Consider the following 144179-nt stretch of genomic DNA (forward strand, 5'->3'; position numbering starts at 1 on the left):
CTCTATTTGCCGCTCGCTCCCAGCTCCAAGTCTTCTCACGGGCCCAGCTACACGAGATCCTGTGAACAAGACAAGAAAGGGAAACTACAAGAAGCATGCATTCATAACTGATTCAAGGATTAGCATAAATCAAATACGCAAGTAAGACAATACACCATTGAAACACATGCGAATAGAAGAACCTCAAATGCTTTATTAATATAAGGAAGTAAGGTTCAGGCGGTGATACAACCGTGAGAGGTCCAATCCAGCATCACCTTCCCGACGGAAAGAAATCTCCTCTTCACCTCCCTCAAGCAATCACCCAATACTCACAACTGTAAACCAACAACAATTCTTTGCACAAAATTCCGGCCTCCAGATCCCATGGGATGAGATCCTTATATAGAGTTTTGGAGTGAAGATAAGTCAGCTTGATGTGTGACTTGTTGTCCTCTTCAACTCCAGTTGTTCTTCAGTCCTTGAGTCCACTCGGAGTTTCTACCTTCCACTTGGAGTTTTAGAACCTCTTTACTCATCATTAGGCGAATCTTCTTATCCAAGTGTCATTTTGGAAGCTTCTTGGGCACTGGCACATTGAGAAAAGATTCCTCCACATGTCAAAGTACGCCCAGCGCAGGTAGCCTTTGTTGCACTTGCTATGCAGCGCAGGTACACCATAGAGCTTTTGACATTCAGCGCAGATGCTTAGTGGAGCAGCTGCTTTGATCCAAAATTGACCTGTTTTTGAGTGTTTTTCAGTGGAGAACTGATCTGTAGTGCTGTGGTTTGCTGACCTTGTTCCTCTAGGGGTAGGAACAACATGTTTAGGGACTTTGGATCCCTCAGATTATTGACATTTCATGCTCCATGTTGTAAGGCACAAAAATGTCTATAACAGTTGCCCCCTAAAGTATGAGGTCGTTTATCGGGTGAAATGCTTTATTAGGAGGATCCGAAGTTCATTCAATCGTCGGGAGGTGACCTGTAACAAAATACAATACAATACATTATCTTTTCATACTTTCTTTTCATGATCTAGCTGATGCGGGCATTTCCCATGCTCAGCTTTATAAATACATTTGCTGTACATAAACAGACGATCGTCTGATAATAGACTGATAATTCTCTGCTTTTAATTATCATCCTTTTAGTAGGATGATCATCTGCTGCACATGTCTATGTTTTTATCTCCTGAATATATATCGCAGCCCGGATGGATGAAACTAGATCCGGGGTCTTCAAACTTGTCCGATCTTCACTCTAGTACAAGTCGATCCATGTGAGAATTTCTTGAAGTCGAACATGGAAAGACATCGCTTGATTACCAGTCAATAATGTAAACTGTTAACAAGCGCGAGAGGAATCACCGATAATGATGATGACCCTCAAGGTACTGCAGCACAATTCACGTGGCGTGAATATAGGATCTGACGTCAAACACCACGCAAAGTCTCCCGGTCGAAGGTCATTAATGTATACCTATCACCGGAAGTGAGAAACTTGCCATTGAGGCATGCAAGCTTCAAAGTACTGAGGGGGTGTTCCTAGATCAACTTCTTGGATAGTGAGCTGATGTTGACAAGAAGTGATCCGTCAAAGGAGGGCCTTAATGAATCCCACATCAGTGACACGGAACGGAGCTAGTGATGATGGTGAAAGAGATCTATGAAATATGATTCAGGGTGGCGGTCATGGAAGGATGAAAGATGATGTATGGTAGTGGATGGGACCCGGTTGACACTTTCTGAATGACATCTCTTGAACATATAACGACACTGATTTGATGGATCGGTAGCATTACCCCATGTATAGATGGTATGGCGAGACCATGGTGAAGGGACCGGTGAATGATAATAACCCAACCCGATATTTACGGAGGCAAAAGTGTCATGTTCAAGAGCGACTTGCTACCATTAAGCTTTGAGGTTCTTCCCAATTTTTCCCCAGTCATTTCTGACCAGTACCTCTTTATTTTTGTCAAGCTTGAGGAGGATAACATATGCTTGTTCTATAACCTGCCCTTCGGGCAAGCCCATCGCTATGTTTTAACGAGCTTAACGATAGGGAAACTCATTCTCGTCTAAAGACAAGTTTGTCGCTATCTAATATTTTTAATGAGCCCAGCGACAAAGACAACTCGGTCCTTTTCATCTTTAGAGAGTCTGAAAAAGGGTACATAAAGTGGACTCCAGGGGTCCTTTTTCGTCATCTAATCCCTTAAGTCCGAAAAAGTATAAAACAATACAGAAGGGATGAATGTTCGATATCTTTATCGAGCCGAACTAGACAAGCGCTCGATCTTTTTGTGCAATAATCCCTCAGGTCCAAAAAGATTAAAATCTAGAGGAGGGATAGCTCTTCCGGTCCTTTTAACGAGCTGGAAGGCCAAAACTCGGCAAACTTTTCATATTTTACGAGTCAGTGAAAAGAGCTCAAAGAAGACTCGTATTTTGAGGAACGAGTGATAAACAGGGATAGCAGCAGATTCTAGGTACAGGTTGGAATTTTCCAATCACGGCAGTATTACAAGGATGGCCAAGTGAAATCACTCTTCGCAGCTGTTCCTCAAAATAGGTAAACAATCAAGTGGATGTGAATGATCGGCCAAATGAAAAGTGGAGGTGACAGTGCACAAACACGACCAAGGCTTTTATGGCTGATGAATTTACGGTCTCAAATGGTTATTTACCAGTTCATTTTTTCTGGATGAGCTTGAACTCTGGGGGGAAGCTTTCTCACATGCTTATGTTTATTTTTTAACGAGCATGAAGTCCACGTTAAAACTGCTCGAATCTTGCGTTTATTTTTTAACGAGCATGAACCATGCCAAAACTGCTCGTTTGATAAGGTCAAATTCATATTGTACCATGACTAGTTTTTCTTTTCCAGAGATAGTACTGTTTCATCAATTGCTGCAACAAACTTGTTAGAAACGGATAACATGAAGTAAAAATACTAATATTTCACTTTGAACTACGTAAAAAGCAATTAAAAGATGTTTTTACCTCTCATTTTACCATTTCATGTGCATTCGGTTTGTTGGAGCTTTGGAGGTGCCTCTTCCTCTCGATTTTTCACCAGCTGCTTTCGGGAGATTCTGTGGACGATTTTCAGCGCCGTTTCCACCAGGTAGGAGCTAAACCCTAGCCCTATCTTTTCATGGTCTTATTTCTCATTTTTATGCTTGTTTTCCTGCCCCCATGAGCCCCTGGGGTTTCTCTAGGGCGCTCTGCCATCAGCGCAGGTGCCCCATATCGAAACCTGCGTTGGTGGTTCTCATTTTCAAAGGCAGTTTGTCTCCCAACGCAGGTGAGACCCTTCCCTACCTGCGTTGGGCGCAGAAAACATCTTGGTTGCACAATTTTTCATGAGATTTTTGCCATTTTCTTTACTCAGTCAGGGATCTTACTCCTCCTCTTGTTTGTTTTGCAGAGTTTATTGGAGCAGAATGACTCTTACGTGGCGAGAACGAGAGCATGAAGAGGAGGACATGATTGCCCTCCATGATCCTGTTACCGTGAGCGCGTTGCGGAACTGTGGCTTGCTAAAATTCTTCCGCATATCCAGCATGAGGGCACAGATACGTTTACTGCAGTACCTGCTTGATGCTTGGGATCCTGTTAACCAAGTGTTCCAGATTAGGGGCAAATCCATCCCTTTGACCATAGTGGACATTTACTTCTTGACTGGGTTGTCAAGGCGGGGTGCCCCCATTTCCTTGTCCGGTTCGGCCCGAGGGAGCGATTCCGTGAAAGATTATATCCGTTAGTATTATAGGGAGGGATCCCAGCCGAGCAGAGACGGCAAGGTTTCTATCCGTGATATCACTGACAGGTCTCTCAGGTCTATTCTGTACACGATTTGTAGGATGGCCGGCAGCGCATCCCCTCATGTTGCCAACAGGTCTTATGTGCAGCACGCCCTGGAGTGTCTTCAGCCGAAAGTTTTTAACTGGTGTGATGCAGTACTGGTTCAGATGAAAAACCAATTGACCAAAGTAAAGGACGGGAAACTGAAGAATTTTGGCTTCGGTTCAGTTTTGGCTGCCTTCGCTTTGGAGAAGATACCCCTGATGCAACCTCAGTATATTGTTCTCGACTTTCCATCTCCTACTGAGCCACGCATGCAGAGGTGGGTTGACCACATGTCCAGACACACAGGTCAATCCCAGATTACTTTTACTGATGCCTTCTTTCGGTGGTTTGAGCGGCAGGATATGGCTTTTTCCGAGTATCCATATATTGGCATGGATTTCCGAGGTGATCCGGATTTGGTGCTACCGGACGGCGAGCAGTGGGGTGATCTTGGTAAATATTTTGACCTTATCACTGTTTACTGTCTTTTATTTATAATGTCCTTGTGCTTTACTCTTTCAAGACTCTAATCAAACTCATGTGTGCATGCAGATGTGGGCCCCGTCCGTCGAGCAGTTCGTCCGAGAGTTCCGGCCGCTGCCCCGGCAGGGGAGGCTCCTGGGAGAGCTATTCTCCGTGACCTCGACTTGGCCGAGACTCTTGCAGCTGTGCAGGAACAGGTCGAGGGTCTTACCCTTGGGATTCCGGATGTACGGATCGATGAGTTGCCTCTACGATTGTAGCGACATACTGCTGGTGTTCCTAGATGATGGTCTCGTCTTCTGCGCATGATCGCACAGGCCGTGGCATGTTATCATGAGCATCACTAGGCTAGGGTGCCCCCCATCCATTTTTGAGTTTTGGGGTCGTATGACCGATTTTGTCTTGATTACAGAACATTATATGTAAACCGTAAACAATTATATATATTTTTTATTTTCGGGGTTTATTCCAGTTTTTTATGTGATCCATGTATGAAACATCGATGATGCTTCTCTTTTTATCAATTTTGCAAATGTCTTTCTAACACATAGTTTGCTAATGAGTCGGTTAATGTGTTTAAGTTTCTGGAAATGTGTTGATATTGGATAAAATCAAACTGTCTTTCCAAGATTTTAACTCTTAGGAACTTGCGATAAATAGCTGGATTTCGGAGAGAGTAGGTACCATTGAGCTGTAGTACCACGAGCTGTGAGTCTAGCCTGACGACTAGCCGGCGTATGCCATGGGTGATGGCATCAGAGAGGAGCTCTATCAACGCGCTATACTCAGCGATATTATTTGTTGATTGACCAATACATACCCCCCTGAAACTCACTAACTCGCCGCTTGGGTCAAAAATGGCCCATGCTGCAGAGGATAGGTTCCTCGAACTACGACTCGCTCCGTCAGCATATCCAACCCACGGTTCCAATGGATTTGACATCTGCAATAAGTGTAAAAAGCGGATTACTTAAACCGGAACAAATGCTTTAGCGAAAACAAAAATGTAACAAAAGCATACAGGTTACTATTAGGCATAGTAACGTTTAAGGTACAACCCGTTACGGGGTTGCGCTAGTGGAACTCCGTCATAATCTACCAACTCGTAGGCACCTTTTGCTAACACACTTTTAACAATATAAGGGCCCATCTATAAGGACTTGAATTTTCCAGCTCCCAATTTATCGGATTCTTGGTCATAAAGCAAGACCAAATCACCTTCCGAGAAGACACGGGGTTTGACATTTTTGTCGAACTGCGCTTTGACTCGTTTCTTGTGGGCTTCGTTGGCCAAGGCGGCATCACGACGGGTTTCATCCAACTGGATTAATTCCAAGAAACGAGCTTCTTCTTCCGAGGTTCCAGGGAGGAGATCAATTGCGAGTTTAAGGGACGAAATTTCACACTGGATTGGTAGGATCGCCTCTAGGCCATACACCAGTTGAAACGGTGTGAACCCAGTGGCATTCCTTACCGATGTTCGGTAGGCCCACAAAGCTGAGTACAGGATCAAATGCCATCTTCTTTTGTGAACCCCCACCATCCTTTGCAGCATGCGCTTCAGGACTTTGTTGATCGCTTCAACCTGTCCGTTAGCTTGCGGATAGTACGGGGTAGAGCTGTCGTGAGACAATCCTAGTTTGGCAGTTAATTCAACCATCATGTGATTGCGAAAATGCGATCCATGATCTGTTACTATGGCCTGTGGCACGCCAAATCTGGCGACTACATGATTAAAAAAGAATAGGGCTGCTGTTTCACCAGTGTTATCCAATGTAGGCATCGCCTCGGCCCATTTGGTAAAATAGTCAACTGCGACTATAATATACCCATGCCACCCGGTCGAGGTGGGGTTACATTGCATGAAATCGATGCCCCATTTGGCGAAAGGCCCCACAGCTATTATTGGCTGTAAAGGAGCGGGGGGTCTTCTGGTTTTGCTATCAAAAATCTGACATGCATGGCAACTTCTAACTGCGGTTATGCAATCTTTGAACATGGTTGGCCAGAACTATCCTGCTCGTAAGATTCTTTGTGCTGTAGCATATCCAGATTGATGCCCCCCACAGGTGCCTGAATGACATTCATTCAGGGCTTTTTCGGTCTCCTCATGGGTTAGACACCTTCTCAGGACCGTATCGACACCACGACGGTAAAGCGTATCACCGACGATCATGTAGTCTTTTGCTTGGTATCGAATGCGTTTTTGTTCTGAGTGAGAGGTGTCTGGCCGAAACTTTTGGGTTTGGAGATAAACTATTATATCTCCATACCACTCATCACTTGCCGATATCAGAAACAAACTTTCATCCACGATCGATTCTTTGGACGTTTCATCGTTGGACGATGATGGGAGATCGCATAATAATTCTGCGAAAACTAAAGCTTTCTTTGATTTGGATTTCACAAATTCCAGATCAAACTCTTGGAGGATAGCTATCCACTTTGAATATTTGCCCCCAAGTAACTGTCGCGACAGTATATAAGTCATGGGGTTGCAATCTGACAATACGGTGGTCTTCCTGAAGAGGACATAATGCCGAAATCTTTGTATCGCTTGAACAACAGCAAGTGCTAGCTTTTCAACATGAGAATATTTACTTTCTGTATCATTTAAGTTTTTACTTAAATAATATATAGGGTGTTCAATTCCATCGGCTTCTTGAACTAAAACCATTGCTATGGTCGTATCTGCTGCAGCCAGATACAGGTTAAAGTCCCTTAGATAGTCTGGGGCGTACATTAATGATGCTTTGACTAGCGCTTCTTTCAAAGCATCAAAGGAAGCTTGTGCAACCTGGTCCCAGACGAAAGGTACATCCTTTTTCAGGAGACGGGTATAACCTTTAGCAAGTTCTGCGTAATTTGGAATGAACCTCCTCAGAAAGTTTGCTTTCCCTTGGAGTTTCTGAATCTGAAGCAAGTTCGAAGGTGGAGGCAAATTAATGATTGCCTGCACCTTGCAAGGGTCGAGACGAATTCCATCCTTGGAGACTATAAAGCCAAGTAAACGACCAGAACCGACGCAAAACACACATTTGTGCGGATTGAGTCTTATCTTGTAGTGTCGGCATCGTAGAAATATCGCTCTTAAATGCTGCGGATGATCAGTCCGCTTTTGCGAATGAGCCGGAAGATCGTCGAGATAAGGTTGAACGATGTTCTTGATGTCATGGAAAGCATAATTCATTGCTCTCTGAAACGTCGCCCCTGCGTTCTTTAAACCAAAGGGTAATTTTCGATAAGCGAATGTGCCCCACGGACAAATAAATGCAGTCTTTGACTGGTCCTGTGGGCGGATATTAATTTGATTATACCCGGAAAATCCGTCCATAAACGAAAAGATTTCACATCCGGCGCATTCATCAATTATCTGGTCGATGAAGGGTGTAGGGTAGTTGTCCTTTGGACAGGCTTGATTTACATCCCTATAATCGACGCACACTCGTATTGTTCCTTGTTTTTTCATAACAGGGACAATATTCGATACCCAATCGGTTAGAGGAACCAGGTAGATGAAACCAGCATGGAGAAGTTTCTCAACTTCTGCTTTAATGGCAGCGGCCTTCTTGGGGTGTACCTGCCGAAGCCGCTGTCTTACTGGTTTGACATCAAGATACATCTTAATTTCATGTTCAACGATACTCGAGTCAATGCCTGGCATTTCATCATATGACCAGGCAAAGACATCTCTAAATTCGCGTAGAAGAGCTTTATATATTTCTTGTTCTGAAGGGGAACAACCTTTGCCGACATAAATATTCTCTACAATGTCTGTTTTGGTCGAGATATTTATGGCTATAGTTTCTTCTATATTGGATAGGTTTCTCTCGGAGTCCACTGTATTTACAGTATTCGTTAGGAATTCAAATACTGAGGGGTGATACAGGTCGCCTTGAGTATCTTCCTTAGGAAGGGAACGATGGTGGTTATCATCCCATGGTGCCCCCTCAATCCACATTGATTGCAGGATTCCTTCGTCACTTGCATGCACTCGTGACCAAGGATCCAAAGGGGTACCACATTCTCATGACCTATCTACCCAAACACTTGACGAGCATTGATTTGGGCTCGCCTCCCATGCCTGAAACATTGATTGCTACAATATTTCGATTGGGCTCGGGTGCAAGACCATTGCCCGATCCATGATGACTTTGTCTTTTGCGACCTTCGTGGAAGATATCATGTTGCAAGTAGCCACCAATGGTACATTTCCTATGTACATATGATTTGGTAGCGAGAAAGTCCCCATCATCGTGGGGTCTTTCAACAAGCCTACTCCTATATCTTGAATTGAATGGTCGCTTTCATGGATCATGGGAATGCTTTCCGTAACTTGTGAACCATTAAGGAGGAAGTTCTGTTGGTCGACGACCGTAATCCCTCCTTCAAACGGGAATGCGATCTTCCTAAAATAAGTCGACACGACAGCTGCCATGGCATAGATCCATGGTCTTCCCAGTAGGATGTTGTAATCCAGATTTCCATCTATGACTTCAACATCAATCTCTACTGTTTTTCCACCTAGTTCAACCTTCAAGTTATTTAGAATACCGTAAGGGGTATATGTCCTACCGTCGAAAGCCTTTAGTGTTGTCAAAGATCTCGACAAGGTTGGCGACCCTAGCGTTTTCCAGCAGCTCATCGACATAATACATGTAGATGCCCCCTCGTCAATAATTGTTCTGTGAACAGTTTTGTTGAGGGCCTTCACTTGAATAAGGAAAGCTAGTTGAGCTGGTAACTGAGGGTCATACCCTTTGTGATCAAAGGACACAAGATTGGAATCCTTAGGATCAACCCCTCCTATTGCCGATAACAATTCTTGCCTTTGGGATGGACAATTTTGTAGTACTTCTAGAGTCGACATAGCGAATGGCGATTGAGCCAAATCTTCTACTATGTTATAATGCTGCGCCGCTCTGGCACGAGGATTAAAAGTCGACTTGTGTACTACACCCTTAGGTGGTTTTATCGTTAATTCTGGAATTATGGGTGGGACAACTTCTGGCGAAGTTGTTGTCGAACTACTAGGTTGATCTTTACCTTTTTCGTTTGACAGTTGCGGATTCCCGTAATCTTTGTTCCTTGTCGAAATCAAAGCATCATTCTGCTGCTTGGAGATCGATAACATCAGTACTTGCGACGGGGAAGCATTTCCACTATCAACCATATTTTGACCTGGATTGGGAAATGGATTTGTCAACACAGCTGGGTTCTTTGGACTTTTAAAGAATCTCTTGAGCTCAGCTTTGTATGGACAATCTGTTGTCTTGTGATCTTCGTCACATATCATACAAGGCCATTTCTTTTTCCCTTTCTCAGGAGGGTTTGAAGAAGTTTTTTCAGGTGACGGATCATCCTGTTGCTTCTTCTTCCCTTTGTTTTGCTTCTTCTTGCTTCCTGGTTGATTGGTTTCTTTGCCTTTATCTGCTGATATGGCATTTACTTCTGAAGCAAGAATCTCTTCATGGGCATTTCGATCTGAAGTCTTACGGGCTTTCTAAGGTGAAGCCTTTTTCGACTTCGCGCTTGCAGTGCCAATCACGCCATCTCCGGCATGAGAGTCAATATTCGATTTAGGAGGGGGAGGAATTGAAAATTCAGGTCTGGGGGCATCAGGTATTTTGTCGTAGAGCGTGCCAGACTGAGTATATACCAAGTCTAAATATTGAGCACGAGCAATCACTTGCTCCTCTGTTACGACCCCTTGCCCACATCTTCCGTTATAGCCGGAAGTAATGACTTTATAAACCATTCGGCTAATAGCTGATCAGGAACGTATGTTTTCACCATCCTACGACGGCGACACCACTCATGTATGTGATCAGATATGTGAGTAGCTGTCGTCTGTTTGAAGTTGGTCAGTATCTCGGTTCCTGTTTCATACCTGATAGGTAATTGAAAATGGGTTAGGAAAGTCGTGGCTAAGGAGCTGAAATTGTCGAAAGAGGTTCTTGGCAATTCTATATACCATTTAGCCGCCGGACCTGTCAATGTCCTCTGGAAGAGGCGAAGTCTTATCGAATCATCGTTCAGAGTGTTCGATGAACACCATAGATGAAAGGTCATGACATGATTCGACGGGTCTTCACTCGGATTTCCATTGAATTTAGGAATGTCGGAGGGAAGTTTGTGAGGAATCGCTGGCCACCAAGGGGCATAAGCAATCGGATCATTCGTCAACCGATGTAAATCGGGTAACTCTAGAGTTGCCACGAATGGCAGCTGTTGACTCAGATTAGGCGAAGCGTACCCAGGATACGAAGGGATCGCCTGAGCAGTTGGTCTTTGCATACCGGCATAATGTATTTGATGCTGGTATGATTGATACGGTTGGTGGACTACCCCACTGTAAAGTGGTTGGTTTTGACCGTATTGTAGGTACGGTTGTCCATTGTTCGCAAAAATCTGCTGCTCGGTACCTTGGTACACTTGCTGGAACTGCGGTTGTTGATACTGCACCAACCATGGTTGTGATACCATTGGTTGTTGTGCGATGCTTACCACTGGGCCAAGATGAAGGGTAAGGGTACCCGTTTGTGCTTGTGTCGCCCCGCCAGTCGGCGATTGTGGTTGGGTTGCAGGGTCAAAGGGTTGTTGCATTACAACCTGAGAAAACTGAGGTTGACATGCAACAGGTATTGTTTGAACTTGCGACACAGTCACAATTGCTGGTGTCGTCGGGATGTTCGTCACAGGCATCTGTTGTTGCATAGAATACACAACTCTTGGTTGCTGGGGTAGCATAGGTATCCAACCACTTGTAGTTATTCCAGTATAACCTGAGTATGGTTGTGAGCTCCCGTATGGGTAACCTCCCGAAGGGGGTAATGAAAAAGCATATTGCCCCCCATACGGTGGTGGTCCGGAACCGAGAGGATTTATTACACCTCGAGGACCGGATTGCCCAAACTGATTTCCGAAAGGATCAATTTGTTGAGTTCCAACATAGGAGTTACCGGGTATTATCCCGGGAGAACAAACAGGAACAGACCATACTGTCGTCATGGCCCCCGAAGGGACCCCCTCCAGCTGTTGAGAGTTAGGGACAGATGGTATGCCGGCGAACATTGTCGGAATGACTGCAGGGAGTTCTGCTATCGCTGTTTCATTTGGCACAGTCCTAGATGTTGACGGTTGTTCAGACATTTTGAGTCTATCCAGTAGATTGCCTAGTGATTCTTCAGGAACTTCTCTGGGTGATAGGCTAGCTTCTGATGCAGTAGGAAGTAGAGTGATCCCTGCTCCAAAATGTGTTGGAGTAGTTGCTTGCGAATCTTCTGCAATTTCTTCTATTGCGATCAGACCGGGTGGAAGAGGAAGACCGTCAGGTCCGTAGAATATTTATGGTGCCGAAGAAGGGGTTGTTTCGACAGCGACAGTTGTTTGAGGAGCAAGACTCTCTGAACCGATCACTGATGGAACTGACTCAGTAACACAAGTATTTGCTCTCAGACTAGGATCAGTGTTACTGTCCTTCTGGGGCTGTTGAACTTCTTCAATAGGGGCAGGGTTTCCAGAAATGTTTGGAGTAACCGGAACCTCAGATGTCGTCGGAACACTTGTTCTAACTTTGACAGGAGATTTGGAACCAGTTGAACGAGATCGCTTTGCCCGGGTTGTTTTCGATTCTGGAGACAAAGACGGTTGACTCGTACGCCTCCGCGAACGACGGTTCATTGATTGACTTTCTTCCACGGTTGCGGATTACTTGATCAACCAACAATGCACAGGGTAAAAATGTGTTTTCGAATTGGATTAATTTTAGACGCTTTTTAAGACACAACTTGCTTTTTCATGTTTTAAGAGTCGAGAAAAAGCTAAAGATGACTCTAGTCTCCTTCGATGTATTAACGAGCCCGAAGTGACAAATGCTCGGATGGACTTTTTCAGTTATAGAGTTTGAAAAAGGCCAAAAGAAACTACTCTGGAGTTCTAGGCAGAGGGTGTGCCAAACCTTTCGCGAAACCACAGAATACGTTTTACGGTACGAGTGGTCGATCTTCGTGAATGCTGTGTTCACTGCATCACGATCAGTAGGGCGGCCGACACGGCTTCCTATGGATAAAGGCTTTATTCCTATAGGGGTCCCCCAATATACGCGACGGTACGCGGGGGCACAAGTCCGTATTAGTGCTATCGTCCCTCAGGAGGAATCACCCACCTTCGTAGAGATCAACGGTCACTATGTTTAACGACGCCGGAACACGTCTCTACCTAGACCTCTACTGTGTTTCTTTATGTTTCAAAGCGTTGTTAGATAAATTCAGTTCTTTTTAGGTTGATCTTGCTTAGCAGTTTGCCTTTATGGATCACCACGTGATGTATGATACAACTCCTAAATGCAGTCTAAGAATGATAAGCAAGTTTTTTTCAATTCTTTCAACTTATGAAAATCTTAACTACTGAGGGAAAAGAAAGACATCATCTTTTCAAACAGATCATAGAGCACACACTGATGCACTTTTCCTAAATCGACATGCAAACTGTCAAAATGCACATGCACAATGCAAGTATTTCTTTTCTTCTTCCTTAATGTTGATGTATTACAGAAAGAAAGTTGTTGTACAATTTCGAATTCAATTTCAAGTGAAAGAAAACAAGTTTTTGTCCAATAATCAAAAGAACACCTTAAGATTCACTCGTTTCAACACAAGAAATACTGAAATTCGAACCATATAACGAAAGCAAATGTTCAAGCAGCTATGAACAGTAATAAACTAGCTCTTAGAATCACAACGACACTTTCTTACAGGCCTAGATCCAAGAGGTCACAGCAAGACTAGTTCACTTTCGCTACGGGAAACTGTGAATGAAAGCAAGAAATACAATAAGAAAAATCACGGTTTCTTCATACAACTGAGGCGGAATGAAGGAAAAGAAAGGTAGTTTCAGCTGGGTATACAGGTTGACAACAGGCTGCAAAAACAATATTGAAAACTGGGCAACAGACAGTAGGGAACCCCAGTTGCACAAGGCAAAACTGGATCAGCGCAGGTACTGCACTGTCAATCTGACATGCAGCGCAGGTAGCCCCTTCGGGACCTGCGTTGCAGCGCAGGTAGCCTTTGTTGCAGCTGCACTGAAGAGACAACTCTCGTCTCTCTCAGATTCCGGGTCACAGTTTGCTCAAAAATCAATGGTTTTTGGCCAAATCAGAGGCTATCAGCCAAGTATACACTAGAGGATGATTAAGGAAGATGAACACTATCACAAAGAGCTAAAAAGAGTCCTTGTGGATCAGCTCTTCAAATCATAAACATGCCCAGCACTGAGCTAGAGTAGCTGCCCTCTACTTTGCATTCGAAGGATTCGAATGCAGTTCGATTCGGTACTCCCTTTGTTTAGGAAATGAATAGCGAGAAACACAAGCTACCAACAAGACACGATCCCCAGCGGAGTCGCCAGTCTGTTGTGGGGAAAAGTATCCAACACGAAATGACCCTATCCCACTCTAAGGGTGATAGTTCCTTAGCAACAGCTGAAGCAAAGCTATCTAAAGTTACTTCTTTATGACATGCAAGAGATGAAAGGAAGAGATCCACTTACCGATGTCTTGCGCAAATGGTCGATCCAGTCTCCTCTATTTGCCGCTCGCTCCCAGCTCCAAGTCTTCTCACGGGCCCAGCTACACGAGATCCTGTGAACAAGACAAGAAAGGGAAACTACAAGAAGCATGCATTCATAACTGATTCAAGGATTAGCATAAATCAAATACGCAAGTAAGACAATACACCATTGAAACACATGCGAATAGAAGAACCTCAAATGCTTTATTAATATAAGGAAGTAAGGTTCAGGCGGTGATACAACCGTGAGAGGTCCAATCCAGCATCACCTTCCCGACGGAAAGAAATCTCCTCTTCACCTCCCTCAAGCAATCACCCAATACTCACAACTGTAAACCAACAGCAATTCTTTGCACAAAATTCCGGCCTCCAGATCCCATGGGATGAGATCCTTATATAGAGTTTTGGAGTGAAGATAAGTCAGCTTGATGTGTGACTTGTTGTCCTCTTCAACTCCAGTTGTTCTTCAGTCCTTGAGTCCACTCGGAGTTTCTGCCTTCCACTTGGAGTTTTAGAACCTCTTTACTCATCATTAGGCGAATCTTCTGATCCAAGTGTCATTTTGGAAGCTTCCTGGGCACTGGCACATTGAGAAAAGATTCCTCCACATGTCAAAGTACGCCCAGCGCAGGTAGCCTTTGTTGCACTTGCTATGCAGCGCAGGTACACCATAGAGCTTTTGACATTCAGCGCAGATGCTTAGTGGAGCAGCTGCTTTGATCCAAAATTGACCTGTTTTTGAGTGTTTTTCAGTGGAGAACTGATCTGTAGTGCTGTGGTTTGCTGACCTTGTTCCTCTAGGGGTAGGAACAACATGTTTAGGGACTTTGGATCCTTCAGATTATTGACATTTCATGCTCCATGTTGTAAGGCACAAAAATGTCTATAACAAGCTGGTTTCCAGGTATTTGCATGGCACTAGTGATTATGGTTTGTGCTACCAAGGAAGACTAGGATTGGACAGAGTTTTGGATATCTATGGCTTTGTTGATGCGGACTGGGTTGGAGATCTGGATCAGAGAAGATATACAAGTGGGTATGTGTTTAACCTATTTGAAGGTGCAGTCAATTGGATGAGTAAGAAACAATCTGTAGTGGCATATCAACTATAGAGGCAGAATACATGGCATCCACTCATGTAAGCGAGGAAGCAGTTTGGTTGCAGAGATTGTGTTCAAGTATGGGGTTAGTACAGGGAGCTATAAGGATAGACTGTGACAGCCAAAGTACAATTTTCTTGGCAAAGAACCATGCTTACCATTCAAAGACAAAGCACATTGATGTTCAGTATCACTTTGTGAGGGATATGATAAAAGACAAAAAGGTGTTGCTAGTAAAGGTGGACACCTTGAAGAATACTACAGATGCATTGACAAAATCTGTGAGCTCTGAGAAGTTCTCTTGGTGTAGAGAAACAATGGGCATTGCAGGGCTGGATAAATGACTAAGCTCTCTTGTGGGCCACTGTGGATAGAAAACAAGTGAGAGAATGTTGGGTTGTGTTATTCTTTCCATGACTAGCCCACGTAGTGAATCGGGGGGTTAGAGGGGAGCGGAGTCCCCCCTTCGTTGCGGTGATTGCACGGTGGGGGAGTCACAGGGGGGATGGCAAGCCCCCTTGCCTGGGGGGTTTGAGGGGGGCGGGTAGCCCCCCTCTACAGGGTTTGGGGCAGCGCCTCGGGAAATTTTTTTTTGGACCCTATATTAGGTTGGGTGGACCTACCTATGGTTTTGTGCATGATTTTCGCACATGGTTTTGGACGCGATGGTTTTCAGTCCATGGTTTTGGATGCGATGGTTTTCGGTCCATGGTATTGGATGCTTCGGCATGTATAGATATGTATTGTAACATTGAAAGGAACATAATGAAAAATCAAGTTGGTAGTCCCGGTTTTGGAATCCAGAGGAAAATATCTATGTATATGTGTTTTATGTGTTATGCTCTCGCATTGTTTATTTTCATTGTTTTAGAATTCATATGGAGGTAATTTCTGTACGGGGTTAAAACCTACAATGGTTTTTTACCATTCTAGACATCTGGCAAATATGGCAGAAGATGCCTTAAACCTTCATTTCAAAAACTTGAACATAATTTAGGGAGAGGAAAATAATAGATTTAATATTTTCCACAAATATTATGTGATAAATAAAGCTAGAGATCCAGGTTTCCATAGACTCCTATGGCCTCAACACAACCCAGAACTTATTTTTCCTAATTCTGTTTATGATTTCTCTAGTATAAAAAGTTATGGTGGAATTTACTTTTCAGAGACAAACTAGATGATACCTATTATACTCTTTTAAAATTTGGATCACTATTTGTCACTTAGCTACTACATTGGGTCGACTAGTTAAAAGCATGGTCGACATGGTTCGTCATTAAAAAAAAAACTACTATGGACCCCATTTATTTCCAATCAAATTACAGAGAAGCATGCGAAGAATGTATGGACTGCTTTCACCAGCCTTGTAAAACTATAGCATATTTAAATAGATTCACAAATGATGGGATTCTTTTGGATTTTATGGCTAAACATCACCAATGGTTAGTCATGACAAAAATAAAGCATCAAATGGTACCTGGGAGCCCGTGATATTTCAACACTTCTTTTCTAAAGCATGGGACACTAGTGGAAGATATTCCAAACAAAGATTCCATGGCACAAATATGTTGGGAACATAACTATTGTACATATATTAATTTCTCGTGAGCTTTGCACAATAAAAGCATCCACTATGTGAAATAATGTAAAAGTCTAGTCACCTGACGAAGAGTGTGAACAATATCATGGAATTCCGATAATATCTCCACTATGTAAATAAAGGTATTGATGGAGGCCTTACATCTCCACTTTGTATACTTTATACTTTTAGGACGATTCCCTGTCCCAAAAAATCATTATTATAAGACTTTACCGGACGATTCTTTGAGACTTGGAGCACTTCTTTGACGATTGATGCGGTTTGACCCACATCTCAGAGCATCTACAGAAAATACACTAGTCAGTATCAGTGGTACCATAGGATTCCTTTTGTCCCCCCCAAATTCTTATAAATAAGGGGGAGGAGAACCATTTGGGGCATTGGGAGTTTGAGATAGATTGAGGGAGATCAATGTGTAAGAGTCTAGGAATCAAAAGTTTGAGAAGCCTGCGCATCAGGACCTGTGAGGCTAGTGAGAACCTAAAGTGGCCAAACTTCCATAGGTGAAGAGTCCTTTGGTTTAGACTACTCTAGTTCATAGACAGAGTCTGCAACAGGCCAGGAAGCCTCTGGTTCCTAACTTATAATGAGGTAGTATAACTGGTAAATTCCTTTGCAGTCAATCTCTGGTTTGGCCTGAGATAGTTTTGTGTCTTGTTGATCTTTGGATCTGTTTGTAATAAGTTTTGTGTCTTGTTGATATTTGGATCTGTTTGTAATATCCATCTATTGTAATATCCAATTTCTTCAATAAAAAGAAGAAGTTCCATTTCGTGTTATATCTCTACGCATAAACTTTTTGTGATTGGGTGAAGTTCGTTTGAGGTTCATCTGAGGTTCGCTTAGGATCCTCGAGTGCAATTTGCTTGTATAGGCAAGAGGTCGTTGAAAGAGCATGTTTGCATTGGATCTGTCTGAAGGTTCGTGTAAGAGTTTGTATACTCAATCCAGAACCATTTTCATCTACAAGCTTCATTCTCCGTCGAAGGAAGCCTCTATGACAAATTGGTATCAGAGCCAATAAATTCTAGTTCTCCGGGTAATTCTATAACTTCTTCTCAATTAAAAATGGAAGCTGGACGCAAATCTATTTCTTTTTGTGAAGTTCAAGAGAATGAACAAAAAACATAAAATCTTGATATGCAAGTCTGTTTCATAATGCATCGTCATCTATAGTAAATTCAGTCAAGCTAGAGATTGTAGAAAGCCAACCTTCATCATGCTAGAGGCTTCCTAATATCAACCCCTCGGAAGTGTACTCTGATCTATTTGTATTTCATCTCAAAGTTGTAACAAGAGTCTCTATTAAAGAATGTGTTAGTCAAATTAAGGAAAACACAGAAGCCATCCAAACCATTCCTCTGTTAGATCCCAAAGAACTTTAACGAGAAGCCCGCAAACAAAATAATTCATATGTCCATATTGGTTGTATAAGAGTCAGATCTCTGCTTTAACTCACAGAGGATTAAACATGTTCATCTTAGCAACTATAAGAGGCCTCACTCATAACAAGTACAATGACTCCTGCTTGATGGGATTATTGCTCCCATGTCCAATGGGCCAGTGTGGTTTGATTGTTATCCAAATTTCTCAGTCTATGTCTTTGATGAATGTATTAAAGACATTTTGCAACTACAGATCAAAACCTCTGGATTTGATATAAAGAAAAAAAGAACAAATGTTTCAATCCATACAAGGGATTGTTTTTGGCATACAAATACCTTTTATTATGTTGTGTTACATTCTCCTAGCCAAGATTCAAAGTCAAGTGTTGTAGTCATTATAGATGCTCAAAGTCAGATGATTGAACACCAAGTCATAAAATGGGAAGAATTAAGTTTTCCAGAAAGTTGGGTAGTGGACATGTCCAAATCTCCAAAAATACAGAACATCACCTCTGCACAAATTCAAGAAAATCCCTCGTCTGTCATTCTGTCATTTCCAAGGAGATCCACCATCCCAACTCAAAAAATTGAAAGAGAATGCCAAGAATATAAAGCTTCCCATCCTATTCCTTCTAAGCATTTGCCTCACATCATCTATCAACTTGTATAGAATGTTCCCAGATTGAGTTGAGTTATTTGAACTTGCACAAATTTTAAAATTTTAAAATTTAGTAATCAAATATCCTACCTATCAGACATTAGTAAATATAAAATTTCTTGTAGATATTATCTCCCATAGAAATCATAATCTCATACAAGAGAAGCTATCAGCTATAAATCATAAAGCAATTTAAATAAATGATTTATAAAACAATTTTAATATTTAAATTAAGTAGAAAAAGTTTAACCCACTCTTAACCATTGAGTCAAAACCTCCTCAACCCTTGACATTCAATCAATGAGAGAAATATTTTGGATTTTTTTTGGGTTAGTTCCAACAAATCGAGGCACAGCCTTCTTCAATGTCTCTCTCTTTCTGCAGCTATTAATATAAACTGTGCGGAGACATGCAATTTTATTCGCCTCGGCAACTTCCTTGTGAACTTTCGCATTACAAGGACAACAGTGTAACGTAATGGTCCACCCAAACCACAGTGTCCATAATGGTCACATTTGGCTACGATAAGTGCCACACAAAATAGAATGAAGTGGTATAATGAGAGTCGTAGGTAATTGAGCGGTGGCCAGCCCTTTATGGCACCATCAATGTACCAGAATAGCGCCAATGCATGAAGGTAGAGTGGGGACACTTCTGAAGACCACTCATCTACTTATTATTAAAAAACAAACTGTGTCAAATCTCATTGTAGATTTTGGAGATGTGCCAAATCTTATGGGAGAATTTGGAAATATTTTAGAATTTGGTCGCAGAAGAGTGATGTTAAATTTTTTTGTATTTTATGTAATTTTGGTAAACTTTGGTAATATGTTGAAATTTGACAAACAGAAATCAGGATATATTTTAAAATTTAGCAAACAAGAAAAAGATCAAACAACTGAATCGGTTTTTGTATTATAGAATATTTCCAAAAACAGAAATTTTAATGTATCAATTTTGTTTTCCCAAATAGTTATCATGTAACTAGCCAAAAGAAATCAGTTTTTTAATTAGGTCAATTATTTGAACCTATTTGAACTTAACCCTATTTTTAATTAGGTCAATTATTTGAACCTATTTGAACTTAACCCTGATAGGCCGAAGAAAAATTGAATCCACACGCTCAATATATGAAATGTGACAACGTACAGTGATGTGCAGATTCCCCTTTCTCGTGAGTCTGCTATGCTCTTGGTGTTATAGTGGCAGCTATGAGGTTTGATCCTTGATCACCCATAGATTAGGCCTGGCAGTTACCAATTCACCATGTGATTAAAAAATATATCAAACCCGACAACAAAAAAGTTTAAAGTCTCCCCGGGACTATACTGATTTCACAGAGTGATTACCGGATAAAAACTTCAATTCCCGGAGGGACACATGAATGTGACGGTGAATATAATTGGTATGAAAACAAAGACCCATTGCCTTCTGCATCGACCTTCGCTGGATTCTTCAGCGTGTGAAAGATAATGATACACGAGGAAGAAATCCCTCCGAGATCTCCCATGATTTGGTTGGTTGTTGAAGCTTCTAGAGACAAGTATGAGGTGTGTATTTTCATCTAACAGCCCCAGGATAGACGTCGTTGTTCCTCTAGTTAGGTGAGATTCGATGTATCTATATATTTCCATAACAACCCCATCACAGCAAGTTAAGTTAGAGTTTGAGAGCTTTAATTCCATATGGAGAGCAGAGCATAGCTGTGAGCATTTCTGGCTGCTTCTTAGGCCCTGGTGTTTCAAATACCAAAGCTCTGCATATATTCTCTGCAATTTTTGAGTTGGGTTTGAGACAGCCTTTTACCGTTCATCAAAGTTTTGAGCAGCTTTTAACCAACCTCTTAGAAGTTTTATACTATTCGTTGGGGGCATTGTATGCCATAGATTTGACCATTTTCTTTGTAGTCTGGTTAATGGAGGTTACTGTGTTTTTCCGGCATCTTTAAATCGATTGCAGATTTCCGGAATATTCTAAAATCTGACAAACTTATATCCGTCAGATATCGAAATATTCCGAGAATCTGCAATCGACGACCTATAGCTGCCCTTCTGCTGACTTTGGTGAAACCCATGCCATTCGGCATCAACGGCCATCCATATTTTTGCATAATAAGATCTGTTAGAATGCTATTCGGGTCAAACATCTGAACAACTTCAATACCACATTGAAGCCTGTGCAGCTGCCCATTGCGTCAGACCCGTAGAAGTTACAGGAGATTCAGCTTTTTTAAGTGAAGCGTGAATAAGATGTTAGAGGCAGAACGAAAAGTTTTATGTAGAGGGTAGATTTTGGGAATATCTCAGAATCAGACTATCAAGGAAAAAATCAAATAATTTTTTGATTATTGAATTCCAAAATATTCTAAGATTTATCATAATATAAATTCAAAAAAAATTAAATATATTAAAAAAAAAAACAAAACAAAAACAAATATATTTTTTGCATCTGTCTATCGTTCTCTCCCTCACATCTGGTTCCATGCATTATTTTTCTGTACAGCTCAGGGTCTCTCCTAAACAGTCGATCCGTTTACAGTAGCTACATTTTTGGCTATACTCTGTCGGCAAGTGCCACACCCAACGATTTCTTCGGTATACGACTACTATGTACCTGTTACTGACGACAGAAAACAACTCAAAGCACCTAACTGCTAGAGGATGGGCCCCTGGACTGCTCTGGCATTTGTTGTTGTGGCCACATCTGCTGCGGCATATAAGCAACAGGAGGGCGGGGTTGTTGAGCATACATTGCAGGATCCACTGGCTTGCCAACAATCATTCCAGGAGGTGCAACCTGTGCTGCTGGATGCTGCTGAGGAACATAATAATATGGTATAGCTTCGGCTGGGGTTCCAATAGGTACAGGTCCTCTGGGAATGCCAAGACCCTCCTCCTTCAACTCATCTCTCGGTACAATATCCAGAAGGAAATCATCTCTCGGTACAATATCCAGAAGGAAATCAAAGATATTTGTTCTAGTTATGGCAGCTGCAATGTCATTCTTCTGTAAAGTGCTTGTCTTATTTTCTTCTATATGAATCCATGAGCGCAGGGTAAGCTCCAAAATGAACATTTCACAAGTTTTTGCAAAAATCACAGGTGCCTCAGCTGAAATCATCCTCACATCTTCATCTGCCTTCATAATTTTCTTGATTCTAGCCAACAGCAAACTATGGTTTTTGAAGTCTGATGTCTGTTCTAAATCATGCATCTGATTAGCCCAAAAACTCTGTAGCTGTTGTTGAGGAAGATGTTGGTAAGCCAACTGATGTTGTGCAGCTAGCTGAGCAACAGTTGTTGGATATGCAGATGCAGGCTGGCCAGAAGACCGAATAGTTCCAAGAACAGAGGCTGAGGCTGGAGCAACAGGTGAAACCAATTGAGTTGTTTGAACTTCCTCTAAGTTTCAGAGATACAGGTAAGAAACATATTACATCAAGGATTTATAACCCTGTATTAATGGCAATATCTTTGAAGTGCTAGATAGACTTATTCTAAATGCTTTTGTGATGTAAATATCTTTCTGATTTACTTCGGAGAACACTAAAATTTTATCTGAGTTGTTTGAAGTTATAATTTTATTGATTTGTAAGAATTTTGATAGTCAAATTTTGCCTTTGCCCATTTTAAACTAAGTTAAAATTATCTATTTATTAACCAATTCCATCCAAAAAAATTTAAACCAAAATATTAAATTAAAATTACAAGTTGCAAATAAAGAACTAATCACTGGGGCACCTTATAAATTTTTACTCTAAATATTTCCTAACCGTTGGAATTTTATATCCAAGATCTGTTAATTTTACATTAACTAACTCCATCCAAAAATTTAAACCAAATTATTAAAATTACTGTTGGCAATATGATACAAGTGTTGTCCTTGATGGCAACTCACTCAGAAGCAGGTACAAGTGATGGCAACTTAATCAGAGGTCAGATCTTAGTACAACAAGACAAGAAAGAGATATACGCAGGTTCATTAAGGAAAATCAGTGTATACACGCAGGTTGGCTTCAGTAAAAGCGCGTACATGTGAAAACGTACCTTTGGTCCGTGGTGGTTAGTCCTTGGAAGTTGTGCCTATGGTTTTGGACCATGGTGTCTCGACGGGCATGTCGATCCCTAGTTTTGAAGTTGATGGTGTTGTGTTACTATGGTTTTGGACCGTGGTATTGTGAAGGGCCTAAGGCTATATAAGGAAAAGATCATTAGGCAAAGTAATTGAAGCAAGGGGTGAGAGTGTGTGAGTGACGAATATCTGATGAGGTGAGAGATCCAAATGCTGGTTATGGGTTGGTGATCTGAACCAAGGTTTCACTCATGTGGAGGATGATGATGAACAATGGAACAGGATCTCAAGGCTTGGAATGATTATCTTCATATGGTTTGACTGTGAATAGACTAGATCTATTGACGCATGTTTATTGTTATGATCTGGGTATGTTTTGATGTCTGATATAGCTGCAGAGTTTTAAGTTTGAATTTACAGATCTGTACGCGGGTTGTCTTTGGTAAAAGAGCGTATGCACGCATGTTGGGTCCGTCGAAGTAGCGTATACAATGTGAAGTATGAAGATGGAGTTGGATCTGGTTGTTGTTATGTTGTCTGGTTGTTGTTGACAGAGTTTCAGTGATTCAGTGTTGGGTGTTTCAGTGATTGATGATGCAGGTTGTACTACAATGGTGATTATCTTATGGATCCAGTATGAAAATGTATGAAACGTGGTCCCAGGAAGATCGTAGGCCGGCACCTACGTACTGGTAAACATATCAGCCAGTACAAGAGCCAGGGGGTTGTAGCTCCCTTCGAGGAGCAGCTGGAAAACGAGTGAAGGTTGTAGCCTTCTGTAGGGTTGGCACCTACGTACTAGTAAATGGATCGGCTAGTACAAGAGCTATGAGGGTTGTAGCCATCTGAAGGTTGTAGCCTGCGTGCTGGTAAAGGACTGCCCCCGTACATTGTAAAAGAAGTTTCTTATTAAAGGAAGATAGAAACAAATTGCAGCAGGTGGTTTTCACCCACATTGGGTTTCCACCTTATATCATGGTGTTCATGTGTGTGGCTTTTGTGTGATGATCTGTTCTGTTATACTGCACCTGTTTACTATTAATATGGTTAATAATGTTCTGATGCATTTACTGAAGATAAGCTAACTGAATCATAAGATTTCTGGATATACGCAAGTTTCTTTAGACACAGTAGCGTATACACGCAGGTTCACTTAAATGAAGTAGCGTATATGTTTCTGAGTATGAAATTGGAAAGGTTTTACTGATCTGATAATACTGATTCACCCCCCCCTCTCAATATTATTTCCAACAATTGGTATCGGAGCGGGTCCTTCAGAGAAGCTTGATCGCTTGAAGGAGATTCGTAGAAGAATGGGGAAGAAAGCGCGTCAGAAGAAGAAAACAGCTCAAAGGAACAATGACAACCTGTCGTTGAGTGGAAGCAAGAATTCAGATCCTGAATCACCTCAGAATGAAGCATCAGATCAAACCATAGATCAGCAAGATCTACCTAGTAAAAAGGAGAATGCCCTCAAAGAAGAAATCATCATATTACAAGATCAGTTGGAATGTGCATCCAGAATTCGACAAATGCTGCTAACGCTGAATAAAGAGCAAGAAAACGAGATCCTCGAACTAAGGCATCAGTTGGATGAAGGAAGGAAAGCTGAAGAGACCTTGAAGAAGCAATGTCTGGAAAAAGAATAACAACATCAAGTTGAGGTAAATATCTTGAAAAGTAAATTAGAAGAAAAAGATAAACTATTACGATTTCGAGATAGTACTAAGATCTTGGATGATATTCTTAGTAGTCAAAGGTCCCCTGCTATCAAAACTGGTCTTGGTTTTCATGAGTCTATTGAAGGTGAATCTGGTGAGACAAGAAACTCTAAATCTGAAAGGCTCAACAAGGAGATGAAAGGACAACCCCATCAACAATCAAGGAAAGAGACTCCTCAAAGAAAAACTTTTACTCCTCCCATGAATAATGTTGAATGCCATGTATGTCATAATCTTGGACATGTTGCAACCATATGTAGAAGAAGAAGGTTTCAAGACCATCATGCAGAAAGATCATCACATTCAAGTTACTTTAATGGATATTGCTTTTCTTGCAATATGTTTGGCCACAAAGCTGTTGATTGCTATAAGAGGAATATGAAACATGTAAGATGCTATGCATGTAACAAGTTTGGACATAAAGCAAAAGATTGCAGGAACAAAGCTCATGATAAGAAGAGATCATCAACATGCTTGAAGATATGGAAGAAGAAGGAAGTTCAGTCAGAAAAATATGGCACAGCACAGGGTACTCAGCACAGCACAGACATAACAGACTCAGGGGGAGCTGAAGGTGTAAAACTTCAGTGTTCTAATTCTCATACGCAAGTTTCATGAAGGAAAGCCGCGTATATATGCGAGTTTCACACTGCAAAGTCGCGTATATGTCAGTTTGTGAAAAAGCAGTGGGGACAGACTCAGAAAAGGGGTCTGATATGATCCAGTCCAGTATATGCTCTATTGGTTAACAATTACAGTCTGCTGAGGATGTCTGGAAATGTCTTGATACTTGCTCAGGGGGAGCATATACTTCAAATAATGCATTGTTGGCATTATGGTTAGAAGTTGTTGATAAAGTCTATGAAGCTAAATGATACATCTTGCTGTTTGATCAAAGGAATGGTATTGCAGGCTAATGCTTATGGTACAGATCATGATGCTGCTGGTGGCTTTCATAAGTCTTGGTCTAGATATTTCATCATTATGTCATGTATCTCTTTTGTGATATCTCTTTTATGATGTCAAGGTCATGTAACAGCCTATGTTGGTTTCCCCACTATGCCTGGGATGAATGATGTAATGTTCATGTCTTATCATGAGTAAACTCTTAATGTATCTCCACATGGTTAGGTGGATGAGTCAATATTGGTATATCCCCACTAGGTTGGGTGATGAATGTATGTATTGAGTCTTTTGGTGATAGGAAGGTCTTCTATGATGTATAAGTCTTTGTTCTTCTTGAAGAACATCTTTTGCAGATCTTGCCTACAGTCAAGGGGAGCATGAACAACACAATTCAGCAAGAGCAGGATGGATAGATTGGTACACTTTGGCATACACAAAGTGGGAGAATATCTGGAGATTTCAGCAGGTACTCAGGGGGAGTATGGACAGCAAAAGGTATACCAAAGAAGAGAATATCTTGGTCTGCCCTTTGCCCTTGATGTCAAAGGGGGAGAGTGACTTGGTGTGGTGGTTGCCATCAAGTCCAAAGGGGGAGATTGTTGGCATTATGATACAAGTGTTGTCCTTGATGGCAACTCACTCAGAAGCAGGTACAAGTGATGGCAACTTAATCAGAGGTCAGATCTTAGTACAACAGGACAAGAAAGAGATATACACAGGTTCATTAAGGAAAATCAACGTATACACGCAGGTTGGCTTCAGTAAAAGCGCGTACATGTGAAAACGTACCTTTGGTCCGTGGCGGTTAGTCCTTGGAAGTTGTGCCTATGGTTTTGGACCATGGTGTCTCGACGGGCGTGTCGATCCCTAGTTTTGAAGTTGATGGTGTTTTGTTACTATGGTTTTGGACCGTGGTATTGTGAAGGGCCTAAGGCTATATAAGGAGAAGATCATTAAGAAAAGTAATTGAAGCAAGGGGTGAGAGTGTGTGAGTGACGAATATCTAATGAGGTGAGAGATCCAAATGCTGGTTATGGGTTGGTGATCTGAACCAAGGTTTCACTCATGTGGAGGATGATGATGAACGATGGAACGGGATCTCAAGGCTTGGAATGATTATCTTCATATGGTTTGACTGTGAACAGACTAGATCTATTGACGCATGTTTATTGTTATGATCTGGGTATGTTTTGATGTCTGATATAGCTGCGGAGTTTTAAGTTTGAATTTACAGATCTGTACGCGGGTTGTCTTTGGTAAAAGAGCATATACACGCATGTTGGGTTCGTCGAAGTAGCGTATACAATGTGAAGTATGAAGATGGAGTTGGATCTGGTTGTTGTTATCTTGTCTGGTTGTTGTTGACAGAGTTTCAGTGATTCAGTGTTGGGTGTTTCAGTGATTGATGATGCAGGTTGTACTACAATGGTGATTATCTTACGGATCCAGTATGAAAATGTATGAAACGTGGTCCCGGGAAGATCGTAGGTCGGCACCTACGTACTGGTAAACATATCAGCCAGTGCAAGAGCCAGGGGGTTGTAGCTCCCTTCCAGGAGCAGCTGGAAAACGAGTGAAGGTTGTAGCCTTCTGTAGGGTTGGCACCTACGTACTAGTAAATGGATCGGCTAGTACAAGAGCTATGAGGGTTGTAGCCCTCTGCAGGTTGTAGCCTGCGTGCTGGTAAAGGACTGCACCAGTACATTGTAAAAGAAGTTTCTTATTAAAGGAAGATAGAAACAAATTGCAGCAGGTGGTTTTCACCCACATTGGGTTTCCACCTTATATCATGGTGTTCATGGGTGTGGCTTTTGTGTGATGATCTGTTCTGTTATACTGCACCTGTGTACTGTTAATATGGTTAATAATGTTCTGATGCATTTACTGAAGATAAGCTAACTGAATCATAAGATTTCTGGATATACGCAAGTTTCTTTAGACACAGTAGCGTATACACGCAGGTTCACTTAACTGAAGTAGCGTATATGTTTCTGAGTATGAAATTGGAAAGGTTTTACTGATCTGATAATACTGATTCACCCCCCCCCCTCTCAGTATTATTTCCAACAATTGGTATCGGAGCGGGTCCTTCAGAGAAGCTTGATCGCTTGAAGGAGATTCGTAGAACAATGGGGAAGAAAGCGCGTCAGAAGAAGAAGACAGCTCAAAGGAACAATGACAACCTGCCGTTGAGTGGAAGCAAGAATTCAGATCCTGAATCACCTCAGAATGAAGCATCAGATCAAACCATAGATCAGCAAGATCTACCTAGCAAAAAGGAGAATGCCCTCAAAGAAGAAATCATCATATTAAAAGATCAGTTGGAATGTGCATCCAGAATTCGAAAAATGCTGCTAGCGCTGAATAAAGAGCAAGAAAACGAGATCCTCGAACTAAGGCATCAGTTGGATGAAGGAAGGAAAGCTGAAGAGACCTTGAAGAAGCAATGTCTGGAAAAAGAAGAACAACATCAAGTTGAGGTAAATATCTTGAAAAGTAAAATAGAAGAAAAGGATAAACTATTACGATTTCGAGATAGTACTAAGATCTTGGATGATATTCTTAGTAGTCAAAGGTCCCCTGCTATCAAAACTGGTCTTGGTTTTCATGAGTCTATTGAAGGTGAATCTGGTGAGATAAGAAACTCTAAATCTGAAAGGCTCAACAAGGAGATGAAAGGACAACCCCATCAACAATCAAGGAAAGAGACTCCTCAAAGAAAAACTTTTACTCCTCCCATGAATAATGTTGAATGCCATGTATGTCATAATCTTGGACATGTTGTAGCCATATGTAGAAGAAGAAGGTTTCAAGACCATCATGCAAAAAGATCATCACATTCAAGGTACTTTAATGGATATTGCTTTTCTTGCAATATGTTTGGCCACAAAGCTGTTGATTGCTATAAGAGGAATATGAAACATGTAAGATGCTATGCATGTAACAAGTTTGGACATAAAGCAAGAGATTGCAGGAACAAAGCTCATGATAAGAAGAGATCATCAACATGCTTGAAGATATGGAAGAAGAAGGAAGTTCAGTCAGAAAAATATGGCACAGCACAGGGTACTCAGCACAGCACAGACATAACAGACTCAGGGGGAGCTGAAGGTGTAAAACTTCAGTGTTCTAATTCTCATACGCAAGTTTCATGAAGGAAAGCCGCGTATATACGCGAGTTTCACACTACAAAGTCGCGTATATGTCAGTTTGTGAAAAAGCAGTGGGGACAGACTCAGAAAAGGGGTCTGATATGATCCAGTCCAGTATATGCTCTATTGGTTAACAGTTACAGTCTGCTGAGGATGTCTGGAAATGTCTTGATACTTGCTCAGGGGGAGCATATACTTCAAATAATGCATTGTTGGCATTATGGTTAGAAGTTGTTGATAAAGTCTATGAAGCTAAATGATACATCTTGATGTTTGATCAAAGGAATGGTATTGCAGGCTGATCCTTATGGTACAGATCATGATGCTGCTGGTGGCTTTCATAAGTCTTGGTCTAGATATTTTATCATTATGTCATGTATCTCTTTTGTGATATCTCTTTTATGATGTCAAGGTCATGTAACGACCTATGTTGGTTTCCCCACTATGCCTGGGATGAATGATGTAATGTTCATGTCTTATCATGAGTAAACTCTTAATGTATCTCCACATGGTTAGGTGGATGAGTCAATATTGGTATATCCCCACTAGGTTGGGTGATGAATGTATGTATTGAGTCTTTTGGTGATAGGAAGGTCTTCTATGATGTATAAGTCTTTGTTCTTCTTGAAGAACATCTTTTGCAGATCTTGCCTACTGTCAAGGGGAGCATGAACAGCACAATTCAGCAAGAGCAAGATGGATAGATTGGTACACTTTGGCATACACAAAGGGGGAGCACATCTGGAGATTTCAGCAGGTACTCAGGGGGAGTATGGACAGCAGAAGGTATACCAAAGAAGAGAATATCTTGGTCCGCCCTTTTCCCTTGATGTCAAAGGGGGAGAGTGACTTGGTGTGGTGGTTGCCATCAAGTCCAAAGGGGGAGATTGTTGGCATTATGATACAAGTGTTGTCCTTGATGGCAACTCACTCAGAAGCAGGTACAAGTGATGGCAACTTAATCAGAGGTCAGATCTTAGTACAACAGGAAAAGAAAGAGATATACGCAGGTTCATTAAGGAAAATCAGCGTATACACGCAGGTTGGCTTCAGTAAAAGCGCGTACATGTGAAAACGTACCTTTGGTCCGTGGTGGTTAGTCCTTGGAAGTTGTGCCTATGGTTTTGGACCATGGTGTCTCGACGGGCGTGTCGATCCCTAGTTTTGAAGTTGATGGTGTTGTGTTACTATGGTTTTGGACCATGGTATTGTGAAGGGCCTAAGGCTATATAAGGAGAAGATCATTAGGCAAAGTAATTGAAGCAAGGGGTGAGAGTGTGTGAGTGATGAATATCTGATGAGGTGAGAGATCCAAATGCTGGTTATGGGTTGGTGATCTGAACCAAGGTTTCACTCATGTGGAGGATGATGATGAACGATGGAATGGGATCTCAAGGCTTGGAATGATTATCTTCATATGGTTTGACTGTGAATAGACTAGATCTATTGACGCATGTTTATTGTTATGATCTGGGTATGTTTTGATGTCTGATATAGCTGCGGAGTTTTAAGTTTGAATTTACAGATATGTACGCGGGTTGTCTTTGGTAAAAGAGCGTATACACGCATGTTGGGTTCGTCGAAGTAGCGTATACAATGAGAAGTATGAAGATGGAGTTGGATCTGGTTGTTGTTATGTTGTCTGGTTGTTGTTGACAGAGTTTCAGTGATTCATTGTTGGGTGTTTCAGTGATTGATGATGCAGGTTGTACTACAATGGTGATTATCTTACGGATCCAGTATGAAAATGTATGAAACGTGGTCCCGGGAAGATCGTAGGTCGGCACCTACGTACTGGTAAACATATCAGCCAATGCAAGAGCCAGGGGGTTGTAGCTCCCTTCGAGGAGCAGCTGGAAAACGAGTGAAGGTTGTAGCCTTCTGTAGGGTTGGCACCTACGTACTAGTAAATGGATCGGCTAGTACAAGAGCTATGAGGGTTGTAGCCCTCTGCAGGTTGTAGCCTGCGTGCTGGTAAAGGACTGCACCAGTACATTGTAAAAGAAGTTTCTTATTAAAGGAAGATAGAAACAAATTGCAGCAGGTGGATTTCACCCACATTGGGTTTCCACCTTATATCATGGTGTTCATGTGTGTGGCTTTTGTGTGATGATCTGTTCTGTTATACTGCACCTGTTTACTATTAATATGGTTAATAATGTTCTGATGCATTTACTGAAGATAAGCTAACTGAATCATAAGATTTCTGGATATACGCAAGTTTCTTTAGACACAGTAGCGTATACACGCAGGTTCACTTAACTGAAGTAGCGTATATGTTTCTGAGTATGAAATTGGAAAGGTTTTACTGATCTGATAATACTGATTCACCCCCCCCTCTCAGTATTATTTCCAACAATTGGTATCAGAGCGGGTCCTTCAGAGAAGCTTGATCGCTTGAAGGAGATTCGTAGAACAATGGGGAAGAAAGCGCGTCAGAAGAAGAAGACAGCTCAAAGGAACAATGACAACCTGCCGTTGAGTGGAAGCAAGAATTCAGATCCTGAATCACCTCAGAATGAAGCATCAGATCAAACCATAGATCAGCAAGATCTACCTAGCAAAAAGGAGAATGCCCTCAAAGAAGAAATCATCATATTAAAAGATCAGTTGGAATGTGCATCCAGAATTCAACAAATGCTGCTAGCGCTAATAAAGAGCAAGAAAACGAGATCCTCGAACTAAGGCATCAGTTGGATGAAGGAAGGAAAGCTGAAGAGACCTTGAAGAAGCAATGTCTGGAAAAAGAAGAACAACATCAAGTTGAGGTAAATATCTTGAAAAGTAAATTAGAAGAAAAGGATAAACTATTACGATTTCAAGATAGTACTAAGATCTTGGATGATATTCTTAGTAGTCAAAGGTCCCCTGCTATCAAAACTGGTCTTGGTTTTCATGAGTCTATTGAAGGTGAATCTGGTGAGACAAGAAACTCTAAATCTGAAAGGCTCAACAAGGAGATGAAAGGACAACCCCATCAACAATCAAGGAAAGAGACTCCTCAAAGAAAATCTTTTACTCCTCCCATGAATAATGTTGAATGCCATGTATGTCATAATCTTGGACATGTTGCAGCCATATGTAGAAGAAGAAGGTTTCAAGACCATCATGCAGAAAGATCATCACATTCAAGGTACTTTAATGGATATTGCTTTTCTTGCAATATGTTTGGCCACAAAGCTGCTGATTGCTATAAGAGGAATATGAAACATGTAAGATGCTATGCATGTAACAAGTTTGGACATAAAGCAAGAGATTGCAGGAACAAAGCTCATGATAAGAAGAAATCATCAACATGCTTGAAGATATGGAAGAAGAAGGAAGTTCAGTCAGAAAAATATGGCACAGCACAGGGTACTCAGCACAGCACAGACATAACAGACTCAGGGGGAGCTGAAGGTGTAAAACTTCAGTGTTCTAATTCTCGTACGCAAGTTTCATGAAGGAAAGCCGCGTATATACGCGAGTTTCACACTGCAAAGTCGCGTATATGTCAGTTTGTGAAAAAGCAGTGGGGACAGACTCAGAAAAGGGGTCTGATATGATCCAGTCCAGTATATGCTCTATTGGTTAACAGTTACAGTCTGCTGAGGATGTCTGGAAATGTCTTGATACTTGCTCAGGGGGAGCATATACTTCAAATAATGCATTGTTGGCATTATGGTTAGAAGTTGTTGATAAAGTCTATGAAGCTAAATGATACATCTTGCTGTTTGATCAAAGGAATGGTATTGCAGGCTGATTCTTATGGTACAGATCATGATGCTGCTGGTGGCTTTCATAAGTCTTGGTCTAGATATTTCATCACTATGTCATGTATCTCTTTTGTGATATCTCTTTTATGATGTCAAGGTCATGTAACGGCCTATGTTGGTTTCCCCACTATGCCTGGGATGAATGATGTAATGTTCATGTCTTATCATGAGTAAACTCTTAATGTATCTCCACATGGTTAGGTGGATGAGTCAATATTGGTATATCCCCACTAGGTTGGGTGATGAATGTATGTATTGAGTCTTTTGGTGATAGGAAGGTCTTCTATGATGTATAAGTCTTTGTTCTTCTTGAAGAACATCTTTTGCAGATCTTGCCTACAGTCAAGGGGAGCATGAACAACACAATTCAGCAAGAGCAGGATGGATAGATTGGTACACTTTGGCATACACAAAGGGGAGCACATCTGGAGATTTCAGCAGGTACTCAGGGGGAGTATGGACAACAGAAGGTATACCAAAGAAGAGAATATCTTGGTCCGCCCTTTGCCCTTGATGTCAAAGGGGGAGAGTGACTTGGTGTGGTGGTTGCCATCAAGTCCAAAGGGGGAGATTGTTGGCATTATGATACAAGTGTTGTCCTTGATGGCAACTTAATCAGAGGTCAGATCTTAGTACAACAGGACAAGAAAGAGATATACGCAGGTTCATTAAGGAAAATCAGCGTATACACGCAGGTTGGCTTCAGTAAAAGCGCGTACATGTGAAAACGTACCTTTGGTCCGTGGCGGTTAGTCCTTGGAAGTTGTGCCTATGGTTTTGGACCATGGTGTCTCGACGGGCGTGTCGATCCCTAGTTTTGAAGTTGATGGTGTTGTGTTACTATGGTTTTGGACCGTGGTATTGTGAAGGGCCTAAGGCTATATAAGGAGAAGATCATTAGGCAAAGTAATTGAAGCAAGGGGTGAGAGTGTGTGAGTGACGAATATCTGATGAGGTGAGAGATCCAAATGCTGGTTATGGGTTGGTGATCTGAACCAAGGTTTCACTCATGTGGAGGATGATGATGAACGATGGAACGGGATCTCAAGGCTTGGAATGATTATCTTCATATGGTTTGACTGTGAATAGACTAGATCTATTGACGCATGTTTATTGTTATGATCTGGGTATGTTTTGATGTCTGATATAGCTGCGGAGTTTTAAGTTTGAATTTACAGATCTGTATGCGGGTTGTCTTTGGTAAAAGAGCGTATACACGCATGTTGGGTTCGTCGAAGTAGCGTATACAATGTGAAGTATGAAGATGGAGTTTGATCTGGTTGTCGTTATGTTGTCTGGTTGTTGTTGACAGAGTTTCAGTGATTCAGTGTTGGGTGTTTCAGTGATTGATGATGCAGGTTGTACTACAATGGTGATTATCTTATGGATCCAGTATGAAAATGTATGAAACGTGGTCCCGGGAAGATCGTAGGCTGGCACCTACGTACTGGTAAACATATCAGCCAGTACAAAAGCCAGGGGGTTGTAGCTCCCTTCCAGGAGCAGCTGGAAAACGAGTGAAGGTTGTAGCCTTCTGTAGGGTTGGCACCTACGTACTAGTAAATGGATCGGCTAGTACAAGAGCTATGAGGGTTGTAGCCCTCTGCAGGTTGTAGCCTGCGTGCTGGTAAAGGACTGCACCAGTACATTGTAAAAGAAGTTTCTTATTAAAGGAAGATAGAAACAAATTGCAGCAGGTGGTTTTGACCCACATTGGGTTTCCACCTTATATCATGGTGTTCATGTGTGTGGCTTTTGTGTGATGATCTGTTCTGTTATACTGCACCTGTTTACTGTTAATATGGTTAATAATGTTCTGATGCATTTACTGAAGATAAGCTAACTGAATCATAAGATTTTTGGATATACGCAAGTTTCTTTAGACACAGTAGCGTATACACGCAGGTTCACTTAACTGAAGTAGCGTATATGTTTCTGAGTATGAAATTGGAAAGGTTTTACTGATCTGATAATACTGATTCACCCCCCCCCCTCTCAGTATTATTTCCAACAATTGGTATCGGAGCGGGTCCTTCAGAGAAGCTTGATCGCTTGAAGGAGATTCGTAGAACAATGGGGAAGAAATCGCGTCAGAAGAAGAAGACAGCTCAAAGGAACAATGACAACCTGCCGTTGAGTGGAAGCAAGAATTCAGATCCTGAATCACCTCAGAATGAAGCATCAGATCAAACCATAGATCAGCAAGATCTACCTAGCAAAAAGGAGAATGCCCTCAAAGAAGAAATCATCATATTAAAAGATCAGTTGGAATGTGCATCCAGAATTCGACAAATGCTGCTAGCGCTGAATAAAGAGCAAGAAAACGAGATCCTCGAACTAAGGCATCAGTTGGATGAAGGAAGGAAAGCTGAAGAGACCTTGAAGAAGCAATGTCTGGAAAAAGAAGAACAACATCAAGTTGAGGTAAATATCTTGAAAAGTAAAATAGAAGAAAAGGATAAACTATTACGATTTCAAGATAGTACTAAGATCTTGGATGATATTCTTAGTAGTCAAAGGTCCCCTGCTATCAAAACTGGTCTTGGTTTTCATGAGTCTATTGAAGGTGAATCTGGTGAGATAAGAAACTCTAAATCTGAAAGGCTCAACAAGGAGATGAAAGGACAACCCCATCAACAATCAAGGAAAGAGACTCCTCAAAGAAAATCTTTTACTCCTCCCATGAATAATGTTGAATGCCATGTATGTCATAATCTTGGACATGTTGCAGCCATATGTAGAAGAAGAAGGTTTCAAGACCATCATGCAGAAAGATCATCACATTCAAGGTACTTTAATGGATATTGCTTTTCTTGCAATATGTTTGGCCACAAAGCTGCTGATTGCTATAAGAGGAATATGAAACATGTAAGATGCTATGCATGTAACAAGTTTGGACATAAAGCAAGAGATTGCAGGAACAAAGCTCATGATAAGAAGAAATCATCAACATGCTTGAAGATATGGAAGAAGAAGGAAGTTCAGTCAGAAAAATATGGCACAGCACAGGGTACTCAGCACAACACAGACATAACAGACTCAGGGGGAGCTGAAGGTGTAAAACTTCAGTGTTCTAATTCTCATACGCAAGTTTCATGAAGGAAAGCCGCGTATATACGCGAGTTTCACACTGCAAAGTCGCGTATATGTCAGTTTGTGAAAAAGCAGTGGGGACAGACTCAGAAAAGGGGTCTGATATGATCCAGTCCAGTATATGCTCTATTGGTTAACAGTTACAGTCTGCTGAGGATGTCTGGAAATGTCTTGATACTTGCTCAGGGGGAGCATATACTTCAAATAATGCATTGTTGGCATTATGGTTAGAAGTTGTTGATAAAGTCTATGAAGCTAAATGATACATCTTGATGTTTGATCAAAGGAATGGTATTGCAGGCTGATGCTTATGGTACAGATCATGATGCTGCTGGTGGCTTTCATAAGTCTTGGTCTAGATATTTCATCACTATGTCATGTATCTCTTTTGTGATATCTCTTTTATGATGTCAAGGTCATGTAACGGCCTATGTTGGTTTCCCCACTATGCCTGGGATGAATGATGTAATGTTCATGTCTTATCATGAGTAAACTCTTAATGTATCTCCACATGGTTAGGTGGATGAGTCAATATTGGTATATCCCCACTAGGTTGGGTGATGAATGTATGTATTGAGTCTTTTGGTGATAGGAAGGTCTTCTATGATGTATAAGTCTTTGTTCTTCTTGAAGAACATCTTTTGCAGATCTTGCCTACAGTCAAGGGGAGCATGAACAACACAATTCAGCAAGAGCAGGATGGATAGATTGGTACACTTTGGCATACACAAAGGGGGAGCACAGCAGGTACTCAGGGGGAGTATGGACAGCAGAAGGTATACCAAAGAAGAGAATATCTTGGTCCGCCCTTTGCCCTTGATGTCAAAGGGGGAGAGTGACTTGGTGTGGTGGTTGCCATCAAGTCCAAAGGGGGAGATTGTTGGCATTATGATACAAGTGTTGTCCTTGATGGCAACTCACTCAGAAGCAGGTACAAGTGATGGCAACTTAATCAGAGGTCAGATCTTAGTACAACAGGAAAGAAAGAGATATACGCAGGTTCATTAAGGAAAATCAGCGTATACACGCAGGTTGGCTTCAGTAAAAGCGCGTACATGTGAAAACGTACCTTTGGTCCGTGGCGGTTAGTCCTTGGAAGTTGTGCCTATGGTTTTGGACCATGGTGTCTCGACGGGCGTGTCGATCCCTAGTTTTGAAGTTGATGGTGTTGTGTTACTATGGTTTTGGACCGTGGTATTGTGAAGGGCCTAAGGCTATATAAGGAGAAGATCATTAGGCAAAGTAATGGAAGCAAGGTGTGAGAGTGTGTGAGTGATGAATATCTGATGAGGTGAGAGATCCAAATGCTGGTTATGGGTTGGTGATCTGAACCAAGGTTTCACTCATGTGGAGGATGATGATGAACGATGGAATGGGATCTCAAGGCTTGGAATGATTATCTTCATATGGTTTGACTGTGAATAGACTAGATCTATTGACGCATGTTTATTGTTATGATCTGGGTATGTTTTGATGTCTGATATAGCTGCGGAGTTTTAAGTTTGAATTTACAGATCTGTACGCGGGTTGTCTTTGGTAAAAGAGCGTATACACGCAGGTTGGGTTCGTCGAAGTAGCGTATACAATGTGAAGTATGAAGATGGAGTTGGATCTGGTTGTTGTTATGTTGTCTGGTTGTTGTTGACAGGGTTTCAGTGATTCAGTATTGGGTGTTTCAGTGATTGATGATGCAGGTTGTACTACAATGGTGATTATCTTATGGATCCAGTATGAAAATGTATGAAACGTGGTCCCGGGAAGATCGTAGGCCGGCACCTACGTACTGGTAAACATATCAGCCAGTACAAGAGCCAGGGGGTTGTAGCTCCCTTCCAGGAGCAGCTGGAAAACGAGTGAAGGTTGTAGCCTTCTGTAGGGTTGGCACCTACGTACTAGTAAATGGATCGGCTAGTACAAGAGCTATGAGGGTTGTAGCCCTCTGCAGGTTGTAGCCTGCGTGCTGGTAAAGGACTGCACCAGTACATTGTAAAAGAAGTTTCTTATTAAAGGAAGATAGAAACAAATTGCAGCAGGTGGTTTTCACCCACATTGGGTTTCCACCTTATATCATGGTGTTCATGTGTGTGGCTTTTGTGTGATGATCTGTTCTGTTATACTGCACCTGTTTACTGTTAATATGGTTAATAATGTTCTGATGCATTTACTGAAGATAAGCTAACTGAATCATAAGATTTCTGGATATACGCAAGTTTCTTTAGACACAGTAGCGTATACACGCAGGTTCACTTAACTGAAGTAGCGTATATGTTTCTGAGTATGAAATTGGAAAGGTTTTACTGATCTGATAATACTGATTCACCCCCCCCTCTCAGTATTATTTCCAACAATTGGTATCAGAGCGGGTCCTTCAGAGAAGCTTGATCGCTTGAAGGAGATTCGTAGAACAATGGGGAAGAAAGCGCGTCAGAAGAAGAAGACAGCTCAAAGGAACAATGACAACCTGCCGTTGAGTGGAAGCAAGAATTCAGATCCTGAATCACCTCAGAATGAAGCATCAGATCAAACCATAGATCAGCAAGATCTACCTAGCAAAAAGGAGAATGCCCTCAAAGAAGAAATCATCATATTAAAAGATCAGTTGGAATGTGCATCCAGAATTCAACAAATGCTGCTAGCGCTAAATAAAGAGCAAGAAAACGAGATCCTCGAACTAAGGCATCAGTTGGATGAAGGAAGGAAAGCTGAAGAGACCTTGAAGAAGCAATGTCTGGAAAAAGAAGAACAACATCAAGTTGAGGTAAATATCTTGAAAAGCAAATTAGAAGAAAAGGATAAACTATTACGATTTCGAGATAGTACTAAGATCTTGGATGACATTCTTAGTAGTCAAAGGTCCCCTGCTATCAAAACTGGTCTTAGCTTTCATGAGTCTATTGAAGGTGAATCTGGTGAGACAAGAAACTCTAAATCTGAAAGGCTCAACAAGGAGATGAAAGGACAACCCCATCAACAATCAAGGAAAGAGACTCCTCAAAGAAAAACTTTTACTCCTCCCATGAATAATGTTGAATGCCATGTATGTCATAATCTTGGACATGTTGCAGCCATATCTAGAAGAAGAAGGTTTCAAGACCATCATGCAGAAAGATCATCACATTCAAGGTACTTTAATGGATATTGCTTTTCTTGCAATATGTTTGGCCACAAAGCTGCTGATTGCTATAAGAGGAATATGAAACATGTAAGATGCTATGCATGTAACAAGTTTGGACATAAATCAAGAGATTGCAGGAACAAAGCTCATGATAAGAAGAGATCATCAACATGCTTGAAGATATGGAAGAAGAAGGAAGTTCAGTCAGAAAAATATGGCACAGCACAGGGTACTGAGCACAGCACAGACATAACAGACTCAGGGGGAGCTGAAGGTGTAAAACTTCAGTGTTCTAATTCTCGTACGCAAGTTTCATGAAGGAAAGCCGCGTATATACGCGAGTTTCACACTGCAAAGTCGCGTATATGTCAGTTTGTGAAAAAGCAGTGGGGACAGACTCAGAAAAGGGGTCTGATATGATCCAGTCCAGTATATGCTCTATTGGTTAACAGTTACAGTCTGCTAAGGATGTCTGGAAATGTCTTGATACTTGCTCAGGGGGAGCATATACTTCAAATAATGCATTGTTGGCATTATGGTTAGAAGTTGTTGATAAAGTCTATGAAGCTAAATGATACATCTTGCTGTTTGATCAAAGGAATGGTATTGCAGGCTGATTCTTATGGTACAGATCATGATGCTGCTGGTGGCTTTCATAAGTCTTGGTCTAGATATTTCATCATTATGTCATGTATCTCTTTTGTGATATCTCTTTTATGATGTCAAGGTCATGTAACGGCCTATGTTGGTTTCCCCACTATGCCTGGGATGAATGATGTAATGTTCATGTCTTATCATGAGTAAACTCTTAATGTATCTCCACATGGTTAGGTGGATGAGTCAATATTGGTATATCCCCACTAGGTTGGGTGATGAATGTATGTATTGAGTCTTTTGGTGATAGGAAGGTCTTCTATGATGTATAAGTCTTTGTTCTTCTTGAAGAACATCTTTTGCAGATCTTGCCTACAGTCAAGGGGAGCATGAACAACACAATTCAGCAAGAGCAGGATGGATAGATTGGTACACTTTGGCATACACAAAGGGGAGCACATCTGGAGATTTCAGCAGGTACTCAGGGGGAGTATGGACAACAGAAGGTATACCAAAGAAGAGAATATCTTGGTCCGCCCTTTGCCCTTGATGTCAAAGGGGGAGAGTGACTTGGTGTGGTGGTTGCCATCAAGTCCAAAGGGGGAGATTGTTGGCATTATGATACAAGTGTTGTCCTTGATGGCAACTCACTCAGAAGCAGGTACAAGTGATGGCAACTTAATCAGAGGTCAGATCTTAGTACAACAGGACAAGAAAGAGATATACGCAGATTCATTAAGGAAAATCAGCGTATACACGCAGGTTGGCTTCAGTAAAAGCGCGTACATGTGAAAACGTACCTTTGGTCCGTGGCGGTTAGTCCTTGGAAGTTGTGCCTATGGTTTTGGACCATGGTGTCTCGACGGGCGTGTCGATCCCTAGTTTTGAAGTTGATGGTGTTGTGTTACTATGGTTTTGGACCGTGGTATTGTGAAGGGCCTAAGGCTATATAAGGAGAAGATCATTAGGCAAAGTAATTGAAGCAAGGGGTGAGAGTGTGTGAGTGACGAATATCTGATGAGGTGAGAGATCCAAATGCTGGTTATGGGTTGGTGATCTGAACCAAGGTTTCACTCATGTGGAGGATGATGATGAACGATGGAACGGGATCTCAAGGCTTGGAATGATTATCTTCATATGGTTTGACTGTGAATAGACTAGATCTATTGACGCATGTTTATTGTTATGATCTGGGTATGTTTTGATGTCTGATATAGCTGCGGAGTTTTAAGTTTGAATTTACAGATCTGTATGCGGGTTGTCTTTGGTAAAAGAGCGTATACACGCATGTTGGGTTCGTCGAAGTAGCGTATACAATGTGAAGTATGAAGATGGAGTTTGATCTGGTTGTCGTTTTGTTGTCTGGTTGTTGTTGACAGAGTTTCAGTGATTCAGTGTTGGGTGTTTCAGTGATTGATGATGCAGGTTGTACTACAATGGTGATTATCTTATGGATCCAGTATGAAAATGTATGAAACGTGGTCCCGGGAAGATCGTAGGCCGGCACCTACGTACTGGTAAACATATCAGCCAGTACAAAAGCCAGGGGGTTGTAGCTCCCTTCCAGGAGCAGCTGGAAAACGAGTGAAGGTTGTAGCCTTCTGTAGGGTTGGCACCTACGTACTAGTAAATGGATCGGCTAGTACAAGAGCTATGAGGGTTGTAGCCCTCTGCAGGTTGTAGCCTGCGTGCTGGTAAAGGACTACACCAGTACATTGTAAAAGAAGTTTCTTATTAAAGGAAGATAGAAACAAATTGCAGCAGGTGGTTTTGACCCACATTGGGTTTCCACCTTATATCATGGTGTTCATGTGTGTGGCTTTTGTGTGATGATCTGTTCTGTTATACTGCACCTGTTTACTGTTAATATGGTTAATAATGTTCTGATGCATTTACTGAAGATAAGCTAACTGAATCATAAGATTTTTGGATATACGCAAGTTTCTTTAGACACAGTAGCGTATACACGCAGGTTCACTTAACTGAAGTAGCGTATATGTTTCTGAGTATGAAATTGGAAAGGTTTTACTGATCTGATAATACTGATTCACCCCCCCCCCCCTCTCAGTATTATTTCCAACAATTGGTATCGGAGCGGGTCCTTCAGAGAAGCTTGATCGCTTGAAGGAGATTCGTAGAACAATGGGGAAGAAATCGCGTCAGAAGAAGAAGACAGCTCAAAGGAACAATGACAACCTGCCGTTGAGTGGAAGGAAGAATTCAGATCCTGAATCACCTCAGAATGAAGCATCAGATCAAACCATAGATCAGCAAGATCTACCTAGCAAAAAGTAGAATGCCCTCAAAGAAGAAATCATCATATTAAAAGATCAGTTGGAATGTGCATCCAGAATTCGACAAATGCTGCTAGCGCTGAATAAAGAGCAAGAAAACGAGATCCTCGAACTAAGGCATCAGTTGGATGAAGGAAGGAAAGTTGAAGAGACCTTGAAGAAGAAATGTCTGGAAAAAGAAGAACAACATCAAGTTGAGGTAAATATCTTGAAAAGTAAAATAGAAGAAAAGGATAAACTATTACGATTTCGAGATAGTACTAAGATCTTGGATGATATTCTTAGTAGTCAAAGGTCCCCTGCTATCAAAACTAGTCTTGGTTTTCATGAGTCTATTGAAGGTGAATCTGGTGAGATAAGAAACTCTAAATCTGAAAGGCTCAACAAGGAGATGAAAGGACAACCCCATCAACAATCAAGGAAAGAGACTCCTCAAAGAAAAACTTTTACTCCTCCCATGAATAATGTTGAATGCCATGTATGTCATAATCTTGGACATGTTGCAGCCATATGTAGAAGAAGAAGGTTTCAAGACCATCATGCAGAAAGATCATCACATTCAAGGTACTTTAATGGATATTGCTTTTCTTGCAATATGTTTGGCCACAAAGCTGCTGATTGCTATAAGAGGAATATGAAACATGTAAGATGCTATGCATGTAACAAGTTTGGACATAAAGCAAGAGATTGCAGGAACAAATCTCATGATAAGAAGAGATCATCAACATGCTTGAAGATATGGAAGAAGAAGGAAGTTCAGTCAGAAAAATATGGCACAGCACAGGGTACTCAGCACAACACAGACATAACAGACTCAGGGGGAGCTGAAGGTGTAAAAATTCAGTGTTCTAATTCTCGTACGCAAGTTTCATGAAGGAAAGCCGCGTATATACGCGAGTTTCACACTGCAAAGTTGCGTATATGTCAGTTTGTGAAAAAGCAGTGGGGACAGACTCAGAAAAGGGGTCTGATATGATCCAGTCCAGTATATGCTCTATTGGTTAACAGTTACAGTCTGCTGAGGATGTCTGGAAATGTCTTGATACTTGCTCAGGGGGAGCATATACTTCAAATAATGCATTGTTGGCATTATGGTTAGAAGTTGTTGATAAAGTCTATGAAGCTAAATGATACATCTTGCTGTTTGATCAAAGGAATGGTATTGCAGGCTGATGCTTATGGTACAGATCATGATGCTGCTGGTGGCTTTCATAAGTCTTGGTCTAGATATTTCATCATTATGTCATGTATCTCTTTTGTGATATCTCTTTTATGATGTCAAGGTCATGTAACGGCCTATGTTGGTTTCCCCACTATGCCTGGGATGAATGATGTAATGTTCATGTCTTATCATGAGTAAACTCTTAATGTGTCTCCACATGGTTAGGTGGATGAGTCAATATTGGTATATCCCCACTAGGTTGGGTGATGAATGTATGTATTGAGTCTTTTGGTGATAGGAAGGTCTTCTATGATGTATAAGTCTTTGTTCTTCTTGAAGAACATCTTTTGCAGATCTTGCCTACAGTCAAGGGGAGCATGAACAACACAATTCAGCAAGAGCAGGATGGATAGATTGGTACACTTTGGCATACACAAAGGGGAGCACATCTGGAGATTTCAGCAGGTACTCAGGGGGAGTATGGACAACAGAAGGTATACCAAAGAAGAGAATATCTTGGTCCGCCCTTTGCCCTTGATGTCAAAGGGGGAGAGTGACTTGGTGTGGTGGTTGCCATCAAGTCCAAAGGGGGAGATTGTTGGCATTATGATACAAGTGTTGTCCTTGATGGCAACTCACTCAGAAGCAGGTACAAGTGATGGCAACTTAATCAGAGGACAGATCTTAGTACAACAGGACAAGAAAGAGATATACGCAGGTTCATTAAGGAAAATCAGCGTATACACGCAGGTTGGCTTCAGTAAAAGCGCGTACATGTGAAAACGTACCTTTGGTCCATGGCGGTTAGTCCTTGGAAGTTGTGCCTATGGTTTTGGACCATGGTGTCTCGACGGGCGTGTCGATCCCTAGTTTTGAAGTTGATGGTGTTGTGTTACTATGGTTTTGGACCGTGGTATTGTGAAGGGCCTAAGGCTATATAAGGAGAAGATCATTAGGCAAAGTAATTGAAGCAAGGGGTGAGAGTGTGTGAGTGACGAATATCTGATGAGGTGAGAGATCCAAATGCTGGTTATGGGTTGGTGATCTGAACCAAGGTTTCACTCATGTGGAGGATGATGATGAACGATGGAACGGGATCTCAAGGCTTGGAATGATTATCTTCATATGGTTTGACTGTGAATAGACTAGATCTATTGACGCATGTTTATTGTTATGATCTGGGTATGTTTTGATGTCTGATATAGCTGCGGAGTTTTAAGTTTGAATTTACAGATCTGTATGCGGGTTGTCTTTGGTAAAAGAGCGTATACACGCATGTTGGGTTCGTCGAAGTAGCGTATACAATGTGAAGTATGAAGATGGAGTTTGATCTGGTTGTCGTTATGTTGTCTGGTTGTTGTTGACAGAGTTTCAGTGATTCAGTGTTGGGTGTTTCAGTGATTGATGATGCAGGTTGTACTACAATGGTGATTATCTTATGGATCCAGTATGAAAATGTATGAAACGTGGTCCCGGGAAGATCGTAGGCCGGCACCTACGTACTGGTAAACATATCAGCCAGTACAAAAGCCAGGGGGTTGTAGCTCCCTTCCAGGAGCAGCTGGAAAACGAGTGAAGGTTGTAGCCTTCTGTAGGGTTGGCACCTACGTACTAGTAAATGGATCGGCTAGTACAAGAGCTATGAGGGTTGTAGCCCTCTGCAGGTTGTAGCCTGCGTGCTGGTAAAGGACTGCACCAGTACATTGTAAAAGAAGTTTCTTATTAAAGGAAGATAGAAACAAATTGCAGCAGGTGGTTTTCACCCACATTGGGTTTCCACCTTATATCATGGTGTTCATGTGTGTGGCTTTTGTGTGATGATCTGTTCTGTTATACTGCACCTGTTTACTGTTAATATGGTTAATAATGTTCTGATGCATTTACTGAAGATAAGCTAACTGAATCATAAGATTTTTGGATATACGCAAGTTTCTTTAGACACAGTAGCGTATACACGCAGGTTCACTTAACTGAAGTAGCGTATATGTTTCTGAGTATGAAATTGGAAAGGTTTTACTGATCTGATAATACTGATTCACCCCCCCCTCTCAGTATTATTTCCAACAATTGGTATCGGAGCGGGTCCTTCAGAGAAGCTTGATCGCTTGAAGGAGATTCGTAGAACAATGGGGAAGAAATCGCGTCAGAAGAAGAAGACAACTCAAAGGAAAAATGATAACCTTCCGTTGAGTGGAAGCAAGAATTCAGATCCTGAATCACCTCAGAATGAAGCATCAGATCAAACCATAGATCAGCAAGATCTACCTAGCAAAAAGTAGAATGCCCTCAAAGAAGAAATCATCATATTAAAAGATCAGTTGGAATGTGCATCCAGAATTCGACAATTGCTGCTAGCGCTGAATAAAGAGCAAGAAAACGAGATCCTCGAACTAAGGCATCAGTTGGATGAAGGAAGGAAAGTTGAAGAGACCTTGAAGAAGCAATGTCTGGAAAAAGAAGAACAACATCAAGTTGAGGTAAATATCTTGAAAAGTAAAGTAGAAGAAAAGGATAAACTATTACGATTTCGAGATAGTACTAAGATCTTGGATGATATTCTTAGTAGTCAAAGGTCCCCTGCTATCAAAACTAGTCTTGGTTTTCATGAGTCTATTGAAGGTGAATCTGGTGAGACAAGAAACTCTAAATCTGAAAGGCTCAACAAGGAGATGAAAGGACAACCCCATCAACAATCAAGGAAAGAGACTCCTCAAAGAAAAACTTTTACTCCTCCCATGAATAATGTTGAATGCCATGTATGTCATAATCTTGGACATGTTGCAGCCATATGTAGAAGAAGAAGGTTTCAAGACCATCATGCAGAAAGATCATCACATTCAAGGTACTTTAATGGATATTGCTTTTCTTGCAATATGTTTGGCCACAAAGATGCTGATTGCTATAAGAGGAATATGAAACATGTAAGATGCTATGCATGTAACAAGTTTGGACATAAAGCAAGAGATTGCAGGAACAAATCTCATGATAAGAAGAGATCATCAACATGGTTGAAGATATGGAAGAAGAAGGAAGTTCAGTCAGAAAAATATGGCACAGCACAGGGTACTCAGCACAACACAGACATAACAGACTCAGGGGGAGCTGAAGGTGTAAAAATTCAGTGTTCTAATTCTCGTACGCAAGTTTCATGAAGGAAAGCCGCGTATATACGCGAGTTTCACACTGCAAAGTTGCGTATATGTCAGTTTGTGAAAAAGCAGTGGGGACAGACTCAGAAAAGGGGTCTGATATGATCCAGTCCAGTATATGCTCTATTGGTTAACAGTTACAGTCTGCTGAGGATGTCTGGAAATGTCTTGATACTTGCTCAGGGGGAGCATATACTTCAAATAATGCATTGTTGGCATTATGGTTAGAAGTTGTTGATAAAGTCTATGAAGCTAAATGATACATCTTGTTGTTTGATCAAAGGAATGGTATTGCAGGCTGATTCTTATGGTACAGATCATGATGCTGCTGGTGGCTTTCATAAGTCTTGGTCTAGATATTTCATCATTATGTCATGTATCTCTTTTGTGATATCTCTTTTATGATGTCAAGGTCATGTAACGGCCTATGTTGGTTTCCCCACTATGCTTGGGATGAATGATGTAATGTTCATGTCTTATCATGAGTAAACTCTTAATGTGTCTCCACATGGTTAGGTGGATGAGTCAATATTGGTATATCCCCACTAGGTTGGGTGATGAATGTATGTATTGAGTCTTTTGGTGATAGGAAGGTCTTCTATGATGTATAAGTCTTTGTTCTTCTTGAAGAACATCTTTTGCAGATCTTGCCTACAGTCAAGGGGAGCATGAACAGCACAATTCAGCAAGAGCATGATGGATAGATTGGTACTCTTTGGCATACACAAAGGGGGAGCACATCTGGAGATTTCAGCAAGTACTCAGGGGGAGTATGGACATCAGAAGGTATACCAAAGAAGAGAATATCTTGGTCCGCCCTTTGCCCTTGATGTCAAAGGGGGAGAGTGACTTGGTGTGGTGGTTGCCATCAAGTCCAAAGGGGGAGATTGTTGGCATTATGATACAAGTGTTGTCCTTGATGGCAACTCACTCAGAAGCAGGTACAAGTGATGGCAACTTAATCAGAGGTCAGATCTTAGTACAACAGGACAAGAAAGAGATATACGCAGGTTCATTAAGGAAAATCAGTGTATACACGCAGGTTGGCTTCAGTAAAAGCGCGTACATGTGAAAACGTACCTTTGGTCCGTGGCGGTTAGTCCTTGAAAGTTGTGCCTATGGTTTTGGACCATGGTGTCTCGACGGGCCTGTCGATCCCTAGTTTTGAAGTTGATGGTGTTGTGTTACTATGGTTTTGGACCGTGGTATTGTGAAGGGCCTAAGGCTATATATGGAGAAGATCATTAGGCAAAGTAATTGAAGCAAGGGGTGAGAGTGTGTGAGTGACGAATATCTGATGAGGAGAGAGATCCAAATGCTGGTTATGGGTTGGTGATCTGAACCAAGGTTTCACTCATGTGGAGGATGATGATGAACGATGGAACGGGATCTCAAGGCTTGGAATGATTATCTTCATATGGTTTGACTGTGAATAGACTAGATCTATTGACGCATGTTTATTGTTATGATCTGGGTATGTTTTGATGTCTGATATAGCTGCGGAGTTTTAAGTTTGAATTTACAGATCTGTACGCGATTTGTCTTTGGTAAAAGAGCGTATACACTCATGTTGGGTTCGTCGAAGTAGCGTATACAATGTGAAGTATGAAGATGGAGTTGGATCTGGTTGTTGTTATGTTGTCTGGTTGTTGTTGACAGAGTTTCAGTGATTCAGTGTTGGGTGTTTCAGTGATTGATGATGCAGGTTGTACTACAATGGTGATTATCTTATGGATCCAGTATGAAAATGTATGAAACGTGGTCCCGGGAAGATCGTAGGCCGGCACCTACGTACTGGTAAACATATCAGCCAGTACAAGAGCCAGGGGGTTGTAGCTCCCTTCCAGGAGCAGCTGGAAAACAAGTGAAGGTTGTAGCCTTCTGTAGGGTTGGCACCTACGTACTAGTAAATGGATCGGCTAGTACAAGAGCTATGAGGGTTGTAGCCCTCTGTAGGTTGTAGCCTGCGTGCTGGTAAAGGACTGCACCAGTACATTGTAAAAGAAGTTTCTTATTAAAGGAAGATAGAAACAAATTGCAGCAGGTGGTTTTTACCCACATTGGGTTTCCACCTTACATCATGGTGTTCATGTGTGTGGCTTTTCTGTGATGATCTGTTCTGTTATACTGCACCTGTTTACTGTTAATATGGTTAATAATGTTCTGATGCATTTACTAAAGATAAGCTAACTGAATCATAAGATTTCTGGATATATGCAAGTTTCTTTAGACACAGTAGCGTATACACGCAGGTTCACTTAACTGAAGTAGCGTATATGTTTCTGAGTATGAAATTGGAAAGGTTTTACTGATCTGATAATACTGATTCACCCCCCCCCTCCCTCCCCTCTCAGTATTATTTCCAACAATTAGAAGTTACACCTAAAAAACTAATCATTTCAATGTTTCCACAAAATATCGTGGGCACTGCATTCCATAAATTTTTACTCTAAATATTTCCAACCGTTCGAATTTTATACCCAGGATCTGTTGATTCTCTATCTTTGCTCTAAAGTTGACCAAATGTCACCCAGCATTAGTTTTACAATATGGAGCATTCTTCACATTACACAAATTCCTTTTAAATTTTATTGAATTTTGTACCATTATTTGCTTAAGGGTTAATTTTTATTTGATTATCCATTCATTTGAGATCCGATATTCTTTAAATTTGTTGCGGTGACTAGCCTTTTAATTTTTATTGATTTATACTATTATTTGCGTAAGGGTTAACTTTTATTTGATTATCTATTGGTTTGAAATCGAGAGTTCGGATATGTTTGGATATTCTTTAAATAGGTTGTGCTGGCAAGGAGATAAAATTGTAGAAATGGCTTACCAATAATTTACAAGGAGGACGATTGTGACGATTGTTTTAATGTGAAATGAAATTTCAGTATAGATATTTTGATTTTGTTTTGGTAAATTTTGTTTAAAATTTGGTGAATATTTTTTTTTAGCACTTTTAATTTATAGTGTAATTTGAGAATTCTAATGTTTGAAGGATTTTTTTAGTGCAACTCAAATTTATCTAAATATTTAAAAATATATTTTAAATAATAAAAAAAATCACAGTTATCCAAAATTGTATTATTTTACTCTAGTAAAAAAAACTATAAAAAATCTAAATGTTCTCTAATTAAATTTTGCTTTCTAGTATCACAAATGTAAAATTATACATTTTAGTATCACAAATACAAAACTATGATATATAATTAAATTATTCAAGTTATTTTTGCAATCATTTTAATAGTTTTGATTAATTTATTCTAACAAACCACTAAAATCTATTGTAATATATTGAAACAATATCATTGAAATCTAATTCATCATTTTCTACTTAATAAATAAGGGGAGAGTTCTGCTAGCATTTTGATAAGTGTAATTTGACTAGCATTCTCTTTTAGGATGAGTTTTCTTTTATTTAAACTTATTTTGATTTCATCTTATATTGTTTTAAACTGCATATGCATACATTCACATTGTATTATGTATACTTTCACATTGTATTAAACGACATATGCATACTTTCACAGATTGTTATTTTATCATTAGAAAGATACAAGGTGTGAAAGATTTACTTTCTGACCATGACACAACTGATGAGCTAACTCAAACCTTATTTTATCATCAGAAAGATACAAGGTGTGAAAGATTTTACTTTTTGACCATTACACAACTGACGAGCTGACTCAAACATTTTCACCAATCAAAATTGCTTGGTAGTTGACCATGACACAATTGATCAGCAAACTCAAACCTTATTTTATCATCAAAAAGATACAAGGTGTGAAAGATTTACTTTTTTACCATGACACAACTGACCAGCTGCCTCAAACCTTTTCATCAATCAAAATTGCTTGTTAATTAAAGAAAGTCGTCAAATTAGTATGGGAGTGAATCACTGACATGAATCGACAATGCTACACAATCATATTTTAAATTGCATATGCATACTTTCACATTGTATTAAACCGCATATGCATACCTTCGCACATTGTTAATTTATCATTGGAAAGATAAAAGGTGTGAAAGATTTTACTTTTTGACCATGACACAAGTGACCAGCTAACTCAAACCTGTTCGTCAATCAAAATTGCTTGGTAATTAAAGAAAGCCGTAAATTACATTGTTATTTTATCATTAGAAAGATACAAGGTGTCAAAGATTTTACTTTTTGACCATGACACAAACTCAAACATTTTTGTCAATCAAAATTGCTTGGTAATTAAAGAAAGTAGTCAAATTAGTATGAGAGTGAATCAGTGACATGAAGTTAAATTAGTATGGGAATGGATCACTGACATGAAGTTAAATTATTATGGGAGTGAATCACTCACATGAAAACCGTCAAATTACATTGTTATTTTATCATTAGAAACATACAAGGTGTGAAAGATTTTACTTTTTGACAATGACACCTTTTTGTCAATCAAAATCGCTTGGTAATTAACGAAAACCATCAAATTAGTATGGGAGTGAATCACTGGCATGAAGTAAAATTAGTATTGAAGTTAAATTAGTATAGGAGTGAATCACTGACATGAAGTTAAATTAGTATGGGAGTGAATCATTGACATGAACTGACAATGCTACACAATCATGAACCCAGGAAAATGGATGTGCCTCTATTGTGTGTCCAGATATTGAGTTTGCAATTATAAGATTTATCACTTTTAAACTTACCTTTATATTAAAAATATTATCTTATTTTTTATTATTTAAATTTAGTAAATTACCTTTAATAATTCCATAAAAATCTTATCTAATTATTTTATGCTTTATATAAATTTCAAAAAGAAAGTTAACTCTCAAAAGATTAAGTGTTAGTAATTTCCTTCATATTATATTAAATATTAGAGTGAGATATAATGGTTGAATACAATGTTTTTGGGCCATAAAATAAAACACACATGGAATTGTGTGTCTAGATATTGAATTTGCAATTATAAGATTTATCACTTTTAACGTTAATAGATCTTATTTTTTTATTTAAATTTAGTAAATTATCTTTAATAATTCCATTAAATCTTACTTAATTATTTTATGCTTTATACAAATCTCAAAAAGGAAGATTACTCTCAAAAGATTAAGTGTTAGTCATTTTCTTCATTTATATTAAATATTAAAGTGAGATATAATGGTTGAATACAATGTTTTTTAGGCCATAATGTAAAATACACATGTGAATTATAATTTTCTTATATATATTTTGGTAATGTTGAACATGATTTATTATTCATTTTTATTTTTAATTAATTAATTTTTTAATTTAAAAATATATATTTATTTATTTATAATATTTTAATAATTATTTAATTTTAAAAGCATTTAAACAAAAATTGGAAAATCTAATAAATTTTTAAAAAGCAATTTAAAATGAGTAGAAATTTCAATCTTATATACATTTATATATATTTAGGTAATGTTGAAAATGATTTATTATTGATTCTTATTTTTAATTTATTAATTTTTAATATATATATATATATATATATATATATATATATATATATATATATATATAATATTTTAATAATTATTTAATTTTAAAAAACATTTGAAAATCTAATAAATTTTAAAGAATCAATTAAAAATGAGTAGAAAGTTTGAGTAACATAATAATATATAAAAGACCATATATATAATCAATCATATCTTATTTCATTCTTTTAATAGCAATTATGACTTTTTAATGTAATTATGTATTTGTCAAAAACTTATTTATTTTTATCTTAAAAAAAATATCAATAAGTTTATAATTTGAATATTATATTATAAATATAGACTTAGGAATTTTTCTAACGAACTAAACTAAATTAATTGTAATGTAAAAAAATCACAATAAAATTTTGTATATTATCTATTTTTGCCAATAAAAATACAAATCCTTATGATCATTTAAATAAAATATATCACATATGCATTTGAGAGTTTAAGAAATACTATAAAATATTGTTTTAAATTGTATGTTCTTTATTTCGATGTTTAATCATTATTTATATTTTTGAAATTATAATTATATAAAAATGTAATTTTTCAAAATGTAAATTTTATTAATATGATTTAAGTAAATCAAATATATATTTATCATATAAATTTTTATTAGTAATTAAAAAAAATCCTTGTTTTGCTTTATAACATATATATATATATATATATATATATATATAAAATTTCTTAAACAAGATAATCACTAATAATAGAGAATACAAATGGAAATAAGAATACAATTTATATTTTGAATGTCACCATATCTAGATTGGCAAAAAACAATATTGAAAGCCCTTCATCAAACGTCATAGAATGCCTAAAATGTGGCAAAACTAATTTGTACTTATTATTTTCTCTTGGTATAAATTGTCCATTCTAGAAAATCAATATTTCTTCACAATACTTCTAAATCTTTCTTTGGTAAAATAAGTGGTAAATTATATCGTGGTCAACATTCATCATCTCAATATTTCAATTGTGTATTACCGACTTAACACAAATACACTAAACAACCTAAATTTAATAGAACAATTATTATTTCAAACCAAAGTACAACTTTTCCAATTCAACAATTCCAATTTAACAATCCTATCAACATGTCTTTGCACCTTTTGAGGCAATTGCTAATATTTATTCCCCAAGCAATATCGTCTTCTATGACAAATGAAAAATGTTATGAAATTCATCATCTAAACCCATACCAAATTACAAAATAATACACAATTTCGTATAAATACTAAAATTTTTATTTTAATATAAAAGAGTTTACAAACAGTGAAAATCAAATCATAAATATTAAAACGATTGCTCATATATATAGTTAATTGTACATCTTCTTTATATAGGGTTATATGTATGGTTTGAATTCATGATTTTTTTAAGGTTAAAACACTTAATAAATAATGTTTTAGCTATATATAAAGTTGATATTGAAATATCTGATTGAAGTGAGATATTTTATTTTTGACCTACAATTATATATATTTCAATATGTCACATTTCAACTTTATACACATTTCTCTTATAATGAAAATAAAAAGCAAACTGACTAAATAAGAGAGTTCTCTCATAAAATTATAATACTTATATTGAAAATATTTTATTTATAGTCACTATCAAAATATTTTTTTTAAATGCCACATGTCAATTGGATGTTGAGCATGAAAGGGATTACAAATCTCCTTCATGTCGGGTTGTAAAAAGCTCCTTTCAAGAGAACAAGTTAATGTATTTAATGCATATAGAAGAATGAGTTCACAATAATTATATTGTCATTTGCCTTTAGCACTCTACAAGCAAAGAATGCCTAAATGCTAATATTATATATATCTAATCTTCTATATTGAAATTTATAATGTCATATTCTACATTTTTTAGGTTTTAGCTCGAGCGATGGTAGCTTATCTCTAAGAAGAGATGTGGCGACTACATGCCTCTGAACTGTGTTACAATGAGGTTCAAAGACCTATTTATTATTGAGAAACAATGGAAAATGCTAAACATCCAAAAACCTAACCCTAGGAGATGAAGCGCCAAAATTGTGGGTCTCGTTTGGTTAAATTGGTACATCAACTTCCTGAGGTTGTAACTTTGGCATATGATCTCTGTTTGGCGATCATAATACCTCATTTCAAAGATCTCGAAGAGAAGGCCAAAAAAAAACCTATTAAATATGATTTAGCACTTTTCTGGTCTATCTGTTTTCCTTAAAAACATCTTTTAGTCCCTCAAAATGGCTCCAGAAGTGCTACAATTAAGGAAACTAAAAAGAAACGACAATGTGGGTCCAAGTTAAATAGGCGGGTGGCCACCAATATCCACTTGGATCAGTCCTCCTTTCTTAGGAAGCAATGGTTCCCATTGCATTGAGTGCCTCTACGAGATGGGGAAACTTCTGTTGAACTTGGTCCCTGGTGAGCAACTTGCCTTGGTGCAGGAGTTGGCTAGCTTTGACAACCCGATACATTTGGATCTTCTACTGGCGATTGTTCTTGATCTGCGTGTCCATGATCTGACTAGTTGTGGCGTGTTCCATGCAGTATGGGTTTAACTCTGTTGGTGTGAAAACTATAGCTCTAATGCATGGTATTAGAGCTATTGAAAACTACATAGAAACCAGGTTCTTGATTAGCTCTCAAAGAAATTTTGAATAACAAATTTGTGGTGCAGGTATTTCTTTATTGTAGGAACAATGTCTTTCAATGGATTGAGGCTTGAGTATGCATTAGAGGGAACTTCAAATTTCCATGCTTCGAAATATTGAATGAAAGTTGTGTTGGATGATGATGGAGTATTAGAATACACAAAAATAGATATTCCAAATCCAACAACATCAGATGCACAAAAACTGGCTCAATGGAAGAAAGATATTGCAAAAGGCAGGAGGATTATCCTGGAGGGAGTCAAAGACTATGTGTTTTCAAATTTGCATGGAAAGGAGATTGCTTTTGCAATGTGGAAAACTCTCACAAACCTATTCAAAAGTAGTAGTGATACCAGGAAGTTGACATTGAAAGATAAGCTCGGGAACATTCGAATGAATAAAAATGAAACAATTGTTCAATACCTATCCAGATTCACTCAAGTGAGAGATGAACTTGGAGGAGTTGGAGAGACTGTGCCACCATCTAAACTTGTGAGATTAGCACTCCTTGGTCTTCCAAAGTCCTAGCACAGCTATCAGGATTCAGTTAATGGAAGAGACAAACTCCCAAATTAGGAGAGACTTTGGTCTCACTTGGTGAAGGGGATATTAGAAGAAACACCATCTCATCCAGAACTAATGAGGAAGAAAACTTTTCCTTAGTTGGAAAAGGAAAGAAATCCAAAGGCTAGAAGGCCCAAGGCAAGGCAGAATCCAATTAGAACCATGGCAAGAAGAATTACCTCATTAAAATTAAATTCTTTCACTGCCATGAGTATGGACATTATGCAACCAAGTGTCCACACAATAAATCCAGTAAGAAGCCTGCAACAGTTTCAGGAGGAGATGCTATCACATCACAATTCGAGTTGCATTTCACCCTGATTGCATCCATGGCAAGTATTGTACAAGGTATTGTATGGTACTTAGACTTTGGTGCTTCATTTCAGTTCTTCAACAACTTAGAGGAGGACCTATAATTACACATAGAGCTTGGAGATGATGGAATGTATAGTACCAAAGGGATTAACACTATCACCTTGAAGAGGGAGTCAGGATCCCATCATCACCTAAAGAATGTAATGTATGTTCATGGTCAGAAGAAAAATATAGTTTCTTTAGATGTACTTGAAGACAGAGGATATGATGTGGTGTTTAGTAAAGTGAAGGCATATCTGAAGCATTTTGTTATTGGACGAGTAAAACAAAATGATGATGGGATTAACATGATGATCTGGAAGGTAGTTAGTAGGAGTGACATGAAAAAATCACTCATTTAATTCAGTCAATTAGAGTTTGCGGGTTAGAAGTAGAGTTGTGTGCAAGTTTGTGGCTAAGATCTAGCTATCTAGAGGTGTTATCTTCAGTGAAAGTCGTTTATCTCAATTCTAGTCTAGAATAGAGTTAATATGAGTTTAATTGAGTAGTTGTAACTTTTGTAAAGTCAACTAACTCTCAGTTAACTAGTCAATTTACTAAAAATATCCGTATTCATGCATGCAATTTGAATTCCCTAGTGAAGTTGGAGAGGAAAAGGCACATTGTAATTATTATTGTATACTAGTGAGTGTATAGCATTTGCATGCAAAGATAAGCGTATTTCCTCAAGGATTGCGCAAGGATATAGGATCTTCCCTATTCTTTAGGAGAAAGAATTGCACAAGGAAATAGGAAGAAGTAGGAAGCATATTTTGGTTAAGTATTGGCCAGAGCAGACTCGGGAGGAGATTAGTATTGCAGTGCAGATTGAGATTCAAGCATTGAAGCAGTCATTTCAATAGATTATTTTTCTCATCTGATATAATACAAACAGAGTACCTAGGGTTTTTCCCAATTGGGTTCCCCAATAAAAAAAATTGTGCTCGTTATTATTGAATGATTGCATGTGTTTCTATTATCAATTTTCCTTCTACAGAATTTAGTAGAAGAAATTTGTGTCTACTGATTTCTGTTAGGGTCCAACCCTAACCCCCTTATTTATGTAATAGGATCGAGTCATAGTTATAGATAAGTAAAGAGTCAATAAAGCCCATATTAATAATTGCAAGTGGTTGACCTGCATTTAAAGAAGGGACCACAGTTAGTTACAAATGGGCCATGGTATTAGATAGATGGTATTAATAAGAACCATGGTACTGACCCATGGTATTGCAAGTATGAATCCTATATAAAGGATAGAGATTCCCCTCGAGGAGCGGCGTGTCTTATTTTTTAATTGAGCCCAGCTCTATTGGAGGTTGCCCCCTCGAAGAGGAAAGTGAACATTGCTTTCCTTTCTGAATAATAAAATACATGCTATTATTTATTATTGTTCTGTTTTTTGGGTATATTTCTTCACATATTTGGTATTCTGGTATCTTCTCGCAGGTCAAGAGCATAACAAGTGGTATCAAAGTGCTTTCTAGGGCCGGTGGAATCTCCATTTTTAGCAGATTTTTTTTGGCTGGAGACGTGTTCCGGCATCTTTAAACCACAAGATCTGTTGTTGAGCGCATAGACCTGCGGATTTGGGGAGGCATGCACGCAGGAAATACAAGAGGTGTTCACGTTTGTTAGACTCCCTTGTAACCCCTGTGGGTACCCCTTCGAGTAGTAGCGCATTAGACAGAACGACGCACGGACTGTCTTCCAAGTACCCTCTGGGTATATTGGAAGCCCCCTAGGCTCTCTTCAAACCTCACCATAGATAAATCGTCGGTCATCTTACTACTACAGTACACCGAGAACAACACTCGGGGAGATTACTCGCGCGTACGATAGGGTAGTCAAGTTGTACGGCTAAGGGTATGGTTGATCCTCCTTGGTTAGTGCCCTAAAATATTGGGCTGAGTACTACTGTCAGACCCTTATGTATATTGCGATCTATAGCACCTGACACTCCTTGAGACCATAGTTCCCTTATCTCTCTCTAGATTACACATCATCTTTTCCAGATCAGATCTAGTAGGTTGGGCTCTGTCACAATTGCAACAATCAGCTCCGCCATTTAGATCTCTTAGATCCGCCACTCAGATCTATCAGATCCATCAATCAAATCTATCAGATCTGCCATTCAGATCTAGCAGTTTGGGTTTTGTAGCAGTCGCAACAATCAGATCTGCCATTCAGATCTAGCAGCAAGGGTTCGATCACTGCCACATTCCTACTCATACTCTGCAGTTGAGGGTTTGCCGACACATTTGACTATTGTGTGGCTCCTATACTTGGGCAGGATTCTCACAGGACATTGGGCAGAACCAACTTTTCAGGGAATTTGCTACTGCAGTATTCCTAAGCACGGAGTAAGACTCCTCTCGGAGTAAAAAAGAGTCTTGAGACACTCCCAAGATGCTTATAGGAGACATAGCCCATAAGAATCAGGTCGACAAGCTGAGCAAGGCGGTACCATTCACTTGACAGCGTAAAAAAAATCGGGTGGTCCTAAATTTTTTCTCATAGTAACGACAAGTGCACCGGATCAATGCATGGTACAAACCAGAGCTCAAGTTGTGGCCAATGAGAAGATCGACACATTTGAACAAAATTTGGATGCATTAACGAAGACGATCCAGACCTTAGCTGACACAATCACAAAAGGCAAGTTGAGGGAACAATCAAAGGCATATGCTTTTAATGAAAACATTGAGGGCCAGTCTAGCCATTCTCTTCACTTCTTTGGAAACCACCAACAGTCCCAGCTGCGACCACCCAAGTTGGACATGTATAAATTTGATGGCTCTCATCCGGCCACATGGCTAGCACAAATGGAGCAATATTTCACATTGAATCACATCAAAGATGATGCGACTCAGCTAAGTGTGGGTAACATGTACTTGGACAATGAAAGATGGCAATGGTGGCAGTGGCATCAACGTTGCTATGGAAGGCTCGTGACTTGGCAGGTATTTGCAAAATCCCTTTCGGATTGCTTTGACCATGAATCTAATTTTTTGGGTCGTCTTACTAAGCTCCGACAGACAAGCACAATGCAAGAATATATTACAGCCTTTGAATCCTTAGCCTTCCGCACCAGAGGTCTATGAGATGAGTTCTACTTGGAATTTTTTTTCAGTGGTCTCAAAGAAGCCATACAAGCCCACGTCTGCTGCAACACCCAATCTCATGGCTAGATGCTTGCAAGATAGCTCGTGAAGTAGAATGCGTGTTAGCGGCCCAATCGGCTCGTCAAAATTTCATAGCCAAGGGTCACCCCACCCAGTCTCCAAGCACTACCCAAACACTTAAGGTTCAAAAGGTGTCACCAACGGAAATGGCAGAAAGAAGAAAGCAAGGATTGTGTTACTACTGTGATGAGAAATACTCCCCAGGGCATAAATGCAAGGAACCCAAATTCTTTCAAATTGATGCTACTGATCACAGTTCATCGGAGGAAGCCCCACCATTTGAGGAACCAAAGGAGGAAGATGAGGAAAACCAGTCGGACATTGCGCTCCCAGCTACACCTGATGAAGTAGTTATCTCGCTTCATGCTTTGGTAGGGATTTCTTCTCCCCAAACTCTCAAAATTATAGGTTTTATTAAGCATCGCCCTGTAGTAGTCTTGATTGATAGTGGCAGTACACATAACTTTATCCATCAAAGAGTTGTTGAAGCAGTGCATTGTTTTGTCATAGCAGTCTCTAATTTCCAGGTCCAAATTGCTGATGGGGGGACAATGAAATGTGAAGGCCACTGTGAAAATGTCAAACTTCAAATGGGGGATTATCAGCTAAAGACCCACATGTTTGCCATACACATGGGTGGGTGTGACATTGTCTTGGGTTCTAAATGGCTCCGCACACTCGGCCCAATCACAATGGATTTCCAAGAGTTATATATGAGCTTTAAGCAGAACAACCACACACATACCCTCCGCAGACTCCAGGCGGGTGCTCCCTCTATCATCAGCTCACATAGGATGGAAAAATTGTTAAAAAAGGGCCACCATGGAGTTATAGCCCAATTTAATGCCATCCAGGCCTTTGAACCCACTTCTCTTAATATTCATCCTGAGATGCAATAGATCTTAAACAACCATCTGTCGGTCTTTGACAAGCCTTGTGAGCTTCCACCCTCGAGAGGGGAACATGATCATAGCATTACTTTGGTCCTAGGGGCCCAACCACCAAATGTGTGCCCATATTGATATCTGTTTGCCCAAAAGAATGAAATTGAAAAAATCATCAAGGAACTCCTGGAAGCAGGCGTCATTCGTCCTAGCATTAGTCCTTATTCATCGCTTATGGTCATGGTGCTCAAGAAAGATGGGGAATGTCGTATGTGTCCAGACTTCAGGGCCCTCAACAAGCTGAGTGTCAAAGATAAATTTCCCATCCCGGTTGTCGATGATTTGCTAGATGAACTAAATGGGGCTCAATTCTTTACTAAGCTCGACCTTCGCTCAGGCTATCACCAAATTCGCAGGAAATAAGTAGACATTCCAAAGACTGCTTTCCGAACTCATGAAGGCCATTATGAATTCCTGGTCATGCCATTTGGTCTTTGTAATCCCTCATCCACTTTTCAGAGCCTCATGAACCACCTGCTCAAACCATATATCAGAAAATTTGTCCTTGTTTTCTTTGATGACATCCTCATCTACAGCCGCACCTGGTCCGCACATCTTCAACATGTAGATCTGCTCTTGCAACTGCTCTGGAAGCATAAAGTATTTGTAAAGATGTCCAAGTGCTCTTTTGGCATGGAAGAAGATGAGTATTTGGGCCACATTGTGGGGCATGAAGGTGTTAGGGTGGACCCCAAAAAGATCTAGGCAATGCAAGATTGGCCTCAACCAAAGACCTTGAAGAGCTTGAGAGGATTTTTGGGTCTCACGGGCTACTATCGCAAATTTGTCCGCAATTATGGTTGCATTGCTAGACCCCTCACTCACCTTCTCAAGAAAAATTCATTTCTCTGGAATGATGAAGCGCAACAGGCATTTATAGCTCTCAAACATGCCATGTGTTCCACTCCTGTATTAGCACTACCCGACTTCACCAAATATTTTGTGATTGAATGTGATGCTTCAGGTACGGGTATTGGGGCGGTCTTAATGCAGGAAGGTCGACCCTTGGCCTTCACTAGCCAACAACTAAGTGGGACAAATATGGGACAATCTACCTATGAGAAGGAGATGATGGCCATCTTACATGCAGTGGATACCTGGCGACCATACTTATTGGGGTGGCGTTTCCAAATCCGCACAGACCATCAAATCCTTAAATATTTTTTGGAGCAACGCTTATCCTCGCCACAACAAAATAAATGGCTCGCTAAAATGTTGGGATATGATTATGAGATAATTTACAAGAAAGGGCATGAAAATGTCGTAGCAGATGCTTTATCACGCCAATTTGAGGAGGAAAGCACCCTACTCGCAATCTCCCTTCCCATTCTAGAATGGATTGAAGAGGCTCACAAGGAATGGTTTTCACATCCTTTGCTCTACCAACTCATTAATAAATTGCAAGCGGATCCAAATTTCATAGCGGGCTACTCTTGGAAGGATGAGATTCTTTGCTACAAGGACAGAGTCGTGATATCACCAACATCCACCCTCAAAAGTCGCATTTTGGTGGAGTTGCACTCATCTCCCACTGCAGGCCATTTAGGCTTTCAGAAGACTTATGCTCGCACTCGACGTTCATTATTTTGGATAGGCATGAAAAAGGACATTCTTACTTTTGTAGCTGAATGTGAAGTATGTCAGTGCCACAAAGGAGAAACAATCAAATCCCTAGGCACATTACATCCATTGCCCATCCTGGCCTCAATCTGGACGAAGGTTTCTATGGACTTCATTACGGGTCTTCCGAAGTCAGGCAACAAGTCAGTCCTCATGGTGGTTGTGGACAGACTTTCTAAGTATGCTCATTTTTGCACCCTACCCCACCCTTTTACACCAAATTTGGTGGCTCAATCTTTCATGGACCAGATCTTCAAATTGCATGTCATGCCCACTTCCATTGTGTCTGACCGTGACCCGATCTTCACCAGTAACGTTTGGCAGGAACTCTTCAAGCTACAAGGTACCCAACTACAACTCAGAATTTCCTATCTTCCCCAAACTGATGGTCAAACTGAAGTAGTCAAAAAATGTCTGGAGACCCACCTTAGGTATTTCACTTCAAAAAAGCAACATCTATGGGTACAGTGGTTACCTCTAGTCGAATGGTGGCACAACACTAACTATCATGCCACCACCAAAATGACTCCATATGAAGCAGTTTATGGTCAACTCCCCCCTTCACCTACTTCTTATATCCAGGGATGCTTGAAGGTATAAGTAGTAAATCAACTCCTATAGAACCGCACAACCATGCTGGCCCACCTTAGAGAGAATCTCCATCAAGCTCAAAACCGCATGAAGCAACAACCAGATCAACATCGTTCAGAATGCAAATTTCAAGAAGGGAATCAGGTATTTTTGAGGCTGCAACCATATAAGCAAACATCACTCAAAGACAAGGGTTGTCAGAAATTATCTCCAAAATTCTACGGACCGTATCAAGTACTTCAGCACATCGGAGAAGTAGCCTACAAGCTAGCTTTGCCATCCACTGCAAAAATCCATCCAGTCTTCCATGTCTCATGCCTCAAGAAAGTGATTAGGAACCATTACCAAATTCAAACTAGTCTACTGAAATTGGATGAAGAAGGTTCAATCTGGCTCCAACCTCAACAGGTTCTTGGCACACGAGAACGACACCTGTGCGGTCGCACGATCAAGGAAGTCCTCGTCAAGTGGAAAGACAATTCTCTAGAAGATGCGACATGGGAACCAACCACTGTCCTTCAGCAGTTTGCGCAGCTTCAGCCTTGAGGACAAGGCTATTTTTATGGGGGAGGGCATGTTAGGGTCCAACCCTAACCCCCTTATTTATGTAATAGGATCGAGTCATAGTTATATTTAAGTAAAGAGTTAATAAAGCCCATATTAATAATTGTAAGTGGTTGACCCACATTTAAAGAAGGGACCACAGTTAGTTGCAAATGGGCCATGGTATTAGATAGATGGTATTAATAAGAACCCTGGTACTGACCCGTGGTATTGCAAGTATGAATCCTATATAAAGGATAGAGACTCCCCTCGAGGAGCATCGTGTCTTATTTTGTAATTGAGCCCAGCTCTATTGGAGGTTGCCCCCTCGAAGAGGCAAGTGAACATTTCTTTCCTTTCTGAATAATAAAATACATGCGATTATTTCTTATTGTTCTGTGTTCTGGGTATATTTCTTCACATATTTGGTATTCTGGTACCTTCTCGCAGGTCAAGAGCATAACAATTTCAGTTTGAATTCATAAGCAACTGCAAATTTCCAGTAATCTATACACTGCATGGGTCTACAATCCATTGTTTACGTGGTTTCATAATCTCGTGGGAAGCACCATAGTGACCCATATTTCCCTAAGTCCTCCACTGAGATCCTCATTGATTAATCAAGATTAGACATAATGTCTAGTGGCCTCAACACATTCACAAAGAACACCTTCCCTATTCACAAAAAACATGGTTCAATTTGTGCCCATCTTCTCCTTCTGCTTTACACTGGTATCTTTGAATCAGAGTTTCTCTCCAATGACTTCATTAGGAACTCCACTGTTCCATGGTTTTGGCACTTTGCATGCTCTCTATGCAACAAGAGTTTGTGCCAGTCATTTTGTGCCTCCTTTGCATACTTAATCATTTTTCTTTCTCAACATAACTTCCAGAATACTAAAGTCTCTTTCTTCTTTCACAACCCCCAGAATTTTGGTTTGCATCCTCCTTTCTCCCTCTGCCACATTCCATGAGGATAGAAAATGGTGCGGGTGGCATCCTCCACTCAGGTTTCCCACTTCGGCTTCAATGCTTCTCAGTGCAATCTAGTTTGTGGTTAGGTAGTCATGACAATTAAGGGTGGTTGATATGGCCTGCTCACGATTCACTATAGGAAAGCCAACCTGCACTCAACGACCCTCCCCTAAAAGCATTGGATCCATATGTCCCTCCAATCAGGCCAGTCATCAATTTGTTTCCACATAGATTCACATGCATTTATAATTTATATAGTTATGTTTACACACACTTGGTGTTATGAAAAATGGTTGTTACACTAATCTCAATTATATGAAATGCACTCTTAATGGATTCCACAACTTGTGCAAGAACATTTATAACATAGTTAAATCCAAAAATACATTTAATTCAAGGTGAAAAATAGGAAAGCAACAAAGGAGTACAATACATATGGGCACGCTAAAAATGATTATGGCATCAGTGAGCAAGGTAAGAATGATAAGTTATAAAAGAGAGTGCATGGAGAAAAATAAAGTGCATGATGTTAATTTAATAGTATAGTAACAATATGTCATAAAAACAACATGCAACAAGAACCCTATAGGGTGAGGATGCATGTGAAGAGGAATGAGAACATGAAGAGAGAAAGCATAATATATATTAGATAATTTAGGTCTTCTTGGGAAATTTTATAAATGAAATTAGGTCTACATGGAAAATGTGTATAAAAGTTAAAGCTAAATGAAAGAGATGGCTAGCATGACTAGCACAAAGGAGAGAAAAGCACACCCATAAATACAAAGTGATATATATGAAATGTGAAGCAATGAACACAAGTCAAATGAACATTATTATGACAATTAGATTGCATATTGAGAAGAGAGTTTGTTGAAAGATCATCCATGTGGTTACTTACATGAATATGGCAAAATATCCACAAATGAAGAAGAAGAGAGAAGTGAAAATTAATGATATGCCACCAAAGATTATTATAACTTGCTTAGCGAAGATATATTAACCAGCATACATCCATCTTAAGTAGGAGCTCAGAGGGATCAAATATCTTCACATGTAAACTTCTTTAGAGTGCAAAATACAATGTACATTTTCATTGTTTAAATTGTATTTTTAGATGTTAAATAGAGTATATATAGGACCAAATAACCATAAAACTTATTGTTTTCATGATATATACATAATGTTTTTTAAATGATATATAGTATATACATAATTGACATTAAAAGATTTTATATAATATGTACATAGAGACATTTTATCACTCAAATTAAACTGATTTTTTTATTATTTATGTATTTTTAAGTATATGTCAATATCAATTTGTATTAAAATATTTTATTAATAACCCACATTGAATATTTTTTTATACAAAACATTAAAATATTTTATTTTAACAATATTTTTCTGATGATGATGATGATGGTTAACATCCACTGAGACCAAACTTTGGTCTATCAGACCTAAAGAAACGAATTATTTAGTTTGATTTAAGATTTTATTTCTATGTTCAAAAATCTTGGAGAGAAGCCTCCCGAGCTCATTATATTTTTGACAACGTAAAAGGCTAGGAAGGTCAGTATTGCAACAAATATTTTCAAACTGAGATCTAATGTGGTTGTACGCGGGACACTCTAAGAGGAAGTAATTTTCATCCTCGATGTTCGTATTCTCATAGAGATGGCAGAACCTTTCCATCCATGGTGTTTTAGGAACTGCCCAACGACCCGTTTCACTATGGAGCTCATGAGATTTCGTTCTAATCTTGGCTATATTAATTTTCTTCTCTGAGCTAATTAAAACAGAGAGATACTTTTGATATTCTAGGGTGAGGTTGATGACCTCCTTATAATATCTTAATTTTCTTTTAGTTGCTAAATCTTTCTCACACCACATTTTTTCTTTGAACTTAAAAGTAACAATATTTTTAATGTTATTAATGTTTTGCAATGCAACATTCTTGTCGATCTCCCAATGGTTTAACCAGGCCCTAGTGTCTTTATACCAACCTCGTTTGAGCCTTAGGTGGTTTTCGCTGGAATTTAAAGCTAACTTAGGAAGTCTATGGTCTCCTATGTTATTGATTTTGTGCTTGTACAACAGAAGCCTAGTCATAGCTAGGCTCTCGATAGGGCAAAGACCCACTTCTATAAGGAGAATAGGATAGGGTGTGTTGCTTTTAATTTTGAGGTTATACGTTATAAAACGCTTCTGGATTTACTCAATCTTTCTCCAGGATTCTCTGGAGATGCTACAACCCCAAACCTCATATCCATATAAGATAATCCGAGTGAATAAAGTTTCAAAGAAAAACTTCTTTCTATCCCACATTATGAGGTTTTCCGTTTTACAATTATTTTCAAGACCAAAATAAGCTTTCCATCCCCCCATTAATCCTTTTCTCAATGCTATAGTTCCAGTTGAGCTTGTGATGAATATCAATTCTTAGGTACTTGTAGGAAGACACTTCCTCCAAGTTACTATTGTCATACATAAAATTAGCATAAGTGTCCTTCTTGGATTTGATAATCATAACTTTTGTTTTGTCAGTGTTAACAATCATACCCATGGTAGAGCAGAAATTCTTAAGAAGTATAAGTTGCTTATCAAGATCAGATGGGCACCTTGCGAGAAGAACAATATCGTTAGCGTAGAGAAGAAGGATGATGATTATCCCAGCTAAGATCGTGCCAACACATCCTGCTTCCTCTAAACAACCTTCTAGCTTGTCGATGTAAATGTCAAATAGGGTAGGGGAGAGGGGGCAACCTTGTTTAACTTTGATATATATGAAGTTGATATCAACATAAATTAGTTAATATAGATCTTCAAATAGTTTATTTAAATACATAATTTTTCTTTTTCTTTTAAAAGAGAAAGATCAACATACTTAAATATTCCTATCACACTTGGATCGTAAAATAAGCCTCCCGACTCAATCATTTTTAAAGATAGTAGAATAGAAATTAGTCCATCATAATTAAATGAAACCAATCATTTTTATTAGAATATATAGATTGTAATATATATGTGCATCTTTATTCTGTATCTTATATTGAATAAAATAAATAAATAAATTTTCTTTAATCTGTAGCGAAACGTAATGGTCCACCCAAACCAGTGTCCATAATGGTCACTTTTGGCTACCATAAGCGCCACACAAAATAGAAATGAAGTGGTATAATGAGAGTCGTAGGTAATTGAGCGGTGGCCAGCGCTTTATGGCACCATCAGTGTACCAGAATAGTGCCAAAGCATGAAGGTAGAGTGGGGACACTTCTGAAGACAACTCATCTACTTATTATTCAAAAACAAAACTGTGTCAAATCTCATTGTAGATTTTGGAGATGTGCCAAATCTCATGGTAGACTTTGGAAATATTTCAGAATTTGGTTTCAGAAAAGTGATGTTGAAAATTGTCCTTGCGATTTTGTAAATTTTATAAATATGTTAAAACTTAGCAAACAGAGATAATGATATATTTTGAAATTTAACAAATAAATGAAAGATCAAATAATTGAATCGGTTCTTGTATTATAGAATATTTCCAAAAACTACAATCTAATGAAATTGCATTTAAAAATTTTAATATTTTGTTTTAGTTGGGTTTGAGACAGGCTTTTACCGTTCATCAATGTTTTCTCTGCAAAGAATGTTCCCTATCCTGCAGCTTTTAACCAACCTCTTAGAAGTTTTATATTATTCGTTGGGGGCATTGTTTGACATAAGATCCCATAGATTCGACCAGTTTTTTTACTAGCCAGGTTAATGGAGGTCACTGTGCTTTTCTATAGCTGCCCTTCTGCTGACTTTGGTGAAACCGATGCCACTGGGCATCAATGGCCATCCATATTTTTGCATAATAAGATCTGTTAGAATGGTATTTGGGATTCTATATGGTATTTGGGTCACAGATCTGAACAACTTCAATAGCACATTGAAGCCTGTGCAGGCTTCCCAGTCAAATAACTGAACAGGAACTTCAATAGCCTCTGCAGGCTGTCTATTGTTTCAGACTCAGAGGAGATGACTCAGAGATTCAGCTTTCTATGTGAATGGTGAATAAGATGTTAGAGGTAGAATGAGCTGCTCTATGTAAATTGTAGATTTTGAGAATATTTCGGAATTCAATGAGAAAATTATTTGACCCTTCTTATTTGGGTCTCCTGATTGTTGAATTCCAGGATATTTTGGGATTCTGCCATCAACATGATGGCATAAATTCAGGAGAGGCCAAATATATTTTCTGCATGACTCTTATGTTTTTATCCACCCTCTTATTTGACATCTCTTGATGGTTGAATTCCAGGATATTTTGGGATTCTGCAATCAACATAAATTCAGGAGAGGCCAAATATATTTTCTGCATGACTCTTGTGTTTTTATCCATTTATCAGTGAGTTATCTACATGTGGATGGTAGATTTTAATGATATTTTAGAATTTGATAAATAAAAACTACATCAATTTTTATATGAATTGTAGATTTTAATGATATTCTGAAATTTGATGAATAAAAACTATACTAATTAATTGACTTTTCTTCTATTTTTCAAACTACAAAATACTTGGAAAATCAAAATTTTTATTTCTTAAATATTTCAAAAATCTATAATGTAGTTAAGCTCAACCTTTCTCACTAAGTGAGAATATCTTTTAAACATCATTATATTTACTTAAATCAAAATTTTTATTTCTTAAATTCCAAAATATATCAAAATTCTATAAACTAGTTAAGCTCAACCTCTCTCACTACCTGAAAATATATTTTGAACATCATTATGTTTACTTTATATGTTTCTATATTAATAAATTTATTATATGTAAAGAGGGGAGTCTTATGCTCAATGGAGAACGTGGTCTTTGCAACTTTTTACAGAAATGCTGTTTCACAGAAATACCCTTGGAGTTATTGTTATGTATTTAATGCTCAAAACTCTTCCATGAAGGTCAAGAATCTCTGTTTTGATGTCAAGATTTTTTCCTTTTTATGCTGGATGGTTTAATCTATAGACTTACAAACCTCAAAAGTGTTTCTGTCTGACATAAAATAAATATTACTTTTGTTTCTATTTAATTTGATATCTGGACATTAATTTTATTTATTATATATTTAAACTTCAAAGTTTACAATTAATATAAATATAAATTTTATATTATTATTTTTATATATAAAAATAATAAACAATACCAAAATTTCTTCATTTACACTAAATTTTACACTAATTTACATTGAGCAATTTTAACATTCACTTTATTAAACTTAGTGTGCTACATCAAAATTTATTCATTGCCTTCCTATTTAAAAGATAAGCAAGGCCGGCTTTTACATCAAAATGAAAATGGTTTGGTTATAGAACTGATAATATGTCCAGCAAAATCTGCAACATCAAAACTTTCCCCAAACAAAGCTAGTAGCTGTTATAGAATAATTATGTATCAATAGCATTGGGCACCACGAGATTTTTTGCATTACTTTATATTTATTCATCAAGCAATGTCGTTTTCTATGTCAAATGAAAAATGTTAAATTCATATCTAAACCCATACCAAATTACAAAATAATACGCAATGTCGTATAAATATTGAAATTTTTATTTTAATATAAAAAAAGAGTTTACAAACATTTAAAATCAAATCATAAATATTAAAACTATTGCATATATATATATAGTTAATTGTGCATCTTATTTATAGAGGGATATATAATGTATGTATGTTTTGAGTTGTAAATTCAAATCATAAATATTAAAACTATTGCGCATATATATATAGTTAATTGTGCATCTTATTTATAGAGGGATATGTTATCACTCAGGTTGTCCTTAAAGCTCCTTAAAGGATACGGCCGAGGTAATCACAAACTAATCTTTGGATTGCAGGTCCTAGCTTACCAACAGTCAGAGAGGGCTCTCTCTTTATGATTTAGCTTTGTTGATGGGGATTTTAGTCTAGTTATTGAGTTCAAGGGGTTTTGTTTGATTTTTGGTGGAAAGGATGATGCTTTCAAGTAAAGAGGCAGGGATAGCTTGAAAGTTTTAGAACCATTGGGCATGGAGTCAAGGAGTAGGACTGCTGGTGCGTTTTCTTGGTCACAAGAGGGAATATGGAGCAAGCTAGCTGCACATGAAACAATGATTCAAGCTAAAAGGATGAAATGAGGGCTAGGAATGAGAGGCAGTTAAGAATCTCTCGTTCAGCTTAGCAGAGGGAAGGTGAATGAGCTCTATCTAGGAGTAGTGAAGAATCCCTAGATAACTGCCAAACATGAGTGAGTTAGGGGAAATATGAGTCACAGGGAATTCATATTCATTACTAATTCAGATGAAAACATAAAGAAACAGCCGAAATTGAGCATAGAGGGCAGTGAAACCAATTCTAAACTATTCATTCTTTCTGCTATTTTAGATGGTACTTCAATGGAAAACAAAGGTAAGAAACACTTATTGAGTCATGTCGCAACACAAGAATTCCACATTCAATTCTTCAAAACATTAATACATAGCACACAGTCATTCCTCCAAGCTTTTCAGCAGTCTTTGATTAAGTAAAACATCAGGTATATAGAGCGAGTCTCTCTTGGAGCTATACAACCAACCAACCCTTTAAACAATGAATTCGGGTCGTTTATATAGGGAAAATATCTAACAATATTCATTATAGCATATCTTAAACAGATATGAGGGAAATGAGTTTTTTAATCTAATCTTGTCGTGGAATTAATGCAAGAAGATATCTAAGTGTTGCGCTGGGGCAGCTGCCTCAAAAATATGATTTGAAATCTGTCCTTATGGCTCTGTGCGGTTCATTCAGCCATAACTGTGCTTTGGGCTTTGATCCCCTACTCTTGAGTGGTTTTGATGTGTATTAATTGTGATCTGAAAGCCTTTAAATGGCTATACCGCTTTCTTTGACTTTGCTTGGGGGCTTTTAATGTTCGTCCGCTTTGAACTGATACTCTTTGCCGCTTCACTGATACTATTTGATTTAATCAAGGCTTCATCTTTCCTCTGATACTCTTTGACACTTGAATCGGGCCATTTTCTCTCCCTCGGCGTGTTTGAAACTGTCAAATCGCCCCTTTTCTACCCTTTCAAGGCAAGAATAGCTATTGCAAATTATTTCCGTGGCTTCTGGAATGCTACTAGCGCTGGCCGATTTGAATAGGAATCATAAATGAAGAAATCCTGTTAAAACTGTGAATTTTCGGGCCTCTTGGAAGCCGAGCGATATGAGGCTTTCCATTTTGGTAATTTTTTCTTAGCGATGCCGCGCATCGAAAACTGCTTCAGATTTTCATTCCGGGTTCTCTTTGCTGTGATTTGCGTCCTTCGCGCCTTCCTTTAGTGATGACGTCGACATGACATCAATATGATGTCAGCAGGGGGTCCAAATACGGTAGTGACGTGGCAGGGTGATGTGGCAGGGTGACGTGGCACTACGGCGGGGTTTTAACTCGGAGATCGGCAAGGACAGAGGGCAATGGTTTTTATATATATGATGCGATGGAAGCAATCGCCGATTTCGGAAAGGCGACCAAGCATGTGGCTGTGCGATAATGGAAAATATTGCGAAAATGAATGGATCACGATGCGATATACTTTCGGATGCGATAGCAATATCGCATCGACGGACGAGAGGGGGCGTATGTATATAGGTAAAAAACCTTGCGACTGCCGATCGCGAAATCGCATCGGCGAAGCGATATCGGGAAAGTATAAAGGGGCGGGCCGATGAATGAATGCTGCGACCTCCGACAACGATATCGCGTCGGAGGAGAGGAAGACTCATCGGAGGAGGGTTAATGTGATCGGAAAGGCCGTTTAAAGCTTTGGAAGGGTTCTTGATGCATCAGAGTGAGTCCGATGGCATTTGAAGGGGGTTTTTGTGTTTTGGAAGGAGTCCAAACACTTTAGGAAGATGGTTTTTTTAGCGAAATGAGGGTTCTTACTAAGTTTCAAGTAAACTTAGAAATTCCCAAACGATCTTTATGGTTATTTTTCAACCAGAGGAAGGGATAAGTATATAGGGGAGTTACTAACATAGTTTTAGTAGGGGGAGGGGAGATAGATAGGGAGTTACATAATAAAGTTAATAGTTAATATGAAATGTGATGAGAGAGCGCTAAGTATGCAAATCTTAGGCTATTAAGGGGAAAATGACTCGTATAAGAAATATAAGCATCCTTAAACAAAGAAGATCTTTACTTAGGTAATGATATGGCAAATGATGAAACTTAAGAGATATCAAGCAGATCTTGACCTCTTTGGGGAGGTTAGTAAATGATTTGGGGAATAAGAAGAAGGAGGAGTTAGTCATGCCTCGCTTGAAGTCCTCCAAGGAAAAATTGCATTGCATTTGTGATCTGAATAGATATGACACTGGCAAAATGGGTCTCATGCCATGACTCTGCAACCACCAGAACTACCTACCCAGCCTACTTGCCTAACATTTTTTCTTCTTTTGGTTTGGGTGCACTTAAACTAGCATACCCAGCTTTTCATTCTTTTTTTCTTGTTGTCCTCCTATCTACATCTACACTTATTTCATTCAAGGGCTCAGATTAAGCAGTTGAGCACCCTTGTTTCTCTACCTATTTATAGATCTCTCAAGATTAAGCTGTTTGGACAGATTTTCATTCTCTACATTCTAAAGCAAGAAATTGAAACCTAGGGAAGCCAAGATTAAGCTGTTTGACCCTCCCTTAACTGAAAAACTCATCAAAAATGGAACTACTCATCAAAATGGAACATAGCAGTGGCACTTAGACTAGCACACTCTCATGGGGAATTCTTTGGCCTCTGGAGCAAATATGGAGCGTTGCAGCATGCAAAGTATGACATATTTGGCATGTAAAAATGTCGATCATGAAAGATGAATACTTGCTGCAACAGGAGGCTAACAGTGACTCCACTTGGGGATGGTTTTTCCTTGTGTAAAGCCAGAATATATAATGTATGTATGTTTTGAGCCGTAAATTTTTGTAAGGTAAAAATATTTTGTAAATAAATTTTTTTAGCTATATAAAAAATTGATATTGAAATATTTTATTGAGATATTTTATTTATGGTTGACAACAACATATATTTTTTTTATTAATAATTTTTTACATATTATATATTAATTTCATATACATTTTTTTATAAGGAAAATAAAAAGCAACGTGACTAAATAAGAAAGTTCTCTCATAAAATTAGAATACTTATATTGAAATATTTTTAGTGAGTATCAAAATAGTTTCTTTATTAATATTTTTTTTAAATGTTACATGTTAATTGGATGTTGAGGATGAAAGGGATTACACATCTCCATGTTTGGTAATAAAAAGCTATTTTCAACAAAACACATTGTTAATGTATTTAATGCATATACAAGAATGAGTTCACAATAATTGTATCATTACTTCCTTTGGCACTCTACAACCAAAGAATGCCTAAATGCCAATATCACATTCATATATATATATATATATATATATATATATATATATATATATAATCTTGTATATTGAAATGTATAATGTCATATTCTAAATTTTTTAGGTTTTGGCTCGGGCGATGGTAGCTTATCTCTGAGAAATGATGTGGTGGCTACATGCCTTTGAAGTGTGTTACAATGAGATTCAAAGGCCTATTTATTATTGAAAAACAATGGAAAACCCTAAACATCCAAAAATATAACCCTAGGAGATGAAGCACCAAAATTGTAGCCCTCGTTTGGGTAAATTGGTACATCAACTTCTCGGGGCTGTGACTTTGGCATACGGTCTCTGTTTGGTCATCATAATACCATGTTTCGACAATCTTGAAGAGGAGGCCGAAAACAAACTACTATATAGTTTTTGTACTTTTCTGATCTTTCCGTTTTCCCTAGAAACGTCTTTTGGTCCCTCAAAACAAGTCCGAAAGTTTAGGACCCAAAACACTATCAAAAATAGTAAGTTGTGCTACAATTAAGGAAACTAAAAAGAAACAACGGTGGGGGTCCAAGTTAAATAGGCGGGTGGCCACCAATACCCACCTATATTATTCCTCCCCCCTTAGAAAGCAATGGTTCCCATTGTGTTGAGTGCCTCCATGGGATTTGGAAACTTTTGTTGAACTTGGTCCCTAGGGAGCTATTTGCCTTGGTGCGGGAGTTGGCCAACTTTGACAACTCGATACAGTTGGATCTTCTGCTGACGAGTTTTCTTGATCTACGTGTCCGTGATTTGATTAGTTGTGGCTTATTCCATGTAATCTGGGTTTAACTTTGTTGGTTTGAAAACTAGAGCTCTAATACATGGTATTAGATCTATTGAAAACTACATAGAAATCAAGTTCATGATCATCTCTTAAAGAAATTCAAAATAGAAAATTTGTGGTGCAGGTATTTCTTCAGTGCAGGAAAAATGTCTTTCAATGGATTGAGGCTTGAGTATGCATTGAAAGGAACTTCAAATTTATGTGCTTAGAAAGATTGAATGGAAGTTGTGTTGGATGACAATGGAGTATTAGAATACATAAAAATAGATATTCCAAAACTAGCAGCATCAGATGCATAACAACTGGCTCAGTGGAAGAAATATACTGCAAAATCCAGGAGTATTATCCTAGAGGGAGTCAAATACCATGCGTTTTCAAATTTTCATGGGAAGGAGACTGCTTCTACAATGTGGAAAACTCTCACGAACCTATTCAAAAGTAGTAGTGATACCAGGAAGTTGGCATTGAAAGATAAGCTCAAGAACATTTGAATGAATAAAAATGAAACTATTGTTCAATACCTATCCTAATTCACTCAGGTGGGAGATGAACTTGGAGGAATTGGATAGACTGTGCCACCATCTAAACTTGTGAGCTTAGAACTCCTTGGTCTTCCAGAGTCCTGGCATAACTATCAGGGTTCAATTAATGGAAGAGACAAGCTCCCTGATTGGGAGAGACTTTGGTCTTGTAAGGACCAACCCTATATATATTTTTCCTTTTTTTTTATCACAATAAAATACAACCAGAGAGAAAAACATTGGGAAGTCAAATTTATTCAACACTATCTAACACATCCTTGAATTTCATTTCACTGAACATATCATAAAATTTACATATATTTAACTAAAGTTATAAAGAAATCATACAAAAGAATATTGTAACACATATGTACCATTCACCAGAAGAGGAGATTCCACTTGATTTGATGTTACTTGTCTTCCCTTGTTGTCGGTCACCTCCAAGTGTGAATGACGACATACTTGATCCGAATGCAATGACCCACCAGTTAACCTCCCAGTCTACTCTTTGGGTACTTTTCTTCCCCGCGGACCCCCGAGCTACAATGCGGTTATACAATGGAGGAATGTAATAGCTAGTAGAGGAGAGCACTCCTTGGCTCAAGAGTCCCCTCTCTAAAATCCTCTACCTCACCAAACTCACTATAGTTTGTAGTCACTACTCTGACATAGTCTCATCCATCCAACAATAGGGTCCCAAAAAAAAGGTCCCTTCTCCCATGGCTTGCCCCTTCTTTTATAGGAGTCCTCATAGGTGACACTTGGCATGTCATGCATAACTAATTATTTTTTTATAATTCAACAGTTTGATTATTCACCCACCCATGTGTCACTTTCTCATCAAGGGTCTCCAAAATTATTTACTTAAATTTTAATTTAAAACTAATATTTTCCTTACCTCAACAAGATTCCTATTTCTTCTCCTAGTTGCCTCTTGATCCCCCTTTTTACTCCTTAATTTGTGTTCATTACTAAATTCAATTAATGAGTCAATATTTGATCCCCTATCTACTCCCTAAGTTAACTCAAGTTATCTCTTAGATGGATATTCTTATGTTGGATGTTGTCACATGGAGGTTCTCTAGCTTTCTCTAAAATTTAATTTATTAATCTTATTGTTGGGATAATTTATTAACATAAATTAACACAAGTATTCATTATCAATCCGGGTTTTTAAAACTTTGAGGCAAGTCTACAATGTATGGATATCAGATGTAGCCAAGCGTAGAAGATAAAATTTGAAGAGTTAAGGAAGTACATATCACAAATATAAACCTATTTTAACAATTTCTAATTCACTTATGTAATATGTGAGGGATGAGGCTCCTAACTTAGGAGAACCAGGTTGTCCTTCCCTGCAATACTACTTTCATGAAGAGAAATCTAAAAGAACTAATTAATAATGGTTTATGATGCAGAAGATGTAAAAGAAGAGGCTCCTAACTAAGGAGGTCTAGATTTTCCTTCTTCAAAATTCATAATCACCATTGTTTCAAACTAGAAATGCATAAATAACTTCAAATAAGAAAAGGAGAATGAAATTCAGTTTTAGTTCAAGATCAAAGAGAAGGAAAATTTAACTTAAATTCTTGTGTGTCCCTTCATATGTAGATTAGAATTAAACCAATATCCATTCAACAATCATCACACATTAATTCAAATAAGCAAATCTGAAACAAAACAAGTAAACAAATCTAAAGCAACTAATTCATGAAAATTAAGCTAGTTTAACAAGGAAGTGTACTTAGCTTGGAGTGGGGGCCCTCCACTCTTGCCTTGCATACTTGATGTTACTATCAAATGCTGAAACTTCAAGCACTCATCCACACTAATGAACATCAAAATGAAAATAGAACCAGTTCTTCTAATTAATCTCCAACACTCAAATGTCTCCACATAAAGTTATATAAAAATTACATACATAAGCCTTCAAAGTCTTGGCTTAAATAGAAGTTTATGAAACAAACTAATCTAAAGTCTCTCTAACAATCATATCTATTCATATCCATCTATCTAAATCGAATTCATTCAATCCATCCCAAGAAATATGGACAATTCCATGAAATCACAAAACTGCTCTATTTCATAGGGATTTTCTGGGTGACTAGTCATGTTTGACCAGCCTTAACCGGGCCTAATAAAACTTGTTTTGATTGAACCAAGTGGAATTAGTTTAGTCCTAGTTCCCAAACTTTCCATTCATGCATCCAACTCGAGCCCAAGTATCCTGCAAATATGTCATCCACATAGCTATTATGGGAAGTTTTGATTCTATCCAAAATTGCACTTGAAACTCAATTTTCATAAAAACTTCTAGAAATTGCAAAATTAAAATTAAATACCTGAATATGCATAAAATAAATCAAAATGAGATGGATGTGATGGAAAATGGATGGAAAATATAAGAATTAAGTAAGTCTTCTTAAGCAAAAATAGACCAAAACTGAGGGCTAACACTTATTTTAATTCACCATGCTCTTCTCTTAATTAGGTTTAACTATTTTAGGATTAATCTTTATCCTTACATTTATGTCCCTCTTTCCCCTTTTTCCTAATTAAACTACATAATCTACTTAATATTTTCCAACATGGGGAGGGTAGAGTTTTTAAGATAAAATCTTTTATTTCTTCCTATGATCCTCTTAACCCAAGTTTTATTCTTGATTTAATTACCTCGGTTTCTAACATCATTTACCCTTGATGTAAATTTACCTAGTTTTCATTTCTTGATTATATTTATTAATTAATTTATTCTTAATGATTCCAAGGGTGCCAAGTTTGGTTGTGCCCTTCAACAACTTCCCTTGAAGTTCCAAGGGTGCCACGCCTAACAATTTATTTGTGATGCCAAGGGTGCCAAGTTTGGTCATGCCCTTCAAGAACTTCCCTTGAAGTTCTAAGGGTGCCACGCTAGTTGCCCTTCAAGCATTCAATGGCTACGAGGGGAAAGTATAGGTACAACAACAGATACCACTATAATCTCTTATGTTGCCTGCTATAGTGAGACTAATGGTGTCAGGGATCAAGGAATCTGCCTTGATGCGTGCCCCCCGATAAAATCCTCATGAGCGAACCAATTTTAGGACCTGCCCTCATGACATCGTGATCTTCAAGGCGAAGGTGTTTCAACCTTTCTAGCCCAAGTCACAATGGGAGTGCTAGTGGGTGAGATTAGGGACACTGCCCCACCCCTCCCATGCAGTTCCATCCAATTGTACAACCCCATCACCCATATGTGAGTCATTTAGCCAAGCAACTAATTTGTGCCTGCAGCCATTAACGTATCATCAAAATATAGATAAACATATATAGCAGGTTTCAAAATCGACTTAGAATTTCAAAGATAAAATAATATAAATTTTCATCAAACCAGGTGTCGTCAACTCGTCATGTGCGAGTGCCTCTGGTGGTTTCCTGCCATACTCAATAATAATCAGTAACAAGGTTTCTCAGTGTTAGTCATTGTCATAATAGCATTATTACCATCACCTGGTCATTCACATCATTGTTCATTATGAACTAGAACTAATGCAAGTAGGTAACATAGGGGACATATCCATCATGGCTATCATCATCATAACATCAATGGAAGCATACATATTCATCAAAGATATCAACATCATAACATCAAATAGATAACAAACATAACCATTTATGCCACAATCATCATAATATCAATAGAGAACATGCATAACCATTAATTCTATCTTCATCATAATATCAATGGAGATCATACATAAACATCACGACCACTAATATCACAACCAATAATAATAGAGTCATGTGTCCAGATCCTCAACCTGAGGTCCTCAAATAATAAAGTGTGGGCCTTAGGGCTAAATAAATGTTAATCTCATATCACTGTCAGTCAACTAGAGTGGGGCACTACATACACCCCCTCTTAATAATAGACTTTGTCTCAAAGTCCTTGGAATAGGTAAGGAAAATGGTGATGCATCTCCTCGGCATCCTCCCAAGTAGCTAAACTAGGACTATAATTGTCCCATTGGACCTTAACTTGGTCCACTAACCATCATCTAATCTGCAAAGTTCGTTGGTCTAGTATACGAACTGGTTCAACCATTACTGTTCCCTTGACCGAAACCTGCAAATGACCAAAGTCAATAACATGCGAAGGATCTGAAATATAATGACGCAAAACATAAATATGAAACACATCATGCATACGTGCTAAAGATGGAGGTAAGGCAAGCCTATATGCCACCAACCCTTTCCTTTCTAAGATTTCAAAAGGTCCCACAAACCGTGGAGACAATTTTTCTCCCATTCCAAATTCTTATAGAGCTTATTTTGGGGCCTTACTCTTAGGAACACCCTATCTCCCAATTCATAACTTCGGTCTACCCGATGAGCATCAACATAGCTCTTTTGTCGATCTTGCACTTCCTTTAGCCTCTCCCTAATCATAGTCATTTGTTCTTCCATATCTTGCACTACTTCTGGTCCTATTAATACTCGGTCCTCTAGTCAGTCCCAACTGAGAGGTGTTCTGCAAGGTCTTCCATATAAGAACTCAATTGGCGCCATCTTGATGGAACTCTGATAACTATTATTGTAAGCAAATTCCACGAGGGGTAAGAACTCCTCCCATCTCTTTTGTTGGTTCATCACATACATCTGAAGCATGTCTTCGAGGATTTGATTAGTCCTTTCTGTTTGCCCATCTATCTCAGGGTGATAAGCAGTGCTGAAGTTCAACTGGGTTCCCAAGGCTTCTTGGAAACTGGTCCAAAACCTTCCTGTAAACACTGCTCCCCTATCAGATATGATCTTCCTAGGCACTCCATGCAGTCTCATAATCTCATCAATAAAAACTTTGCCTATTTCTGGTGCCTTATATGTAGTCTTAACTAGTATGAAATGGGCGCTCTTGGTCAACATGTCCACCACTACAAATATGGAATCATGTCTTCTTGAGGACATTGGTAGTACCACAATGAAGTCCATTATTCTAACTTCCCATTTAGATTTTGGTATCTCATGGGGTTACAATAATCCTGCTGGATGTTTGTGTTCAAATTTTACATCGTTGACACTCTAAGTATCTTGCTACCAATTTTACGATATCCTTATTCATCCCTTCCCAAAAGAAGAGTGGATTCAGATCCACACTCATCTTCTTAACACCAGGGCGTTCCATGTATACTGCGCGATGTGCTTCATTCAAGACTAACTGGCGTATATCTTCATTCGGTGGTACATATATCCTTCCCCAAAATCGTAGTAGCCCATCGTTATCCAGGGAATATTCTTCATATTTTGGGACCCTCATTTCATCCCCCCTCAAACTTTTTCTAACCTCTTGATACCAGGGTCTTTAAATTGTAAATCAAGCAATTTCTCCCTCAATTTGTCTTTAAGGGAATCACTGAAAATATCCAAGGCCTCCTACTTAAAGCATCAACCACCCTATTTACTGTTCCTTTTATGTAAGTGATATCAAAATCATATTCACTAATTAGCTCATATCATCATCTTTGTCTTGCATTTAAGTGGTCTTGAGTGAATATGTGTTGTACCCCACAATGCTCAGTCCTAAGATCAAACTTCCTTTCTTCATGGTAGGGTCTCCAAATCTTTAGTGCATAAACAATTGCTGCCATTTCTAGATCATGGGGTGTAGTTTTCTTCGTGGGTTTTAAGTTTCCTTGATGCATAAGCTATTAATCTTCCTTCTTGCACCAACACACAACCCAACCCTTCCTTGGAGGCATCAGTGCAAACCAAAAGTTCTTGTTCCATATCCAGCACCTTCAAAATTGGTGCTGTCGTTAATAACACCTTTAACCTTTGGAATGCCTCTTCACATTTTTTTCTATTTTTTCTTTTTTTCAATCCAAATGAATTTCTTTTTCTTTCTTTGGAGCTCTGTAATGGGGCTTGCTATCTTTGAAAACCCTTCGACAACTCTACGATATTAGCTTAAAATGGTCAATTAGATATTAGACTTAGGCATAGTTATTTTATCTTTTATACTTTATTTCACTTTACTGTATTTCTTAAACTATCCCACATTCATAAAGTGGATTGACTTGACTTGTTTATAATCTTATAAAGGAAAGCTTTCATTATGATACATAATATACCAAACTATTTCAAGTTGTCTTGGTATTTTTGGTTGTCATGCAAGATTTTTCATAGGAAAAATAAATTAACCACCAATACTACTTTCATTTGGACTTCACCTTTATACTAAATATGTTATCTTCACTTGAGCATTCAAACACCTATGATATACTCTAAGAAAATGATTGACCTCCTTAGGCCAACTCTTCCAATTTATTTTCTTCCTTTGGGTAAAATTCTCTGCCTCTTTCTCTTCATTGATTAAAAATGACTACTTTTTGAAATTTATAACCTCCATCTAACATCCCCCTCTTGTGGAAAAGGTGATTCCTCTACCTTTATAAGGTAACACCTATTTGCACACCGTACCTTTTATGTCCATTCCTTTGCATAATAATTTTCCAACCTTTAAAAATAAATGATATATTTTCTCTATTGAATTATTCATATGCAATTTTAGTTCATCTTAAATATCAATTTCAAATTATTTACATATCAAAAATTTGCTCATCCTTGTCTTCATGAATAGCTCGAATGGACAATTTATCTTTTGAGTTTGGTAATAAGCTTACACTACATTTGGATCTCCTTGTGGTCATTTCTAACTCTCTTTTACATATACTTTGACAAAAATACATGTATTTTAAACAAATTTCACCTTTAAGGGCCTTTTAATTTCTCATACTAAAAGGCATTTCCATTTTAATAATACAATCAAATAGATTCTCAAATCTCTATCTTCTGTTGTAGCTAAAAATCCCTATATTAAAGTGTCTTTTAGAAGAAAAAGAGTTGAGAGTTCATTAAGGTATTAAATCTTCTTCCATTGTTCCCTCATTTTGTTTTAGGTCACATATTACCAATTATGTTTCTTTTCCTTTGATTTCGAAGTCTTCAATTCTCCTCAATGTCTATAACTAAAGTAGTTGGTCTCAATGCAAATGCTATACCAAATGGCACATTTACTGGCTAGCAAATTCTAATAACAAAACAATCCAATGGTACACAAGGTAGAGAATTTACAATAAAAGACCAAATACAAAAACCTTAATACCTACTCAATAAATTAGTGACCATAATTTCTATCTATTTGTATCAAATTAAATTGCTATTTGAAAAACCTTCCCCACAACCTTTTTCTAAATTGCTCTCTCTCACCCCTTCCCTTCTCATTTTATTTTCTTAATTCTTCCTCTCCCTTTTTCTTTTTCTCTATTCTATCCTTTAATAATAATGTGAAATTGGTTTTTTTTTTTTTTTTTTTTGCATAATTTAACTTTGAGTAAAAATGTCAATATGTGGATTTATTATGGTTAATGCCCACCAAAATGCATGCAAGTTGTTGAGTAATTTTAGATAATAAAACTATTGATGTTGTATTTACAAGAATCTTGTTGTATGACCAAATTGTACATTAGTATAAAATATTTTTATAACTGACAAAATATTATTACCATATTGTAATATCTCAAATTCAATATATTATAATTTGTGAATGACCATAATTAAAAATTTAGTAAAAATAGATTCTTTAAAAACTTTTAGACTCAACATTATTTTGCAACTTTAAACACAGGTCACAAAAAGGTCGAAATATTTATATATGATCTGCTTTAAATTCAAACAAAAACCAAAAATGCTTTTCATTTTTCACATTCATCATTCATTCAAAAATGTTGGACGGGTTTCTTGAGTTTGGTTTCACTGGACTTTAGGATCTTAAAAGTTAAAAATTACTTGACAAATATTAAGAGTCAAAACAATTCACATAAAAAGATTTATGTGGAGGAAGATCTCATCAGAATGTGGAGGATGATCTTCAAGAAAGTGGTGGAGCTTTAAAAGCGCATATGTAGTTAATGCACCGAAGACTATTGCTATGGATTTTTGACCAAATTTATGACTCAAGTCTAGTTAATCTGACCATAATTTTAAACCCAATTCAATAATGTAGTGAAGCATTTGTTACAATTTTTTATTTTTATTTTTATTTTTGCACTGTGAATTATTAAGTGAATGAATAAATGCTTTCCAAGCGAATCTACCCCTAATAATCGTGTTAAATATCTTAATATGGACAACGAATCCCGTTAAGCATGATCATACTTTTTGATTCATATTATTTTATTGGTGTGTTAAATAATTAAATAATTTATTACAAACGGAAATCTCATTAAATACTAAAAGCATGGAGTATATAAGATCTAATACCAGATTCGACAACACCATCAACGATTTGTGCGGCGTAACAGGGATCTCCTACGCTACACACCCAGTTCCAAATTTTCCCGTTTTATCATTGTCGTGTCTTTTGGGAGTCACAAAAATAAAAATAAATTGTAGGATTGATCTTATAGCTGTGTTGCCAAAATGAGCCATTATTATTTATTAACTGGACTTTTAGTTAATAAACTTGATGATGCTGATAGCGGGGACGTGTTCCAACGGCATTCCTAGTTGCACCAAATGACTGAGATGGGATCATGACTCTATCTTTTAAAATCTTCACATGTTTGTGTTTATGTATTTGTTTCTATTTTTGTTTTTTTTTGTTTTTATAACAAACGGACACACGTGGAGAGGCTTGTTGTCTTATGACTTGTGTTAACACACTGAACAATGAAGAAATGATTCTTAGTTGGATCTGTAATTGAAGACATGGACATGCCCCTCGTTCAATTCCAACTAAAGTTTCATTAATGCGTAGATACAAAGATCATGGAGGGTAGTTAAAACCAAAATGAAATTTCAAACCCTTGATGGTGGCTATAGTAAAAAAGAAGAAAAAAGATGAGATATATAAAATTCTCATTGTAATGGCCCTGGTGATGGCTATAACGTAGCCATTTCCATTCGCTTCGCTTGATTTTCGATCAGAAGATGCAAGCAAGAGCAAAGCGAGGCTATTTCCATCACTTCAGCTTCAAGGAGGAGCTGCTAACCAAAACAGTTGTGTTGTGACCAGAGGAGCCATTGCTTCTAACGACATTCCCGAGATCATGAAAAACTGTGTAATCAGGGCCAAATTAGAGAGGCTCTGCGATTTTAAGGTAAATCAATCCATGCCCATGTGAATAAAAATGGAATTGTGCCAATCAAATTTCTGACCAACATCCTTATGAACATGTATGCAAAGTTGGGGAGCTTGGTAGATGCACATAAATTGTTCGATGAAATGCTTCATCGAGATGTCTGCTCTAGGAATACGCTAATCACATCATATTCTCCCCACGGTCCTGCAAAAGAAGCGTTGAAACTCTCTCACCAAATGCAAAGATCGATTTTCCAGCTTGACCACTTTACTTATGCAAGCGTTCTCTCAGTTTGTGCCAAGCTGGGAGCTCTAGAACAGGGCATCGAGATTCACCAAGAAATAGTTAGAAGCCAATGCTAGATTGATGGTTTTGTAGAGAGTGCCCTAGTGGAATTGTATGAAAAGTGTGGGAGAATAGACAAGGCTTGAGAATTGTTTGACAGAATGTCTAAACGAGACAGTCTTGTGGAACATCATGATAGTTGTGTATGGAAAGAAGGGACTTGTTGATAAAGCTTTCAATCTTTTCCAGGAAATTTCCAAGAGAGATTTGGTTTCATGGAATGCTATAATTACAGGCTATGTGTAGAATGGGCGTGTGGACGAAGCCCAAAAGCTTTTTCGAAAAATACCAAAACCAAATGTTGTTTCCTGGACTGCCATGATCTCAAGATATGCACAGAATGGGCACAGTGAGGAAGCCCTGAAGACTTTTCAAGCAATGCAGTGTGCAAGTGTGAAACCGGACATCCAGGCATTTGCCGTGTTCTTACTGCTTGAGCCAACATGGCAGCTCTGCAACAGGGGATGGAAATCCACGAAGAGATACACAGAAGTGGGTTTGAATCCAATGCTTTTATGGGAAATGTTTTCATAGATATTTAACAACTACCCAACACAGAATAATACATTTCAGGCAGAAATAACAACCCCGAAATATCACATAATACAGTAGGCCGGGCGAAAAACAACCAGATGCTTAGTTCATACAGATAATCGATGAGGTGTGATAGATGACGTGTGACGTATCCACTTTGCCGTATGAGGATATGTTAGTTGTTGACTCAAGTCTGAGTCTCATGTTGTAAAAAGCTACTGACCCGATCTGATGTTCTGGTGAAAGATAGATCCATATATCCTTATGAAGATATGGATACTTACTGGTCTCTAGTTTTAGTTAAGGATCAACATTCACATATTCTCTGTGGATCATCTTCACCTAACAGTAGATGAAGCATTACCATTGTTATCTTTTTACTAGATATATTTATGATAAGATGGTAAGATTAATTGTTTATCTGTCATATAATTATGTTTATCACAATGATTTTGATCTGGTCAATGTCGTCTTCTGGTTATCTATGTATTTGTTTTGACATTATTTTGCAATCCTTTTTGTTAATTCAATTTTCTTCATCTTGTAATCTACTTCACTTTATTTTAGGAGTAGTTAAAGTTTCTGCACGTAGTCGATTTTCATTCTAATATTTGTGGATATTTAACATTACTAATTGTTGTATATTCGTCGAAAGCTCTTTTTACAATGCAAAGCACTGTTTGGTTTGCGTACAACATTATTCCGTGGTACCATCAGATGTAGAAATGCTTAGATACACAGCGTATAGTATAGTCAACAATAAGTCCTATCGTTGCTAGCTTAGATACTAATAGTGGATGTAGCGTATTGTCTGGCTGGTAACACACAAATATCTACTAATCATTTCTCCATGACATTTAATTTATTTAGAACTTACTTACAAATGAACAGGTGAAGTCCTTCACATATAAATCTCAGACTCCAGTGCCAACCAAAAGAAAACAACAGGAAATCATTACGCATTCTTCATAGCAAAAAAAAAATCAACAATCATGTTTAACAAAACTAGCGGAAAAATCAACAATCATGTTTAACAAAACTAGTCATGCATGCATGGGCCTATAGGTCTCAAGGGTTCAACTTAGCTCTGATACCAAGTGTAGGGACCAACCCTATATATATTTTTCCTTTTTTTATCACAATAAAATACAACCAGAGATAAAAACATTGGGAATTCAAATTTATTCAACACTATCTAACACATCCCTGAATTTCATTTCACTAAACATATCATAAAATTTACATATATTTAACTAAAGCTATAAAGAAATCATACAAAAGAATATTGTAACACATATGTATTGTTCACCAGAAGACAAGATTCCACTTGATTTGCCGTTACTTGTCTTCCCTTGTTGTCGGTCACCTCCGAGTGTGAATGATGACGTACTTGATCTGAATGCAATGACCCACCGGTTAACCTCCCAGCCTACTCCTTGGGTACTCTTCTTCCCCGCGGACCCCCGAGCTACAATGGGGTTATACAATGGAGGAATGTAATAGCTGGTAGAGGAGAGCACTCGTTGGCTCAAGAGTCCCTTCTCTAAAGTCCTCTACCTCACTAAACTCACTATAGTTCATAGTCACTACTCTGACATAGTGTCATCCATCCAACGATAGGGTCCCCAAAAAAAGGTCCCTTCTCCCATGGCTTGCCCCTTCTTTTATAAGAGTCCTCATAGGTGACACTTGGCATGTCATGCATAATTAATTATTCTTTTATAATTCAACAGTTTGATTATTCACCCACCCATGTATCACTCTCTCATCGAGGGTCTCCAAAATTATTTACTTAAGTTTTAATTTAAAACCAATATTTTTCTCACTTCAACAAGATTCCTATTTCTTCTCCCAGTTGCCTCTTGATCCCCCTTTTTACTTCTTAATTTGTGTTCATTACTAAAGTCAATTAATGAGTCAATATTTGATCCCCTATCTACTCCCTAATTTAACTCAAGTTATCTCTTAGATGGATATTCTTATGTTGGTTGTTGCCACATGGAGGTTCTCTACATTTCTCTAAAATTTAATTTATTAATCTTATTTTAATTCACCATCCTCTTCTCTTAATTAGGTTTAACTATTTTAGGATTAATCTTTATCCTTACATTTATGTCCCTCTTTCCCCTTTTTCCTAATTAAACTACATAATCCATTTAATATTTTCCAACACGGGGAGGGTAGAGTTCTTAAGATAAAATCTTTTATTTCTTCCTATGATCCTCTTAACCCAAGTTTTATTCTTGATTTAATTACCTCAGTTTCTAACATCATTTACCCTTGATGTAAATTTACCTAGTTTTCATTTCTTGATTATATTTATTAATTTATTTATTTTTAATGATTCCAAGGGTGCCAAGTTTGGTCGTGCCCTTCAAGAACTTCCCTTGAAGTTCCAAGGGTGCCAAGTTTGGTCGTGCCCTTCAATAACTTCCCTTGAAGTTCCAAGGGTTCCACGCCAGTTGCCCTTCAAGCATTCAGTGGCTACGAGGGGAAAGTATAGGTGCAACAACAAAGACCACTATAATCTCTTATGTTGCCTGCTATAGTGAGACTAATGGTTTCGGGGATCAAGGAATCCGCCTTGATTCGTGCCCCCTGGTAAAATCCTCATGATCGAACCAAGTTTGGGACCTTCCCTCATGACATCTAGATCTTCAAGGAAAAGGTGTTTCAACCTTTCTAGCCCAAGTCACAACGAGAGTGCTAGTGGGTGAGATCAGGGACACTGTCCCACCCCTCCCATGCAGTTCCATCCAATTGTACAACCCCATCACCCATATGTGATTCATTCAGCCAAGCAACTAATCTATGCCTACAATCATTAACATATCATCACAATATAGATAAACATATATAGCAGGTTTCAAAATCGACTTAGAATTTCAAAGATAAAATAATATAAATTTTCATCAAACCAGGTGTCGTCAACTCGTCATGTGCGAGTGCCTCTGGTGGTTTCCTGCCATACTCAATAATAATTAGTAACAAGATTTCTCAATGTTAGTCATTGTCATAATAGCATTATTACCATCACCTGGTCATTCACATCATTGTTCATTGTGAATCAAAACTAATGCAAGTAGGTAACATAGGGGACACATCCATCATGGCTATCATCATCATAACATCAATGGAAGCATACAATTCATCAAAGCTATCAACATCATAACATCAAATAGATAACAAACATAACCATTTATGCAACAATCATCATAATATGAATAGATAACATGCATAACCATTACTGCTATCTTCATCATAATATCAGTGGAGGTCATACACAAACATCATGATCACTAAAATCAAAACCAATAATAATAGAGTCATGTGTCCATATCCTCAACCTGAGGTCCTCAAATAATAAAGTGTCGGCCTTAGGGCTAAAAAAATGTTAATCTCATATCATTGTCAGTCAACTAGAGCGGGGCACTACAGGTCTGACTTGGTGTAGGAGGAGATTAGAAGAAACACTAGAGATGGAGTCTTGTCTAGAACTGATAAGGAAGAAAATTTTCCCTTAGTTGGCAAAGGAGGCCCAAGGCAAGGCAAAATCTAGTCAGAACCATGGCAAGAAGAAAGACCTCAGTAAAATTAAATTCTTTTAGTGCCATGAGTATGGACATTATGCAACGAAGTGTCCACACAAGAAATCCAATAAGAAGCTTGCAACAAGAGCAGAAAGAAATGCTCTCATGTCACAATTCAAGTTGGATTTCACCTTGATTGCTTCCATGGAAAGTATTGTATGGTACTTAGACTATGGTGCTTCATTCCATATGATAGGAAATAAGTAGTTCTTTAGAAACTTAGAGGAGAAGGACCTACAATTACACATAGAGCTTAGAGATGATGGAAGGTATAGTACCAAAGGGATTAGCATTGACACCTTGAAGAGGGATTGAAGGTCCCATCTTCACCTAAAGAATTTAATGTATGTTCATGGTTCGAAGAAAAATATAGTTTCTGTAGATGTACTTCAAGACAGAGGATATGATGTGGTGTTCAGTAAAGGGAAGGCTTATCTAAAACATGTTGTTATTGGACAAGTGAAACAAATTGGTGTTAGGATTAAAAAAATGTCTACAAGTTGGAGGTTGATGCATGCGCTACATTGAGCAGCAAGACAAAACATGTTCAGGTCCCCAATGTTGGAGAGCTCTGGCATAGGCGCATGGGACACCTACACCATGGAGATTTGAAAATAATGCAACAGATCACCACCGAAATTCCAAAATGCACCCTTGATCAACATGATGTTTACAAGGGATGCACCCTTGGAAAATATGTTAAATCATCCTTCCAGGGAAAAGATAGCAGATATGGAGCCATCTTGGAGCGAGTTCACTCATATGTGTGTGGACCATTTTCCACAGTCTCAACTGCAAAGCATAGGTATTATGTGATCTTCATAGATGATTTTTCCCACAAATTTTGGATCTATTTCATGAAGAAGAAAGATGAGGTTTATTCAAAGTTTGTTGAATTTAAAGCCTTAGTTGAAAATGAGACTAGAAAGAAAACTAAATCCCGAGAAGTGATAATGAAGGAGAGTATATGTATAATACCTTTAAAGAATTATGTGCCAAGGAGGGTACTAGAAGAAAGTTGATTGAACCCCACAACCCACAACAAAATGGGGTTGCAGAGAGGAAAACTAGAAGTATTGTAGGAGCTTCTAAAGAAATGTTGCATGACCAGGGATTGGCACTATCCCTGTGGGAAGAAGCCTGCAATATAGTTGTTTAGTTGCAAAATAGTAACTCTCACAAAATTCTTGGAATGATTACACCTGAAGACACTTGCATTGGGAGGAAGCCAGATGTCTCCCACTTTCGCATTTTTGGATCCATATACTATTGTCATGTCTCCAAAGATAGCAAGAAAAAGTTGGATCCCAATGCAAAAAGGGGGGTCTTTGTGGGCTATTATGAGACACCTCATATTTACTGGGTGTACATTCCCTCACTCAAGATGACTATTATGAGGAGGGGTGTGATATTTGATGAGGATAAAGCCATGAGGAGCTCTCTGGAGGGAGAGATAAGCATACCACCAGAGGAGGAACCTCAATCAAATTCACAGAGTCATATCTTCTCAAAGGAAAGAGACCATTCCAGGAGTATGATGTGGAGCGGCCACATCTGGAGGAGTAGAGAGCAGACTAAGTGGAGGCACCCACTCAAACATATCCTTTAAGAGAAGAGAGGAAGAGGACCAGGACGGTTGACAAATTGGTGCAGGAAGCTCAGGAGCAGGTTGGAGCTCCTGGCTCCTTGCGTAGGCAAAGGAAATCACCAGATAGATATACCAGATATATGACACTCATGTCAGAGTTTATTTATTTTGAGCCATCTTATTTTGAATAGGTTGTTTCACAACAGCTGTGGCTAGATTTCATGGTGGAGGAGTATGGCTCCATCATTGAAGAATGGTGCTTGTGAGGTTGTGCCTGGGACTGAGGGAAAATATGTTATTGGTTCTAGGTGGGTGTATAAGGTGAGACATGTAGCTAATGGCATTGTTGAGAAGTACAAGGCCAAATTTGTGGCAAAAGGCTTCTCACAGGTGGAGGGGATTGATTATGAGGAGACGTTTTCCTGTGGCAAGATACTCATCTATTAAAATCATACTTGCATTGGCAGCATAGTTTGGGTGGAGGATCCACCAAATGGATGTTAATACTGCCTTCCTCATTGGAGTGGGTTATGAAGGGATTACATTGAGAAACCTGAGGGGTTCGAGACATTTGGCAGGGAGACACATGTTTGTAGGCTCAAGAGAGCCCTCTATCGTCTCAAGCAAGCACTGTGTGCTTGGTACACTCATATAGATTATTATCTTAGTGGATTGCGCTTCACTAAGAGTGAAGCAGATGCCAATCTCTACTACATTATGGTATATGACATTATGCTCATATTAGTTCTCTATGAGGATGATTTGATACTAACAGAAGATGACAGGTTGATCCAGTCTTGTAAGGAGGACCTCGCAAGAGAGTTCGATATGAATGATATGGGTTTAATGCACTAATTCCTTAGCTTGGAGGTGTGGCAGGGAGATGGAGAGATTTTTTTTGGATAGGGGAAGTACACCTTTGAAATCCTTCAGAGATTCCATATGCAAGATTGCAAACCCATGGATACTCCTCTAGGTATTAAGTGGAGGAAAGAGGATGCTTCTACAGGGGAAGTAGTTTATGGCACTATCAATATATTGTTGGTGGGCTCTTTGATGTACCTGGTGAACATAAGGCCCAATATTTGTTTTGTAGTGAACTAACTTAATCAGTTCATGGTGGAGCCTACCAAGCATCACTGGAAAGCAACAAAACATGTCCTAAGAAACCTCAAATGCACAACAGACTGTGGTTTATGGTATAGGTAGATTGATGGAGTGAAGATTCAAGGTTTTTGAAATGAATATTGGGTAGGGAGTTCCTCTTAGATAGGAAGAGAACATTAGGAAAATTCTTCATTATTGGTGTTAGAGCACCAAGAAGCTCTCCTAGGTTGTAGCTAGGAGATGCCTGGTAACATATAATTTTCAATATGGTTCTAGGAACTTATTAGGATGGGTGATGGTTTGGTTCAAGCCAGATAACCACTTCTACTCTATTTTCACTCCAGACATGCATGAACACCCTCAGACTACAAGGCTTTAGACCACCAATGCTAAAAAATTTTGGAATAAGGTGAATATGTGAAGAATACTAACCACCCCAGCAAATGCATACATAATGTATGATGGCCAGCTGCAACTAGTCAAGAAGCTTGCAAATCTAATCTATCAATGCAAAGATAAGATGACAATTATCTTGCATTAGATACAACAGAAACCTGAGTGACCCACTCACTGATGAATTCAATTGTCTAATCCAGTGATAAGATGACAGTTATCTAGTTTTAGACTTTAGAAGAAATCATGAATACGACACATCAGGCACAAGCTTAGAATAGAGAAGAAATGGGCATTGAGCAATTAACAACAAAAGAAGCTTGCATTGCTGAAAATGAAGATGAGACGCTGCAAGTTACAGAGTATCTACAGTCTCCAGAAGTTGAATCGAAAACACAATTGCCAACCCTGGTTACATCTTTCTTCTGGCTATTTATAATCTATCATTACAATGGCTCTTAGCCATTTTAGGGATGGAGGGGTCTTAATTGACCACCAACTACCATTAACTGTCTGATAGCGTCTTTGAACGCAGTTGGTTTCTTCACTACGAAAACCTGATCGGTTCTGGTACTTTGTTGTCCTTTAGGTGGTCAGATTGATTCATGGCAGTGGAGTTCCATGACTGTTTAATTCGGTTGCTGAGTCATGTTGTGTCCTTTTATCCTTCGGCCATGCTCTTCTTTTAATTCAGTTTCATGGTCAGACTGTCGCCAAACTGACGGAGTCGGCCATCTTCTCCTTCGGGTAACAGATAGGACATGGGTATGGAGTGCATGGGCAGATGAATGGTCATGAATGATTGTGGTTGGTGGCCATCGGATCAAGGAAGGTGTGCAGTGGAGATCTTGCTATGGAGGCTAGCGGTTGTGGTGGGAGCGGGACCTGTCCGGGTCGATGGATCTTTAGGGAGTCGGATCGGACTATTATTCGATGGCAGAGATGTGAGGGCGATAATGCATGGGGTTATTTGATTTTAGTGGTAAATGATTTTCATCGCGCGGGCATCAGGCGGTAAGCAGTAAATGTCAAAGCCCACTCGATTCCATTCACCGGATGACATGTGGCGACAAGGAAAAGAAAACCACCATCATCGGGCGGGTACCTTTCGCGCTTGTTGTCTGCGCGATATGGATGCTGATGGTTAGATCTAATGGGGGTAATCTAACAGTGGGAGATGATCGGGCATGTTGGTGTATCAGATGGAACATGGACCATTGGATTGGTGGAAAAGATCAATGGTGGAGGGAGGTAGTGAAGGTATGGTATGTCTTTGGGGAATGTGCTATAGGCGCGTAATGCATCGAGGTAAGGTTTTATGGGTATATTGGGCTTTCATGCTGGGAGCTAAGGATAAAAAGGGCTATGTCGAGGTATGAAGGTGAATTCAGGAAATGGGATAGGTAGAGTGTGAGAGGGGTAAGAAAAGGAGGGGAATAATGGCCCATGTGGGACCTCTTTAACAACAAAGAAGTAAAGTACGCTTTTCCTTTAACCTTCAAAAAGTCAGCATTGAACCTCAGGGCTAACACTAGCTCCTTCTGGGGATGGGAGTCTCCCTGTGAGGTTTCAAGAACTGTAGGCCACTGCCTTTTACATAAGAAACAAGATCAAAAATATTACCTAGTATTCCATTGGGCATGGAGTCTATATAAGCCTACATTAAAACTTCAAAATAACATATTTACAATGCTGAGGCCTGAAAGCCTTAAACAAAATAAACTTTCAAAAACTACCCATTGACTAGGCCATCAAAAACTATTTCTCCTTCCAAACTTTGCAACATGAAAGTATTGTTCCCTTGGACCTGAGAAATGACAGAAGGTCCTATCCATAGAGCATCAAATTTACCATGATTGCCTTTCTTTTCCTTTAGTGCATCCCATTTGAGAACCCAGTCACCAACTTGAAAATTTTCCATATTTGCCTTTTTGTCAAAGGCTTCCTTGATTTTCCTTTGATGTAGTGCAGACCTCTCAATCAATTGATCCCTGATCTGATGAACTTCAGCAAAGTCACTCATCCTTCTTGCCATGTCACTTTCCTCGTTCTGCTCTTCTTGCAAGAATTTGGCCACGGGGAGGATCAATTGGATTGGGAAAATAGCCTCAGTTCCATATACCAACTTGAATGGAGAATTCCCTGTGGACTTCTTGGTGGTAACCCTGTCAGCCCACAATGCAAACTTTAGTTTGGAGTCCCAGCTCCACTTTTTGTCTTCCAGCAGCTTCTTAATTATCCTTACCAAGCTTTTATTAGATGATTCTGCTAGGCCATTTCCTTGAGGATAATATGAGGTGGAATGCACTAATTTAATGCCCATTGAGTCACACATTTCCACCAACTCTTTTGCCCTGAAAGCTGCTGCATTGTCTGTAACCAATTTGTTTGGGCAGCCAAACCTGGTAAAAATGTTTTCTGTCAAGAATTTCATGACAACTTGGTGATCAGCTTTCTTAGTGGGGATGGCCTCGATCCATTTGGTAAAATAATCAGTGGCCACTAAAATCCATCTATGCTGGCCACTAGAATGTGGATTAATCTCCCCTATGAAATCCAAACCCCATTGCTAGAAAGGGCCACTGGTGTGTATTGGCTTTAGGGGAAAATATTTTAGCTGCTATCTTCCTGCAAATCTTTGGCACTCATCACAAGATTTGACAAATGAAAACACATCAGAGAATAGAGTGGGCCAATAATACCCAGCTCTCATGATCTTGTGGGCTGTGGTCTTCCAATAATGATGCCCTCCACAGATGCTAGAATGGAACTGGTGCATGAATTCCACAAATTGCTCCTTGTCTAGACATCTTAAGAGGATTCTAGATGGGTCCTTCCAATAAAGCTGGTTCTTATCAATACAAAACTTGGTTGCTCTGAGCTTGATGGTCCTGGAATGACTTAAGCTGAGGCCTAAGGGAACTAGTTTCGACAAGAAATGAGCTAAACTAGAATACCATTCACAAGTAGCCAAGTTCTCATCCAATCGCTGGCTCTGACTTCGTTCTTTTGTTGCCTCCTCTACTTGTTCAACCTCCGAATCTGCACCTATGCAATTTATGTCCAACAGACTGCAATTTTCTTCAACCATAAGCTTAGCCAGGCCCTGGCCTTTGACAAGCTTGGTGGGCTTTAATTCTATATTGAACTCAATGAGCTTTGCCATCCATTTAGCCCTTCTTCCATCAACATCTGACTATGATAGGACATCCTTTACCGAGGCAAAGGGTACATAAGCAATCACCTGGGAGTGCAGAATGTAGATTCAGAATGCCTTTAAAGACTTAATAAGAGCATAAGCCTGCTTTTCAATTATGTCATATCTTAATTCAGCATCCCTTAAAGTTTTGCTGAAAAAGGACACTAGGTGCTCTGTAACTTGATCATCCTTCTACAACAAGACTGCTACAAGGGTGTCACAGGAAGAAAAAGGGAAGATATGGAACTCCTTGTTATAGTCCGGGCTGATTAGAGTGGGGGCTTCCATAATAGCTCTTTTGATGGCCTCAAAATATTTTCTTGCTACATTGGTCCATTTAATCTCTGATCCCTTTTTCAGCATGGAGGTGATATGTTTCACTAGTTCTGCAAAATTGGGAATAAACCTCCTTACAAAGTTGATCTTGCCCAAAAAGGATTGAATGTCCTTTTTCGATCTTGGGATGGACAACGTCTCTATTGCTTTAACTCTTTCTGGATCAATCCTGACACCTGCAGCAAAAACAATATGTCCTAAGAGCTTGCCTTCTTCTAGAGCAAACTGTGACTTCTTGGGATTTACTAAAATCCCAAATTTTCTGCACTTCAGAAACACTTTCCCCAAATGCTGCAAATGATCCTGATGACTACTGGAGTAAACTATTATATCATCAAGGTAGATAAGGACAAACTTGTCCTTCTCTCCTACAAAAGCTATATCCATGGCCCTCTGAAAGGTGGCCCCAACATTCATCAGTCCAAAGGGCATCTTGGAGTACATAAAAGTGCCCCAAGGAGTGGTGAAGGCAGTCTTTTCTTGGTCCTCTGGATGCACAACAACTTGGTTGTACCCTGAAAATCCATCCAAGAAAGACATGACTCTAGCCCCTGAAACCTTTTGCAGCAAATGTTCCATCTTGGGCAGGGGATAGTTGTCTTTCTTAGAGCATTTGTTCAGGTTCCTAAAGTCAACACAGAGCTTGATTTCCCCACTTTTCTTCCTCACAACTACCAGGTTGGCTACCCACTTCGAATACCTCAGGGGAACTATGATCTTGGTAGCCAACAATTTCTTAATTTCTTTTTCAATCAAAGGAAGTAGCAGAGGGTTTATGGGTCTCAGCTTCTGCTTGAAAGGGATGGTGTCTTTCTCTAGTGGGATCTTATGCTAGATGATGTTTTTGTCATAAGTCTTAAGGTCACTGTATTCCCAGGCAAAGACATCAGCAAATTTCTTCATCAGGGTGCAGTATTCAGAACTTTGGGAAGTAGACAAGTGGGTGGACAGATTTATATACTTTGGATGATCTGGGCTTCCTATGTTATGCCTGTGGACTGTAGGTTTATTTTCTTTTTGGGCAGTCTTATAGGGTACATCATTATGGTCAAACAGCTTCTCTAGAGGCACCACCCCTTTAGGTATGTGGTTACTAGGCAATTGTACAATGTCGTCTTGGCCAATTTTGTTTCTTAGCTAAGACTAGTGACATTCTTCCATGGCTGCATTTTCTTGATCAATTTGCATTTCAGAGAATTCATCAATGACTTACAGAAACCTATTGACTTCATCATCATCCTCAAAAACTTTCCAGTATTTGACATTATCAAGCAGAGATGGTCTATATTTTAATTGAACTTCATAAGCCAATTTAGGGGGCATGGGAGGGATGAACATGCTAGTAGACATAGCAAGGGAATCAACAAGCTAATTTTTTACTCTAGGAATGTATGAGATACAAAAGCTACTAAAAGAATCTTTGAGCCTCCATACCTCATCTCTATACGCTTTCAGCCTGGGGTGCTTTGCTTGGAATGTTTTGTTTACTTGTTGAATGATTAGATCGGCATCTCCAAACACCTTTATGTCTCTGATTCCCATTTCTTTAGCAACATTTAAGCCCAATATCAAAGCCTCATACTCTGCTATATTATTTGTGACCTAAAAAGTGAGCTTGAAAGACAGATGTATGCATTCCCTTGTTGGGGGTACCAGCACTACACCTGCTCCTGTAGTCTCCCTAGAGCAAGCTCCATCAAAGAACATATTCCAAATCTATGGCCCTTCCTTCTCCATGACCTAGCATACTGGTTTCTTGAGCATCACTGAGGCCAACTGGGGTTCTTCAATTTGGAGAATACATGCTCCAAAATCAGTTTCCATAACATATATGGGATGATTAGTGGGATTCTTTTCATGACTAATGATAAATGCCAGTTGGGCTTCCCTGTACAACCTCTTGCTTTCTCCCCCAAAAACTGGGACAGTGGCATAGGACAGGTCATTTTGCAATGTCCCACCCAACCTCTTCATCCATCCTCTAGAAAGTAGCATGCCAAACTTAGGGGGGACATCTACTACTACAATATCCATCATCATTCTCTTCATGGGCAGCTGAGATAAGGTGATAGCCAAGTCTTTGATTAACCCTAGACATTTCACCTTTCTAGAATCAAAAGAGAACAAGTCATAATAAGGTCTAGTGATATCAAGGCCTAACTCATCCATGACAGCCTTGGGCATTATATTATGACTGGCGCCTGTGTCCAGTAAGAAATTGTGAAAGATTTTGTCATGAATGGTCAAGGAGACATAAAATGATGGGGAATTGTCATTAGCAGGTTCAGTCATTGGGCTAAGCACCACTGCAGGTTTGTCATCTTGCAAATTGACATAGTCATTTGATGCTTGTGTGGCTTTGAGCTCAAGGGCATCAAGGATGGGTTTCTTAAAGACCTCATTCTTTACTAGTTCTATCAGAGGTACATATATTTTCAACTTTTGGACTTCTGATTCAAAACTGAAAAGGGAAGGGAACTTGTCAAGGCCTCTTACCTCTTAAGTTGGTGCTTTGAGGATGTTGGGATCGGCTGCTGGTCGCTTTTGCTTGTTAACTTGCTGCTCTGTAGGAACAACAACTCTTTGGACATGGGTTTCTTTGCCATTACTCATCCCTAACCTCAGGTTATATCTCTACTGATTTTCAGTTTGTAGAACAGCTCCACTGTCCCACTCCTAGCTGGTCTGTTCCTTCAGCATGACTCTTCATAGGTAGCTAATGTGAAAAGGAAAAACTGCCTTTGTCTTCCATGCAGTGGATCTCATCCTCTTCATCAAACTACTCCTCCTCCATGACTACATTCTAGAAAGGAGTCTTCACCTTCTATTCTTCGTTGGCCTCTTTTCCCCTTTGCATGATCTGCAACTGCTCGTTTTCTCTTCTGTCTGGATTTGGATTTCTAGGAGCAAATGTATTAGGAACCTTTCCTTTCCCTGGATGTTACTCAACCTTCAGCTTGGAGATTTCAGAGGCCAATGACTCTATCATCTTGGTCATTTTTTCTATTTTGGGGTCTGAAGATGAAGAAGATTCACCCCTCTGTCTCCTTCGATCAGCATGTCCTTTGAGTTTCTCTGCAGCCATGATATTAGATTCTACCTCCAAGGCTGCATCTTGCATCTCAGCTAGAGAAGCACATCTTCTTTCTCTCAATAGCAGGAAGAAGTCAAAATCAAAGGCATTGGCATAGGTGAGTTTGGCAGAGGTGGGGATAGGTTTCACTTTAGCTGGGATCTTGATGTACATGCGGTTGAACCTTTTATTGAAATCAGACAATGACTCCCCATTTTCCCCTTTTAGGTTGTCAAACTTAGTATGATAATAGAGAAGGTCTTTCTTATCCCCCCAATGTTTTAGGAACACATCATCTAAGGCCTCAATGTCTGTTATAGACCTAGGGGTTAATTCTCTGAACCATTTTCTAGCCTCTCCATCTAAGCTTTGGACAAATACTCTCATCCAAGCATCATCTTCACTGATATCTAGGTTATCGGCATAGCTATTGAATGACTCAAGATGTTCTTTTGCGGTGACTCCTTTTGTCCCAGTGAATTTAGGCATGTACTTCTGATATTATCCTACAGGCATGGAATTCAAAGGAGTAGGCAATACCAAGGGCCAATACCTAGCAGCTATGATTCTTACCATTTTGGTGGGCGCTTGTGGGCCTGCCATGACTGTGGTGGATTGAAGAGTGCTGGCATCCTGAAAGGTAGGGAGTTGAGAAATGACTGACAGGGTTAAAGGAATATGATGGACAGGAGGGGGGGCTTCCCTTGGGCTAAAATCCAAAGGGGAACCTAAAGAATAAGGAGCTTTACGAATCTCTAAAAAAATTTCTTCACTGCTAGTACTAGAGGCTATATTCTCAATATGTATGTACTCTGTTACAAGCCTTTCTTGCAGAGATACATAAGATTGTTTAGGTTTACCTGATCCTGATGCTCCATTTTGTGATTTCTTTCTTTGCTTGATAATCTTCTCAGGGTCAGGTACTGGGTCAGCTGGTGATTTACGAGGATTTCTCTGAGTGTGCTTCACAAACTGAGCCAGAACTGTGATGTGGAGTCACCAAGAGGTTCAGCCTCCAGTAGAGTCGCCAAATAAATGATTACAACTAAAAAAGTGTCCAGACTTTGTCTATCATCAAAATTGGATCTGTATCGTTCTCCCAGGGAAGCTGAGCTTCAATCTCCTCTCCCCGACAACGACGCAAATTATGTTAGAGCTCCAAGAAACTCTCCTAGGTTGTAGCTTGGAGATGCCTAGTAACATATAATTTTCAATATGGTTCTAGGAACTTATTGGGATGGGTGATGGTTTGGTTCAAGCCAGATAAACACTTCTACTCTGTTTTTACTCCAGAAATGCATGAACACCCTTAGACTACAAGGCTTTAGACCACCAATGCTCAACAATTTGGAAATAAGGTGAATAGGCAAAGAATGCTAACCACACCACCAAATTCATACAGAATGATGATGGACAGCTGTAACTAGTTGAGAAGCTTGAAAATATAATCTATCAATGCAGAGATAAGATGACAGTTATCTTGCATTAGATACAGCAAAAACCTGAGTGACCCACTCACTGATGAATTCAATTGTCTAATCCAGTGATAAGATGATAATTATCTAGTTCTACACTTTAGAAGAAATCATGAATACGACACATCAGGCACAAGCTTAGAACAGAGAAGAAATGGGCATTGAGAAATTAACAACCAAAGAAGCTTGCATTTCTGAAAATGAAGATGAGACGTTGCAAGTTACAGAGTATCTACAGTCTCCAGAAGTTGAACCGAAAACACAATTTCCAACCATGGTTACATCTTTCTTCTGGCTATTTATAATCTATCATAGCAATGGCTCTTAGTTGTTTTAGGGATGGAGGGGTCTTAATTGACCACCAACTACCATTAAATGTCTGATAGCATCTTTGAACGTAGTTAGTTTCTTCACTATGAAAACCTGATCGGTTCTGGTACTTTGCTGTCCTTTAGGTGGTCAGATTGATTCATGGCAGTGGAGTTCCATGAATGTTTAATTCGGTTGCTAAGTCGTGCTGTGTCCTTTTATCCTTCGGCCATGCTCTTCTTTTAATTTAGTTTCATGGTCAGATTATTGCTAGCCTGACAGAGTCAACCATCTTCTCCTTCGGGTAACAGACAGGATGTGGGTATGGAGTGCATGCGCAGATTAACGGTCGTGAATGATTGCAGGTGGTGGCCATTGGATCAAGGGAGGTGTGCAGTGGAGATCGTGTTGTGGAGGCTAGCGGTCATGGTGGGAGCGGGACCTGTCTGGGCCGTTGGATCTTTAGGGAGGCAGATCAGACGACTATCGGGCGGCAGAGATGTGTGAGTGATAATGCGCGGGGTTATTTGATTTTAGTGGTAAATGGTTTTCATCGCGCGGGCATCGAGCGGTAAGTGGTAAATGTCAGAGCCCGCCCGATTCCATTCACAGGATGATACGTGGCAGCAGGGAAAAGAAAAACCACCCTCATCTGGTGGGTACCTGTCACGCTTGTTGTTTGCACAATATGGGCGCTGACTGTTAGATCTGATGGGGGTAATCTAATGGTGGGAGATGATCGGGCATGTTGGTGTATCGGATGGGACATGGACCATTGGATCGGCAGAAAGAGATCAACGATGGAGGGAGGTATTGAAGGTATGGGATGTCTTCGGGGAATGTGCTATAGGCGCGTAAGGTATTGGGGTAAGGTTTTATGGGTATATTGGGCTTTCACACTAGGAGCTAAGGATAAAAAGGGCTATGTCGGGGTATGAAAGTGAATTCAGGAAATGGGATGGGTAGAGTGTGAGAGAGGTAAGAGAAGAAGGGGAATAATGGCCCATGTGGGACCTCTTTAACAACAAAGAAGCAGACCACACCTTTCCTTTAACCTTCAAAAAGTCAACACTGCACCTCAGTGCTAACAGTTGGGTCAACAACAATTTCTTGGTATAGCAAGAAACAGAGATCTGTAGCACTTGACTCAGCAGAGCCTGAGTATATGACTGCTAGTCAAGAAACATGTGAGGCTAATTGGATGAGGAAGATCCTGTTTGGTCTCTTTAGTTAGGGGATGGAGCCTACATTGATCCACTATGACAATCAAAATTGTATAAAACTATCTGAAAATCTAGTGTTTCATGATAGATCCAAGAATATAGACATCAGGTACCATCACCTAAGAGATTGTGTGTAGAGGAGGATTGTTATATTACAGTACATTCCTACAGAAGAGTAGGATGCAAACATCTTGACAAATTATTTGTCAAGAGGCAAGTTTGAATTCGACATGAGTAGGATTGGTGTTGTTCAGAAACCTTTCCTTACTAAGAGGGAGTGTTAAATTCTAGCAACAAAAGGCTTCATTTGACTTATGCCTTAGTCAAATAAGGAAATTCTAATTTCCATTCAATAGGATAAGTTGGAAGGTAGTTAGCAAGAGTGACATGGCCAAATCAGTAAGTTAATTCAGTCAATTCGAGTTTCCGGGCTAGAAGTAGAGTTGTGTGCAAGTTGGTGGCTAAGATATAGCTATATAGAGGTGTTATCTTTAGTGAAAGTCAGTTATTTGAGTTCTCGTCTAGAATAAAGTCAGTATGAGTTCAGTTCAGTAGTTATAATTGTTGTAAAGTCAAATAACTCTCAGTTAACTAGTCAATTGACTAAAAATAGCCCTAGTCATGCATGCAATTCAAATTGCCTAGTGAAGTTGCAGAGAAAAAAGGCACATTGTAATTATTATTGTATACTAGTGAGTGTATGTTGGGCATGGAATCCCCCAAAGGCATGTTTTGGGGCTCAAAGCCCAAGTTTTGACCGAATTGTGTTGTAAAGCTCCGCGAACTGCAGGCGTGGAAGTATGTTAGAGTCACAAGGTTGTTCGCCCTAGTTTTGTAATGTAATGTTGGCCTACCCATGATCTGCAGACCATGGGATTGTATAAATAGAGCGAGACTCTAAGTGTAAAAGATAGAGAAAAAGTAGAGAAGCAAGAGTCTAAGTGACTAAGTGTAAAGTGTATCTTTGGGTTGTAGGGTAGGAGAAGGCTCTACAGCTGAGTGCGCATAGGCCTAGTAGTCTGCAACTAAGTGTGCGGACCCCTATAGCTGAGTGTGCAGGGTGGAGTCAAGTCTGTAACCGAGGAAGAAATTAATAAAGAGAAGTTTTATCATAATTCTATGCATCTGTTATTGGGTTAATACATGTTTGATATAATTTGCAAATATACTATTTATTTATTGCGTGCACTTGTATGAATGGTTAATATTGTTAACTATAACTTAAAGCATGCAAGTAGGCTAAGATAATCAACTAACATTGGAATATCAGTAAAGTCTTGGGTAATAACATAGAAGCATAGCATTCAGCCCTTGAGTAGGGCTGCGCAAGGGTAGTACCTCACACTGCAAGGGACGGGAAAGTGTGCGAAGAGACCTGCGCACAGGGTCGAACTGCAGACCACTAGAACTCATCAAATATCTCTAGGGTGTGGAAACCTGGTTCTAGCACCCTCCCATACTACTTCGGGTGAGACCTTAGTCTGCACTCTACGAACTGTTGCCGAAAGGGCCAGTGGTACTAGGATTTGTTTGGCTAAATCACCTTTGAACCTGGGTCAGGCCCCAACAAGCCAACAAATTTTTGTTGCCGGTACCGGGATTTGCATAAGAGATGTCTGATGTAAAATCACTGTAATTCAAAAAATAAAGGAATTGAAGAGTGGCTGGGTAGGGAGATTCATGAGTTTGCTGTGCAGGAAAACATGAATCCGTGAGTATCAAAGGAAGAGTGTTTAGAGCACTACTTATATACGAAAATCCATGAAATTTTCTTTGCATCCTTCCCCTCTGAGTTGTATGAGTGGATCATGAAGTTAGCATACAGTCAGGGAAAGTGTAGGCTCGACAAACCTATTGTGTGGACTCTAGAGCTGGTGTGCAAACTAGAAGCATCGGAAGATAAAATCATGCACGTTGTGGACCATTGGATTGACCGAATTATAGGAGGGTTTATCACAGAGTTCGCGGTAGATACTTCAGTCAGCTACTGTGAGGCAGAATGACGCTTCCTCAAAGGACAACGAGGTAAGTACGTTAAATTTTTGAACACTTGGATTAAGATGCTACTGTGTGAAAAGAAGGTTATGTGAATAAATTGATGTTTGGGGCTACACAAAATGGGAGGATCTATCGAAATGAAGGTAGCGCAGAGATAGAAACTAGCCCCTTGATTTCACCTCCGTGAGAAAGCGAGGAAGAGCTCGTGAAGGTTTCACCAAGAAGTGTGATCAGTTTGATAAGGCAGTGAATTCCGTGCATACCACTTCCACCTACACCACCGCCAGTCTCACCATCTTCACCCCCGTCTTCGCCCACACCACCTCTGCCACCACCACAATTCAATATGGCAAGTGCGATAAAATTACCAGTGTTCAAAGGAGTAGGGAATGAAGATCCAGACCAATTTTGGTTTGTGGTAAAGGCTGTATGGGAAGCGCAGGGAGTCATAGATGACAATATAAAGAAAGCAACGTTGGTCAGTGCCTTGTAGGATCGTGCACTGACATGGTATATTAAGCATTCCAATGACAATCCAAACACAGGGATCGCGGATATCCAAGTTGCGCTAAATAGGGAATTTAGTAGGCCAAAATCAAAGACACAATCAATTATCAGATTTAAGGAAATCACAATGCTTCCAAGCGAGACCCCCTGGGAGCTGGATCAAAGACTGAAGGGTATGATTCATGAAGCCAACATGACCTTGACAGATGGGCAACACCGCACATGGTTTGTAGTGTCACTAACACTGCATCTAAGGACCGCACTGTCACAGCAGAAGCTATCCACTCAGGCCGAGGCCTTGGAGATCGCAATGAGACTGCACAAGACCCCGATACAAGATCCTAACCTGGGAGTCCAACAGATCCACACACAGTTGAAAACTTGTGTCTTGAGATGCAGAGTTTGAAACAAGACAGGACAACTCGCCCAGAAGCACGCGAGGAAGTATGGTGCATAAAGTGCAAAGGCCAAGGACATGACAAGGACCATTGTCCAGTTTTCGCAAACTACCTAGTGGGAGGAGGGCCAATTCCATTAAGACCAGAGGCACAAGTAGGACCGAGCGCGGTGCCTGCATTATGGTGCACGATTTGTCATATAGTAGGGAAGCATGCTACAAATAACTTCCATCTATTACATAAGTATAAGCAGACGTCCCAACAGTTGTTCTGTAATTTTTGCAGGTCAGTAGGCCACAATGAGCATACCTATAGAAGTTTAAGAAATGATGATGGATCAAACTCCTACCTACAGAGTTCAGACTGAAACAGGAGCCCTCGATCAAAATGCAGGGATGGCGCGCACTGGATTTCAGGGGTGCAGACCAGGTCGAGGTGGAATGGGGCCAGGAAGGGGTCACGAATAGCTAATTTGTTACAATTGCAGAGGGTTAGGGAATTATTCTCGCGATTGTACAAATCTGACGAAACCATCGTGCTTATACTGTACCCAGTTTGATCATGAGATGGAGGACTGCCCCACACTGATAGCAAGGTTGCGTGATAAAGGAACACTCTAGCCTCCCCCGACTGAGAACCTACAAATGATGAGGTCTGAGCCACACGAGAAAGACCTAAATGTAAATATCGTGCTCCGAAGTGGTATCATGATAGGAGATAACAAAGGCAAGCAGCTTGAATAGAGTGCCTGGGTTTGCAAGGCTCCAACGAAGGAACCAAAATTTGATTTGGAGAGCGCTAAGGAGACATTCATGGAAGCTAAGAAGAGCTTCATGGAGGCCTCCACTTCAGGTAGTAAAGACAAACTGGAACCAGAGATGGAGCCATTAATGCTCACTACCTTTCTGCAGACATGCATGAAGTTGCTGTGCCACAACAAAGCGGTGAAGGGGCTGTAAGAACTCATCACTAGATGTGCTAGATCACGAGAACCGCGCGTAGTCTGAAAGCTCGGGAAGCACATAACGCGAATGGGAAGAGAGATGAGGTTGACCGCGCATATCTGGGAATATGAAATGGATCAAGTGATTTTGGATCTAGGATTGGACGCGAATGTCCTGCCAAAGTAGAGATGGGAACGCATGGGCAAGCCTGCATTGCAATGGTCTCCTATTCATGGTGAACCAGAAAAAGATCCTATCAATGGGAATATTGTAGGGAATAATGGTAGATATCGAAGGTGTGAGCGTGCTTGCAGATTTCAAAGTGATAGAGATTGTTGATGACAATCCCTATCCCGCGTTACTAGGAATAGATTGGACCACTAACATGAATGGAGTGATAAATCTAAAGAAGCACAAGATGATTTTTGAGAAAAAGTCACTACGCATAGTGGTACCTTTAGACCCTACGAAAGGATCACGCTACACAGAGCCAGTGCGCGACTGCGACAACCACGACGATCTAGATTGTATCTACAAGATAGCTGTATGAGAGCAGGACTAGGTGAATCCAACAGTGGATGGCAGGATTTCGTGGGAGCGCAAAAACTCCTACACCTCAGATTCAGATGAGGAAATAGAACGATGGTAGAATAGGTTACACGAGGTAACCACGCTCAACTGCAAAATGATGATAAGGTCACTGCATTGCGTGACAACAGAGGTAAGAGATCTTCCTATGTATGATGGGTTGACAGAGGTGGATGATTTCTTGAACAAGTTTGAAAGAGAAGCGCCGGAACAACAACAGTTCGATGCTCTGAAATGGGTACTAAGCGTTACACCCGCAAGGTCATGGGGTACGCACCAACAAAATTTTTAGGACTAGCGCAAATGTAGAAGGATGATGCTCATGCAGTTTGGGAAGCCTCCGATGCGAATGGAACCCATGTATGATGGACGAAACAACCTATGCACCCACCTTTCCAAATGGGTACAGACGTATGATGCACAACCTACACGAATGCACACCATCCTCATGATAGGAAACACGATCAACAAGCAGGAAGATGCAGGATGATGGCACGAATGACGACCAAGAAGTATGGTAAGACCAAGCGTGTCGAAGATTCTCCACGTGGAATCCTTTGACAAAGTATGTGAAGTATTGAACGAAACGCACTGACTGGGACTACACGTACCAACGGCTCTATGGGCTTATAGGACCATGTGAAAAACCATGACCGCGTGGGCACTTCGGAAGCTGAAGTATGAAGCAAATGCTGTGATCCTTATGAAATATGTGAAGCCTAGTCCATGCACAGTAGCACCCATAGATACGATGGTTCACAAAACCTGGAAAGAAGAAATCACACAGCCACAAGAAACAGAACGCATGGGACTTGAGGAAGAAATCCAACAGGGAAACCTTAGACTCCAAGAACTTGAAGAAGATAGGATACGGTTATGAAAGAAAAGTGCGTTGGTGGATGCGGAAGTCAAGAAGTTGGAGGACGAGATAAAGGAAGAGTTTCTCACCGAAAAAACTAGGATGGTAAGGCAAGGTGCATACGATCATACTAACAAGTTTGAGAACTATCGTCATGAATTGATTAGTCTGATGCCTTGGCTTGGACTGCATATTGCTAAGCATAGTGACCAGGGTAGCGCGTTGCAAATGGTGAAGTGTGCGATGCCGACCATAACAATAAAAGGTGGGGATTCTCCAAGAACCATGATGGAGGATAGGATGGAACTCTACATGGGTGGTGCAACCACCTGACTAGCCAAGGGAAGGATAGTCTTAGTGCTCCAGGCAGTTGGAAGGGAGCGCGGGACTATAAACTATTCTGCCTGGGTGCTGCGTGATATTGGAGATATGTGCAGAAGCAAAGAGGCACAAGATCTATGATTGCACATGGGGGGCTACGCTGTCATGCGGATTGGCCAGAAAGTGATCGTTTAAGTCACTATTCATGATGGGATGCTCGACTTGAGGCCAAGTGGAGCAGGCGGCAGGCATTTAAGACGCGATTTATGGGCAAGATTTGGGAAAATCTGCCACCAAGGGAGCATTAATGAACCGGAATTGGGGGGAACGATCGAATTCGAATTCAAAAAGTGTTATAAAATACAAAGGGCTGCCCAGTAAACAACACTTGGTCATTTGTGAATTGAGCGATTGAGCGAGCCCTAAGTATTGTGAGCCAAGCATTGATTAAGCTCCTGAATTTGTGAGTGACAGACTGCAGCACAGACACCATGACAACAACTAAGGATGGTATGGGGATAGAAGAGGTAATTTTTAGCGAGGTTGCGCAGGCCTTAACTATGGAGGATGTTCCAGAAGGTGACGGGATTATGGCAAAGATCCGAAAAGTACACGAAGACCCAAGAAGGATAAACAAGCAATGGCTCCTGTACGTGTGTCCCCACCAAACCCGCTACACAGCAAATTTTCGATGGAAGAGAAGGGGGAAGTTGTCAAGATAGAAACAGATGAGGAAGAATAAGATTTGCAAGCCCTTATCATCATAGAGGAAGAAAACGAAGGCATGGAGGTGGATACTCAGCCTAGGCACTCTGCAACAAAACTACCCGCCTATGTCCCTTCTTGGAAAGGGAAGGCCAAATTCCCCAAGGACCTGGACAAGACCCAGACCCCACTCCTCCCAGATGGCATTACGTTTGAAGGCACACATGTGGGCTACGTGTTGACCATGAAATTTGAATATTGGGACCTCACTGACCGTAAGAAGTTCCCCCACTTGGAGACTAGAAACCTCATGAAGCAGCACACCACAGGGGTGGTAACAACATTAGAGCCGCGGAAATGGTTGCGCGGTGTGGAAAAGGCCGGGTTGCTAAACCTACTTTAGTGCCACATTTCCACCACCCCCCAATAACCGTTTTCGTCATCAGGCAGCTGCTCTGCCGGGTGCATGATGGGTATTTATGGCTGGAGGAGCCCATCCCCATCATGATAGACTTGATTCGTTTCCTGACTTCCATACAAAGGAAAGGACCCCACGACCATATCAGAAGGAAAGGGCAGTGATTTGGCCCTCGCGGAGGCCATGAAGACGAAGTACAAGCTGGAAAAGAAGAAGAGGGGTTATGCCATCTCCAGCATCAAGGACAAAGCGGTACATGTGGCAACCCAAATTCTGGCAGGCAAAGTTATGCGAAAGTGCCGCGCAGATGAGGTACCTACGCCGGTGGTCGCACTGGCCAAGCAGTGCGCAGAGGGGGTCTAGTTTAACTGGTCCGAATTCCTCTGCACATAATTCTTAGAGAATTGTCACAAAGCCTAGGAGCAGGGTAAAACCTTCCACTATGCATGGCTATTGCTGTCCATAGTGCTCGTAGCAGGGGAATTGCCAGAGGATAGTCAATTCCCCACAATTGACAGAGATTTACTGGAGGCTGCGAAGTACGCTTCGCTCTGGGCCACGAAGGACGCGACAAGGATACGCGACACCAAGATCTTCTGGGTGCTCATGGAGATGACCATCCGAATGTGGATCAACCGTAAGCCGCGGTTGTCACCCATGGTTTACAACAATCTGCAGAGTTTCGTAGAATTCAAGGCAGACATGCACAACATCTTTATCAGGGCATGCAAGGATCCGACGAAGCAGTGGACGAAGCTACCTTTTGTAGCCACTGACGATGCCATTTTTACTGTCTTGGAGGCATGGCCTCCAGAATGGCGCACCCCCAACATTGCAAAACTCTAGAGGTCGACAGTGCAGAACAAGAAAGATGATGCCAAGTTTCACATTGCACAGTTGGTCAAGAAAAGGCGGAACGAAATAGCAGCAGTCGAGGTGCGGGCAGCGCAGGAAGCGGCACAGAAAGCTGCCGAGCAGAAAAAGGCCACAGAAGCAACAATAGCAGCACAGGAAGCAACCACAAAGGCAGGTGAGGGCTAAGCAATGCCTTTGCAAGGGCAGGAGGCAGAGGAGGAAGAAACAGAAGAAGGATGCGTGGACCCACGGACTGCGTCCACCCAGCTGAAGCGACAACACCCAATGGAGCGGGCAGGGCCGCGGAAGAAGTTCAAGGCCTCAGAATTGTCCATTGACCCGATCACCCTGACCGAGGATGATCAGCATGACATCGGCGAGATGGTACGCGATGCCACCAATGAGGCTCTTCATGATTTCATGTAGGAGCACCAGACTGTGTTGGGGGCCCTCAGAGTATAGTTGCAGGACTTACAGGTGCACCCCCCTCAGGTTGGTACCCTTTCAACCAACCTCATAGTTGGATCCATGGCAGCAGAGTAGATGTTGCACGCACGGATGACGAACACAATCGTGTCGCTAGAAGGGGATCTAGTGGCATCAAATGAGGATGAAAGGCTATCAGTTAGCACGATGAAAGGTCTCGGGGTTAATCTCGCTGCCCTTCCACGCGAGACATTATATCTATTACAGGATGGGATAACAACACAGCTGCGTGCTAGGGAGAGCCAGGTGCTCCAAGTCCTTAGCGAGCAAAAGATAAACATGGAATAAATCATCGTGTAGTGCGTTGAATTGGTGTCGGAAAATCAACAGTTGGTGCAAGTGATAGGCGATGCTTGCTGCAGCATCCCAGAGCTGGCCATCCCAGTAGATCTACTGGCAGAGGTGCGAAACCACAGGTTAGCAACAAGATTCCGTGAGGCCAAGGAAGAAATGACAAAGGTTCAGCTAGAGATAAATCTTCAGATCGCTGAGCTGCAATTACAAGCGTAGCCATCCACTCCCCTAGAAGTTAGAGAACAACACGTTAGCGTTATCACAGTGAGATTGGAGGAAATTGGAGGTGCAGTGCGAGACTACACCAACATGTTGGAAGAATCACTTGAGTTCCTCACAACTCTGCAGGAGGACCCCAACATCTAGCACTTAGAGACAAAGGCATGAGAATCCAACAAAAATATGACAGTGTCCAAGGAACTACGCAGACAGTGGTCCTCACCCAACGACTTGCGAGGATGTAGTAGGCTAAAGCACTGAAGGAGCAGGTGGATGCGGCGCGACACAAGGAGGTAGTTCTCAAAGCGCGCATCTAGCCTTTGATCAACGAGGCCTTCACCATCACGGCAGATATTGAAGGCAAGCTCGCGAACATATAGGGGATGCACACATTGATGCAGAGAAGCACCCTAGACACAAAGGTCTCGGAACAGAGCATGCAGTAGATCCAGCAAGCAACAACTCAGTGCACTGCTAATCTCCGCACAGTTCAAGAATAGTTAGAGGGACTCCATGCAAAGATTGACGCACCGACTGAGTGACTCAAGGGTGAGTCACGATGTTTGTATTGGGGGCTTGTTGGGCATCGAATCCCCCCAATGCATGTTTTGGGGCTCAAAGCCAAAGTTTTGATCGAATTGTGTTGCAAAGCTCCACGAATTGTGGACGCGGAAGTATGTTAGAGCCACAGGGTGGTTTGCCCTAGTTTTGTAATGTAATGTCGACCTACCCATGGTCCACTGACCATGGGATTGTATAAATAGAGCGAGGCTCTAAGTGTAAAAGATAGAGAGAAAGTAGAGAAGCAAGAGTCTAAGTGACTAAGTGTAAAGTGTATCTTTGGGTCGTAGGGTAGGAGAAGGCTCTGCAGCTGAGTGCGCAGAGGCCTAGTAGTCTGCAGCTGAGTATGCGGACCCCTGCAGTTGAGTGCGCAGGGAAGATTCGAGTTTGTAATCAAAGAATAAATTAATAAAGAGAAGTTTTATCATAATTCTGCACATCTGTTCTTGGGTTAATACATGTTTGATATAATTTGAAAATATACTATTTATTTACTGCGTGCACCTGTATAAATGGTTTATATTGTTAAGTATAACTTAAAGTATGCAAGTAGGCTAAGATAATAAACTAACATTAGAATATCAGTAAAGTCTTGGGTAATAATGCAGAAGCGCAATGTTCAGCCCTTGAGTAGGGCTGCGTGAGGGCAATACCTCAGGCTGTGAGGGATGGAAAAGTGCACGAAGGGACTTGCACGCAAGGTCGAACCGTGGACCACTTGAACTCATCAGAAATCTCCAGGGTGCAGAAACCTGGTTCTAGCACCCTCCCATACTACTTCGGGTGAGACCTCAGTCCGCGCTCCATGTACTATTGCTGAAAGGGCTAGTAGTACCGGGATTTGTTTGGCTAAATCACCTCTGAACCTAGTTCAGGCCCCAACAAGCCAACAATGTACAATGTTTGCATGCAACAAGTGAGCTAATTTCCTCAAGTATTGTGCAAGGAAATAGGAGCTTCCCTATTATTTAGGAGCAAGAATTGTGCAAGGAAATAGGAGGAGTTATGAGGCATTTTTTGGCTAAGTATTGGCTAGAGCAGACTTAGGAGGAGATCAGCATTGCATTGTAGATTGAGATTCAAGCATTGAAGCAGTCATTTCAATAGATCATTGTTCTCGTATGATATAATACAAATAGAGGAGGGGCTTTTCCCAGTTGGGTTCCCCAGTAAAAAAAAATTGTGTTCATTGTGATTGAATGAGTGCATATGTTTCTATTGTTAGTTTTCCTTTCATAAAATTTAGTAGAATAAATTTGTGTCTATTGATTTTAGTCTAAATTCATAAGCAGCTGCAAATTTCAAGTTATTTCTACAACGCATGGGTCTACAATCCATTGTTTACGTGGTTTCATAGTCTCATGGGAATCACCATAGTGACCCATATTTCCCTATCATAGTGGTTTAACAACTAGGAAACAAACACCATGTGGTTTTATAACATTACAACAAGCAGCATAGTGATCCAATCCTCCACTAAGATCCTCATTTATTAATCAAGCTTAGACCTATTATCTAGTGGCCTCAACATAGTCACAAAGAACACCCTCCCTATTCACAAAGAACACGATTCAATTTTTGCCCATCTTCTCCTTCTCTACACTGGTATCTTTGAATCAAATTTCCTCTCTAATGTCTTCATTAGGAACTCCCTTGTTCCATGATTTCTGGCACTTTGCATTCTCTCTATGTAGCAAGATTTTGTGCCAATCGTTTTGTGCCTCCTCTGCATACTTAATAATTTTTCCTTCTCAAAACAACTTCCAGAATACTAATGTTTTTTTTTTCCTTCACAACCCCCGTAATTTTGGTCTGCATCCTCCTTTTTGCCTTTGCCATGTTCCATGAGGAAAGGAAAAGGTGCGGGTAGCATCCTCCACTCAGGTTTCCCACTCTGGCTTCAATGCTTCTCAGTGCAAGCTAGTTTTTGGTTAGGTAGTCATGACAATTAAGGGTGGTTGATATGGCCTGCTCACTGCCCACTATAGGAAAACGAACCCGCACTCAACAACCCTCCCCTAAAAACTTTGGATCCATATGTCCCTCCATTCAGGCCAGTCATCAATTTGTTTCCACATAGATTCACATACATCTATATTGTATATAGTTATGGTTACATACACTTGGTGTTATGAAAAATGGTTGTTACACGAACCTTAATTATATGAAATCCACTCTTAACGGATTCCACAACTTGTGGAAGAACATTTATAACATAGTTAAATTCAAAAATACATTAAAATTGAGGTAAAAAATAGGAAAGAAACAAATGAGTATAATACATATGTGAAAGAAACAGAAATACATAAATTCAAATAACAACAGCTATAGCTGCTTGATTACAGAATCAAAGAAATTACACAACCAAAAATCGAGAGTGAATTCTCTTCCTTGGCTAAGCATATGTATTTATACCAAAATTAATGTCAGTTACAACAATTAAAATATTCATTTCCAAGGCGGTGCTGCCCTTTCGTTCTGCAAGCAGTGAGGCGGTGCTAACCTCCGAAAGAATGAAGAGCCAAGGCGGTGGCAAGAAGAGCCAAGGCAGTGGCTATTATGAAATAATTATTTTTACATTCCCTCCCCCCCTTAATTATTTCACAAAACAAAAAAAACAAAACTTTGCTATTACATCAAAATGTCGTTACTTCATGCATACCCCTATGTTTTCCCTGTGATTTTTGAAGAGTTCCTTTCCCAATGGTTTTGTAAATATGTCTGCAAACTGGTCTTCTAATCTGCAGAACTCCATACATATTTCATTATTGCTTACTAATTCTCGAATGAAATGATACCTCGTATCAATATGTTTACTCTTCTTATGGAAAACATGATTTATTGATAATGCAATAGCAGATTTGTTGTCACAGAAAAATATGAGTGGGATCTCTCTGTTCATGCAACAACTCTTTCAAAATTCTTCTCATCCAAACATTTTGGCATGCTGTTGTTGTGGCTGCAACATACTCTGTTTCAGTTGATGATAGAGTCACAATGGATTTCTTCACTAATGCCCATGAAACTACACCTGAACCAAAACTGAACACATACCCAGATGTGCTCCTCATGTCATCAATATTGCCTGCAAAATCACTATCTGTATATCCAGTTAGTTTAAAATCTAAATCAGATGCATATAGGATACCATAATTTCTTGTTCCAGCAACATATCTTAAAATCCTTTTTCCAACTAGCCAATGGGTACTCTTTGGAGACTCCATGAATCTAGAAATTAAACTTACACCAAACATTATATCGGGCCTTGTTGCAGTCAAATACATAAGACTTCCAACCAATTGTTTAAACAAGGTTGGATCAATATCTGAACCATGATCATCCTTACTAAGTTTTGTACCAATTGAAATTGGGGTTACAGTTGGATTGCAATTTTGCATCCTGAACCTTTTCAATATATCCTTTGCATACTTAGATTGAAAAATGAAAATACCATCTTCAGATTGAGTTACTTCAATACCAAGAAAATATTTCATTAGGCCTAAATCAGTCATATCAAATTCTCTTTTCATGTTCATCTTAAAATCATATATTGAGAGATCTCTAGTGAAAATAAAATCATCAACATATAAGCACACAATCAAAATTTTACCATTCTCGTTTACTTTTGTATACAAATTTGGCTCACTTGGACTCCTGATGAATCCATTGGTGTTCAGATATTCATCAATTCTACTATACCATACTTGGGGTGCTTGTTTCAATCCATATAATGCTTTCTTTAATTTGTAAACTTTATCTTCTTGACCATCAATTTCATATCCACGAGGTTGTTTCACATAAACCTCTTCTTCTAGAAAACCATTTAAAAATGCAGACTTAACATCCATCTCATATATTTTCCATTTATTTTGTGCAGCTATAGCTAATACCATTCTCATTGTGTCAAGTCTAGCTACAGGTGCAAAAGTTTCATTATAATCAATACCAGGTTGTTGACTAAACCCCTAAGCTACAAGTCTTGCTTTATGCTTTTCAATTTCACCTTCAGCATTCACTTTAGTTTTGTAAATCCATTTAACACCTATAGTATTTTTACCTTCAGGAAAATTTACAAGTTCCTGAGTATTATTTCTTTGTATAGCATCAATTTCTTCATCCATGGCTTTTATCCAAGCTTTTTATTTCACAGCTTCATCAAAATTTACTAGATCATATGCAAGTAGTACAAAATTTGAAACTTGATCTATTTAATCATTCTTCTCCTACAATTCCTTTAAACTTCTAGCCTTCTGACCTTTAATTCTTCAATGTAGCTATTTTAGGATTAAAATCATGACTTACCTCTGATCCAGTTGTTTGTTGTCCACCATAACCTGATGGTTCGCCATGTTCATGATTTCTCGGTGTTCTGAATTGTAATGGACTAACTCTTGGTGATTGGCTTACTAGCGTGCTTGGAGTAGGTGTATATGGAATTGGTTGTCCACCCTGTGCTTCTTGCTCATCTTCATTATCATATCCATGAGATAATATAGTTGTCTCTGCAACAGATTTATCTATGCTTCCATCCCAAGCTTCTTCTTCCTTGAACTCAACATCTCTACTAATAATATATTTCTTGGTGATGGGATTATAAAGTCTATATGCTTTAGACTCGTCACTATATCCAATAAATATACATTTCTCACTTCTATCATCTAACTTCTTTCTCAATTCTTTAGGAACATGTGCATAAGAAACGCAACCAAAAATTCTTAAATGAGATATATGACAACTCTTACCATTCCATGCTTCTTCGGGAACTCGATCCTTCACGCTCTTATTTGGACTTCTGTTAAGAATATAAACAACACAAGCTACTGCTTCTCCCCAATATTCATTTGGTAGATGCTTCTCCTTCAACATACTTCAAGCCATATTCATAATAGTTCGATTCTTCATTTCAGCTATTCCATTTTGCTGTGGAGTATAATGTGTAGTAAACTTCCTCTTGATTACATGCAATTGACAAAACTCAATGATATCTGTTATCATATATTCACCACCTCTATTTGATCTCAAAATTTTAATATGATTTCCACTTTCCTTTTCAACCATAGCTTTAAATCTTTTAAATATAGAAAATGCTTCATATTTCTGTTTCAGAAGATAAACCCATGTTTTTCGACTGTAGTCATCAATAAAAGTCAAAAAGTAAACATTACTAGCCAAAGAAGGTGTTTGCATTGGTCCACATAAATCTATGTGAACAATCTCCAATGGACCTCTCGCCCTATATGTCCAGAAACAAATTTATGTCTATGATGTTTTGCAAGTATACAACTTTCACATGAGCTCGTCGGTTGTTGAATACTGGGTAACCCTTTCACCATCTGTTTCTTCTGCAGCAAATCTAGACCACCAAAATATAAATGACCATATCTTAAATGCCATAACCATGACTCATTGAAATTATTAATTTTGTAAGAATTCAAGGATGGAGTCAATTCATTTCTCATTATAAGCAGAAACATCCTATTCTTTGTCATTTCTACTCTTGCTATCAGCTGCTTACTTGGATATTTTTCAATGATAGTACAATCATTATTCTTGAAGAACACTCTATAATTTTTCTCTATCAATTGTCTAATGCTCAATAAATTGCATTTTAAGCTAGGTACATAATAAACATCATCAATTGTTCTTCTATCACCATCTCTAGTATAAACAACAATCATTCCTTTACCTTTAACACATACCTTAATATCATTACCCAACTTGACTTCAGACTAAATACTGGTGTCTAGATTGGAAAACAAATCTTTGTTTCCAGTCATGTGATTGCTGCAGCCGCTATCTAAAAACCAAATATCATTCGAACATTCTTGAGTCACGTTACAAGTCATAAACATCGGCTTCTGATTGTCTTCAAATTCCTCTGAGATGTGTGTAGATTTCTTACCAACATCTGCCTGCCTCTTCAAACACTTAGTAGCAAAATGGCCATATATTTTACAATAATAACATTGAACTTTAGAAATATCATACCTTTGACTTCCTTGATGCCAGGTTCTATTGTAACTCCCCCTTAAATTAGGAGGACATTGCTGAGATTTCTCTTCATGATCATAATTATCTCACGGACGTCTTTGATCTCTACTGCCTCGTCCTCTATTACTCGATCTTCCTCTGCCTCTTCCTCTATGAAATTGAAGTTGAGTTTTGAAGGCATTCTCCAACGAGCTATCATCATATCTTGACATCTTGGATTCATGTGCAATCAACGAACCAGTCAACTCTTCAATTTGCATTTGACTTGTGTCCTTGAACTCTTCTATGGATACAACAATTGCTTCAAATTTCTTTGGCAAACTTTGAAGGACTTTCTCGATCACCCTCTTGTTTGAGAGGTCTTCTCCATATTGTCGCAATTGATTAACAACACTCATGACTTGAGTCATAAAAGCATCCACAGTTTCACTGTCTTTCATTTTCAGATTCTCGAAATCTCTTCTCAAATTTTGTAGTTTGACATTCTTTACTTTCGCTACACCCTAATAACATGATTCAAGGATGTCCCACGCCTCCTTCGAAGATTCTACATTTGATACTTTTGAAAGTATCATGTCATCTAAGCCTTGTTGAATAAGGCCAAGAGCTTTATTGTCTTTCTTTCTGTTTTCTTTCAACAATGTTCATTCAGCATTTGTAAGAGCCATCATTGCTGCCTCATTAGCAGGCTCAGGATATCCATTAGTAACAAATCCCCAAAGATCATGAGAACACAACAATGTTCTCATTCGAATAAACCAGGAATCATAACTTTTCTCAGTTAAAATATGAATTAACTGAGTAGTGTTGGTATTTGAAGCCATTTTAATTTGGTTTACCAAGTACTTTAATTTCTCCAAAAAAAATATCCTCTTGACTCAATCCACAATGGTAATTTTTTTTTTAACTCATTAACCACTTAATGTTAATAAGCTAAGTAGAGCCACACATAGTGAGACAAAAATACTCAGATGGAAAAATAAATATATCCAATGCCAAAGGAAGTAGAGCTTTAATATAAATTTCTTCCTTCAACTGTGTAGATAAAATTGCTGGAAATAAAAAATGTCCCCATCTACTCAATTGAAACTTCTCCGAATTTAAAAAACATTCTCAGAAGGCCTTCAAACATGGAATTTGAAAAATAATTCTACTGCCAATAAAAAACTGGCAATATCATGACAAAATAGCTTACAACATTGGTAGTTGCGACTTATGGTAGATTTATCTCTTCTTCCTTCAAACTTCACGCCATGCCATCCAGACACTGCACACTGGCCTCACAAATCTTCAGCAGAATATTGCAGCTCTATTCGACCACGCTCAACAATGGATCCTCACAAAATAGATTCTGCTTCACTCTCAGATTCCAGCGCTGCACAACAATTACAGATTCAGTGCAGCATTAAACAACTCCAACAATTTCAGTCACAAGCGCTCTGCACTGCACAACAGTTCTGTTCAACCTCACAACAGTTCTGTTCAACCTCACATGGCAACAAATTTTAGGTACACAGCAATGGCTTCTCAAACAAAGTCCAAACTGGCTCTGATACCAGATGAAAGAAATAGAAATACATAAATTCAGATAACAGCAGCTACAGCTGCTTGATTACAGAACCAAAGAAATTACACAACCAAAAACTAAGAGTGAATTCTCTTCCTTGGCTAAGCATATGTATTTATAACAAAATTAATGTTGGTTACAATAGTTAAAATATTCATTTCCAAGGAGGTGCTGCCCTTTCGTTCTGCAGGCAGTGAGACGGTGTTGACCTCTCGAAGAATGAAGAGCCAAGGCGGTGGCAAGAAGAGCCAAGGCGGTGGCTATTGTGAAATAATTATTTTTACAATATGGGCATGCTAAAAATGATTATGGCATAGGTTAGCAAGGTAAAAATGATAAGTTATAAAATAGAGTGCATGATGTTAATTTAATAGTATAGTAACAATATGTCATAAAAACAACATGCAACAAGAACCCTATAGAGTGAGGCTCCATGTGAAGAGGAATGGGAATATGAAGAGAGAAAGCATAATATATATTAGAAAAGTTAGGTCTTCTTAGGAAAGTTTATAAATGAAATTAGGTCTACATGGAAAATGTGTATACAAGTTAAAGCTAAATGAAAGAGATGACGAACATGACTAGCACAAAGGAGAGAAAAGCACACCCATGAATACAAAGTGATATATATGAAATGTGAAGCATTGAACACAAGTCAAATGAGCATTATTATGACAATTAGATTGCATATTGAGAAGAAAGTTTGTTGAAAGACAATCAACGTGGTTACTTACATGAATATGGCAAAATATCCACAAATGAAGAGGAAGAGAGAAGTGAAAAATAAGAATAATAAGATGTCACCAAAGATTATTATAAATTGCTTAGCAAAGATATATTAACCAGTATATATCCATCTTAAGTACAAAACTTTTTAGAGTGCAAAATACAATGTTTATTTTCATGGTTTAAATTGTATTTTTGAATGCTAAATAGAGTATATATATGACCAAATAAATGTTTTAACCATAAAAAAACTAATTTTTTTCATGATATATACATTAAAAAAATTAAATGATATGTAATATATACATAATTGACATTAAAATATTTTGCATAACATGTATATAGAGACATTTTATCACTCAAATTAAAATGTTTTTTTTTTAATTATTAATGTATTTTTAAGTATATGCCAATATCAATTCGTATTAAAATATTTTATTAATAACCCACATTGAATATTTTTTTTTATACAAAACATTAAAATATTTTATTTTAACATTTTTTCTATATATAGATATATATGAAGTTGATATCCACATAAATTAGTTAACACAGATCTTCAAATAGTTTATTTAAATACACATTTTTTATTTTAAAAGGGAAAGATAGATATACTTACACATTCTTTTCATACAGGGTTGTAAATTGAGCTTCTAGGCTCAATCAGTTTTAAGAGTGGTAGAATGGAAATTAGTCCATTATAATTAAATGAAGCCAATCATTTTTATTAAAATGTATAGATTGTAATATATATATGCATCTTTATTCATTTATTATCTTATATTAAATAAAATAAATAAATAAATTCCCTTCTATAATTTAGTATTATATTTTGATATTAAAATATATATAATTTCGATCTACTGTTTTTTTAGCCACGAGATCCTCTTCAAGGGGACAGGTGACAAAGGCTTCTTGTTTAGTAACTCTTTTGGTCACGGGTTCAATCTCTATAATTTTCACAGCTTCCTCGATGGCTTTAAAATGTTTTTAGTTATTGAATCATAAGCTCGATAGCTCAAGTGGGCTACTTATAATCTTCCGCAGGTTCGATCTTTGTAATTTCGATCTACTATTTTTTCAGCCACGGGATCCTCTTCAAGGGGATGGGTGGCAGAGGCTTCTTGTTTAGTAACTTTTTCGGTCGTGGGTTCGATCTCTGTAATTTTCACAGCTTCCTCGACGACTTTCACCTGTTCTTCGCCTCGAATCAATTCAGCTGGCTCAATGGTAATCTGCACAAGCAAACAATCCATCGTGGGATTACCCCATAGTCGTTGAAGACATGCAAAGAGCAATTGATCTACCTCAACCCTAGCCATATTCTACTATATCAAGATCTTTATATAAAACTGATAAAGGAGTTGGCTTTGCTAATTCAAACCGAGATTCAGTCGATCGGATCAGAAGCTCGATAGCTCGCGTGGGCTACTTATAATCTTCCGCAGGTTTGCATGAGAATCTTTCGCAGGGTTATCTTTTGCATGGTTATCTTCCAGGTTCACATTCTTCTGTAGGGCTTTTTCATTCTTCCGCAGGGGCATACATAAGCTTGGGAATCATCGATTCGCCTTGATCCAGATGGCTCCCATCTTCACGAAGATAGCTATTGGCTCAATTTCGTCCACCTCTGGGGGGCAAGCTCCTACCCATATCGTCAGTGAAGCCCCAACTCCCACTGTCTAGGTGGTCCAGACCTCACTCGATGAGGCTTTGAAGTTTTCTGAAAGTGCCCTAATCTACCGGTTCAATGGTTTTTGGCCTCGGCTGATAGCTCTCCACAGTTAGATCTCAGAGGTATGGAAGCCTGTCATTTCTAATGAAATTAATATCTACCCCTATGTTAGGGGTTTCTTTATAGTAGATTTTGAAAACCTTAAAAGCAAGCAATGTATTCTAGATTCTGGCCCTTGGTTTTGGGAAAACTCAGGCCTATTCATGAAGCCATGGAACTCATCATTCGATCCCTCAACAACAGTCATAACCTCAGCACCAGTTTGGGTGAGATTGCCAAACCTACCCTTGCATCTCTGGAATTTCTCCTCGCTAAAAGCCATTGGAAATGCAATTGGGAAACTTTACTGCAAGTGCCGAGAAACAGAGGAATATGCCAAAACCACCTATGCATGCATCTGTGTGGAAATGGACTTCAGTGTTGGATTCCCAGCTCAAATAAACCTAACAAGTAAAGACTATGTGTGGAACCAAAAACTCAATTATGAAAGTGTCATGTTCAAGTGTCGATCTTGCTTTGAGACAGACCATTTAGCCAAAAATTGCCCAAAAGCCTCCCAGAAAAATTCTGCTAGAAAGAATCACCACAGATCTACATGGTGGGAAGGAGCACAAAAAGAACATTACACTGTCATCAAGGAAGAATACTCTCCAGAAAATGCTGAATTGCAAGAAATCGGGCAAGAAAGAAACAACTCTCAAGACAAGCGGGGGGAAATCCCCGCCCAACAACAAAAAAGTGAACTCGACAATCCCTCAAGCATCAACGGTTATGAGGATTTGAATACCGCACAAAATAAATCTTCATTTAACAACAAAGCAGTTCTCCCAGACTAAACTTCTTCTCCGACTATCTTCAAAAGGACAAACACAACAGATTGCGAAGCTAAGACATCAATGTCCCAAGAACCAGAAGAGATGAAGAATATGCAAGATAAAGGAAGCTGGAAGACCGTAGAGAAAAGAAAGGAAACGACAACAACAATCTCGCCAAGAAAAACGAGAAGCAAGAGAATTAAGAACTAAGAAAATTATAAGTTCGATAAACCAATTTAATATCAGTAGACATTAACCACCATCATTATTATCATCATAAAACTTAACCTTAAATCTATTATATATCACCTCTAAATTATAAAGCAATTTTAATATTTATATTCAGAAAACCTTAACACACCATTAACGATTGAGTTAAAACATACTCAACCCTTGACATTCAATCAAGCAATTTTAATATTAAAATTAGGGAAATTTCAACACACTCTTAACCATCGAGTCAAAACCTACTCAGCCCTTGACATTCAATCAATAAGGGAAATATTTCGAGGTTTTTTGTTTGTTAGTTCCAACAAACCCAGACACAATCTTCCTCGATGCCTTTCTTTCCGGAGTTATTATTTTGAAACTCTGCTGACACGGGCAATTTTATTTGTCTCGGTATCTTTTTGTGAATTTTAGCTTTATATGAAATAACATTTCTTTCTCAAGTTATTAATATGACACTGTGTCGACACGTGCAATTTTATGTCCCGGTATTTTTTTTTGAATTTTTTGCTTATATGAAATGAAATTGATATAAATTTTAATGCCTATTATACTAAACATAGTTTAAAGGATTACAACTGCGTTTTTTGCAATTTAATTTTTTTATTATTCAAATTAATGATGGGTTGATCCAATCTTCTAACAATCTTTCAATGAAAAAATAATGCAAGGAATTGATTTTAACATACTGTTGTAACTGTTTGTTTCTGGTGGCTCTGAAAGCATCACATTCCAAAATGAAATGTTTTTTTGATTCCACTGCCCCTGAAGTGCAAAGAGTACACAAGTTCTTCCTAAGCTTTTTTAGGCCTTTTCCATCGACTTGTTTCACACCATAGTTAATGCCAATTAGCTCTTAATTGAGTAATAAGAATCATTGCTTTCCATGAAATGCTAGCTTCAGTGTACTCTTTTTATTGGAAATCACAAGTGAAATTGAATTTTTGAACATAATATTTCTTCTTTATACCCAACTCCTTTCCCCACAAACCTCTTTAAATCCTTCTTGTTTGTAAAACATATATTAAAATAAATATTCCATTTTTGTATCTATTTACTATTTTATCTCCTCACTATTTTATCTCCTCCATAATTTATAGAAACAATAATGTTCACATTTGAACTTTCGCCTTACAAGTACAACGTAGCGTAACGTAATGGTCCACCCAAACCAGTGTCCATAATGGTCACTTTTGGCTACCATAAGCGCCACACAAAATAGAATGAAGTGGTATAATGAGAGTCGTAGGTAATTGAGCGGTGGCCAGTGCTTTATGGCACCATCAGTGTACCAGAATAGCGCCAATGCATGAAGGTAGAGTGGGGACACTTCTGAAGACAACTCATCTATTTATTATTCAAAAACAAACGGTGTCAAATCTTACTGTAGATTTTGGAGATGTGCCAAATCTCAGGGTAGACTTTGGAAATATTTTAGAATTTGGTTTCAGAAGAGTGATGTTAAAATTTTTGTAGCTTTATGTAATTTTGTAAATTTTGGCAATATGTTGAAATTTGACGAACATAAAAGAGGATATATTTTGCAATTTAGTAAACAAGATCAAATAATTGAATCGGTTTTGGTATTTTTTTTAGATAGATTTTTTGGCGAAAATCACATGGAATACCATTTGTCGACACGTTTCGAACCAACAAGTGTGGTTCATCATTGCAAGTTGTCCTGATGATGAACCACACTTGTTGGTTCGAAACGACGTCGACAAATAGTATTCCATGTGATTTTCGCCGAAAAATCTCTCTAAATCTGTTCTGATATTATAGAATATTTCCAAAAATTGCAATCAAATAAAATTCTATTTAAAATTTTCAATATACGAATTTTGTTTTCCCACGTAGTTATCATGTGCCTCTCAGCTAGAAGAGGTCAGTCCTTTAGCTGATTCAATTATCGGAACCTAACCCTGATGGACCCATGAAAAATTGAATCCACAAGCCCAATATATCAAACGTGATAACAAACTTAAAGTCTCCCCGGGGACTATACAGATTTCACAGAGTGATTGCCGCATAAAAACTTCAATTCCCGGAGGGACACATGAATGTGACAGTGAATATAATTGGTATGAAAACAAAAACCCATTGCCTTCTGCATCGACCTTCGCTGGATTCTTCAGCGTGTGAAACGAGGAAGAAATCCCTCCAAGATCTCCCGTGATTTGGTTGGTTGTTGAAGCTTCTAGAGACAAGTATGAGGTGTGTATTTTCATCTAACAGCCCCATGATAGACGTCGTTGTTCCTCTAGTTAGGTGAGATTCAATGTATCTATATATTCCCATAACAACCGTATCACAGCAAGTGCTAGAGTTTGAGAACTTACTTCCATCTTAGATCATGTAGAGCAGAGCAGAGCTGTGAGTATTTCTTTCTGCTTGTTAGGCTCCGGTATTTCAAAAACCAAAGCTCTGCGCATATTCTCTGCAATTTTTGAGTTGGGTTTGAGACCGGCTTTTACCGTTCATCAATGTTTTCTCTGCAAAGAATATACCCTATTCTGCAGCTTTTAACCAACCTCTTACAAGTTTTATACTATTCTTTGGGGGCATTGTTTGACATAAGATGCCATAGATTCGACCAGCTTTTTTGCTAGCCAGGTTAATGGAGGCCACTGTGCTTTTCTATAGCTGCCCTTCTGCTGACTTTGGTGAAACCGATGCCATTCGGCATCAATGTCCATCCCTATTTTTGCATGATAAGATCTGTTAGAATGGTATGTGGGATTCTATATGGGATTTGGGTCAAAGATTCAATATCACATTGAAGCCTGTGCAGGCGGCCCAGTCGAAGAACTGAACAGGAACCTCAATAACCTGTGCAGCGGCCCATTGCTTCAGACCGGTAGAAGTTACGGCCCATTGCTTCAGAGCGGTAGAAGTTACAGGAGATTCAGCTTTCTATGTGAATGGTAGATAAGATGTTAGACAGGGTTATATTATTGGTAATGTGTCCAGCAAAATCCGCAACATCAAAACTTCTTGATTGCCTTGGTATTTAGCACCAAACAAAGCTAGGTAGCTGTTATAGAATAATACTGTATCAATACCACTGGGCAGCAGTAGAATTTTTTGCATTACTTTATATTTATTCACCAAGCAATGACGTTTTCTATGTCAAATGAAAAATGTTATCATCTAAACCCATTTCAAATTACAAAATAATACACAATTTCGTATAAATACTGGAATTTTTGTTTTAATATAAGAGAGAGTTTACAAACAGTTAAAATCAAAGCATAAATATTAAAACTATTGCGCATATATAAATATAGTTAATCGTACATCTTCTTTATACAGGGATATATGTATGGTTTGAATCCTCAATTTTTTAAGGTTAAAATATTTAATAAATAAATGTTTAGATATATAAAGTTAATATTGAAATATCTCATTTAAGTGAGATATTTTATTTATATTGAGATATTTTATTTAGAAATATTTTATTTAATAAAATATTTTATTTATTATTTACAATATATATTGTTTTTATTAATATATTTTTAAATAGCACATGTCAATTTCATATACATTTTTTTTATAATGAATAAAAAAAGTAATTTGATTAAATAAGATGGTTTTCTTATAAAATTATAATACTTGTATTGAAATAATTTATTTATAGTTAGTATCATTTTTTTTATTAACACTTTTTTTAAATGCCACATGTCAATTGGATGTTGAGTATGAAATGTATTTAATGCATATAAGAGAATGAGTTAACAATAATTGTATCATTACTTGCCTTTAGCGCTCTACAAGCAAAGAATGTTTAAATGTCAATATTACATATATATATAATCTCGTATATTGAAATTTATAATGTCATGTTTTATTTTTTTTAGGTTTTGGCTTGGGTGATGGTAGCCTAAGAATGTCTAAATGTCAATATTACATATATATAGTCTTGTATATTGAAATTTATAATGTTATATTTTAATTTTTTTAGGTTTTGGCTTGGGCGATGGTAGTTTATCTCTGAGAAGAAATGTGGTGGCTACATGCCTTTGAACTATGTTACAATAAGGCTCAAAGACCTATTTATTATTGAGAAACAATGGAAAACCCTAAACATCCAAAAACCTAACCCTAGGAGATGAAACACCAAAATTTTGGGCCTTGTTTGTGTAAATTGGTACATCAACTTCTCAGGGTCGTAACTTTGGCATACGATCTCCGTTTGGCTATCATAATACCTCGTTTTGAAGATTTCGAAGAGGAGGCCGAAAACAGACTACTAAATAGGTTTGGAACTTTTCTACTTTCTCCATTTTTCCTAAAAACATCTAGTCCCTCAAAATGGCTTAGAAAGTTTAGGACCCGAAAAACTGCCAAAAATAGTACGTTGTGCTACAATTAACGAAACTAAAAAGAAATAATTGTGGGGGTCCAAGTTGAGTGCTTCCATGAGATGGGGAAACTTCTGTTGAACTTTTTCCCTGGTGAGCAACTTGCCTTGGTGCGGGAGTTGGCCAGCTTTGACAACCTGATACATTTGGATCTTCTGTTTGTGAGTGTTCTTGATCTGCATGTCCATGATCCGACCAGTTGTGGCTTGTTCCATGCAGTTTGGGTTTAACTCTATTGGTGTGATAACTATACCTCTAATACATGGTATTAGAGCTATTGAAACTACATAGAAACAAGGTTCCTGATCAGCGCTCAAAGAAATTCCAAATAGCAAATTTGTGGTGCAGGTATTTCTTCAATGCAGGAACAATATATTTCAATGGATTAAGGCTTGAGTATGCATTTGAAGGAACTTCAAATTTATGTGCTTGGAAAGACTTAATGGAACCTATGTTGGATGACAATGGAGTATTAGAATACACAAAAATAGATATTCCAAAACCAACAGCATCGGATGCACAGCAAATGGCTCAATGGAAGAAAGATACTGCAAAAGCCAGGAGGATTATCCTAGAGGGAGTCAAAGACCATGTGTTTTCAAATTTGCATGGAAAGCAGACTGCTTTTTCAATTTGGAAAACTCTCACAAACCTATTCAAAAGTAGTAGCGATACTAGGAAGCTGACATTGAAAGATAAGCTCATGAACATTTGAATGAATAAAAATGAAACTATTGTTCAATACCTAACCAGATTCTCTCAGGTGAGAGATGAGCTTGGAGGAGTTGGAGAGACTATGTCACCATCTAAATATGTGAGCTTAACACTCCTTGGTCTTCCAAAGTCCTGGCACAACTATCAGGATTCAGTTAATGGAAGAGACAAACTCCCAGATTGGGAGAGACTTTGGTCTAACTTGGTGCAGGAGGAGATTAGAAGAAACGCTAGAGATGGAGTTTCATCCAAAACTAATGAGGAAGAAAACTTTGCCTTAGCTGGAAAAGAAAAGAAAGCCAAAGGCAAGAAGGCCCAAGGTAAGGCAGAATCCAGTCAGAACCATGGCAAGAAGAAAGACCTTAGTAAGATTAAATGTTTTCACTGCCATGAGTGTGGACATTATGCAACCAAGTGTTCACACAAGAAATCTAGTAAGAAGCCTGGAACAGGAGCAAGAGGAGATGCTCTCACATCACAATTCGAGTTGGATTTCACCCTGATTGCTTCCATGGAAAGTAATCTACGAGGTATTGTATGGTACTTAGACTTTGGTGCTTCATTTCATATGACAAGAAATAAGGAGTTCTTCAGCAACTTAGAGGAGAAGGACCTACAATTACACATAGATCTTGGAGATGATGTAAGGTATAGTAACAAAGGGTTTAGCATTGTCACCTTGAAGAGGGTGTCAGGATCCCATATTCACCTAAAGAATGTAATATATGTTCATGGTAAGAAGAAAAATATAGTTTTTGTAGATGTACTTCAAGACAGAGGATATGATGTGGTGTTTAGTAAAGGGAAGTATTATCTAAAGCAAGTTGTTATTGGACAAGTAAAGCAAATTGGTGCTAGGATTAGAAAAATATCTACATGTTGGAGGTTGATGCATGAGCTGCATTGAGTAGCAAGACAAAACATGTTCAGGGTCGAGATGTTGGAGAGCTCTTGCATAGGCACATGGGACACCTACATCATGGAGCTTTGAAAATAATGCAACAGATCACCACAGAAATTCTAAAATGCACCCATGATCAACATGATGTTTGCAAGGGATGCACTCTTGGAAAATATGTGAAGTTCTCCTTCCAAGCCAAATATAACAGAGCTAGAGCCATCTTGGAGCGAGTTCACTCATATGTGTGTGGACCATTTTCCACAATCTTAACTGCAAAGCACAAGTATTATGTGATCTTCATATATGATTTTTCTCACAAATGTTGGATCTATTTCATGAAGAAGAAAGATTAAGTTTATTAAAAGTTTGTTGAATTTAAAACCTTAGTTGAAAATGAGACTAGAAAGAAAATTAAATCCCTAAGAAGTGATAATGAAGGAGAGTATGTGTCTAATTCCTTCAAAAATTATGCACCAAGTAGGGTATTAGAAGGAAGTTGATTGAACCCCATAACCCATAGAAAAATGGGGTTGCAGAGAGGAAAAATAAAAGTATTGTAGGAGCGTCTAAAGAAATGTTGCATGACCAGGGATTGGCACTATCCCTATGGGAATAAACCTGTAATATAGTTGTTTACTTGCAGAACAATAGCCCTCACAAAATTCTTGGAATGGTTACACCTGAAGAGGATTTCACTGGGAGGAAGCCAGATGTCTCCCAATTTTGCATTTTTGGATCCATAGTCTATTGTCATGTCTCCAAAGATAGCAAGAAAAATTTGGATCCCACTTCAAAGAGGGGGATATTTGTGGGTTATTCTCAGACACCTCATATTTACCGGGTGTACATTCCTTCACTTAGGATGATTATTATGAGGAGGGATGTGATATTTGGTTAGGATAAATTCATGAGGAGTTCTCTAGAGGGAGAGCTAAGCATGCCATGATAGGAGGAGCTACTAGCTCCAAAGGAGGAGCCTCAATCACATTCATAGAGTTAGATCTTGCTCAAAGGAAAGAGGCCATTCTAGGAGGAGGATGTGGAGAAGCCACATGTGGAGGAGCAGAGAGAAGACTAAGTGGAGGCACCCACTCACATAGATCCTTCAAGAGAAGAGAGGAAGAGGACCAGGAGGGTTGACAGATTGGTGCAGGAAGCTAAGGAGCAAGTTGAAGCTCTTGGCTCCTTGCGCAAATAGAGGAAATCACCAGAGAGATATACCAGATATATGGCACTTATGTCATAGTTTATTTATTTTGAGCCGCCTTATTTTGAAGAGGTCGTTTCCCAACTGGTGTGGGTAGATGTCATGGTGGAGTAGTATGGCTCCATCATGAAGAATGATGCTTGGGAGCTTGTTCCTAGACCTGAGGGAAAATATGTTATTGGCTCCAAGTGGGTGTATAAGGCGAAACATGTAGCCGATGGTAGTGTTGAGAAGTACAAGGCCAAATGTGTGGCAAAATGCTTCTCACAAGTGGAGGGGATTGATTATGAGGAGGCATTTGCCCCTATGGCAAGATACTCATCTATCATGACCATACTTGCATTGGCAGGACACTTTGGGTGGAGGATCTATCAAATGGATGTTAATACTGCCTTCCTCAATGTAGTGGTTGATAAAGATATCTACATTGAGCAACCTGAGGGGTTTGAGACCTTTAGCAGGGAGACACCTATCTGTAGGCTTAGGAGAGCCCTCTATGGTCTCAAGCAAGCATCGTGTGCTTGGTACATTTGCATAGCTTCTAATCTCAGTGGATTGAGCTTCACTAAGAGTTAAGCAGATGCCAATCTCTACTACATTATTGTAGATGGCATTCTGATCATCGTAGTTCTCTATGTGGATGATTTGATACTAACAAGAGATGACAGGTTGATCCAGTCTTGTAAGGAGGACCTTGCATAAGAGTTCGATATGAAGGATATGGGTTTGATGCACTACTTCATTGACTTGAAGGTGTGGTAGGGAGATGGAGAGATACTTTTTGGATAGGGGAAGTACACCTTCGAAATCCTTTAGAGATTCCATATGCAAGATTGCAAACCCATGGATACTCCTCTAGGTACTAAGTGGAGGAAAGAGGATGCTTCTAGAGGGGAGGTACTAGATGGCACTATCTATAGATAGGTGGTGGGGCCTTGATATACTTGGTGAACACAAGGCCCAATATTTGTTTTTTAGTGAACCGACTTACTGAGTTCATGGTGGAGCCTACCACGCTTCACTGGAAAGCAACAAAACATGTCCTAAGATACCTCAAAGGCAAAACAGACTTTGGTTTATGGTATAGGTAGATTGATGGAGTGAAGCTTCAAGGCTTTTTAAATGCATATTAGGTAGGGAGTTCCTCTCAGATAGGAAGAGCACATTAGGGGAAGTCTTCATTATTGGGTCAACAACAATTTCTTGGTACAAAAAGAAACAAAGATTTGTAGCACTTAAATCAACAGAGTCCGAGTATATGGTTGTTATTTAAGCAACATGCGAGGCTAATTGAATGAGGAAGATCTTGGTTGGTCTCTCTAGTTAGGGGATGGAGCCTACATTGATCCACTATGACAATCAGAGTTGTATAAAACTCTCTAAAAATCCAATGTTTCATGATAGGTGCAAGCATATGGACATAAGGTACCATCACCTAAGAGATTATGTGTAGAGGGGGATTTTTATGCTACAGTAAATTCCTACAGAAGAGCAAGATTCAGGCATATTAGCAAAGGCTTTGTCAAGAGGCAAGTTCGAGTTCCATAAGAGTGGGATTCAAGTTGTTCAGAACCATTTTCTTACTAAGAGGGAGTGTTAAATTGTAGCAAGAAAAGGCTTCATTTGATTTGTGCCTTAGTCAAATAAGGAATTTTGAATTTCCACTTCAACAATATGAGTGAGAAGGTAGTTAGCAGGAGTGACATGGCCACATCACTCAGTTAATTCAGTGAATTCGAGTTTGCGGGCTAGAAGTAGAGTTGTGTGCAAGTTGGTGGCTAAGATCTAGCTATCTAGAAGTGTTATCTTTAGTGAAAGTCAGTTATCTGAGCTCTGGTATATAATAAATTCAGTATGAGTCGAACTGAGTAGTTGTAACTATTGTAAAGTCAACTAACTCTTAGTTAACTAGTCAATTTACTAAAAATATCCCTAGTAATGCATGCAATTCAAATTGCCTAGTGAAGTTGGAGAGAAAAAAGGCACATTGTAATTATTATTGTATACTAGTGAGTGTACATTGTTTGCATGCAACAGGTGAGCTAATTGATGAGCCTCATCATTGGGTAATTATATGGGCCTTAATTCACCTCCTAGCTTAGTCAAACCAACTTTTCTCACAACTTATTACATGTTTTTTATTATATTTTGTTTATGAGATGAGTTAGAGTTGGATCTAATATGCATTGAATGCAGGATTGAAGGATAAAATCAAGGAATTCTGGAAAATACTAAGGTTAAAACTCGAATGGGACAAGGGAGAGGGATTGTAGGAGGTAAATCCTCCTCATTTACTTCTCCCCCATTCGAATATTCTTCCATCCATCACACTAGCTCGGAGTGCAAGCAGCCAAGCCATGAGGATTAGAAGGTAGTCGAGCAAGTGAGAGACAAAGAGCTAATTTATCTCAAGTTTGGAAGCCGAGCCTCCCTGATTTTAAGGAATTCATTGGGGACTTCAATTGTATAAGTAGAGAGGCCTAGAGCCTCATTAGGATTCAAATTTCGGTTGTAAGACTCTAAGCTATTTTCGAGCTCCAGACTTGTGAAAGTTTTATCGATGTAATTTTCTATTTTGGTAATAAGAATGAGATTTGTTTTGAGCTAGCACTGAGTTAACTTAGAGGGTTGAATCCCTTGGGTTAGGGACCAACCGTAGCAGCCAAGGCTCCTCTTTCTTGTATCTGTATGTTTAGATTAGTCTCATAGATTCATTGTTAATTTGCTTTTAGATGTGTTTTCATTGCAAGTAGTGTAGATTGGATTGGTTGTTTATTAGTTTGCTTTTGTTTGTGCCTTACTTTAGTAGCGAGTTAGTAGGGATAAAAGGAGTACCACAAGGTTGTCAATGAGTTTCTTGGCCTCATTTCTTACCTTTGGGATCCTGATTTGAGGAAGGGACCCTTATGCAGCCCCAGAAACACAGATTTCTATTTCTTGCATAAGCATTAGAGGTTACTATATTTAAGTTAGCATTTGAATAGTTTTACAAAGTAGGATTTGATTTCCATCCCTTCTATCTTCACTCTTGCATTAGATCTCATCCATGCTTTCATTCCTTTCAGCAACTTTCCTCATGCATAATGTAGGCAGATAGTTCATTAATTATGCTTTTCTAGCTTATGAGAATGCTTCTTATTTGCATTTCTTTGTGGGGATTATACATGTTTTATGTAGAGAAGGTGCTTCAGGAGGAGACAAAGACTTCATAGCTAGCAACCACCTTCCGCTCCATCCACCATAGTCATTCCTTGTTTTCACCATCACCTTCACTAGTTTTCGTCATTTTTCATAGAGATTCTTCCAAGCACATTGAGCGAATCTAACTATCCTTTATCTTTACTATTGATTTCTGAGTGATCCTATACCTTTCCTCACTTCATTCCACCCATCTACCACCTTCCCTAAGCCTTCCATCACCTCCAACACCTTCCATTTTTCTCTCGGTTGTATCCTATAGGTTTATAGGGAATCCTGTAGGTTTCTAGTACATCCTGTAGGTTTTCCTGAAATGGCCTGTTTTGAGGCCGAATTGAGGGAAAACCTCTAGGAAGTCACCAAAAGCCTCCCAAGGGTCTCCCACACCATCCAACCATCTCCTAACCCTTCCATCCATCCTCCAACATCCTTAATTCACCTGCCACATCACCAAAAGAAATTAGTTTGCATACTTGATTTTGCATGAAAAGACAAAAAGAAAAAAACAAATTTATTTCAGTCCCTTTACTTGCACATTAGTGATGTTTGATGCTTCTTACTTCCATGCTTAGATAGTAGCATTTGGTTCATGATAATTTAAAATTATTGCAAAGTATAGTTTCTTAGTAGTTAATTAGGAAATTGTGTGATTTAGCATTGAATTTCGGTCTTTTCCATTATTGCAGTAGAGTAGCTCTCCCTTAGAGCAGATTTCCCTTTCTTCCATCAAGAAACCAAGCTTCTTCTGACTCCATAGAAGTCTGGCTTGAAAACCCTAGTGGTCTCTCGCCAGTTGAACCATGACAAAAGGTAGAACCATCACTGTTACTTGTGTATACAGCACTGTCACCTCCAAGTTTGTATGAACCTTGGGTTGATAAAGTAAAGCTGGTAGCCCAGGAGTTGCAGCATTCTTGCTGCAATACTAGCGCTCATCACTTTTTGGCATCGTTGCCAGGGAGGTGTCTGAGTAATATGTGAATACTGCTTCTTTCTTCTATTTATTGTCTCTAATATTCTGCCATTAGTTTATTTCTGCAAAAGTAATTTAGTTGCTTCCTTTTTCATTCTACATTTTCTGCTTTCCTTTCCATTTTTGCAAGCAAGATTTCAATTTAGCAAGTAGTTTTTCACTCAGTTAGTAGTTTTCATTTAATTAGCAATTTAAATTCTGTAAATTACTTTCCAAGTTTGAAAAAAAGACAAAACCAACCCAAAAACATTTCCTTTCATGCCTCATAGGAATAGGGATAACTTAGGGAAATTTTTTCCAAATACCCCCACTGCATCAAATAACCAACCTTCCCTCTTCTTCAATGGCTATGAACTGGAGGAACCCTTAGGTGAGAAACCTGACATATTTGAAGAACCTATAGGGGAAGAAGAAGAAGAAGAACCCATTCCTACTGAACCAACGACTGAAAATAGAAATGATAGAGGGAATAGAGAGAGAGTTGAGGGTGCCTTCCCCATCAGGGAAACCAATGGGGACACTAAGATGAAAAATATAAGCCCCTCTGCCCTACCTCATTTCCATGGCTTGACCACAGAAGACCCCAACACTTTCCTATTTGAGTTTGTTGTTATATGCCGAACCTATGACTATACAGATGATGAGAATAAGTTAAAGCTATTTCCTTCTACCCTCAAGGATGCAACATTGCATTGGTTCATGGGTTTACCTAGGGATAACATCACAACTTGGGCTCAGATGCAGCAAGCCTTTAACAACAAGTATTGATACTACTGTCGGTCAAAGGATACTAAAGAGGAAATTTTTAGGATGACCATAGGCAATGATGAATCCCTAGAGGATTACGAAGAAATTTTCCAACTTAGTTACAAAAGGGCCATGTGCACACTTGACCCTGAGTCACTAAAGTTGGTCCTGCATAGGGGAGTAAGGGAAGATCTTCTGGATACCCTACACTTGTTAGCCGGAGGAGATATCTACCAATTACCTTATGAGGATATCAAGACTGTCTTTAGAAACCATTCTAGGGCGGCTAGGAAAAAGGGTAGGGGTAGTAAACCTATGGTTAATACATCCTCTTCCAACTCATCCATCAAGAGCGAAATTGGAAACATGCTGGAAGATTTCAAAAGTGAGATGCTGCCAACCCTTGCCTTGCAAATGGACACTATGCACATTAAGAGAAAGCAGGAGGAAGCAGAGAGAGCCTTGGCCATTTTTTGTCCTAGATGCACTACGAGGCATCCTAGGAATGAATGTCCATTGAATTCTATTGAAATTTTCTCAATCTGTGAAGAAAACTACTCCATAGACAAGTGCCCTTCTTTGCCTAGACTCAAAGTTGTATATCAAGGAGTTGAAGGAGTCACTGAGCAACTCTGCTACATAAACCAAATGAGACCTCATGGGCCTAGACCATACCAGTAGGGCATGCAAGGGTCATCCCATGCATATTACAACCCCAACAAAACCACATCCATACCTTAATGGGGACCCCCTGCTCATCCTTCTTGGTTTACACCCCCTCCTTGGTCCTTTGCATCTCAGTATCACTCCCAGCCAGCCAGCCAGTCATTTCAACCATATGCTCTGCCATAACCTCAGTGGAATGCACCACCCCAGGGGTGGAGGCCCCAATACAACAATGCTCCAGCTTTATTTCCTCCACCACCTGCCCAACCACAGCTAGTCCACCCAAGCAACCCCAGATGTTTGCCTAGCCAAATTTCAACCTGAAAAACAGATAGAATCAGCAAGTATATAGTGGAGAGACATCATATCCAACTTATGTTGTGGAAATCCAGGAGATTAACCTGAGATCTAGGAGAGCTCTCCTAGATAATCAACATCCACCACCACCTAGGGAGGTTGAGGAAGAAAGAGAGGAAAGCATTCTTATAGTGAATCCACCCTTTCCTGAGAGATTAACCCAACCACTCCAGCCTACCTTAGAAGAGACTGAACTTCTGGGAGAATTGAAAAATCTATGTGTAAAGATTCCACTTCTCCGAGCAATAAAAGATATTCCTATTTACAATAAGTTGATTAAGGAGAAGTGCTTCAAGCATCCAGGGAAGTGAATAATGGATTCCCCTACCATTAATGTCATTGGACAACTGTCTGACTTAATGCTGGGGCAGGTAATCTATCCAAAGTATTTGGACCCTAGAAGCCCTGTAATAGATGTGCACATCAATGGCACCATTTTCCCACACACTTTGATCAATCTTGGGGCTGCCATTAATGTGATTACCAAGGACACCATGCTCAATATCAACCTCCAAGGTTCACTGAGGAACACCACAACAGTTCTACAACTTGCAGACCGCTCCACAGTGACCCTTGAGGGGATTGTGGAGGATGTGATGGTCTTCATTGACTCTTGGGAGTACCCTGTAGATTTCCTAGTTCTCCAGCCTAAGGCTAAGCTTACTGGTTACCCTCTCATCCTTGGGAGACCCTGGTTGGCCACTGCCGATGCTTACATTAGCTGCAGAGCTGGGAATATGACCATCAAGAATGGGCATATGTCCAAGCAATTAGTCCTATACCATCCTGCTTAGCCATCTCTAGAGCATGATTTACCTTTATGGTTGGAGAAGGAGGAAGAAGATGAAGTTTATTCCACCCAACTTTATACTTTAGAAACAACCATGGGAGGAGGACAACAGGATGAAGATGATTTGATTGAACACCTACTCCAAAGTACAACTCCCAGTACATTTCCCTTAGAAGATGTAGCAAAGGAAACCCAGAAAAATCATCCAACTGACCTATTCTTGGCCAATTCCAATCCCCTCCATGTCAAAACCATAGAATTCGGCCCTGAGAGAACCTTGAAAATCAATCCATCTCTTTCTGCTCTCCAAGAAGAGAAGTTATGCAACATGCTAAAGGAACATCTAGATGCCTTCACTTGGAGTTACAAAGAAATGAAGGGAGTACACCCCTCAGTGTGTACTCACCACATATACATCAAAGAGGGTTGCAAGCTAGTCTGACAGCCCCAAAGGAGGATGAATCCAACTCTTAAAGATATAGTCAAAGAAGAACTGCAAAAACTGCTAGATGCATGATTCATTTACCCTATCTCCAACAGTGAGTGGGTCTCTCCTTTGGTGTTAGTTCTAAAGAAAAATGGTAAGTGGAGGATTTGTGTCGATTACAGGGAGTTGAAAAAAGCCACAAAGAAGGACCATTTCCCTCTACCCTTCATTGACCAAGTGCTAGATGGCCTGGCAGGGAAAAAGTTTTTCTCTTTCCTAGATGGATTCAGTGGGTACAACCAAATCCAGATCAGCCCAGAAGACTAGGATAAAACCACCTTCACTTGTCCTTGGGGTACTTTTGCCTATAGGGTCCTTCCTTTTGGCCTATGCAATGCTCCTGCCACTTCCAAGATAGCAGTCCTAAGTATTTTCGCCAAGTTAGTACATGATGCTGTGGAAATTTATATGGATGATTTTACACCTTATGGCTATGATTTTCAAGAGGCTATGTCCAATCTAGGCATAGTACTACACAACTGCATTGAAATGAACCTATCTCTTAGTCCCAAAATATGTGAATTCTTGATGACTGCAAGGACCGTGCTAGGTCATTCAATATCTCAGTAAAGACTGCATGTAGACCTAAACAAAATAGCTATCATCCCAAAGGTCCCACCTCTTCAAAATCAGAGAGATGTCAAAAATTTCCTAGGGTTAGCTCGATACTACCGAAGGTTCATAAAGGACTTCAGCAAGTTGGCCTCTCCTTTATTTGGTTTGTTGGCCAAGGACTCTGAGTTTATATGGTCAAAAAGCTGTCAAGAGGCCTTAGACACCCTAAAGAACAAGTTAACCACTACACCAATTCTCTGAGGCCCAAATTGGGCCCTTTCCTTTCATATTCATGCTAATGCCTCACACAAATCCATAGGAGTAGCCCTAGGTTAGATAGATGAAAAATTGCCTTATGCTATCTACTTTATTAGTAAGAATCTGTCAAAGGCTGAACTAAATTACACAGTGACCGAAAAGGAACTCCTGGCTATTGTGCATTCATTGAACAAATTTAGGCATTATATTACAGGCTATCAAACATTTGTGCATACTGACCATGCTGCAATCAAATATTTAATGAATAAACTAGATGTGAATGCTCAGATTATAAGATGGTTACTTTTATTACAACAATTTGATCTAACTATTGTTGATAAGCCTGGTAAGGAAAATGTTGTTGCAGACTTTTTGTCCAGATTAAATTTGCCTGCAGGTGAAGAAGGAATGGTTGATGACCAGTTACCAGATGAGCACTTATTTTCTATTTCATTTCTCTCTCCATGGTTTGTTGATATAGAAAACTATTTGGTATCTACACAGTTCCCACCGAACTTGTCCTCCAAAGAGAAGATCAAGATAGTGAGAAAGAGCTCCCCCTTCACTTGGATTGGGGGCAATATCTTCAAACTTGGCCCAGATCAAATCTTGACAAGGTGTGTCAGGGAGGAGGAAGTCTTTAACATCCTTCTGACCTGTCATGATGGGCCTTGTGGAGGTCACTTTGTAGCAAAGAGGACATCATTCAAAGTGTTACAAGCAGGCTATTATTGGCCCACTCTTCCTCAGGATGTGAAAAGATATACTAGCCAGTATGATTGGTGCCAAAGGATGGGAAGGCCTACTCCAAGAGATGAAATGCCTCTGCAACCTCAGGTGACTTTCGAGCCATTTGGCAAGTGGGGCATGGACTTCATTAGACCTATTGACCCTCCTTCCAAACAAAATTAGTACATCATTGTGTGCACTGACTATCTGACTAAGTGGGCTTAAACTAAGGTAATTAAGGAAGCAACAGAAGAGAAGGAAGCTGAGTTCCTAAGTGAGAATGTATTTTACAAATTTGGGTACCCCAGAGAGCTGGTCACAGACCAAGGCAACCAATTTACCTCCAACATGATTGAAGAGTTGATCAGCTAGCACAAGACCAAGCGTAGAACCTCCACTCCCTATCATCCACAAGATAATGGACAAGTAGAGGTGACCAATAGAGCGCTGGAGGGCATCTTGACCAAAGTGGTAAGCAACAACAGGAAGGATTGGGCAGATAGACTAGTTGAGGCCACCTGGGCCTATAATACCACCTGGAAGACCACCACTGGATTCACACCCTATGAGCTAGTCTATGGGAAAAAGGCCTTGTTTTCCATTGAATTTGAGTATAACACATTAAGGATGGCATCCCAACTAGATCTAGATCTCAGCAATGCACAAAAAGAGATATTGTTCCAGTTGAATGGTTTGGATGAGTTTAGAATGCAGGCCCTCCTACATACAAAGGTAATTCAACTTCAGAGGAAGATCTGGCATGATAAGAACATCAAGGAAAAGCAATTTCAAGAAGGTGATTGGGCTTTGTTATATGATTCTAGGTATAAAGACTTCAAGGGCAAGTTAAGGACAAGATGGCTAGGACCTTATGTTGTAGAAAGATGCCATGATAATGGTTCAGTATAGATCAGAACCATAGATGAAGAGGCCATTCCTTTACTTGTTAATGGACACCAACTGAAAATTTATAAGAGACCATTGTCAAAACAAGAATTCATTGATGATATCAATAAAACAGTGATGGTAGTGGAGCAAGTTTCAGCTCCTACCTCATCAAATCATTGAGAGAAAAAAAAGGACTCAGGTGAAAACCTCCATGAGGCGCCTGAGTCCCACTATCGGGTTGAAAACCTCTTGGGGCAGCCCAATGGTGTCAATATAAAAAAAAGAGAGAAAAAATGAGAATAAAAAGATCCCTGGGTGAAAACCTCTCTTGAGGCGCCCAGGGAAAACAGCTAGGATGAAAACCTCTCAAAGGCAACCTAGTTGTTTTCAAAAAAAGGAAAAAAAAAAAAAAGGAGAAAAATCATGAAAATTTCTATTTTGCAGGTCAACAAGAAGGACGATCAGAGAGCAAAGGAGGATCACCAAGAGACCTATTTCACTCACATTTTATTTTTCCACTCATTTTCATTCATCACTCTACCATTTCTCTCATTTTTTCCACTCATTTCCTTCAGTTTGCAAGGGGACTGTGTTTTCTACAGGATCCCTTGTAAACCTACAGGATCCCCTGAAAATCTATAGGATGATCTTGTAGGAATCACAGTGACCTAGAAATCCTACAAGAAACGACCCTAAAGGAAAAAATGACCTGCTATGTCAATGAAATAGCACCCCTACATCATCATTCCATGACTATACCTATGTCCACCTTCATCACCCCTGCATTCACCCTTAAAAAAATATCAGTTTCAAAAAAGAAAACAATTCACAGTCTTCGAAAAAGAAGGAAATAGAGAGCAATAGCGAACATCACCAGAGTATTCCTCATTCTCCACACTCCTAGTCTCCCTCTCCATCTATGTCACCATCCTCAAACTCCCAGCAGAAGGTATGATTAAGATTTCTGAGGGAGAAGCAGCTACAGGACATCCTGTAGGAAATCTTGTAGTAGCCTATCCCACAGAATAAAAATCATAAGAACAACAAGCTTCCAACATGATGATCCAAGAGCAGAAGGGACTCTAAAGTAGCAACAACACCATCATCTTCAACACCAGGTACCTGCACCACAAAAAATAATCAGAGAACAACAGAAAAGGGAAGAAGAATAACATGCAAACAATACACACAGCAAGCACCTTCGGTCTTCAACCATTGCAGTAAGGTATTAAGCACCACAGGTAAGTATCCTGCTCACTCTCTCATGTGCATAATGTAGTCAAAATATGTAAAGATTACAAGTTGGTTTATAAGCGAAAGGTGGCTAGTTAACCTGGCCACCTTTAACCAGTCAACAAAGACAAAACAATTTGTCCTCTCACACGTGGCAGTAGTCAACTCAAAAACAGAAAGGAGAAGGACAAAAGTAGTTAAGGCTACGGAAGCATGAAGTGGGAGTTGATTACGAGGAAGTGGGGAATGATGAGGTTGTAGTGGGGACCAATGGTCGAAAAATGGAAATCGTACCTTGGCTGCCAGAACACCACCTAAACCCAAATGACCATAAGAGGAAATAGTTGTCATCCCCATGCATTCATGCATTCACTTCCTCAAGGCTCACTCTCACAAGTCGCTCTCATACCCAAGCAACCTACAACAAGGAAGACACCATCGTTTTTCTGCACTGGAATTCCTATAGGATTGCACAGGAAATCCTACAGGATTGCACATAGGATTCCTACACAATACATAAAGGCAGTCTAAAGGATAGGCCGAGAGGAGTTTTAGAGGGGAAAACTCGGGGCTTGACCACAACAAACATTATGAAGAGGTAGGCTCTATAATTACATTCCTCTTTCCAAGTAAATTGATCAAAAACTCCTCTAGTTTGAGTGAATTTGGCAGCTGTGCAAGAGAGATATCCACACACTCATCTCCATTTTTTACTTCTACATTTGAAAATTGTATCAACCATCTCATCTCCTCATGATCTAGGTGGATCTACAAGCACTAGTGGTATGGAAAAGGCTCAAAATTCAAAGTGGTGGAAAGATGATTAACTTGACATCAGATCGAAGTGCTCGTCTCCCTGATTCAACTCCGGATGAAGGAGATAGAGGCAACCAAAGTTTGGTTGAATTTTTTTAAATAGGCAGGATTAATGGAGACACACTTTGGAATTTTTCTGGCGGACGGAATCCAGCCAACTCCGGCCAGATTCCAAGCGAAATTGTCGCCTAGTTAAAATGACTCCTTCAGTCTAAATCCAAATTTTTAAAAAATTTCATGTTGTTTTATGTAATAAAAAAATATTAAAAAAGGGGGTGGCAGGCCACCAACCCGCCACCCCAACCATTAGCACATAATGTTATTAGTAGAGGGGTGGGCCACTACCCCCGGCCCCTCCCACAGAACCACTGTAACTGAGTGCAGAAGTTTGGGTGGGTCAGCCCTTGGGGCACAGACCCAACCCTTTTAAAACAAACAACATGCATTAAAGGTGGGCTGGCCCTTGGGGTGCGGACCCAACCTTCACCCTCCAACTACTAATGAAGACATAGCGCCGTAAGGAGAGGGGACCTCCCTTCCCATTTTAAAGTTTTTGTTATGTAAAAAAAGGGAGGAGGCGGGGTTTGACCGCCCGACCTCCTCGAAAATATTTGAATCCATAACCACTGTGCCACAACTGATTTGTTGTGAATTCCACCACCATATTTTTTATTTAAATGCAGTTCATCAGTGTGCCCCGGCAGAGGAGGAGAGCGCACATAGTTTGAGGCAAGATTTTGCAGGTGGGCCAAATTTTCACTTTGTTAGATTTTTACGAATTTTATATGGTTTCAACATTTCTCGATGCCACCAATGCAATGGCATTGTCCGTTTCTCCATCAGATTTCTGCATTTTTCAACAATTTTTCAGTATGGAGGTATAAAACTCCTTTTTGTAACTGATGCTTATACTCTTCTTTCTCATGCCACTTAATGAATGAAGGCCTCCCCATTGATTGAGCAGGGCCCAGAGACATAGTCCAAGTCAGACGAACTTTGTTATCAAGTTTCTTGTCTTCTTTCATGCTTTATGTGTTTCTCCTCTTCTCTCATGTGCACATTAAATTTTTATGTTTAAGCTATAATTTATGCATGTAATTCTTTAATACATCTATAAGCAAAATATCTTGGATCAAGTGGTATCAAAGCAGGTCTTTTTAGATGTGAATTGCATGTTTGTATGCTAACAAGAAACAGGCTCCAAAGAGGCGAAGGAAAACTAAAGTCTTTCGATCCTCAAGTGAGGCGTGCACATCGAAGGAGAAACATGGTAGGTGAAGAGGCTCATTATAAAGAGGAGCTCAATTTCTGAAAAACCTTCTATACAATGGTAGAAAATGTTGGCCAGTTGCTTTCAAGGCTGGAGAAAGAAGAATGGAAAAAGGTAGAAGAACAAGGTTCAGTGCATGGAAATGGTGGAGAAGAACCCCCTCCTTCTCCTTCCACGACTGATAGCTCTTCTTCCTCTCATCACCATCATCGTAAAAATTCAAGGGGTGCATCTAAGAAACCTTTCTTTAAATTAGATGTCAAATTTGATCTTCCCATTTATAAAGGTGAAAGTAATGCAGAAAAGCTTAATAACTAGATTAGGCAGATTGAGCTCTTCTTCCTCTCATCACCATCATCGTAAAAATTCAAGGGGTGCATCTAAGAAACCTTTCTTTAAATTAGATGTCAAATTTGATCTTCCCATTTATAACGGTGAAAGTAATGCAGAAAAGCTTAATAACTGGATTAGGCAGATTGAGATCTACTATAGGATTCAGTAGATCAAAGAGGATGAGGCAAAGATTCAGTTGGCCTCTCTTCGACTGAGTGGCACTGCTCTCGTCTAGTGGGAGAGAAAATTGTGAAGCAATAAGAGTGTGGGTAATCTTCTTTCCTCATGGCCTAGTTTCATTTCTACATTAAAGGAACAATTTTATCCCTTGGGTTATAAGTAAAAAGCCTTAATGGATTAGCAATACTTAAGGCAAGGCAGAGGTCAGGATGTTCAAAGCTTTATCGAGGAGTTTAGAAAACAAGCACTTAATTTGGGCATTGCACTTGACTCACCTGAAGTAGTAACTAAGTACATTGGATCATTACATAGTTACATTAGACATTCATTATTATTGTTTGAACCTACTACCATTGACTTGGCTAGTGTAAAGGCCATTCATCTAGAAAATAAGGTAACACCTGAATGGGATGACCACCCAAAGAGAGCCACAATAGCCAAGAGAAGGGGAGCAAAGCCCTTTTGTACACATTGTGAGAGAGGGGCATGATGAAGAAAATTGTTGGAAGTTGCACCTTGAGCTAAGACCTAAAAGGAATGACAAAGAGGGGAGGTAGAAGGTCGTCACCACCGTGCAACAAAACCAAGATTCTGAGTCAGAGGAAGATGAGAAGGTCCTAGCTACAGGATTTGCACAAGGTAGGCCCATTGACTTGGGGTCTGATTCTGGCGATGAAACGAAGTTTGCAGCCCTTGGGATCACAGAAGGAGGACCCATAGATTTGGGGTCTGATTCCGGCCATGAATCAAGGATTTCAACAAACATAATGAAAAGGGCACTCCCTACAGCAAGACTCCAAGAACTTGAGGAGATCAATCACCGCATCCAAGCAGAGAATGTTGAGTTAAGGAGGCTTTTTCAGGAGGCAAGGGAAGAAAAACAAAGATTACTACGCCAGTTGCAAGCCAAGGATGAGACCTTGGAAAAGCTACAACATCGCTATCTAGAGGTAAAAAGCGATTCCTTGATTTCATATGATTTTCATGATGATGAATTTGCTGCTTTTGAAAAACATACTACAGGGATTGGATCCAAACTATTGAAGAAGATGGGGTATTAGGGAAAGGGCCTCAGCATCAAAGGCCAAGGCATCGTAAACCCCATCGAAGTCGAGGAATTTCCGCGTCGTGCAGGACTCAGATACGCCAGAAAGGAAATGGGAGAAAGCTCCAATACAACTAGTAACCAGCCAACGACAGATGATGAAATTCCCTCCTCACAGTCCAATGATAGTGAGGTCCCCATAAACACTTACTAGAGGAACACTGGGGGAAAGCGCCCCAAGGCAGCCCCGAAAGTTTCGAAAAACAAAAATCGTTGTAGCCATTGCAACAAAGAGGGACACCAACAAACCGTGTGTCCAATGCTCCATGCTCTAGAAACATGGTTAGAGGAGCCGAAAGGAGAACATGTTCAACAAATGAATCCACCCCATTCACGGTGGTCTACTTTATTAAGCTAGTTTTTCAAAGGTAATAGCTTGTTATGGCCACCATTGTAAATAATACGTTGCAAGTAAATGTAAAAGTGATGGTGTGTTTCCTATCACTTCAAAACACAACGATGATATTTTGGCCTTTCTTTATTTGTAGTTGAGGTATTGATTACTTTTATGTAATCCTTGGCCAAGGCGTGTGTGCTATAAACTCATGGCAAGGAAGGGTTGTTAAGTCATGTGTGGTGTGCATGATTACAAAAAAATGTACTAGTTTTGCGTGTAGGTGATCGAAAGTGTGGGTTGAAAGGATACAAATAGTGTGCTAAGTGTAAATGCTTTTGGGGTCCAAAAGATCCTCAATAGGGAGGATTGATCCAGGTGGATCTCTAGACACTAGTGGCATGGAAAATGATCAAAATTCAAAGTGGTGGAAAGACGATTAACTTGACATCAGATCGAAGTGCTCGTCGCCCTGATTCCAACGGTGTGAATGACACTCCAATCCGAGTCCGGATGAAGGAGATATAGGCAATCAAATTTTGGTTGACTTTTGCTGACTAGGCAGGATTAATGGAGACACAATTTGGAATTTTTCCAGCGAATGGAATCTGGCCAACTCTGGCCAGATTTCAGGTGAAATTGTTACCTGGTTAAAATGACTCCTTCGGTCAAAATCCAGATTTTTCAAAAATGTCATGTTGTTTTATGTAACAAAAAATATTAAAAAAAAAGGGTGGCGAGCCACCAACCCCACCACCCCAATCCTTAGCACATAATGTTATTAGTGGAGGGGTGGGCCACTACCCTCGGCCCCTCCCATGGAACCACTGTAACTGAGTGTAGAAGTTTGGGTGGGCCGGCCCTTGGGGCACAGACCCAACCCATTTAAAACAAACAACATGCATTAAAGGTGGGCCGAACCTTGGGGCGCGAACCCAACCTTCACCCTCCGACTATTAATGAAGACACAATGCCTTAAGGAGAGGGGACAGGTGAGGTGGGAAAGCCGCCCAAGGTGAGCCCAGCCCGACCTCCCTTCCCATTTTAAAGTTTTCGTTATGTAAAAAAGGGAGGAGGCAGAGTTTGAAAATCTGGCCTCCTCCACAATATTTGGATCCATAACCACTGTGCCACAACTGATTTGTTGTGAAGTCTGCCACCATATTTTTTATTTAAACACAGTTCATCAGTGCGCCCAGGCAGAGGAGGAGAGCACACGTAGTTCGAGGCAGGATTTTGCAGGTGGGCCAGATTTTCACTTTGTTAGATTTTGACAAATTTTATATGGTTTCAGCATTTCTCGATGCCATGAACGCAATGGCGCTGTCTGTTTCTCCATCAGAGTTTTGCATTTTTCGGCCATTTTTCAGTATGGAGGTATAAAACTCCTTTTTGTAACTGATGCTTGTACTCTTCTTTCTCATGCCACTTAATGAATGAAGGCCTCCCCATTGATTGAGTAGGGCTTGGAGATGTAGTCCAAGTTGGATGAACTCCATTATCAAGTTTCTTGTCTTCTTTCATGCTTTATGTGTTTCTCCTCTTCTCTCATGTGCACATTAAATTTTTATGTTTAAGCTACAATTTATGCATGTAATTCTTTAATACATATATAAGCAAAATATCTTGGATCACCTCAAAACCTCACCAACCAAGAAGATAGGAGGGTTTAATAAGAGGGAGCCCACTAACACTATGAGGATCCAACAACACCCTCGGGTACTAGAAATCTTCACAATGCATAATTAGATGGGGTTTTTCAAAAAATTAAAGGGGTATGATGATGAGGTGTCCTGGGATTTTTCTCTCTCCCTCATTCCACTCACCAGAGTCCATGCTACTATTGTGGTAAGAGGCCTCTCCATAGAAATCACCCCTGAACTCATCAGCAGAGTTACCACACTTCCCTGAGGAGTAACATGGAGGAAGGAAGACAAAGGAGATAGCGAGGTTTCCAAAAGGAAATTCTTTTTAGAAGTTGAGGAACCCACTGAGGACAAAAATGGGGTAAGGAGAGCAAGTCTGCCATATCCCTGTAATGAGGTAAGCTACCAACTTATCAAATACATTTCATGTGAGGGTAGGTATAGTGTGGTCTATGGCTATCATTTTAGGCTTCTTGAAGAATTGAGATTTGGAGTATAAACACCCCCTCACCACAAGCTCAGCATACCATACTTCCTGTTGAAATCACTAATAGACTTAAGCATCAAAGTGCAAGAGGAAAATTCCCAATAGTTAGCTC

At 39.3% G+C, this 144179-nt stretch overlaps 1 protein-coding gene across 1 annotated transcript; it reads right to left on the minus strand.

Moving 5' to 3' along the window:
• Window positions 1–21047: 21047 nt before the first annotated feature.
• On the minus strand, window positions 21048–112891 carry LOC149184870 (uncharacterized). Its single transcript, XM_089415466.1, has 4 exons — window positions 112774–112891; window positions 111741–111870; window positions 111433–111511; window positions 21048–22036 (listed from the first exon to the last, which is right to left on the minus strand). The coding sequence occupies exons 1-4, from the start codon at window positions 112889–112891 to the stop codon at window positions 21284–21286; spliced, it is 1080 nt and encodes a 359-aa protein (XP_089271592.1). The 3' UTR covers window positions 21048–21283.
• Window positions 112892–144179: the final 31288 nt, after the last annotated feature.

This window comes from Pinus tabuliformis, chromosome 3_2 (assembly GCF_031772625.1).
Source record: "Pinus tabuliformis cultivar Carrire ecotype Pingquan chromosome 3_2, CPIR1, whole genome shotgun sequence".
NCBI lineage: Eukaryota > Viridiplantae > Streptophyta > Pinopsida > Pinales > Pinaceae > Pinus > Pinus tabuliformis.

Coding starts and splice junctions, on each gene's coding strand:
- LOC149184870 (XM_089415466.1), bottom strand. CDS start 112,891: ATGGATGAAGAAATTGATGCTATACAAAGAAATAATACTCAGGAACTT. Junction 111,871..112,773: donor AACTAAAGTGAATGCTGAAG/GTGAAATTGAAA, acceptor CTGGATATACAG/ATAGTGATTTTGCAGGCAAT. Junction 22,037..111,432: donor ATCACAGGGAAAACATAGGG/GTATGCATGAAG, acceptor TGAAACTTAGAG/GAAGTTCAAACAACTCAATT.